This window comes from Triturus cristatus, chromosome 3_2, assembly GCF_964204655.1.
Source record: "Triturus cristatus chromosome 3_2, aTriCri1.1, whole genome shotgun sequence".
NCBI classification, from domain to species: Eukaryota; Metazoa; Chordata; class Amphibia; order Caudata; family Salamandridae; genus Triturus; species Triturus cristatus.
In genome coordinates, this window is record NC_140584.1 from 300,596,414 (window position 1) to 300,729,193 (window position 132,780).

The following is a 132,780-nucleotide window of genomic DNA, read 5'->3' on the forward strand; positions in this document are numbered from 1 at the left end:
CTGCAGAAAAAATAGCTCCCCCTTTCCATCTAATGCAAATGTAAAATTACCAGAGTAATACGCAATAAATCTCTGTCTATAATTCCTCTTTGCACACAGAGTCATGGTTTCATATTAGTCAGAAAACGAAATTTCTTTGCCAATTTGAAAGCACACTTACTACTCTTTTTTTTTGCAAGTGATAAGTACTTTTACAATCTGACACATTTTTAATCCACTTTTCAGATTCTTAAAAAAGCACATGTCCAAACAGCTTCTTCAGACCAGCAACATGTGTAACCTGGGTGACTGACTACACTCCAACAAAGGCAACCAGCCTTAGTGATGATGAATGTATTTGGATTACTGACTGGAACCTCAAACCCTAAAAGTATTCCTCATTTATAACAATACACCTTATTTTATGATGAAAACATAGTCCATATTATTTTACATGTTCCTCACATTTAAATTTCTCCCAAAACACAAAACGATAAACACAACTTCAACAAAAGGAATTCCAATTCTATTATTCATTTCTTATTTTACCATATACATCCCCTCTCAAACTCATAACTCACCTTTAAAATTAGTTAGTTGTGAAAGAAATGTGGCACTCAAACAGCAGATTATCAGAGCCAGGATCTCTGTTCTGTACACCTCTCTCCTCTCAGCAGAACCAGATAATGGCAATGTTTCCCTCTCTTTTTCCACACATATACATGTTAATTTCAAATCTCAGTGCTTCCCCCTTTTTTTCAAATGTAATCACACATTTCTATTGGTTGAAAACCAACCCTTTTCCAAAAGTACCCTTCCCCCAACTTGACTTGAGCTTAGTACTCTTCCCCCAACTTGACTTCTGCCTGCTACCATAGCAACAGCTCTTGAAACACTGCTGTGTAGAGTTAGGTCAGAAGTTCACCACACAATGTTTCATTTCCAAAGAGCATGAGTGCTTGACTTTTCAAACCTAACAGCAAATCCATAGTACTGTTCTTTGGTAACACATTTTTCTGTACCAATACAAAACATGCTTCTATAAATTTACACATACAGCCTAGTTTTTAGTGTAGAATGGTATGAAACAGCCAATCAGTTCTTTTTTAAAAAAAAAATATGTATGCCTCCATTTCCAAACTGTCTTTCATTTTTTTTCCCATTCTACTGAAAGACACCTCCTGAGTGCATCCAGTTCTCCTTTTAAGATGTTCACAGTGTGGATTGTAGGGCACAGCTATGTCTTCTGGAGTGAAAAGTATGCACAGAAAACAGGTATGGTGAGAGACCTTGCTTTGCCAAATGTAGACATTAAATGGATTGGTCAGAGAGGGTTAAAGTGGCACCAATTGATGCCATTGGTGAAATCCTTCATGCAAATCCAACACCCTGACCTCATAATAGTGCACTGTGGTGGCAATGACCTAGGCACTTTGACTGGGGTAGGTCTGGAAATGCTTATGAAGGAGACCTTTGCACAACTGTTTTCACTTTTCCCTAAAACTGCCTTTGCATATTCTAACATATGCCAAAGGCAAAAATGGAACTGGTCCTATCATTTTTGTCCACAGATTGACAAAGCAAGAAAGCACGTCAACAAATCTGTTTCTGCTTTCCTCCGAGACTATGGTATGGGTTCCATTTACCACAACAACTTGCGTTACGACATGCAAGACATTTATAGAGGAGATGGTGTACACTTCACTGATGAAGGGAACAGAGTCTTCCTCTTGAACCTTAGACTCTGCATCGGTACTTACTTGTAGGTACCACTAAAAAATCAAATCACTTCATAAACACAACGGCTCTTTTTAGAGCCCCCTAATATCTAAACACTTAAATCTGAATTTTATTTCTTTTTTTATTTTTTTCTACCGTACGCGTACGGTAAGCTCACCGTAAGCTTACCGTACGCGTACCCCGCGATTTTTTTTTTTAATTAATAAATGTTTTTTTTGTACTTTTCTGTCCTTCTTTGACCCCCTTTCAAATGTTAGGGGGTCTGTAACTCTCTTCCTTGCCCCCTTTTCAAGTTATCACCCTTTTTTTTTCTGAGTGAAACACACGAAATGGCGGCCGCCGCTTCCTGGTTTCGACCGATTCGAATGTTTACTAAGATCTAACAGCCAATCAGAATCGCGCTCGCGCACGTCACCGTACGCGTACGGTAAGCGCACCGTAAGCGCACGGTAAGCGCACCGTAAGCTGCCACAGATATATATATTGATTTAAATGCTATTTTCTCAGGAACTACTGAACAGATTTACACCAGACCTACAAAAGGCACTTCCTTTACCTGAGGACTACCTCTCTGCCAAATTTCAAGTAACTCTGTTCAGCCGTTCGGGCTGTAGCTGTGTCTAAAGGTCCTATGGAAAAATGCATGGAAAAAACGCGTTTTGGGACCCCCCTTTTTTCTCAGCCCCCGCTTGACGAATCCCCCCCGAGACTTTCAGGGTAGGAGCGGACCGTAGCGCCCCACCTATTTTGAAAATTTCGCGAGGATTCGTCGACCGGCGCCAAAGTTATTCCAAATAGAATGTTGCGGATTTCCTATGGAAACAGGGTCCTAACTATAACTACCTACTGGCGACCCCCAGTAGGTAATATATCTATATATATATATATACGGAATTATCCTTCACCGACCCTAAGGTGAGAACAGGCAGCGAGTTGGGGACTAACTTCAGGGAGAGGCTACCCCCTCATGCAATCAGCGTGAAAACCAACAGGGAACTTTATGACCCCATAGTACGGCATGTATGATGGCCTGAACAAACTATGAGGTGTGACAAGTATGGTCGACAGATGACAGAACGTGATTGTGATATGTCAGAAATGATTTATGAACTGTCAGCCATTGTGAGTTATGATCTGTCACATGATTTACAAGCCTGTCAAAATGATTTATGACTGCTAAATGGATGGATTAATGAACTGTCATGTGTATGATTAATGAGCTTGTCAAAATGATTTATGACATCCCGTGACGTTGTTCAGGGCCTGGTCATAGCGGGGTATGACCACACTACTGTAACGCAAAAGTAATTCGTACATGTTATGCAAAAATAAACTGCGGCCAACATATATCATGAGAAACAAGATATACCCGTGTTGGCAAATTTATTGGGAAATTATATGTGAAGAATGACATGTATGGCAGTTTCAGAGTGGGCCCAGTGCGCAGGTTATAGACATTAGGGCCTGAAGAAGGTCTAAAGACCTTTACAGGAGTTGGAGATGTCCAGTGGTGTTCTGTGTAGCCTGTGATGGTGGAAGCTCAAGGATTGGTGGCTTACCAAAGGCTCACCACTGACCCCTTCCATGGATACAGGGCAGAGCTCTTCAAATTATGGGTCACAGCAAAGCCATAGTGAGGATCCGCTAAAGCTTCCTGCCGAATGATATGTAGAGGTTGGTCAGGTGAATGCTGTGACTTGGTCACGGTGTAGATTTAGGTATGAGGAAGGTTATTGACCTGTGCATGCTCCGTTTGGGTCCCTTAGGTGTCAGTGTTACACGTCACGTAAAAGGGTCCAGATAACTGTAGCTTTCCCTGGCTACCAGTGATTCGATGCTGGTGTTCAATGGGGCATTTGGAAGCAAAGTGTCTGCTGGAAAGAAAGCTGACAGGCCGGCTGGTGCTTTAGCCTCCTTGCAGCAGTATTGATGGGAAGGCCCTGCTGGTGAAGGGTCCTGGTAGGGTGGGGGTGCAGGACAGTGACCGTAACATAGTCAAAAAGCCGGGCTTAAACACCTCAGCTCCATCCTGAGACACTGGCTAGGGTTTCCCTTGGGGTTTTAACCCTTCGCTCCTCAGTGGATGCTACCTGGATTGGGGTGTCAAAGCTGAGTTAACGGGCAATCATGTTGTGTCACCACATTAAGGCCACAAACCCGGCAGATAGGTCTGAACACCCGTCAGTTCCCAACTTTATGCTAAAAGGATACTGAGGTGAAGACAACACTAATTTTGGACATTACCTTAGCAAATGAGTCATGGCTGTCTATTTCAGCCCTGTACAAAACTACACAATGCATACATTCCTTAGTACGTACCCTAATGAGTTGGTGATGTTGCATGGATTCTGTTTAGAAAAGCGGCCTACAACGTGTGCAGTTAGGCTAATACAGGGGAGAAATACAGTGGGCACTAAAGTGAACTCACTATAGTGAGAGATGGGGTGATGTCTTCAAAGACATGGCATTGTCTAGCCAGTGATACTGCTGTTACTCTAGTAGGGTAAGGGATATGAGGGAAGCCTCTAAAACTAGTACTATTATAGTTTGTGTCACCGACTGTGAGTAGAACTCAAGGAACAGGGAATTAGGACCTAATCCCACGCTCCGTAACCTCACAGGTGAAGGAGCTGGCAGGCCCTCGTTTGCCTGCGAATGACCAAGTAAGGACTTATGCGTCTCTTAAGAAGGTTGGTTCTAGAAGGTCTAGGTGGCCTCCATCTCTTTGAAAACAATTTTTTGATTTACCCTTTTCGAAGTGGCACTCGTGCTCTTTACATTTACCCACAATAAAGCAGCTTGCACACAAAATGTGTTCATTTGTAAACGACTGAAGCCGTCTCCACACTGCTGAAAAAATCTAGGTGGAAACAAAGGTCTACATAGATTAGAGTTCATGGGACACTGCATGCACCACACATCACCCTTTCATCCATGGCTCATATTATTCTTTAGGCTTACCGGTCCTTATGTCCCTCAGATTGATATGGAATAACACCTTATCCTGGGTACCTCATAGATCCCAGGAGGGACATGTGGCCAGAAAGGTCCACAGGCTTTTAATGAAACATTACGTTTTTAGAAGGAATGAGATACGCTTACATCTGACGCTGTGCGATTAATATTTGTCCCCTGGGATACCACTTGAGATCGCTGTTGCACTATATAAATCTTCATTTTACACATTCAAAGAATTAATTGACTATGAAATTTGTAAATTTAACCTATCCTTTTTTTTAAGGAAGTGCTATTTGACCCTTCAACATGCATACACTCATTACTAATAACTTGCTAAAATATATTCAAATTGTTTTATTTAAATTGAACGAGTATTTTTAGTAGTAATACCAAATATTTAGGTTCTGTTACCCAAGAGGGAGGGTAATCACAGGGAGTTATTGACAGGAGCCGAGTCACAGGGTCCGCTGCGAAAATGTCCAAAGACATATTCCATCCTGCTTGTGGGTTTTGAACCTGTTAATGTTAATATTGCTGTAATATACAATTGGGCACATGTATCAAAGTAGGGAATTGCGAATCCTTAATAGCAATTATCAAGGAATCGCTATTAGGGAGTCATAATTACCCATGCATGTAGGTTTCGCAAAAAAAATAGCAATTCCTACATATTCCTTAACAGTGAATCGCAAATTGCGATTCACTATTAAGGAATGCCCTCCCATTCATTCCTATGGGCCTAGAGGCCCATAGGAATGCATGGAATGGCATTCGCAATTTGCGAGTACCAAATAGGTACTCGCAAATTGCGAATGCAATTTCAAGGGTGATAGGGGGCCAAAAGGCCACCCTGATGTACCCCCAAAACAGGTAAGTGTGCACATGTGGCGCACATACATGCCCTAAGGGCATGTGTGTGCGCCACATGGCACTTAGAAAAATGCAATTTTGTGCATTTTTCTGAGGAATCGCAAATTACCATCACCTTGAAATTCTCAGTAATTTGCGATTCCTTAATGCAAAGTCGCATTCTGAGAATGCTTCTTGAATTGCATTTAGGGAATCGCAAATTGCGATTCCCTAACTGCATTCATAAAATAGGTCATTGCAAATTTTGCACTGACCTATTTTACGCATGACTTTGGGCTTGATGCATTCCAAAAGGCTAGTTATCGTCGAATCGGCCCCTTTGCGACCGGTAAATAGCTTGATGCATGTGTCCCAATATTTTTATACATTGCTCTTAATCTAATATATACTGGATGATTGTCCTCACTGATTCCCATCTTGTGTAGGTTGGTTGAGAAATCACAAGACAAACCCTGGCATCCTAAAGTGGAAATGGGAAGGAACAAACGTCACAGCAGGAAGCAGCTGGACAGTCAGTTATTGAAGCAAGAAGCTCAGTTACTTCACAGCCTAGGAATGTCTTACCACAGGGCCTATTTTGGAAGTATAGCAATTTAAAAACCTTTGCAATGTCTCCATCATAAGAACTATATTGTTACGGAAATCATGCTTATACGTTCTCCTTTGAAGTTTGGCCTTCCCCATGAGATTGGAGGACTTTTCATTACCAATGATTTTAAATCAGGTCTATGGACTTTAAGCTTAAGTTTGTCTTTACTTAATGTAATCATTTTATGCAACTTTCAATTAAATCATTACAACCACCAGTAAACTCCTTGTCTTCTTTTGCAAATTAAACACAAGTATAAAAACAAACACAGAACCATTCATCCACGAAACATGTAAAGTCAGGCCAGCTGCCAATAGAGACCACCGTTATTGTAAAAGCTTTTCTGTATAGTACATTTTACAACAGGCCTCAATTACGACATAATTGCTATTTTATGATCCCCACACATACTCCTGTTTGCGCAGGCATCTCAATTACACGTGTAAAGTTTACCACATCGAATAAATTCCACGTGCAATAAAGTCTGCATCTCCCATATAAATGTTGGCAGGTCAAACCTGCTGGAATTAAACGGGTGGAAAAGGCCTGAAAAATATCAGAACATGTGGATTCATTGCTACAAGCATCAAAATCTATATTTTATGCCGCATTTTAGGGCAAATCATGAGATAGGTGCCATTTATCGCACCAACTAAATGCTGAACCCTCGTGGTGTCAGATTTCATGGGGTGCTAGAAATACAGCATACTCTTGCTAAGGACTTGCTATCGATGCTCAGTCTAATGCTAACTCCTTCCCTCATCCTTCTCACATTATCATCAGTTGTGACAATCCTCTCCTGCTATGGAACACATACAGTCAAAAAATCAACGACATTTCTCTCATCACTATCTCTTCAATTCCGATGGATACTTTTCACCGCAGATTCCACACCTTTAAAATATTCCCAGACTGGATCCGTAGAATTCTACAGCAATGCCCAAGTGCTCCGGTAAATGGCACTGTGTGGCTCGTTGGTGACTCTGTGCTGCTCCGGAAGTGACAAGAGCAGTGTCTTATTTAAGCATCACTCCTGCACACTAATGACAGGTTATTCTTTCTGCGCCCTTTGACGCGGATCCAGACCACTGCTCCTAATGTCATTTTTTTTAACAATTCCAAAACGTTTTTCAGTGTACTAGCAAACATTGATCCTACCGAAAATGACAGGATTCAAATCATGTTGAGACTGAAGAAAGCAGTCGTTGCACCAACCTGTATGAGCAGTGTCTATGGTGCTTCGGCTCCGGGCACGACTGTTGGTCGTGTGCCCTCAAGCATTCTTAAGTGATTTATGACCAAGAGGTGAAACACCATAGTCATCATTACAATGTCTGACACCGTTGCGGGAAAGGAACCGCCCGACCATGGGTCGGTGGTTCCGCATTCCCAATTAGGATGCGACTGCACATAGTGCGTCCAGACACTTAAATTTTTCAATAGGAGCTTGTGCAGCCGGCTGAAAACGGCCGCAGCACAAGCTCCCATTGAAAAATGGAAGTTAGTAAACATCCCAGCACTGTGTGGCAGGCTCCTCACGGTTACATCATGCAGGGATGTTGAGGGGGCACCATAAGTGGGCCCAGGCCCAAATGTGGTGGGCCAGGGTGGAAGGGTGCCCTACTAGGGGCCCCCAAAGTCAGTTTCCGACAGCCAATCCATGTCAGAAAGGCCGACATGGATTGGCTGTTGGAAACCGATAGCATCCCGATGGTGGAAATGCCACCCTTAAGGGACTATGGTGCATTTCCGACTGACTGACGGGTTCCTTGAGCCCGTCGGAACCGTGTTGGATTCCCCCACAGGTTTAAACTCAGACCGCTGTCATCCTAATGCGGAGGTCGGGCTTTAATCCTACCATGTCGGGCGGAAAGGATCTGACCAGTGGTCGGAGGCTTTCTGCCCAACATCGTAATGAGAGCCTATGTTGTCTTTATGAGGCCTCTGATCATAGGCAGAGAGCTGGGGCCATATCTATCTTTTAAATCTTCAGGCTATTCGTCTTGGCCTGAAAGCCTTTCTACCGTCCATCAAAGGGAGACTGGCGCAGGTGCTCATGGACAACACGGCCGCAATGTGGTAGTGCAACAAGCACAGCAAGGTGGGGTCCTGGATGCTGTGGCAGGAGGTGCTATGCTTCTGGAGTTTGCAGGATCCAAAGAACATCTTCCTGATTGCCAAACACACGACAGGCTCTCAGGATGGCAGATCGGACAAGCTGACCAGGTGTCATCCAGTGGACTACAAGTGGTGTTTCATCCTGAGGTGCCACAGGGAGAAGGATGTGCCCTGGCTAGAACTATTCCCCACCATCAGAGAAATGCCAACAGTTCTGTGGGGAAACAACCTTTACAACGCAACTATTACATCGCACTACACTTACAACGCAGGCATTACAACGCAACATCCTTTACAACGCATGACACTACAACGCATACCATTACAACGCATACTATTACAACGCAGACACTACATCGCATGTCACTACAACGCAGGCATTACAACGCATACCATTACAACGCATACCATTACAATGCATACCATTGGAGTTAGAATAGTAATTTTTAACCCCTACACTATCCAACACTTACCCTACTGTTGCACCCCCTGGAGTTAGAATAGTAATTTTTACCCCTATACTATCCAACACTTACCCTACTGTTGCACCCCCTGGAGTTAGAATACTAATTTTTACCCCTATACTATCTAACACTTACCCTACTGTTGCACCCCCTGGAGTTAGAATAGTAATTTGTACCCCTATACTATCCAACACTTACCCTACTGTTGCACCCCCCGGAGTTAGAATAGTAATGTTTACCCCTATACTATCCAACACTTACAATACTGTTGCACCCCCTGGAGTTAGAATAGTAATTTTTACCCCTATACTATCCAACACTTACCCAACTATTGCACCCCCTGGAGTAAGAATATTAATTTTTACCCCTATACTATCCAACACTTACCCTACTGTTGCACCCCCTGGAGTAAGAATAGTAACTTTTACCCCTATACTATCCAATACTTACCTTAAATGCAATTTAACATTATGCGGTGTAATGGTATGCGTTGTAAAGGTAGTATGCGATGTAATGGAATGCGTTGTAAAGGTAGTTTTTAAAAATGCGTTGTAGTGTCATGCGATGTAATGGAATGCGTTGTAGTGGATGTAGCGTTGTAAAAATTGCGTTGTAAGTGCATGCGTTGTAAAAGTATGCGTTGTAACGTCATACATCCGTTCTGTGCACTGGTATTTCCTCCAAGGCACTCATTAGCAGGTGTATTCTGGCTGGAATGGACAGAAGAGCGAGAGCTCCTGTAAACATTTCCACCACTACCTTTACTACCTTAGAGTTCTGAGGAAGACCAAGACAGACTGAGCCCTACTCATTCTTATCATCTGCAAGGCTGTACAGTGGGCACAGTCAAAGAGTATTTGACAGTTCTTTTGGCATTTCTGTGTTTATCTCACCAACCATCTTTAAGTCACTAGTTGTGATGCATTTTATAAAAGCTTTGACTCACATCTCTACTCAAACACTTAATTATACCTTAATGGCATCTGAACTTTGTCTTCATGTTTCTCATCTGCACGCCCTTGGACCATATGCACATCTGTCCTTTAAAACTATTAACACAAAAGACCACCTTCCTCATTGCTATTATGTCAGTGCGCCATGAGCCCACTTCCCAGGCCCCCCACCTTCTGGAGTTACTGCTATGCTATTTAATCTAAAGGCGAGGAATCTACGGCTAGAAGCATCCATCAGAATAATAAGTTACGTACCTTTGGTGATACTCTTTCTGGTGGATATTCTATCTAACCACAGATTTATACCTGCTTGTTCTGTGGAGGCGCCTCTTTACCATCTAAAAAGGTGTCAAATTAGGAATCGGAACACTCTCTCGGGCAATTTGTTCTACAGTCCACGTCTGTGGGCTCGGATGCAAAAGATTCAAGAAACTAACATCAGGACTCACAGGTGACGCTTATATACAGCTCCGCTCTGTCACTTATGGGGTGAAATGGAGTCAGTGCAGATCCACACAGGGTTATCCAATGTCATGTGAGAGCAGTGCTGGAGAATTCTTCACATCCAGTCTGGCGCCTGTGGATATTCTTCCATTTGAGTGAATGTTTTACATTTGATCGTAAGCATGCTGTGGTACCACTAATGACTATAGAGGTGTACACTCTTGTGTGAGGATTTTGTAAAATCTTACAAAGCCATTTCACCATCCCACCACATCCCTCATATGGCATGCCCTCCTACGGCAGATGAATGAAAGTTTTCCTCACCCAGAACTTGCATCGTCAACTCTGATTTTGTGACACGGTAAGGGGAAACATCAATTACCATGCATTCAAAACCACGCAGTGCCTTTACGAGGTGGGCAGTGCAATAAATGCGATGTTACTATGCATTCTTTCAGTACGCAAGTCATTACAACAACTTACTTTAGGGAACGCGATGTTGGATATTAAGTCAAACACATTCCCTACTTATCCACAGACTGGAGTTGGAATAGTAAATTATACTATTCTAAAGTCCATTGCTTCCCTAAAGCAAGTCATTGTAACAACTTGCGTGCTAAAGGAACACATGGTAATGACGCAGTGTTGGTTTAGACTGCGATGTTATGGCATGTGTGCTTTAGGCATGCGTGGTTGTGTCATACAACCCATGGTAATGTTGAAGCACTCCCATGACTAACTTGGAAAATCATTCTCACACTAGGCCACGAAAGAAATATTACAGACAAGTGAGAGTAAGGTATATTTGCATCATCAAACAGAATTAGAAACAACCTTCATAACAGACATGATTTAAAATAATGAACATATCAAGTAGGCTCAGTAATAAAAAACTTATTCGGCTCAAGTGCCTATAATGATCATACCAGAAACCTTTTAATTAACCCTGCATTTGGCATATTTTGAAATAATTGAAAAATATCTATAAATGAAGTACTTTGAACATTTCAGTCAGGCAGGACTACACATAATTTGTATGTTGTGCATAATAAAGACCTGCCACAGGCAATACCGGTTATTAAAGGCCTTCAAATTTCACACCTGATCTGCAAGCAAGGGCCAGCTATGGTCTGGCTCAAAATAACCCATCTGTCTCAGGGGTCCCCGAAAACGCGAGTGACTTATCCCAGGTCTAAAGTCCGTTTACAGTTTCAAATGTGCAACTGATTCTGCAGCGACTCTCCTGGCCCTTCAGAGATTCTGGCGTCAGACTTACTTTCATCATCCACACACTTCCAACCATTTACAGGAGTATCTGACGTGAATGATCCTAGCTCGTCTTCTGTAAAATTCAGTCCCCTTCAGGTGCCATCAATGAGCACTAGCAAGGAACTAACCCCCCAGCGAGTCAGACACTTCCGTGCTGTTTCTAGAACCGGTTGGCCGTAGGGTGGAGCCCTGGAGCCTCCTCCCCTTTTTCACTCCGATAAGGTCGTTGGATTGTATGCCGACTGTCCCTCCGCAAGTGCAGAATGACAATTTATCACACTCTAGGACACCTGTGTATAATATAGACAGTGGTGGCCAGCTTGACGTGCGGGTGGCGGGTGCGGGGAAAAGGAGGGGCGCGGGAGTGGGCATGGAAAAAATATACATACATTTTTCTTGCCGCCAGGTCCCGCGTCTCTGCTTCTCGTGGGACAGGAAACCAGGAAGAACAGCCAGGCTCCCCTGACCAATCAATTGGTAGGCACCCAGGCTCCCCTGACCAATCACAATGCTGCAATGCAGGGTTGTGATTGGTTTTGAGCGTCCTGGTTTGACGCTCAACCAGGAAATGGGGGCCTGGGCATGTTCTCCACGCAGGCTGTAATGCAGCCTGAATGGAGTACAGGGAAAGTGTGCATGATTATTTTGGCCTGCCCAAGCCCCAAACAGTAATTTTGCACTTAGGAATGGGCAAACCACTCCTCCACTGCCCTGCTCCACGATCAGAGCAGCCCCGCCCGCACGCAAAGGAAACATAAAATGATGATAACTCAAAGTTATGATCATTTTATATTTCCTTTACTTTGCAATGCTCAAAAGCGAAGGAGCCGCCACTGAATATACAAAGTTCTTTACCACATCTATTGCATGCATTCAAACGCTCTCTCTGGGGCACATTTACAAGCCCCTTGCGACACTTTTACACTGCCATTGCGTCACTTTTGTGACACAGCGGCATCGTAAACAATGCGCCACGTTGCAACACATTTACAACGTGACACATCTAGGGAGATGCGTCACCTTGGGAAGCCCTGCGGTACATTATACCTGTGTCAGGTATAATGTATGCAGGGTGGGCGTTCCGACGTAAGAAAGCCTCGTAAAAGTGACGCAGTGAAATCTACGAGATTTCACTGCGTCACTTCTACGATGCCACTGCGTCAAAACCTTACGCCTGCTTGAATCAGGTGTAAGGAGTGACGCAGCTTAATGGGAATAGGCATTCCTGAGCATTGCTGGAGTTGCGTCGTGCTTGCAACACGACTCCAGCAATGTGTTGCCTTTGCGCCATCAAATGCATCACACATCTGTCAATCCTTGCGCCATGGTGCGCCGCATTGTAAATGCGACGTTTCCATGGTGACGCAAGCGTTTTTTTGAGTCACGCAAATTAACTGACTCATCTCTGCTAATATCTAGAAAAGCGCCAGTTCTTGTAAATCTGCCCTGAAGTCTCTTAAGTAAAGGGTTAATGTGTAATACCTCAGGCGAAGGTGCAGTCAACTTCTTTCCATAATGGATCAGACATATTCGACCTGCAGACTGCCTCAAAAGAATCTCCCCGAGCTCCTATAGAAACACACAACATATAATGCTCAGCAGCAGACTGCAGGAGGTTCTCACAGAATCTCTAAGCAATGGAAAGGAAGAAGGGACAAGGTGGCCAGCAGCAACTATCTGAAGAAAACAAGATCGACTGCTGGGGTGTGCCTGGGTGACCATCAGGAGGTAGAGGTCCATCTTAGGGCTTCATGGCCTGTCTAGAACAACCTGTGGTGGCACATTATCTATGGCCAGGGGACCAACCCTGAATACTGTTCCTGAGGCCAAATGTGCACTGTGGATCAGTGGGACGGGGGCAGCCATGAAGCAGAAAAGACTTCAGGATCCAGAGATTGGAAGCTGGGAAACATGGCGCAGGGATGCACAGTTACCCCTTGAGCAGTGGTAGTTTTAGGAAAAATGGGTGGAGTGTAATGAATTGAGTGTTGGGGCGATTTGTGTGAGCCGTGTGCAAGGTAAAGTCACACAAATCGCTCCAACAATCAATTCATTCCACTCCACCCATGTCCTAAGTTAGTTTGACCATTTACTCAGTTTGGCCTGTGCTAACGGTTTATTTAATTTATAGCAGTGAAATTATCTCATTATATGTTTTGCAGACTTGAGGGGTCCTGTACTACAGCTCCAAGACTGCAGAATGGATTATCTTTTGCCTGTTCCCATTAGCATGTTGTTCCCATTGGATAAACAGTTGTCCACAAACAGCCAATGTTGTGAAGTTCATTTACACTCACTGCCAATTCTAAGGGAATTTCTAAAGCACTGTAAGAGCGGGGTAAAGATGTCCATCCTCTGAAGAAATGAACAGCAGTACTCTGCATACCAAACCGTCCGATGTCTTGAATTAATGCAGTCAATTTCCTGCAGAACTGATGTACTCTTGCAGACATACGCTGGGAGGGGTCATCATCCCTTAGGTCCAGTAAGCTGTACAGTCACTTTAAGCCAAAGGACAAAGTCTTCAACATCATCATCAGGAAGAAGGAACCTTATGAAGCTGTGATCGTGGACGCTTTAGTGCTGTGAGGGACCATCAGTTCCTCAGGTGGTCATAATGTGGCACAACTGTACTTAGCATTTTATACAACTGTCCATGGTTTGACATTCACCTGGTGGACTTTTGGTGTGGTGATTGAATAGGTGTGTTTATGATCCTCTAGCCCCAAAGAAATTTCCACAAAATTTCCCGGCAATGAAACGTTGGCCGCCCCTTACACACTGGTGAAAGGGTGTATTTTTGGTTTTCATTATGTGCCCAGGTCTCTGTTATTAAGGCATTACAACACTCCCTTGGACACATTTTAAATTTTATGGTCATGATACCTTGCGAATAGAGAATAATACTCTAACACTGGAACCCAGCACAATTAGCAGCAGGGATGAGTACAGAAATCCACACTAAACCCTGGGCCGCATAACTCTAAATGCGCTTTGTGTGCCCTTCATGAATAGGAGTACGCCACTGATAAGAAGACCTGCCAGTTGGAACTGCTAAACAACAGATACAAGGTGGTTGCTAACGTGAGGTGTTTCCTATTACCTTTGTTAGCACCCGTGGTTGCTTGCTTCACTGACTTAGTAGCCACCCGATTGAACCTAATGTTTTTGGTCATTAGTCCTACCTGAATTGACGCTGTTACAGAGATGAGATTAGAAATAACTTAAGTAGGGTGCTGGAAATAAGGGTTCTTTGTTTGGTATGAATGGAATAGAAGCACCAAACCCCTACGTTTCCTCTCAATCCAAGGACCCCAAAGAGACATCCCTACAATAGCGTGGTCTACAAAACCCCTCTGTTTATAGGTTTTATCTTTCCCACTCAGCCATAATACATAGTGGTACTGCCTGGAAGTTTGCTCTTAGGCTCGGAATCACTATCTCCCATGTAAAGATTGAGACCTTTGGCTGCTAGTCTTGGTTTCCATCCTTTCCATATGAAACTTGAGGGCACCAGGGAGAGGCTGGAGCACTGACGATCGCAATGCAATGGAAGGGCTATAGTTTGAAACGGATATCAAATCTTGGCAACCGCGTTCATTTTTACAGCAGCAACCCTATGCAGCTCAGGAGAAATGTAACATGTGCCACTGGACCACCAGCAATGTTATTTGTGGGGGAGCAGCAGGCAGTACCAACATTTCAGGCTCTCTGGGGAGAGGGAAGGGCAAGTTGCAGTGTCAGCCACCTACTTTTCCCGCCTTGTGGAAGTTAATAGCAACACTCAACTACCAGAATTGATTCTTGGGTGCGAGCGGCCTCCACCCCGATCATGTTCGAAGGGCAGTCCTACCCATGATACGTCCTAGACAGCAATTAACTTCAATGGCTGCAAACAATATTCAATGCATTGCCCTGGCAGTAACAGGGCTTAAAGGCACAGGCAGTATCTCTGGATACATGCTCATAGGAGGATGACAATGGTGGTCATGTCAGTACCAATAGTTGAACTGAGTCTGCTGAACTCAGCTGTGACACCGTATATAGTTATCACTCATGTGCTCTCTTTACCCTTACGTTCCCATGGTGCAGGGAATAAAGAAGTGTTTGTATTCCAGAGTATAGAGGGGCCGATTCACAGAACTAACTTAAGACAAAATCCTAAACTTACTACCATTTTCGTATTCACAGAAGGCACTTACTCATTTTGGTATTCACAGAAGACACTTACTCATTTCGGTATTCACAGAAGTTAGGAGTCCTAACTTTAGGACTCCTAAATGCCTTCTGTGAATACCGAAAGTCTTAAAATTAGGATTTTTCTCAGTTTAGGAGTCCTAAAGTTAGGACTCCTAACTTTACTACTACTAAACTGAGAAAAATCCTAATTTTAAGGCTTTCGGTATTCACAGAAGGCATTTAGGAGTCCTAAAGTTAGGAGTCCTAACTTTACTACTACTAAATTGAAAAAAATCCTGATTTTAAGACTTTCGGTATTCACAGAAGGCATTTAGGAGTCCTAAAGTTAGGAGTCCTAACTATACTACTACTAAACTGAGAAAAATCCTAATTTTAAGACTTTCGGTATTCACAGAAGGCATTTAGGAGTCTTAAAGTTAGGACTCCTAACTTCTGTGAATACCGAAATGAGTAAGTGCCTTCTGTGAATACCAAAATGAGTAAGTGCCTTCTGTGAATACCAAAATGGTAGTAAGTTTAGGATTTTGTCTTAAGTTAGTTCTGTGAATCGGGCCCTTAGTGTTTACATAATATAAAAATATAGTGCTATGATATTATGCATGCCAAATTTCTATTTCATTTTCTTGCCCAGTGAGAGTGCCCCAAGACGGCACACACTCACTAGGCACCCACAAAGGTAGGTCGCCCTACACAAACTCCAATTCAAGTGCTTTTTGTCTCACCTATCTCTACCTACCCCTATATCTAGCTAGCTCTGCTGCCACTCTTCCAAATCAAAGCAATGGTTTAAACATTTTAAACAGTGATGTGTCAGACCTGTCGATGGTGCTCTCTTGCATCATCAACACCTCAAAGCCTTTCCTTTCCGGTTGTTGATCCTTGCCTAGTATGACACTTTTTTATATATATATATCTGAACAATTAGCCCCTTTGCTACAACTGTTGCTTACATCAGTTTAATTTCATTGTGCTGCCCCAAAGCATGTCTAGGAACAGGAAGCACCCATGTCACATGGTGAGGGATGATGCCAGATATTGAGCATCCGAGGAGGAAACTGTGATCGGCCTTCTACTTCTTTTATTGGTAGAATAGGGCCAATTCTGCACTAGTGATGTGCTCCTCTGAGAGGCAAAATGCTGTCTTCCATGTTTGTGTGAATCTCTCTTTTTACCCATTCTTCTGTGGCTACCTGAATATGAAGTGGTGATGCTCGATTATGAATGTGTACAGGTAGCTTTAAAATATTCTCTTGTGAAAGAGGAAACATCAACCCTTTTCATTTCTTTGGAAATCTCGCGGGTGAACAGAATCCCTCTGAATTGGGCTAGTACCAATCCTGCTGCCTTTTGGCCTAGATCTCCTTCCAGGTATGCTGAGAATTTGTCTGACATGGGTCAGTGGCAAAATCACTTTGCTAGTGGCCTCGGTGTAATGTTGTGCAAATCTTCATCATAGTAGATCTTGTTCGGAGCCTGAAGACTCCCTTGAAACATTCATGGCTGTCAGTTTTTCCTCGCAGCCAGGGTGCACTGTCAGTGGGCTTGTAGGATTGTCCATCTTTTGTTGCAGGAATGGCCATCGTGAGTGTGGTGGCTTGAATTGCCACATTCAATTATTAGACTTTGAGGCGGTTAGCTTCCTGTGATTTTGTTAGGGTGGCGCCTCCCGTGTATCAGGCTATGTACCTTACCAGATTAACACCACTGGATGGTTCTTGGGGACAGCTCTGTGGCTAACCCCAAAATGTATGTGCGGACGGCTCCCCTGTTGGAGCAGAGGAGCGTCGCCCCTCTTAAAATCCCCCAAAACCCTATGAAAAAAAGGTAATTTATTACCATTTTATTTTTCATCCCTGTCTCGAGCCAAGCGTTAGTACGGGGGCGGAGGCGGGGTCACTGCTGGGTGACAGCATCAGGGAGGAGGGTGGGCTGTCTATGCACTTATGTTTAAAGTGCGCTTGTCTTTTTGGCCGGCCGTCTGTGAGAAGGACAGCCACACATGCACACTTTAAACATCTCTAACCCAGCTGTCTTAAGACAGCTGGTTTAGAGTCAGAGCAGGCCTCCAGGACGCTGTGGAGCGCCGAATGAGACCGCTCCCTCCAATCAATGCGCTGCTCTCACATCATGAGAGCAGCACCCTGATTGGTCAAGGGAGTTTCAGGCTCCAGCTTCCAGTCTCTGTGGAGGTCTGGAGTGGAGGACTTAGCGTTCACCCGGTACGTTTTTTTGCGCCTGCGCCCACCCTTACCATCCCTGTAGATGCCAGCCGCTACTGAATTAGCGGTATTATGGTATGCTTCCCTAGCTTTCTCTATTACAACTGCAGATTCAAATGCCTTCAGTTCTTTCTCTACTTTGGCACAGGCGTGTAAATTAATGCACCAATGCTGCAGCTCCACATGCTGTTCTTTCCTGTCAATGTGTAAGTGCACCTCATTATTGCACAAACTCTGGTTAACAGTGGGTGGTTTTTTCAATTGGTCTCGCTGAGTCAGCGTGCATACGTCGCTCGGAGAGACTTTAGTAAGGGCTTTAAAAAATTCTACCGCCGGCTACAGCTTGCAGTGCATGTGCGCGGGCATGCACTGCAAGCTGTGGCCGGCGGTAGCATTTTTAGCTAGCTAATCGCGGCACCGGTGCTTTACTTTTAACATTAAAAGTAAAGCGCTGGTGCTGCGATTATAGCAAAAGTAAAGAAATGGAAACAAACATCTATTTCTTTACTTTTGCTATAACCGCAGCACCCGCGCTTCACTCACTCCGGGGCACCCCGCTTGTTCCGAACACTCTCTTTTCTGGGTTCAATGATGCAGGCATTTCTGCAGTAGTCTGAATAATGCATGCGTGTTTTAGGACTGCCGACTTGAAACACTGCCTCTGTGGAACATTTCTGCAAATCCCCTCCAGATGAAAAACTTGCCAGACACTTCAGAAAATTAGTGCGCGGTGTTAACGCGGTGTTACTAGGTTCACCCCTAGAGTCACAGCTTCCCCTGCCAGAAATTACCAGAGCATTACTAGAATATTTTACATGTAGGTCCACGGCCTCCATTTTACAATGTTGAATTGGCAGGATAGCAACAGGAATTTCCGCAATATTTTGGCATTGGGCTCGAGTTTTGCTGAATGTCACTGCTCCCACTAGTGATTTTTTCTAGACTTCTCCAACAGGAAAAAATCCATACACGCTCCCCACCGTTTCTAGAAGGTGCGAGGTATTACCGTTACTCTTCATGGTATTACCGCATCAGGAGCTGTTTGTAATGCTTCGGAGAAGAAGAAATACCCGGTTTGGTAATCTTAACCTCTCTAGAGCATTACCAGCAACGTTAGTAAGAGGAGGCACGTCTCTTCAAGACTTTGTAGAATGTACTTTTATGTATGTATAAAAAACCACTCCCTCATAGTGCTGTACAAAACCCTTAAGTCACCCTGAATAATCACCAAAACGCCGCAGCACATCACACGACATCGCCCAGTGCATCATTCTGGGTGAGTTAAGGTTTTGTGTAGCGCTGGATACTCAATTATTTTACACGTTGTGCAGCTCTACTTTAATAAACAAGGGTTATATGTGCATAATTATAATGGGGTAAATCTTCCTTGTATTCTTTTAAGGGGGTTGATTGATGTCAGCTTTTCAATTAATACTAAATTCCTTGAGAGCATTATTAAAGCGCGCACAGCAGATAAAATGCAAGCCCCCTGAAATGCTCTCATGCCTCTCTAGGCTTTCTACTCCATTTCACCTCACACTGTTGTTATTTTTGCATAATGTTTAAACCACATTAATAGCGCGATCCTGAGACATTTTCTTTTCTTCTTCCTCCAAATTAATTCTTCCTCGCACTTCACTTGTTTTCTTTCTTCTATGTTTTCATTTATTTCATGCTTCCTTTCCATCTTTTCATTCCATTTCCATTCACACAGCGCAGACTGGTTCAGCTGAAGGGTCCAGTGGGACCGGGGGTGGTACGTTATTTCTCTGCTGCACATCATGCTCCCCTCACACTATATCTATTTACTTGCGGAGCACAGTGGGATTGTGACGCCCCCATGGGAAGGTTGTGTTGCGTCTGAAGGGCCACAAGGCTTCTATCCAAATTATGGGCACTAGTTTTCATGTATTTTCTACTCATTTCCCCTCTCCTATATATTAATGTATTTCCCTTTCGCACTTCCTCTGTCACCCTTTCTCTTTTTCTTTATCTGCGCCTCTGTTTATCTCTTTCCACTCTTCCTCTCACCATTCCCCCTTGTCTCATTGCTGCTCTTTTCTTTTTCTCTGTATTTAGTCTTCTGCCGTCTCTCTTTCTCTGTCTAGTCATCACCCAGGCACTCATCCTCTATTTCTTTTCATCCCTCCTGTGGTCACTCTTTTTGTAACACGCACTATCTGTTCCCCTCTCTCAGTTTCACTCCTCTATCTCTCGCTTCCTCTATCTCTCACTCAAGCGCTCTCTCTCTCTCTCTCTCTCTCTCTCTCTCTTTCTTTCTTTCTTTCTTTCCAAATATCTCTGGCTAAACACTTATAGGGTCCCAAAGGCGAGACCTATTGGCTATGCCAATGCTTGTTAGGAATGCCATTCACCTCCAATGTTCGGTCCTCAGCAGGAAGTGGGTGAGCCACAGCCTCGCAGCAGGGCTGCATTTCAGAAGGGGGCCAGTCCACGATTCTGCAATACAAATGTCTTTGTACCTGCGTTGTATTTTGGGTTTCAATGTGCCACGGAGGACAATTAGTGAAACACTTCTAAATGCAAAGGCTGCTCTAGGGGCACCGTTTAATCACACCCTCGACCCTATGCTGGAATTCCTATTATGTATAGATGTCTTCTGCTTTAGAACTGCAGACACAGAAGAGCGAGCCTTCATTTTAATTGCCTGTCCATTGCACACATTTCTCAGCTTTTGTTGAGTTTCCTACAGAGGCTTAATCAGTCTGCCTCTTCTGCAAGCCCTGGCATTAAGATGTGGCTTTCCACAATTAAAACATCTGGCTCTTTTGCATGGTATGTGCAGCCATGAGGCAGTTTAGCTCCAACGTAGGCATAGGTAGTGGATGATCTATGCCTGTATCCTTTCCATGCATTGACTACCATATAGGTATTGAAATAGTTACTTACCTATACGAAAGCATGAACAATTTTCTGGATTCACGTGCTGTGCTCCTCTAGGTAAGTAACCATTTCGTTTTGCAGAGTGAATCTTTTCTCGATTCACATGCTGGGCATTGAGTTTGTAGCAGTATCCTTGTTTACGTTTGGAGTTTGGATTGAAATGGGCTAGAGCTTGCAAATAAATACTTCAGCAATCTGTGTTCCACCTGTGACTCACTGTTGACTTGGATGTCCACACAGTAGTGTAAGTAAGTAATACAAAAATGTATTCGATTTTTCTCAAAACTATACAAATAAAATACATAGCATAGAAAATCATTAGCATGGTTCCTCTACAAATTATAAATTAATACATAAAAGAGGGAATAATACTTCCATGACAAACAGATAAAGACAAAGTATTAAAAAAAACTAAAAGAGACAAAGCCCAAATGTTAAAAAAAGAAAACAAACACTAACATTCATGATCCATCAATAACCCCAGATAATAAGCATTGGCATAGCCAATAGGTCTCGCTTTTGGGACCTAATAAGTATTTAGTTATGCAGCACAATATCCTTGGTGCAACAACAACTGTTGCATGGCAAAACACTTATAAGGTCCCAAAAGCGAGACCTATTGGCTATGCCAATGCTTGTTTACATAGTAAATGTTGAGTATCAGCTACGTCCTACTCCCAAATAGACAGCTGGCATGTTAACTGAACAGAGAGAGAGAGATTTAGAGAGAGAGAGAGAGAGGTTTAGAGAGAGAGAGATTTAGAGAGAGAGATTTAAAGAGTAAGATTTAGAGAGAGAGAGAGCTTCCGTGCCGGGGCGGAGCTATTTGTGGTGCATCAGGTGCAGTGGCACCGGGTAGCAGGAGTCTTAGGCGACACCTGAACTGCAGTTATGGTTTTAATTTTTATAGCCCACTAGCAGAGTGGGTGTCCATTTTGTCTGCTTGTGCAAGGGCGCCTGCAACCCTTACTGCCCTACCGACTCCTGCCTGCAATAAAACACAGTTTATTGAATGCCGTGGCTGACTCGGGGAACTGCACACGCAGCACGGTCACAAGATGCTGTCGGTTTCATTGTAGGCGTTTTATGAATGTTCTCCACTCACATGTTCACAACAACACGTGCACTCAAGCTGAAACACTCGCCTTCTGAGCGGAGAGACTTAAAAAGAACAAGCGCGGCCTGGCTGAAGCAGGGGGGTGGGTAAAACAACAGAGCAGGGAGAAGGATGTGGGGGGTCAAAAGCAAGCTCTCGGCATTGCGCAGATTGTAAAACCCCTGTCCCCGCTACGCACGTCGGGAGGGTCCTAGGAATGCAGATTTAAAATGGAGCGGCTGGAATGAGAATCCATTCTACACGCAGGCATGCATAAAATTAGCACTTACATGTTGATTGTCTCCATGTGTGTAGACCTACTGGCTATGCCAATGCTTGTTTTAATTCCCTCTGCTTGCAGTGCTTATGTAATGCCATGTTGCATCACGCACCTGGGGACTATAAAATAGGGCACAGAAATAAGAGACATAGAAAGTGGTCGGTTGCACAGAGGCACTGCAAAAATACAGCACAATTTTGGATGCCTGTGTTAGTTGCTTCAACATTTTAAAGTCAGGCCTGCTGGCTTTGCCAGTGACTGCTAGTATAAATGAAGTAAAAAATAATCGTTGGGCCTTTGAAATCAAAGTATACTGAGAACAACAAAATAAAGCCTAAATGCCTTGAAGGGTAGTCCCCAAAGTGTGGTTCCAGTATTAAGTATTCCGACGCTTGAGGAGCCTAGCGCGCAACCAAGATGGCCGCGTAGGTGCGAGGCTCCCGAGGACCTCCGTGACCTCCTGAATTAATCCTGGCGATATCCTGTCCTTGTTGAGGGGACTGTGTTGGGGAACCGGAGCTGAGGCGCCACCCGTTTTTTGGGCTCGAATCGGACCCCGAACGCCGGTGGGAGCATCGATCGAAGGTTGCGGCCTTCTCCTCGCCGGCCCCCCGGATTGGAGTAGTGGGGCGATCCGGGGACAAAGTGAATAACAGCGGCGAGCGGGGCTGGGCGACTGGCGTACCCCGCACTTTCACTTTCGCTTTTGCGCCCTCCTAGCTCTCAAGCCGGGTCGGGCTGCGGAGCGGGGTGCGGTGGCCTTGTCCAGGAGCCCGGCTGACCCGCCGGCGGTGGGTTGACCCGCGGTTCGGTGGTCGCCCCTGCCCCCCCCCCTGGCACCCGTGACTTGGTATAGCGGCCCGTTTGGGGAGCTTGGCACGACGGTGGAAGAGCCAGCATGTCCACCAAACAAGATGGCGACCGGGCGAAGGTGAAGACGACCCGCCGTGGCACGGCGCACCAGGCCAACAGTATGGACCGCTACACGCTTCAGAAGGGTTCTCCGGAGACATCGCGTGCATCCCCGGTGGGCCCGACGGAGGCATCTGCTCATCCGGTGGATCTGACCCTCCGGGACGTCATGGGCGCCATCGCAGAGATGAAGGCCTCGGTGGACCAGCGTTTCGACACCTTAGCGCAAAAAATAGACTCGGTCCTTGTGGATGTGAGCCTTGTGAGGGCAGACTTGTCCAAAACAAACGACCGAGTCGACTCCCTGGCCCACACCACAACGAGCCTCACGACAGACGTGGTGGCCCTCCAGAAGGAGGTGCGCCGGCTTGGCCAGGCGAGCGCCCTGATGGACCGGCGATTGGAGGACTCCGAGGGTCGGGCCCGGAGGAATAATGTCCGTATTGTGGGGGTCCCGGAGGGACGAGAGGCGGAGGCGGCGGATCTTTTCGTGGAAGATTTGATCCTGACCCATCTCCAGCCCCGGGGGCTGAGTAAGCTTTTTGCGGTGGAGCGTGCTCACCGGGTCCCCGGGGGCAGACCTAAGACTGGTGCCCCGCCGCGGCCGCTCATCGCCCGGATTTTTAATTTTCGGGACAGAGATGCTATCCTCCAGACCTCCAGGCAACAGGGACCGGTCAAGCTTGACAACATGGAGATACATTTCTACCCAGACTTTACTCCGGCGGTCCAGAAGCAGCGACAGAGCTTTCTTGGGGTTAAACGTCGCCTAAGGGACCTGAACCTCAAGTACTCAATGCTCTTTCCAGCTAAGCTGAGGGTAGAGGTGGATGGTCGCACGCACTTCTTCGACCGGCCCGAGGCGGCTGGGGACTGGCTGGACACTCTGCCTGGAGATCGGGGCCGGGGGGGCGGGGGGGGCGCGGCTGGCGAGGAGGGCCCGCCGGATCAGAATTGAGGGGTGACTGAATAGGCCTTGCTCTGGACGTTGTTCCTTCACCATTTATTGTTTGCGTATGTTCCCCTCCTATGGAGGTTGCGTGGGGTCTGTTGGGGGCTTCCCTCCTCCTCTGGGGGACTAGTTAGTATTTTAGCTATGGGGCGACAGGCACACTGCACTTTGGGGGGGCTGTCTGGGCTCATGCAGGGGTGCAGGGAGGGGGGAGTTCTGTTGGGACCGGGGGGTGGGGGGGGTGTGTTGTTTGTTAGCACCGCAGGGCAAACCCGCTACTATGTTGTTGTTATTAGGATGCTCGATGGGGGACGACCGATTGATTCGACGTATGATGGGGGGTAGGGACTTGACTGTGTTGTCATGGAATGTTAACGGCCTGGGGGATAGGATTAAGCGTGGTGTGGTCCTGCAGTACTTAAAACGTATTTCACCAGATGTTGTCTTCCTGCAGGAGACGCACCTTATAGGTAACTCCTTTCATGCAATGAATCGACGGGGATATCGTTTGGTGGCACATTCCGGCTTCACCTCGGGCTCGCGGGGGGTGGGTATTATGATCAAGAACTCGCTCCCGTTGGAGATTGATGAGGTGCGCCATGATGAGAGGGGACGCTACACGGTTCTGGTGGGAAGAATGGAGGGTAGAGTGTTTATCTTTATATCAGTGTACGTCCCGCCTGGGTTACAAGCCACCACATTCGCGGACCTGGGGCGCCTCCTTCTGGACCTTCCGAGTGGCCTGCTGGTGGTTGGAGGGGACTTTAATGCGGTAGCCTCTGGGTCTATGGATCGCCATCCCCCTAGGGACCTCCCCCGGGCACAGGCGTGGCTGCCCGGCCTTCTGGACACGCTGGGCCTGGTGGATTGCTGGCGATTAAAGCATCCCGCATTGCGACAGTACACCTTCCACTCGGGTGCCCATGGTAGCCTCTCGCGGCTTGATTACATCCTTGTCCCGGCGGCCCATGCAGGGAGGGTGGGGGAGGTGCGCCATCTAGCACGGGGTATCTCAGACCACTCCCCATTGTTGTTGCATTTCGATGTCTTCCCGAGGGGGGATGGCAGGGTGGCCCCAATCAACGCATGGTATTTGCGCAACCCCACCATTCGTGCCGACTTGATCAAATCCTTACAGCGATATTTCGACGAGAATGTGGGGTCGGTCTCCTCCGCCATCTCCCTGTGGGAGGCTTTCAAGGTAGTCCTTAGAGGGGAGGCCCTCTCCTTTATCTCCCATGCTCGGCGGCTCGAGCGGGAGGAGGTGACCCGGGTAGAGGCCGAGATTGCAGAACTGGAGGGTGACCTGGGAAGCGGGGTAACAGACGCCAAGTTGCATGTTCTACACCTAAAGCAGGCGGCCTATCGGGCCCTCGTCACGGAGGCGGCCAGGGGCCTCAGTAGAGAGCAGCAGGGGCGATTGTATGATGTGGGTGATAAGGCTGGCAAATTGATTGCGTGGTTGGATAAGAGGGAGAGAGCGAGCCGCGTGGTGCCTTTGATTGAGAGTGTTGATGGTGCGTGTGTCACCGAGCCGGAAGCCATTGTCTCCTGCTTCGCGGATTATTTCCGCGAAGTCTACTCCCCGGTTTCCCCCTGCTCGGAGGAAGATTCCCATGCCCTGCTTCGGGACATCGCACTGCCCTCCCTAACGGTGGAGGACAGGGATTCGCTGGACGCCCCTCCCACCTCGGACGAAATTGCCTTGGCTATTCGCTCGGTTGCATCCGGCAAGGCCATGGGCCCCAATGGTATTCCCATCGAGCTCTACAAGCTACGCCCGGATGTGTTGGCGCCCCACCTGCGCGCGATGTTCCTGGCGGCCCACTCGCAGGGTTCCCTCCCGCCGGACCAGCGCCTGGCCACAATTGTGGTGATCCACAAGGAGGGGAAGCCCCGTGAACGGGTCACATCCTATAGGCCGATTTCGCTTTTGAACGCGGAGCCCAAAATCCTGGCCAAGGTGTTGGCCAACCGGTTGGTTGGCGTGGTGGGCGACCTGGTCCACCAAGACCAATCTGGCTTTATACCGCACCGCAACACGGCGCTCAATCTGCGGCGCTTGCACGGGGTGCTCGCGCGTGTCCCGTTTGTGCGGGAGCCAGCCATCTTGGCGTCCTTGGACGCCACCATGGCGTTTGATACGCTTGAATGGCCATACATCTGGGCGATGCTGGCGAAATTCGGGTTCGGCCCGGGCTTCATTAGCTGGGTCAAATTGCTATATTCGGGCCCATTGGCGCAGGTGGTAGTGAATGGGCGAGTCTCGGCCCCATTCGCGCTGGGGAGGGGTACGCGACAGGGTTGCCCCCTGTCGCCTCTCCTGTTTGCCCTGGCCCTGGAGCCCCTGGCGGAGTGGCTGCGGTGGCACCCTTCTATCCGTGGTCTCCGCTGGACCCCCGAGCATGAGGACCGTGTGTCCCTCTACGCTGACGACATCCTTCTGTATCTCGCCTCCCCGCGTAACTCACTGATCGTCCTGGTTGATGTTTTGCGCTCATTCGGTCGCAACTCAGGCCTGGTCATCAACTGGGCGAAATCCTGTGTCTATGTGCTTTCCGGGGAGGCTCCGGCCCTACCACGGGACTGTCCGATCCAGATTGCCTCCCAAGGTTTTCGGTACCTGGGTATCTATATCACACTTGACCCGGAGGCCCGCTATGAGCGGAATTTGCTGCCCCCCCTCCAGCGCTTGAGGGAGGACGTGGTGCGCTGGCGGCGTCTGCCGCTCTCGCCGCTCGGCCGAGCGGCTTTGTTCAAAATGATGTCCCTGCCGCGATTCCTCTACGCCCTCCAGAATACTATGGACTTGGTCCCGGCACGCTATTTCCGTGAGGTGGAGGGCCTCCAGCGGCGCCTGTTCTGGGACGGGAGGCCGCGCATTGCTCTGGCTAAATTGACGCTCCCGTGGTACGATGGGGGGGTCGCCCTCCCGGACATTAAACGGTATTACTGGGCCTCCCAACTAGCTGCAATTAATCATGGCCTTTATGGGCCCGCCTTGAACCCGGCATTTGAGATGGATAAAATGCTCCTACCCGGTGGCGATTACAATCGCGCGCTCTACTATGGCGCGCCCGACTCCCGTTTGACGGGACCGACGCGTGTTATGGTGCGTGTCTGGCACGCGGCTAATGCAGCTATGGGGTGGAAGGACCGTTTGACCCGGGCGTCACCGCTGTATGCATCTGAGAGGTTGGGCTCCCTATGGACGTCGAAGGGCTTCGAGAAGTGGGACACGATCGGAATCAGCACGGTGGGAGATCTCTGGACGAGGGGGGGATTCAAAACTTTTGAGACGCTGCAGGCGGAGTTTCAGCTGCAGGGCAGTGAGTACTTTCGGTACCTACAAGTCCGCCATGCGCTGGGCTCCGTCTTCCCGGACGTCGCATCCATTCCGGAGTCTTCCCCCCTGGAGGACAGAGTGCTGGACGGCCATGTACCGGACAGCACGATCTCCCTCATATACAAAAAACTGATCAACGATAGATCGTGCCTGCTGACTAGTCTCCGCGAGGCCTGGGTTGCCGACGGGCTGGAGCTGGACGACGAGGATTGGATCTCCGCGGTGGCCTCTCCGAAAGAGGTGGCCATCCCGGCTCGCCTTCGTTTCGTCCAGCTCAAGATCCTTCACCGGGTTTACGTGACGGGGCCAAGGCTTCTGCGTATGGGTTTTGCTGGTGACGGACTGTGTAAGCGTGGCTGTGGTGCGCTGGCGACTTTCATGCATATACTGTGGGAGTGCCCGAAGGTGGAGCGATTCTGGCGTGGTGTGCATGAGGTCCTGCGTGTGGTTACGCGTGTCGAGCTGCTGCCTGAAGCGAGGAGATGTTTGCTGAATGTATGGGAACCGAATGACTATTCGGTCCCGCAGACGCGGTGGGTGACTCTGGGATACATGATAGCTAAGCGTGACATTGCTCAATTGTGGGGATCCCAGAGGCCCCCTGCGGTGTCGGCCTGGAAAGAGCATATGGATTGGTGTATGTTTCGTGAAAAGGTGGTGTATGTGGCGAGGGGTAAGCCTGGGGCGTGGGTGAAACTCTGGGGCCCCTGGAACGCCTACCGCGGGGGTATTTGTGAGCCACCACTGCTACCGGCTGCCTCGCCTGCTCCGTCTCCCTAGACGGCCCCCCTCCCTCGGCCGCGGGCGCGTGGTCCCCCAGTCCCTGGCCTACTCCCATTCCCCTCCTCAGAGTTCTGCTGCTGGTTTGGATCCCCCACTTATGGAGCACGTGCTGTTACTTTGGATCGCGGGTTGCCTTGCGGGTGTGGTTTTTTGGTGTTGTCTTGTTTCAAGAAAAGGGAACCGTACTGTGGGCTTGGAGCTGTGTGGCCTGCACCATTGATTACTCCTGTTTCACTGCTCTGCACTGCCGAGAGACTTTTGCTGTATGTATGCAATATGCTTTTGTCATTATAGCGGCCGGCCGGGTGGTTGTAGGCCCATACCTGTAACTTTTACAACCTGCAATAAACGGTTTCAAAAAAAAAAAAAAAAAAAAAAAAAAAAGTATTCCGACGCTTGTTTTCTTAGCACTCCATTCTAAAAACACCAGTGCACATTTACTTGAATGTCTACAGGATCCAATGGCATAAAACCGTGTGAGCATTTACTAGGCACACAAATTCCCGAGATATCTTATTGTTAAAAAAAAAAACATTCCGATCCATCCACTTGTAGCACTTTTCCAATGTATTTTGCCAATTCATGCGGTCTTTAGGGAAAGCCAGGTGCTCTTCAGGTAAAACCTGTTCACAAATACTCTGAATAAAAGTTTTTTTTTCAAAGCCCCAAGTCTGGTCACAAGGACATTCTCAAACGTGAAAATACACTTTTTAAAGCATAGATTCTAGCGAGACAATATAGACATAATTATGATTTATACAATTTAAAAAATCGCACAGAATCTCAGAATTAGAAGCAGACGGGGACCCTTGCCACTGGAAATACTCTTAGCGTAGACTTTGCCTATAATATTGCAGAAATCTCAAGGTGCGCATTAACATTACTGGTAGTCAGTTCTACAAGATTGTAATGCCTGCAAAGATTTTAAACAACAGGCAAGATCACATTTTTTTCCATTGCATGTGCTGAGGATGGTAGTTCCCAAGGGCAGGCGGCATGTGTCTGATACAATGGGAGCATGCCAGTACCCAAGCTGCAGTTAGCACCCGTGTGCTACCTGAATCTGAAAGTTATCCAAATGATGGAGACCGTGATAGCTGCTGCTGATTACTCTGCTGGCGGGGGGCGCTGTGGCTAAATGACCACCGTCATCCTCGAGTCTGACTGTTAATCAAGCTCTAATAATAAATCGCACCAAGTAAAGGTCAAATCTTATCACGAGGTCAGGTTTTAAAATATTAATACAATAAACATAACAAAGCGCACTACAGCTAGAAATACTTCTTCTAAGTAATTCTGAGCCTCGCTGTAAGACCGAAACATTGTTGCAGCAGAAGCAAGCAGGTGTTGCACCCACTGTATACCGTCAAACTGGTTTTCACTGACTGTCTTCGTGTTTTTTTCCCGCGAATAGCTTACTCCCATCGCTTTCTTCGTCGCAGCTATGAAGTACATACATACGCATGAGTCTGGCAACCACTGACAGGTGACGTGATACTATTTGAAAAGTCTCATCCTGGAGATTGGAGGGAGATTCAAAGAGAGATCAAAATCCGCGACTTACTGTTAGGAAGTAAACAGAAAGTGGAAATGTAATTCAATTTTATGAAAAAAAGATGCATTGCAAAATCAAACAGAGATAGAAAGTGTTAGAGTGTTAAAATCAACGCGCGTCTAAGCGCTTATCTGTTTTGGTCGACTCGTGCAAACGGGTAGACGGAGGAAGCGAGTTGCGGCACTAGAACCACATTTTGAATGTAAGCGTGCGGTGTATGTACCCTGTACTTCACAGATTCGGATTGTTAGCTCTGAATCAGTAACTATAAACCTGAATCAAGTCCAAAGCCGTGAATGAGACGTAATTGTGAAGAGCTGGTGCACAGGTGTAAAGAACACTTTGACCCGGTGCTGGACTATTAAAAGTGTTGAGGGATTGTAGCTCGAGCACACAAGTCTTAGCGTGAAAGGGCGCACGTGGCTTTAGCAATAGGACCTCTTTGGAACAGGTCTCCGCGACGCTGCTAAAGTCTTTCGTGTCATGTCCGTATTTCGTGGTACAGCGGGCTTACCTTCACTGTCTGTGCCGCTGCCATCATGATACTCTGCGTCTGGGCAGGAAGTCTCGGCCGCTTGAAGGGCTGCGCGGTTATCATGGTAGAAGAAGGCGGCATTTTCTCTGCAGATACCCCTACAAAAAGGCTCGGTGTCTATTAGTACCAGCCCTTTAGTTTTTCGCTAGAGCGTCTGCGATAGTGTTAAATGTAATCACCTTCCTAAACATTTAATGGACTTCTTTTGATAATATAAGCCTCTCTTTTACACCCATTCCAACATGGCCGCCGCTTTCATCAGAAGTCCTGCAGAAGGCGCGGCAGCAAGCAACTTTAAAAAGAAGCATTTGCCGCGCAGCCGTGAAAGTGAAACTGATCTCTGATAAAGATCGCGATTGCGTGCTGTAGCACGCGAAAGTGAAAGCAGCTGCTGCAGCATCATGTCTAGCGAGTGGCGTGCGATGTGCGCGCACCATGATGAGAGAGGAAAGCCAGATGGCGCCTCTGCTCGTCATTGTGCGCGTAACCGCACGCTCTATGCCAGCCAAAAAGCTATGGTCGGACTTTTAAAAGCCCGTTTACTAAATGTCTCGCAGCTCGGCGCTTGCGCTGGCTCAGGCGAGACCTAAAAAATTAGTCAGATAAAAAACAGATGGTAGGTGATTTATTTTAGCATTTGAAGAAAAAGAAAGGCCGGCCAAACTTGATTGAAATTCATTGACAAAAGAAGGACGTATGAATTTTAACCGAGATGATTAAATCTGGGGCATATCATGACCATGTGGAGGGAGTCAGGGAGAAAAACATCATCACAAGAACATGGTGGATGGTCTGAAACTTTGCACCAAGACCCCTTGGGTAACAGAAGTTGATAAAACATGTTCAACCTAAACTATGTTAACAACCTGCGGTGATAATTGAACTGCTCCAGGAGCAAATAGGGCTCCCTTTCATAAAATGCCTGTTTTAGCCATGGTATATTCTGCCTAACTATACCTTCTGGATCAGTAAACAGCTCTGGATGACTCAAAGAATTAAAAGTGTGCCTAATATAAGTAAACCAAGGCATGCTTAACATCCTGTGCAAGGCCATACAGTCCCTTATGATGAGCCTGTTAAGTGACAAATACTCTTTCAACCAGATGGACAACCAATATAACAGGGGACAGAAGGGAATCAAATCGTTATATGCTCAAGTCCCACTTCCTCATGAAGCATGTCAGAGGGGGCGCTCGCTGGTACTTTGAGAAGGTTTCTCAGGAAAGCATTTTCTGCAACCTGCAGCTGTGGGGAGCACACACAGCCATAAAAGGCCAACAAGATGCACTTGGCCTTAAAAACTATGAGCATTGCCTCAACGTTGGTATGACCCATACGTCTTGCCAGGAGACCAACCCTGTTGTTGGCTGATTTAAACCTCATGATATTTTTCTTCGATAAAGGTTTCCAAGAGAGTCTGGAATCCAAAAGGATCCTTAAATACGAAAAGTGCTCAACCCTGGAAATTGAGTGACCTTTAACCAAGTAGCTTTTAGATCTAGCGTTCCTAGGGGCCAGCACCATGAAGTGGGATTAGAGGTAATTAGTGGTAAGATCAAGTCCATCCATATAAACAACAAAAAGATTTAGCAGACGCTGCAAACCTTTAGCTGTTCGAGACATGAGGACGGTGTCGTCCGCGTATGAAAGAACAGGCTGCAGACGATGACTGCCTACCATCGAGACATCCACTCCTGGATCCAGAAGGGCCATGTATAGGCCATGAATGTAATGAGTAAAGAGAAAGGGGGCCAGGATGCACCCCTGGCGCATTCCTATTTTCAACTCCATGGGCACTGTCCATTCCCCCTCCGGCCCATATCTGAAAGAAGAGGAAAGCCCTTCGTGCAAAGAATGTAAGAAGGCCAGCAGGACCGGTTCAACCCCCATGGACCCAAGCGCAGCCTAGAGCTTAGCTCTGTTGACACAATCAAAGGCTGAGCCTAGATCCATGAAGGCCAAGCGGACTGCCCCCTCCCTCGCCCCAGTATATTTAGCGGGCAGCATGAAAAGATTCAGGGTCTGATCCACAGTAACCCTGGGCGGAGTTCTCAGAGTTCTGCCGCACTACGTGGAGCTCCGCAAGTGGTGGAGTGCAACAGAAAAATGCTGTTTGCGGTAATTTGCGTTGCCGGATGCTTGTCCGCAATGTGCAATCATCGCGAGTGGCACCATGCACAGTGCAAGCGGGCGCTGCTTTCCTTTCTGCCGCTCAAGTAGATTTTTACTCGAGTTGCAGCTTTTTCAACGCGAATGGGCAGTTTCTCAACGCAAGTGTCTGCGAGCATACCCAACCACTCACAATGAGAAATCTTACCCCCCCCGCGTTGAGAAATCTCGCCGGGAGGTTGATTTTCCATTCTCGCGCTCGCCAACTTGATGTTGATGATCGCAGATGAGGAAAAATCTCACCGGAAGGTGGATTTTCCTCGCTCGCAGCAACGTGACATTGATGAACGTGAGCGAGGAAAAAAACTCCCCTCCGCAACGCGAAGCGGAGTTTTTTGGAACTCCGCGTAATGCAGAGTGCGGAAAACTCTGCAAACTCCGCAAGCATAGCGGAGTTCAAGCCCAGGGTTAATCCACAAGCCCAGGGTTAATCCAGCCCTAAACCCATACTGGATTTCTGAAAGGATTTTCTTATCCGTCGCCCACGTGGACAAGCGGGCCAGAAGGACCATTCCCAACACCGTAACCTTGCTGTCCACCAGCGAAATGGGGCAATAACAAGCTGGGTCAGCCCTGCTGCCCTTCTGGAATATCGGGATGATGATGGAGCAGTTTCAACCGGAGGGGGGTCTCCCTCTAATGGCTGCATTGATATGCTGCATGAGCAAAGGGGCCCACACACCCACCTCTGATTTAAATAAATCACCGGGAACGTCATCAAGGCCCAGAGCCTTGCCCTCTTGCAAGGACATAATGACTTTCCTAACCTCCTCCCATTGCAAGCAAAGACCTTGTGGTGCACCCACCTCTGATGAAGGGTCATCGCCGGAATCAAGAACATAAATTACGCCACAGTGATCCCGCCACGCCTGAGGAGAATTAGTCAGGGCCTGTGCACTCACTTGATCAGAAGCAAAAATGGGATGGTTCACAACCCTCCAGAACTTGGCAAAGGCGTGCAGAGCAGAAGCTCCCAACAACTTATCCCAGGAACTCCCTCTTTTAAAGACTTCTTCCTCTCACAACAAGCCGCAAAATAGCAAGCTGGGACCCTCCTAAATTCCTCCCGATTGTGAGGCTGCCTGTGCAGAGCGACCACTAGAATTAGAGGCCCCATCATCAAAATAGGTGTGAATATCCTGATAGCAGGTGGAGAGTAAGGAAAGACAGAAATCTGCTGGTACCACCTTGGCCCATTTCAGCCTTCGTCCCTGCACAACAGGAAGGACCGCTTCCAAAAAAAGGGCATCGACCCGGCCTCAGTCGCAAACCATCTGAACAAGGTCAACAGGGGGTTATGATCACTGAAAGGATAAAAAAACTACCTTGAAATCAATTAAAGAAGCAAAAGACAAGAAGAATCAAAAATGTAATCAATAAAAGAAGAGCCTGTACTAACTCCCTTGAAAGTGGGGATCTGCGATGCATTGCAGGAAACCCGACGATTTAAAAGATTCACTAGAGAGTGGTCCACAAACAGTGAGTTAAACCTATCACCCAGGGAAGTGTGTTTCAGATGTGCCTGGTCCCCAGTCACCGGGCCATCATCTTGCGACGAGTCCCCATTCAAAAATCAATCTGCACAGGGGCGTAAATTAAAATCACTCAGCAATAGGAGTACGGTAAAACCCGAAGAACTGGTGACGATATTAGTAAGGAGCTGACTGAGCTCTCTTACTCTATCCTGCTCCCCGCAAAGCAAATAATAGACATTGACTATAAGCACCCTCAGTTGATTGGGAAAAGTCAGAAGCGTGCTTAAAATGGAGTGAATGGGTAAGTCAGCTCTCTCCATTTTCCATTTGAGGCTAACTCTCATAAAGGGGACAAGCCCTCCTTTGGCTCTACCATGTGGGGAGGCAAGAGAGGAGAAATAAACAATACAAAACCATCTAGAACGAGGGAGTCTTCCATGTGCCACGTCTCTTGTAGACATATGATGTCCTTCAGGTGTAAAAGGTCGGTGCACTCCTTATACCCTATCCTCTCTGTAATGCCAGCAATGTTCCAACTCAGAACCTTGAGTATGTTTTACTCGGTGGAGGTAAATCCAAATAAATCAGGGGGGAAATGTAGCACAGGCTGGGACGGTACGACACCCAGTCAGTCCTGGGAGTCCAGCTCAGTCAAGGGCTTATCCCGATTGCTCAAGATAAAATGTGGACCTAGGTGGCAGGGGAGTACACGGAGCCCAAGGTCCCCATAAAATCAGACTACACAACGCTGTCCTGCAGTGCCACCATTCCAAAGTGAGGGAAGGAGGTTTGTAAAAATAGCCCAGGGGCAGCAAGGGAATGTACCCGTCTTGCAAAGTCCCTCGCCGGAATTGATCTAAGATAACATCTGCCCGCCAGTTGTTAGAAAAATTAATTACCACACAGTCACCTGCAAAAGATTTAGGGGAGTGTCCAAGTCAACCCAGTCTCCGCACCATGATGATATCTCTTGCGCAAAGATGGTCAATCTGGATCTTCATAGAGAGCCAGTGTAAAACGTTGTTTATAACTGTGGATTACTCTCTGTGCTCATTTCCTTTAAGGGGGGACAGTGGCCATAATGACACCGGAAGGAGCTGCAGCTGGGGGAAGTTGGATAGAAACCTTACTAGGCGTGTAAACCTTGAGTGGAGCAAAAGAGTTCGATTCGCCCTTCCCCTGCTGTGATTCGCAAATCATGGTGTCAGGAATGAGAACTGGGCGGGGGAGAGAGGAGAGTGGGGGTAAGAGGCAGGGAAGGTTAGCAGTCACAATACAGGGCTGTCCAACACTGACCATACAGGAAGGATCCAGCTTAGCAAGGCTGGCACTGCAAGCGAGGCCAGTCATGCCAGTCGTGCCCACCCTCTCCCAAGAATACTGCATGGGGCGGTGTAGGAGAGTAGGGTCTGCTATCCTATGGTCACCCCAATATTTTGCTTTTTGCTTCACTGGTTTTTGACATATTGAGGCTGTGGGCCTGCTAATCAGACCCCCAGCCTGCTGTTCTCTCTACTAAATTAACACTATGCACTCTAGGTGCATAACCAATTGGAACTAGATCACCCTGTGAGCCCCTGTACCAGTGTACACTAGGTACCCAGGGCATTGGTGTATCTAAGGCCTACCAGGGGCTGAAGCATGTATTATGCCACCCCTGGCCTGGCCTAGCAATTTGACACAACTGGCTGATAACTCAGCTGGGGTAAGTTGGTGTAACCACCTCTTACTTAGGTGTAGTATACCTATACCTAACCTTAAAAGGGACACATGTTAACCTATAAGTCACTCCTGGCAGGCCTTGACAATCCTGAAGGCAGAGTGCTTGGTTCCATGTGAGATGGTGCTCTGGCATGAGCTGAGCCTGTCTGCAGTGGTCGGAACAACTTCCTTCCCCTGTTTCCAGATATCGTCATACCATATACTCTTAAGTGCATTATGAACCTCGTGGTTAAATGCTAACTTTGGTTTGGCTTTATCAAAACATGTCGAGTAAGGTGTCATACAAATTGGAATACTAACCCCTCGCCAATTCTGGCAACGGGGTTAGCATTCCACCCTTCTAGAGGGACACGACATGTACAGTACCTGAAACCCGGGTAAAATCAGACATAGCCTCAGCTCCACAAAATGGATGCTGCCACCACAGACACAAGTCTGCCCTCCTGCTGCTGGGAGTCCTTCCAGCTTGGGAGGTGTGGACAAAGGGTTTCCTGCCAGGGGAGGTGCGTGCACCACCCCAGACAGGATTTTGTGTATTGGTCAGGTAGGGCTTGAAAGGAACCAGACATGCCTGAGGCTCACAAGGAGCCTCGGTGCATATGCCAGTTCAAACCGGTCCTGGGGCACACCAGCCCCAGACCTAGGGCGAGCTGGACAAAGGATTGGGGGTGTAACCACCCCCCTTCCTGGTCCCACCCTTAGGGAGGGACCTAGCAGGTAGTCCGGCCCCTAGAATCCGCTTAAAGGTAGGAGCTGTGTCCTAAGACTTCAGACATCCTGAAATCAACTTAACTACAAGAAGAAGACGGGAACTTCGACGCTCTGCTGCACAGAGGACAGAAGGAAATCTCCCCTATGGTCAGGGAGTGACCATCTTGCTAACGCAAGCACCAACCAGCTATTGAACGTCTGCTTTGCCGCCGCCTCCTGCCGGAGCCCGAGCCCAGAGCCCGACAAGACCTGGACCTCCAGACCTCTCACCGCCCGATCCACAGTCCCTGAAAAGAAGGAACCCGTGGAGGCACCGAGACACGTGGAGCCAGCCATCTTGGAAGACCGACGACAAGCTGCAAGCGCGACAACAGAGGCTCCCTCCAAGTCGTGCTTTGGGTCCTGAGAAGCCCAACCATCGAGCAGCATCTGCACCAAAGGTGAGCCCTCCAGCATCTCCACGATCTGCGTGGGGCCCCTCTGCACTTTGCAACTCGACGCGCCTGCCTGGTCCCTGGCCCGTTGGCTAGTGGCCATTTTGGCGACGAACTACGAAAACTACGATGCTGGTCTGGTTGCTCCAGACTGGCCCCTGCTTCCCTCCAAAGGAGCAGCCCCTCTGACCTTGCTGGTCAGAACAATCAGCTTTCCTCTCTTTCCACGACTCCTGCCTTTGCCAAGGCTTGTTTGCTTCTTTCGAGTCGCCGACACCGCTGACAGCGAGAGCCTGCGTGGGACAGCTCGTGACTTGACTCCTGGACGTCGTCGACCTTCAGGGACCACGTGGCTGCGGAGACAAGCTACACCTCTTTGCCTGTTTGCACCCGACATCGCCTGGTACCTACCTGGTGCCACGCCGGTCACTGGCTAGTGACTGTGAACACTGTCCCCTCTGCTTTCAGGTCTTCTACAACTCCGATCCACCCTTGGATCCAACGCAGCTCTTCTGGACCGACCGCCTGCAGCATCTTTGTCATCAGGCTCCATTGAATCGATAGAAGAAACCCGACGCACTTCGAGACCTATGCACCCGCTTCCTGTGGGTGAGGTAAAGCTGGCACTCCGGTGCCCCAGTGTAGAGAAACATCTCTAGTGTCTGTGTTTTGAATCTAAAGATCGTAGTCCACCCAGAAGACCCTTTCTGCAGTAACTTTCAAACTTTTACGCACCCATTGAAAACCTATGGGAGCCCGCGTGTAATTTTCCTCACTGCACACGCGACCCGTGGACCTCCTGGTCACTAACTGAAGTTAGCTCCTTGTAGGCCCAGCGATTCTAGAGGCCCTAGGCCTTTTCCCTTTCCTGTTTGTGGTACTTATACCACTATTTTAGTATATGGTTTGAGTGGCCACCAGGGCCCATCCATATAAAGTGCAACTTCTGTATATTATAACATTGTCTTGTTTAACGATTTGTGCTCCCGTGCTCATAAAGAGTCTTGGGGATACTTTGAGAAATAAATACATATATATTTTGAATATATATCTGTGTGGTGTCCTTTCATTGGTATAAAAGGGGGTTACATGTGGTAAAACAGCCTGCTTAACACGCTTTAACGAGTTTAGCCTCAAAGACTGCTTAGCCTACGCTACCACTAGGGCAGCTAGTCCGAAAAGGTTGACTTACAACCACACCATAAGGGTTGCTTGGCATGGTACAAGGTGGTCACTTTAACTAGTGAACATCATATACCAGGCCAACTTCTCACAGGCGGTCCATGTTAGTCAGGGATGAGCGGATCTCTGACATAGAGCCCCCCAACTGACAAGTGAGACTCTCCACCTTTCCCATACTGGTCATTAAATCATCAAATGCCCTTGTGAATAACACTTTCAGCTGATCAAGAAGGGGGACGAATTCTGGTGTGGCGGGGAGTCCGGAAGGATCTGTCTGTACTCCCTCATTTGCTACAGAAATATCTTCTTAGCTGCTCCTACTCTTCTCTGATGCTTATTTCATTGACTAACTACAGGGCTGAGCTGTAATACATCCCCTTCCAGACCCCTAGCCAAGTCTCCCCCCCTCCGCATTGAGGAATCAGTAATAGGGGAATCTGCCTGGTCTCACCCCTGAACACATGTTGGTGGGAGAATGTGTGACCCCTTAGGGGTAGTAGCGTCCAACTGAACACTATCGATAGCTCTAGGGGGAACAGGGCCATACCTAAATAGGGACAGTCTTCTTTCTACCAGCTCGATTTCTTTAGACACCACGCTCACTGTGCGAGTCAGGAACCCCTCCATAGTCAGCCCGCGGGGGTATCCTGGGGAGTGCTTGGAGTAGGCCCAGTTGTCTTCTTTTTTCCGATGTCTGCAAAGAGCAAGTGGTTTTGACAAAACTAGCTGCCCCGCTGCAACAAAAGATAAGCCCCCCCAAGAGGTGAGACAAATCTAAACAAAAAAGAACCTATGAGGCGTGATAGAAAAAAAGAAATATGCGCACCCCCTTTGAGTCCAACGAGTCAATGTAAGCAAGAAATAAAGAACAAACAGCCTTATGACTATGAGGCGGGTAAGTAGCAACCAACAATTTAAACATAACGGCCCTGCAAGATCTGGCACGTCCCAGTAGAAACCGGTGGACAAAGACAAAGTCACAAGTCCAAAGGTGTCTGAAAAAAGAGAAGACAGACCTCAAGCCGGGCTCACTACAATGGAGAGTCTTGGTCGTCTCATGAGTGAATCCAGGTCACATGGTAGGACTCACAACTATAATAGGGACAACCATCCACCAAGGCGACAATGTGGACAAACAATCAACAGCAGGACCAAGGGTGGTGGCCCTGCCTCTTCCTGGCTCTGGCAGGTGCATGACAAGCCCGCCCTTGACCTGAGCTATATGCACGTCTCACTGGCCACAGGTGAGATAGCTGGGAGCCTGACTCCTGGCCCCGTTACTGGTGGGACTTGTAAACCTGCAGATGCCTCCAAATGTCTCCAGTGCTGCGGGGCTTGTCACTGCGCTATATGCGCGTCTCACTGGCCAAAGGTTTGGTAGGTGGGAGCCTGCAACATCCTGGCCCCATTACTGTCTGGACTAATAGTCTTGCAGATGGCTCCAAATGTCTCCCCCCCCGCTGTAATATTTTGTGAATGGATGACCAAGTAGCCACAAAACATATATTAGTTATCTGAACATTGTCAAAAATGTGATTGTAGTTCCTTTCTTTGTTATGTAGCGTGCTCTAGACCTTGTCTCCAGTTCCACATCTGCTTTTTAGTGGCATATCTGATTTGTTTGGACTATCCATCATGTATTGCTGCCTTTTGTTACCGCCGACCCATTGTTTGTATTTGTGAAGGATACAAAGGATTTGCTTCCTTTCATGACATTTGTCATTTCTAAATAGTTCGTCACTGCCCTATGTCTATCCAGGGTATGCACAACCTTTTCTGCTTGCGTTTTTAGTTGCTGGAAGAACCATGGCAGCTCAATTGTCTGACTGACGTAAAAGTTTGACATGAAATTGTTAAGAAGGGATTATGGTTTGTCTGACCACCCTGCCTTGTATATCTGTAGGTAAGGCTTGTTAGAGTTTGCAGTTCACTTAACTTGTGTAGAGATGTGATGGCAATTAAAAAGATGTTCTTTTGGGGGCGTGGCCTAGCTTCGAGGCAAGATGGACGCGTAGTGCCTCAGCTCCGCCGATAACCTCCTCCCAAACCAACATCCTGCTACTTATCCTGGCATCTAGAGGTGAAAACTGACTCTCCACGACTGGCGGTCCCGGCCCCTGCTTCGTGGAGCCCCGATGCTGCCTCCGGTCCAGAGAAACAGGCCCCGTCGTTTTGGGCCCAGGGGTGTTCCCGCAGCCTGGGGTTAAAGTGCGCCTGGGCATCGGCGCGGCAGGGAGGACGGCCGCTCTCCGCCGGAAGTCGCTGGTATGCGGAGCGACACCTGGCAGCTGACAGCGCTGTGACGCCTGCCCTGCAATCTCCTTTGAGGGTGAGGGGCGCACCCCACATCGCTCCTCGGCGCGGACCTCCCCCTCCCTACATCGGGGGCGCTTCGGCGGTGACACTCCCTGCGGAAGGGATTCCCCCCCCCCGCCCCCCTGTGGAACTGCCTCTTCTTCTGGTGCTGGGGGGCCTCTCCGGAGCCCCCAATTCTGCCTTCGGAGGACCGGTGGGGCGCCGCTGAGGCGGGAACTACCCCCCTCTCCCCCCCCCCTGGCTGGCGGAAGACATCGATCCGCGCTCCTCGTGGTCGCAGCTGAGGAGTGCTGACCATTGCCTGGGCGGAGTGTCCATATACGGACGAAGAGTGGTGAGCCTATGTTTGAGGTATGGCGGTGGGGCGCGCTACGGCGGGGTTGTCGGTTCTGGACGCTCCCTTCTGTGCTGCCCTGATGGCTGTGGTGGTGTGATTGGGCGCTCTACATTGAAAGGACTGTGGCGATCCTCTACCATCTGCGCCACAGGCGTCCTGGACTTTGGGCTTTGGGCGGCGCAGTACTCTTGGGGAATCATTGCTTCAACTCACTTTGGCTCCCCTGTTGACCCCGAGGCTCGCACGGCGAGGGAGTAGCGGTGGAGCGGTGGGCTAGCTCTAAAGGACTGGGCATTACGTATCGGACTCCTGTGTGTTTAAATTAGTATACTTGGGCCTTCCTTTGCCGGGGGTGAGCCGCAGAGGTCCCGCTTGCCCCTCGAGACGTGCAGGCTATTGAGGGGCACCATTTTGAGTCGCCATACTTACGTGTTGTGTGCGGAGCGGCCTCTCCGGAGTAACACTTACCACGCTCACTCTATCCTAGTGCCACCCCTGTTTTAGACCTTGCTAAATACCTCTGCTAGCTCAACCAAGGGCCCCCAATGTCCGGCGTCAAAGGAGCCAGGACGTCACAGCAAAGTAAACTTGACCGGTACACCTGTATGAAGGCGGAGCTACCTGATAAGAGGGCACTGGGGGACACATCCCGGCATGGCATGGAACAGGATCCCCCTGAGCCCACTATGAAGGACCTACTGGCAGCCATTACTGGAGTTCGAACTTCCATAGACACTCTCTCCTCTGAGATGACGCTAATGCTAATCAGGGCCGACCTCGCCAACTATCGGGAAAAAGTGCAACAGCTCGAGACCACCACTACAGGACTAGTGGGCGACATCTCACAACTCCAAACTGAAGTCGCGGAGCTGCAGGCCTTCCGCAAATCTACCGAAGATAAGCTTGATGATTATGAAGGAAGGATGAGACGCAATAACATACGCGTCCTGGGGGTGCCTGAAAAAATGGAGGGCCCTGCGGTGGACCTTTCCATCGAGAACCTAGTCACCACTAAACTGCAGCCTAAGGGTCTCTCCAAACTTTTTGTTGTTGAAAGGGCGCATAGAGTGCCTGGGGGTCGCCCGAGGCCGGGAGCTCCACCTCGCCCAATACTGGTCCGTCTGTTAAACTACCGAGACGGAGACACGATCCTCCAGACCGCCAGGGTGGCCCCCCCCGCTTCGCCTGGATAATGCAACCATTACTTTTTCCCCTGACTTTACTCGCGGGGTGCAGATGCGTAGGCGCACATTCCAAGAGGTCAAAAAACAGCTGCGAGCCAGAGATCTGAAGTACGCCATGCTCTTCCCTGCGCGGTTGCGTGTTGAGGCGGATGGGAAAACCTATTTTTTCGAGCATCCAGAGGCCGCATCTGACTGGCTTGACAGCCGGGGGGACCTTCAGAGGGGTGGCCCCTCAGACGGCTGAACTACAGGGGGTGGCCACACTGGAAACCACTAGATGACGGCGGGGTCACTGTCTCCCATTATGGATGGCGCCTACCTGGAGGGCTCCCCGGGACCATCTGGTGCAGGATTGCGCACCTTGCCATGACATTACATGCCATTGCTCACTTTGACCCTCTTGCACAATGGCTTAGATGTACTGAAAATTGGGAGTGAGGATCGGGGGACTGCTATAGCCTCCCCCCACATTCTTCCTTTAGCAAGTTTTCTTTCCTTTCTTCCTTTTTTGATGGGCGACAGGCACTCTGCATTTTTTGTTCAAATGGCCAGTTTGGAGCCCAGAGTGCAGGGCAGCAGGGAGGGGGGGAGTTGGGAGGGACTGTTGGTTTTGTTGGTTGTTACTTATGATTATGTATTCGACGGCATAGTCTCTAACTCTACATCGCAATTTCACTCCTTACTGACACGCAAATGGGTACGCAACACAAGGAAGTTAAAATCTTAAGCTGGAACGTTAACGAATTGGGGGACAAAATCAAGCGGAGTGTGGTGACCCAGCACATCAAAAGACTTTCCCCAGACATAGTCCTGCTTCAGGAAACGCATCTAATAGGTAACAAGTGTGGGGCAATGTGCAGGTGGGGATATTCGATGGTGGCACATGCGGGTTTATTTAGGTAAGTAATTATAGCAAGTGAGTGTACATGGCTAGGTGCATAGTAAAGGACTGGCCATAAACTATAGATAAGTTATGCAAAAATAAGAATATTTTCTTCCACACACAGGTATTGATTAGAAAAATATATTTAATATTGATCTTTTCACTTTTTATCCATCATTCATTTTTTTACTTTTTTTTAAATATACAGTACAAATTTCGAACAATTATATAACCAGTATAGATATAGAGTTGATCGAAGCAATGTGGTAGAAGGAGAACAAGCAATGCGGTAGATGAAGAACTGATTAGAAAAATATATTTAATATTGATCTTTTCACTTTTTATCCATCATTCATTTTTTTACTTTTTTTTAAATATACAGTACAAATTTCGAACAATTATATAAACAGTATAAATATAGAGTTGATCGAAGCAATGTGGTAGATGGAGAACAAGCAATGCGGTAGATGAGGAACTACGCGCGTTTCGGCTATACAGCCTTCGTCAGGAAACCGCCTATTGCTTAAAGCTGTGTGAGATATATAAACAACATATATTGTGATGGTTACTTATTTATCCTTATAATACATATACACCTAGATTCTAAATATTTATACTCTTTTTACATTTTTATAGACAACTATATACAACTATATACATATATACATATAGTTCATAAAATACATTTATTGCGGTTAGTGCCAAATACTGATTTTTAGCACGAAGGAAAAAGACATGAGAGAAATCATCATATTATCTAATTTTTTAAGACATACATTAATACATAATTATCAAATTATCAAAAAGAAAAAGAGAGACAATAACAAAATTACTACATCAAGGAACAACAAACAACAAACCAACGATATATACATTAATGATGTTGTATATAGATCAAATTGAAAGTCTCAAAAATCCCTATCTCAAAGCACATGGCAACCAATAATGCAGTATCATTTTACTCACTTGTTTAATTTGAGTTTAAGGCTTCTAGATAGAACTTGGAATATAGATGACTCCGATAAAGTAGTGGAATAGAGCAGTTTCAACGAGGACTTACTGTTTAAACGGTTGGTGAAGACAAATAGAAAGATATGGATAATTAGATTGGGTAAACATACCCGATAATGTATCTATAAATTTAGATAAATGGGGGGTATATAGGCAATGAACTATACTTAGACTATTCATGGTAGCCTAAACATTTGATTATAGCAGGTTTTTATTTACATCGCCTTCTCAAGGCTTTCCTGAGATAATGGGTCTTTGATTTCCCATTGAAAGCTCTGATATACATCTCTTTATTTCTAGTTGTTATCAATACTAATTAAGATCCGTTAGTAGACATATTGCCTACATTGGCCATATGTGGTTCTATATTTTTTTTAAACTATTCTCCTACATTGGACATGGCCTTGTCTCCATTTAAAAATGGCGCCGCTTTTTGCCAAACATTAGTCTGTTTGGGGTTGGTTGTAACGAGCTATATGCTCATTTTCTGTTGGAGACTAAAAATAGTGACTTTATGTATACATCCCTATTTCTATACCTATATCTATTCAGTCCCCAATTGATCCTCCCTGATCATTCTGTGGCCCGTATTCTATAGATCTATTCCTGTTCGATCCACTATCCAACGTCTTTACTATCTCTACGTGACACTTTGTGTCCGTTTTTTGTTTCCGTGATCGAGTTGAGTAGATACGGTTTGCCCCTATGGACTCTATGGTAACTTTGCCGTTTAGGCGCGAGATTTAAACTTAGACGCCTATATAATACGACAACACATACATACCTTTTCAGTGAAGAATTTCTCCCATATCGAGCGGAGCTGTCCGTATATCGACTCGTAATTATTTTTGAGGTACGTTTGCTTGGTATAGAGTTTGGTTATACCTCCAGGCTATAGTCGACCCATTCCCATACCCATTCTTTTATATCTGTATCATATATTATATATATATTTTTTTGGTTTTTATTACTTTTTTGGTTTTGTTTTTGTTTTTTGTATTCAGGCGGCAATAGTTGCATTATCCTGCTTTTCGTTAATAAAAAGAACCGCACTTGACCGGCTGCCGCTACAGAGTCCAGAATCGTACCAGTGCCGTCCATACATCGGCTTATAAACATTTCTAAGGTACGCCTACTTAGCACAAAGTCTGATTTAAACCTCAGTTTTGAGGTGACTTTGTCTATAGTTTTTATGTACCTATCTAAATATTCATCATTTTGTGTTGGGGTTTTTCTAGGCCCGGTGGTTATCACCTGATGTATCCTCCTCTTTCTAAACCAATGACCGCATTCGTATTTGGTTGTCTGTCGCTACAAAGTGTCTAAGCTACTGGGATGCATCGGGAGCTTTCTTCTATGTAAGTGAACCGATAGATATAATTGTGGCGTTTTATATCGAGCTAAACATTCTCACTATATTAACTATTTAGAGGATTTGGCTTCATCTTTTTCATCTCTTTCGGCATTTTCAGTACTAACTTTCATCCTTGCTGATATCCCACATCGGAAAGCTGTCGGGTGACTTTACGTCATCGAGACCAGTATATTTATAAGAGCACCGTTAGAAACGAACAACCACTTATTAGTAAGTATGGTTCCTATATACCCCCCATTTATCTACATTTATAGATACATTATCGGGTATGTTTACCCAATCTAATTATCCATATCTTTCTATTTGTCTTCACCATCCGTTTAAACAGTAAGTCCTCATTGAACCTGCTCTATTCCGCTACTTTATCGGAGTCATCTATATTCCAAGTTCTATCTAGAAGCCTTATACTCAAATTAAACAAGTGAGTAAAATGATACTGTATTATTGGTTGCCATGTGCTTTGAGATAGGGATTTTTGAGACTTTCAATTTGATCTATATACAACATCATTAATGTATATATCGTTGGTTTGTTGTTTGTTGTTCCTTGATGTAGTAATTTTGTTATTGTCTCTCTTTTTCTTTTTGATAATTTGATAATTATGTATTAATGTATGTCTTAAAAAATTAGATAATATGATGATTTCTCTCATGTCTTTTTCCTTCGTGCTAAAAATCAGTATTTGGCACTAACCGCAATAAATGTATTTTATGAACTATATGTATATATGTATATAGTTGTATATAGTTGTCTATAAAAATGTAAAAAGAGTATAAATATTTAGAATCTAGGTGTATATGTATTATAAGGATAAATAAGTAACCATCACAATATATGTTGTTTATATATCTCACACAGCTTTAAGCAATAGGCGGTTTCCTGACGAAGGCTGTATAGCCGAAACGCGCGTAGTTCTTCATCTACCGCATTGCTTGTTCTCCATCTACCACATTGCTTCGATCAACTCTATATCTATACTGTTTATATAATTGTTCGAAATTTGTACTGTATATTTAAAAAAAAGTAAAAAAATGAATGATGGATAAAAAGTGAAAAGATCAATATTAAATATATTTTTCTAATCAGTTCTTCATCTACCGCATTGCTTGTTCTCCATCTACCACATTGCTTCGATCAACTCTATATCTATACTGTTTATATAATTGTTCGAAATTTGTACTGTATATTTAAAAAAAAGTACAAAAATGAATGATGGATAAAAAGTGAAAAGATCAATATTAAATATATTTTTCTAATCAATACCTGTGTGTGGAAGAAAATATTCTTATTTTTGCATAACTTATCTATAGTTTATGGCCAGTCCTTTACTATACACCTAGCCATGTACACTCACTTGCTATAATTACTTACCTAAATAGCTCTTCTCCCTACACATAGCAAGTTTATTAATTAAGTATGGGTCCCCTTTTTTCCAAATGGCACATGCGGGTTTCACATCTAGTTCGAGAGGAGTGGAGATCATGGTTAAGAAATCATTCCCACTGTCGGTTGTATCCACCTACATAGACGGCCGTGGGCGATACGTGGGTATAGCTGGCACATGGGAGGGCCATAACATTACCTTTCTTTCAGTTTACGCACCCCCTGGACTGCAATCAACTACATTTACTGATCTTAGTGCTTTATTACTTACGCTACCAGTGGGGCATCTCGTCATGGGCGGGGGACTTTAACTCCGTCGTATCGGGTGAGTTGGACAGGCACCCACCGTGTCTCTTACCCCCAACGATACACTCACTATCTAACTTTTTGGATGCAATGGGTTTAGTAGATATATGGAGAACCTGCAACCCGGATAAAATACAACACACTTTCTACTCTAACGCGCATCGCAGCCTCTCCCGACTGGACTATATAATTACCCCAGCCTCCCAGGTTTCCAACATTCACGAGATCAGACATCTACCCAGGGGTATATCTGACCACTCCCCTCTATGGGCTCATATAGTATTAGATCATAAGCAAGTAGGGCGCATCGCCCCCATAAATCCCTGGCACTTCAAAAACCCCAAGATACGTGGGGATCTGATCAAGTCCATTGATGATTACTTTACAGAAAACGAACATTCGGTTGAATCCCCGCAAACACTCTGGGAAGCATTTAAAACTGTTATCCGAGGACAGGCCCTGTCCCTCATAGCGGGAGCTAAAAAGGAAAGACTGAAAGACATCTCAGACGCTGAACATAGGGTCCACCAACTCGAACATACCGTAAACTCAAACCGAACGCCCGAAGCGCTGCACGAACTCCGACTCTGTCAGGATGAATATAGGGCTCTGGTTACTGACCGCGCCAAAACAATGGGACTGGGCCGTATATACGACTGGGGAGACAAAGCGGGGAAACTAATTGCCTGGCTCGATAAGAGAGAGCGCGCTAGCCGCCTTGTCCCTGAGGTCAAGGGAAAGGACGGCAACCCCGTAACGGACCCCCAAGATATAACTAATCAATTTGCTGTCCACTATCACACAATATACAAGTCGGTGACCCCCCATGCAATCGAAGACTCCCTCGACCTTCTAAAGGACATTTCCCTTCCTATCCTTTCAGAGGCGGATCGCCTATTCTTGGATAGCTCCCTCTCCACTGAAGAAATAGCAATAGCAATACGATCGCTGCATCAAGGTAAAGCTCTTGGCCCCAACGGTATCCCTATCGAGCTGTACAAGCTCCGCCCTGACAAATTAGGCCACTATCTCAGGTCCATGTACATCTGCAGCCTGGAGACAGGGATACTGCCTCTAGACCAGCGCCTGGCCACCATCGCTACCATATATAAAGAAGGGAAGCCCAAAACTGATTGTTCCTCCAGAATCCTCCTATCTCCCTACTTAACGCTGAGCCTAAAATCCTAGCTAAAGTACTTGCTAACAGACTGATTAAGGTTATAGGGGACCTAGTCCATCCCGACCAATCAGGCTTTATGCCTCGGCGGAATACTGCCCTAAACCTGCGCAGAGTGCACGGGGTATTGGGTAGGGCCCCAACCATACGTGAGGATGCTATCATAGCATCCTTAGATGCCACTATGGCATTTGACACCCTTGAATGGCCCTATCTATTTGCAGTGCTAACAAAACTTGGACTCGGCCCGGTCTTTATCAGCTGGGTTAAACTCCTATACGCCGCACCCATGGCACAGGTGGTTATGAATAATAAAAAATCCACCCCCTTCGAGCTTGGTCGTGGCAACCGTCAGGGCTGCCCCCTCTCTCCCCTACTGTTTGCTCTGGCCCTCGAACCCCTTGTAGCGTGGATCCGCAACGATGTGGCCATTCGTGGGTTACAATGGGCACCGGGCTGGGAGGACCGTATATCCCTGTACGCGGACGATGTTCTCCTCTACCTCGCCTCCTCCAAGGGATCCCTTAATGTCATATTTGACATCCTAAACATCTTTGGGAGATACTCTGGATTCCGAGTCAATTGGCAGAAGTCACTCATATATGTCCTCAGTGGTAACACCCCGCAATTGCCCCAAAACTGCCCAATATCAATCGTCACTGAAGGCTTCAAGTATCTAGGCATATTTAGCTCTCTGGATCCGACACTCCGATATGCCCGTAACTTGGCCCCACGCCTGCAACGCCTTAAAAGCGATATTCTACACTCGAAATCGCTCCCTATCTCCTTGTTGGGCAAGGCAGCATTATTCAATTGATGTCCTTGCCGCGCTTCCTCTATGCACTGCAAAATACCGCAGACCCTGTTCCTAATTCGTATTTTGGGGAAATAGAAGGCCTTCAGAGGGACCTCCTTTGGGGTGGAAGGCCACGCATAGCCTTATCAAAGCTCACACTTGGTTGGTACGACGGTGGAATTGGACTGCCAGACATTAAAAAATACTATTGGGCTGCTCATCTTATAGCTATTAACCGTGGCACCTATGGCCCCCCCGACGCCCCGGGATTCCTTATGGACCGCTGGATCCTTCCTAACGGAACATACAGTCGGGCACTGTACTCCACACCTGGCAAGTTCCCACTAACAGGGCCCACCAAACACACAATTAAGATATGGCACGCTGCGACACAGTCACTGGGCTGGGCCAACAGACTGACACTTGCCACCCCGCTTTGGGACTCACAAAAGCTAGGATACCTGGGCAACTCAAAGGGGTTTGATAAGTGGGACTTGATCGGCATTTCCACTATTGGAGATCTTTGGGAGGCAGAGGGAATAAAACCGTTTAGCGCCCTTCAGACTCAGTACTCACTTGCTGACTCTGAGTTATTCAGATATCTTCAGGTCCGACATGCACTACGGACCGCACTGCCAAGAGACGCCTCCTTACCGGATAGCTCCCCCCTGGAGGATAGGCTTCTTGATGGGCACCTGCCTGAGCGGGCCATATCCCTGACGTACAGGAAACTAATTAACAACATGCGTGATCCCCTGACTCTACTGCGGGAGAAATGGACGGAGGACGGTATTGAATTAGACGACGAAGGGTGGCAGACAGCGATCTCATCCCCTAAAACAGTCGCAATATCAGCGCGGCTCCGCCTGGTGCAAGTTAAAATCTTGCACAGAATATATATAACAGGGCCTCAACTGGTGCATATGGGGGGACACACAGATGGGTCTTGCAGACGGGGGTGCTCCCAGCCAGGTATTTTCATACACATTATATGGCACTGTGGATTAATTCAGGAGTACTGGCATAAGATACATTCAATCATGAGTGAAACCCTAGTGGTTGAACTCCGGCCAGAAGCTCCCAGATGCCTCCTTAATATCTGGGAACCCACAGACCTTAACACCTACGCCATACAATGGGTCACACTCGCTTGCATGATAGCCAAACGGAACATTGCACAGCACTGGGGGGCCTCACACGCACCCAAAATCGCGGACTGGAAAAAGGACCTTGATTGGTGCATGCAACGAGAAAAATCTGTTTACATCGCGAGGGGTTGCCCCCGGAAATGGTCCAAGATCTGGACCCCCTGGAATCTATACCGAGGTGAAATATGTCCCCCCCCCGGATGAATGATTTAGATGTCTCCCCTTCCACGTAATTCCAACTGCAAAAACATATTGTGTATTGATGAATCCTTGTGTTTGACTTTACCTATGTTGTGATACTGTGAAACTATGCCTTGTTGTCGAAGTCTTTATAATAATAAGAATTAAAAAAAAAAAAAAAAAGATGTTCTTTATGGTTAAGAAGAGTTCTGTTTTGTGGAGCGGTTTAAAGGCTTCCTTCTTTAGTTATGTTAGGTTCCACGTGGGCGTTGGTACCCATTCGGGTGAAGCTATTCTCTTTGCTCCCACTAAGAATCTTTTAATCAGTGCTGCAGAGTAGGAGCTTCTCCCTATATGCCCCCTCTTGTAAGCAATTACTGCTGCCAAGTGGACATTTAATGAATGTAGGTTAAGCTAATCTCTAGTGGAAGCGTTAGGTACCTGATCACTGTGGTATTGTGTGTTCTGCTGCAGAGCAGTTCCTTCTCTCTGCACCACAGGGCATATCTCTTCCATTTTGCCATGTAGCGTGTCCTTGTGCTTGGTCTTCAAGTCTCTTTTAGAATGTCCATTGATCTCTTGGGAAGATCTAGATGTCCAAACTCTATGTCCACAGAAGCCACGCTGCTAGACTCAGGCTGTTCGGCTCCGTCTGGTGAACCCTGCCTCTCTGCATGGAGAGCAGGCTGTGAGACGCAGGCGATCTTTTTATGTTCCCCTGCGCTGTTTCTCAATGGAAATCAAGCTCACCACAAGAGAGAAGTATCACTTCAAGCCATTACCCAACCACATACTCACTTAGCTAGGCTTTGACTAGCAATCAGCCTAGCATATATAGCCTTGTGAACAGAGTAAATACCACTATTCCACTCTTGATTAATACTAGGATTATACAACTAGGATTTCAAGTAATTCAGGGAATCATAAACTTCAAAAACCTTGGTGCCACCTTTAAACTTCCACAGATACTATACCTAACTTCAGTTCTCCAAAAACATCCAATATCTTCACATAAAATACACAGCACAGAGTCAAGACAAACAAATCATCATCAATATATAATAACCATCAACAGACCACAATATGCCACATATACCCAAAACAAAATACCATAATTCAATACAGGCGCTATCACCAAAATACACAAACACCTTGTTTAAGATAGGTGCTAGACACACCACAAAACTATCAACTCACCTCGCAAGACATGGCACCCTCATAATACTCACCACACCAACGTTCTGCGCTGCAGCGCCAGATCACCGCTGACCACTGCTTCACTAAGTAGGATTTTGCAACTTGAGGGTCTAATTATCTACTTATTACTTTAGGAAAGTGACAAAAATCTGCCTCTTCCACAAAAGAATATATTTTTTATAATGTTCTACAAAAAGAGAACACACCATTTTCATAGCACCACGTTTCATAAAAACAGCAGTAAAATGTGAACTAATCAGCTACTAGTTTTTTTAAAAAAAGCCAACATGTACATTATTTTCATTGGCTAACAGTGCCCATAATTTGTTGCACAAAAGAAATTGTACATTTTATCAATGAAAAAACCCAGGAGAAACAATGAACTGCTTTTGAACTTAAATAACATTGACTGTTAACGGAGGATCAGCAGAGCCACTGCGCAATGTTGCAGCATCAGAACATCCTGACCCAGGGATGCTAGTGAAACGTGATTATTTTATTACATAAGCCCATGGTTCGCAGCTGAATTTAAAATTCAGCTGAGTTTTTTTGAAAGCAAAATAAAACATGAATGTGCACAGCTCGTTCACAGAAAACTAACTAATGTGGCCTAGAGCTAACTAAAGCGAACCTAATCAGGACCCATAATACAACAACCACTTAACCATCTATGTCAGCGAGGGGTAGCCGGGCCTGGCAGCTGCTACCCCTGGTTTACCATTCTTGCGTCTAGCACTAGCCTTGCTCCTGCTGGCCTCATAGGTGAAGGTCCGAGAGGAACAGGAGTAAACAAGGGTCCAGCGGACCAAGTGAAACGAAACAGACGGTGAGCAGCGGAGAAACGAAACTTATTGCTGGGCGCGGTAGATTAATGAGGGAATCCTGAGTGCGCGTCTGCCGCCGGCGGGTGGGGCATTGGCGAGGAGGAACCACACATAACAGTACACCCAGCCTCTCACAACTTCCACTGCTTCGCCCGCTGTGACCGGATCCACGCCGTCCCTCTGCCGACTTCAGCACTCTGCCTACGACCCCTCTCTCCTGACTGTCCTGCCTCGAGTCAGGCTACGTCACGCAGCGGGTTCATTTCTGAGGTGGGTGCAGGAAGTGTGTGCAGGCTGGGAGTGGGCGCTAGTCTGCCAGGCGCCTGCCTCTCTCGGTGGATGTCCATGGGAGCCTTTGCTTGTTTGGTGTGTGGGCATGAGTGTAAGGGGGGTGGCACCGTACAGATGAGGGTGGTTTGCGAAGTAAGCAGCCTTTATTCACGGGTACCTGTAATCCTGGGCTGAGTCATACAGGTGATTAAAAGAACAAGATAATTCATAACTATTTTGGTGACATTTCTCCTACAGGTAACTGTATTATAAATTATAATGCAAACGCCATAAATGCAGAAACGCAAGTTACATTAATCTGTGTAAAAAATGTACTCCGAGGTCCTGGAGACCGGGACAGACCCTCAGATTTGGAGGCCGTTGTTATCCCTCTAAAGAAGAAGCCGAGTGGAGACCCCACAGACTTGAAAAATCTGCGTCCGATTTCTCTGTTGCCTTCTCTGGTGAAAATCTTGAATAAACATATAAACCAAGAACTTGCCAAATACCTCCTTGAGCATGAGCTCATGGAGCCTTCGCAGAACGGTTTCGGGAAGAATTATAGCACTGAATAGGGGCTTATTGCTATGGCAGATTCTTAGTGACCACACCGCCATCCGCTTCAGTCAACACGCATACACAGACATCACCCAAAGATTACACTGACACTTTATTTGTGGGTGAAGAACTGCTGCAGGTTTATTTCATACAACACAGTATGATAATAAAATTGGGTTATCTTACGGGCGATCCAGGGCAGGCAGCCCCTTGCTGCCCGCCCGCCTGGTGAGCCAGCACACACGGTGGGTCGATGCCCTGGCAGTGTGGCACATAAATATTTGCAGATCATCCACTGGGTCACGTGATCTGCCTCCTACTCCCGCCCCCTCTGACAGGGGCGGAGCGTGTTGTGGCCACCCCCGGTTGGTCAGGCCCCCCAACCGCCCGAAGGACTAACGGGGCGCCGTCGCGGTCTTCCCAGAACCCCCTTCGGCTCCTGGACCTTGGCTCGGGCACCCTTACTGTGCCGGACAGGGATACCCTTACTGTACCGCCTGTCGCAGAGGTACCCTTACTGTACCAGTCTGCATCCAGATCACCCTGTAACTCCGCCTGCAACGCAAAACAGAAAAATTAAAACATTCCAATAACGCGCTGAGCCTGACATGCGGGGTACGAGGAAAGGGTGGGAGAACGCGTGTCCAGGCTGGGTGCAGCGCGCAGGAGACAGAGGAGGAACTGGGCGAGGAAGCCCGCTAAGTAGGGAGTAGGCCGCGCCCCCCCCGCCCCCCGGTCCGCCTCCAGATCCCCGCGATAGGGGGTTTCTTTCCGAGTGGGCGTAGGCCTCGCGCGCGAGGCAGCACGGGGGGGAAGGCTCCGACGGGCGGCCACTAGAATGCTGCCCTGCTGATGTCCCATTGCTTGGGACGCGGGCAGCGGCATAGTGACCACACCGCCATCCGCTTCAGTCAACACGCATACACAGACATCACCCAAAGATTACACTGACACTTTATTTGTGGGTGAAGAACTGCTGCAGGTTTATTTCATACAACACAGTATGATAATAAAATTGGGTTATCTTACGGGCGATCCAGGGCAGGCAGCCCCTTGCTGCCCGCCCGCCTGGTGAGCCAGCACACACGGTGGGTCGATGCCCTGGCAGTGTGGCACATAAATATTTGCAGATCATCCACTGGGTCACGTGATCTGCCTCCTACTCCCGCCCCCTCTGACAGGGGCGGAGCGTGTTGTGGCCACCCCCGGTTGGTCAGGCCCCCCAACCGCCCGAAGGACTAACGGGGCGCCGTCGCGGTCTTCCCAGAACCCCCTTCGGCTCCTGGACCTTGGCTCGGGCACCCTTACTGTGCCGGACAGGGATACCCTTACTGTACCGCCTGTCGCAGAGGTACCCTTACTGTACCAGTCTGCATCCAGATCACCCTGTAACTCCGCCACAGCTCTGGAGAGGCTACCGTCGCTGCCAGAGCCCCCCTCTCCTAACCATTGCTACTGATGTCCCTTGCCAGCCAAAGCCTCTAGCACGTCCAGGAGGAACATGTCCATGCCTACCCTGGACAGGTGCACCCCGTCCGTCTCATAATACCCCTCCACCTTTTCTTGGATCAAAGCATGTCTGACGAAGCCCATACCCCTGCGCTCCAAGAATTTCTGCATGGACCTATTAAGCCGTCTACGGGACCGTTCTACCGCAGCCGTGGACCTAGCCCCTCTCCAAACCCTGCGGGGGACAATTTCAGACCACCAAACCTCGCATGACCCTACGGTTTGGCTGATGGCCTGTAGGTCAGCTTGCATTGACAGTAGTAGAGCCCTCCTCCCCCTGGCAACCAAGTCATTACCCCCCAAGTGCAAGATGATAACATTGGGCTGGACCCCTGCAACTGCCAGGCGCTGCTCAATCATGCCACGAGCTTCACTCCATTTCATGCCCGGGGAACCCAACCACTCAAACTGTGTAGTGGCAAAGTTCTGCGACCAGTTCCTGTGGGCTGCCCAGCGTTCCATCCTCGAGATGTAGGAATGGCCTACCATCCATACCCGGGAACCTGCCAATAAAGCGATGAAACGGCCTTAAGTAAGCTTATCTTTATTGCACACACAAAACGATGCGTTCATGACAATGTACAGAGCAAAAAACTTGGAGCGGGAACAACGCTCCGGGTTGTGCCACAGCCTTACGGACGGACATACTTCTTGAAACAGTCCGATACCCAGCGGCCTACCCCTTTTACTCCCTCAGGGCCCAAGCCGGCCTTGGCCGCGGTGGTAGCAGCACCAATCCTGAAGGAGTGCGAGGAAAACCTGCGACCGCTCCCCGCTAGACCGGCTCTCGCCAGTGAAGCTCCCAGTAAACGCTCAAACTGAAATTTGGTGAGGGGGGACCCGTCCGCGTGAATCAGAAAGGGACCAGGGAATTCTGGACGCAAAGCAAGGTATTCCCTAACCCAGTGAACTGGGCAATACCTATTGTCCCCCAGAGTCTGTAACACCACTGTCTTCCCCTTCCCCATTTGGTCTGTTTTAGATCTGCGGATACGTAGCTCTAGCACTGTGTCGAGGGACACATCCGCAATCCCCAGGGCGCAATTGGACAGGTCTTCCTTGGATTTGGCCACCAGCTCGCTGATCCTAAAAGCGCCAAAAAATGCCAGGCAGAAAGCTGTGGAAAACAAGCTGGCCTCAAAGGGTGAGAAGGTTACCAGGGGCAAAACATCTAAGAGGAGTTGGAGGTCTCTGTACTCAATGGGTGCCCTAGTGTCCGGTTGCCTGACCTCCTCCCTGGCCCAGCCCTTCAGGGCCGCCCTGATCTTGGATGATCCCGCGGGGTCGCCTCTACCATCCAGCTTTGCTTCGTGGCGCACCGCCGCCAGGTGACCGCTGACCCAAGAGTGTGATCTGCCGGTCTCCCTGGCCCATACCACAAAGGCCTCCACCTGATCTTCCGCCCCTAATGCGGATGCACCCAGCGCCTCTCTCACAGCTTGAAAAGTTGCTAGCTGCGAGAGGTATTTTCGCCGTGTCGCCGGCGCCAGGGACCTCTCCCCCATCTTCCTCAGTCTTTCTCCCACTGAAGCAAGCGCCAAAGGTGGTCCGGGAATGGTGTCATCTCCGCCCTCGCCCGCGGCCAGGCCTCCCGGAACCGGAGCCACTGAAAGCGAGAAAGAGCGTCAGCTGCCACATTCCGCACCCCCGCGATGTGCCGTGCCCTACACTCGACATTGCTGCGCAGGCCCTCCCTGACTAATTCCCTCAGTAAGCTAAGGACCAGCGGGCAAGAGGCAGTCAGGCCGTTGATGGCGTGGACAACCGCCATGTTGTCCGACCAGAAGACAACCTTCCTATTGCTCAGGGTCGCCCGCCAGAGGTGTAGTGCTACCACAATTGGGAAGAGCTCCAACACTGCCACATTCTGCGTCACCTTCTTCTTACGCCAAGCATTGGGCCATCGCATCGCGCACCATTCGTCCCCCAGAATCACACCAAAACCTTCCCTGCCAGACGCATCCGAAAACAAGCAGAGCTCCTGGCTGGCTATCCAAGGGGCCCTCCAAATCACCGTCCCGTTAAAGTCCCTCAGAAATTCAGCCCACATGGCAAGATCAGCCTTCAAACCTGCGGTCAATCTTACAAAGTGGTGCTTCCGGGTCACCTTAGCCGTGGCCCCTGCCAGTCTCCTTGAAAACACTCTGCCAGCCGGAATCACTCTCGCTGCAAAATTCAACTTGCCAATCAAACTCTGGACAGCCCCCAGGGTCGCTTTGTCCTTGCCCAGCAGCGCCTGGATGTCCTGTAACAAGCCCAGTACCTTCTCGGCGGGGAGCCTTGATTCGCCCTTTACCGTGTCCAGCTCCACTCCGAGGAAGGTCAGTACCTGCGCAGGGCCCTCGGTCTTACCTGGGGCAAGGGGAACACCCAGGAATTCTGCCAGCTCCTCGAACCGCCTCAGCCCCACTGCACACTCATTCGTCCCACTCGTGCCGAAAAATAGGAAGTCATCCAGGTAGTGGGTAACCTGCGTGATCCCGTGTAGTTCCCCCAAGGCCCACTGCAGGAACGAGCTGAAGGCTTCGAAGTAGGCGCAGGATACGGCACAGCCCATTGGCATGCAGCGATCATAAAAGAACTGCCCTGCCCACTTGAAGCCTAGCAGATGTTGACTAGCTGGATGAACCGGCAGCAAGCGGAACGCGGATTCAATGTCCGCCTTCGCCAGCCACGCCCCCTGTCCCACTCTCCTGACCATGTCAATAGCCATGTCCAGGGAACAGTACACTACAGAGCACAGACCCTCGTCCAGCCAGTGGTTCACCGAATTTCCTTCAGGATAGGACAAGTGGTGGATCAAACGGTATGCGCCAGGTTGCTTTTTCGGCACCACCCCAAGGGGGGACACTAGAAAGTTGTCCAGGGGCAGGCTGCTGAAAGGACCCGCTATCCTACCCGCTGACAACTCCTTCCCCACCTTTAGGTCCACCACCCCGGGCAGATCCCTAGCTGATTTAAGGTTCTTAGCGTCCCTGAACTCCATCGGCCCATTGTAGGGAATCCTGAAACCATCGATAAACCCCCCCGCCAGGAGCGGTCTGTCCCTGAGCAATGGATACCTCCTAATGAGTGGGAGGATGTGTCCCAGGATGATGGGTGAAGGACCTTTGACAGGGGCCATGGCGCTCTGTGGTGAGCATTGGAAAGCGGGGTGCATGCCTGGTGTGGTAGGACGGGGAGCTGGCGGTGAGGGGGTGGGCCCGGGTGAGATCTCAGATACGGGCGTCATTCCTGGGTGCTGCTGTGGGCTGTGGGGCGCTCTGGCTGGAGGAGCAGGAGGAAGCGGGGTGCTGCGCGCCGCACTTGCTGCAGTTGTGTGTGAACTTACATGACCTACCCCAGGTGCAAATGCCCCCATTGTAAAGGCGGCACGTCCCAGAATTGAATCTCCTGCCTTGCCGCTGGCCCCGTCCCCTGCCACCACGAAAAGGCTGCCTAAAGGAGCGCTTGGGGGAGTGGTCCTTCCTTTTGTCAACTGCCTCACCCTGCCCTGTGTATCCCTGGTCCTTCTTCTCCCTGGTGGGGCGGCACATGTGTTCTACCCAAAGCTGAATTTCTTTTTGGTCCCACCCCAAGTCTGGGCATATGGCCATTCTTTTCCTGAAATCTTGGTCATAGTAGAACCACCCTAACCCCCCCGAGAGCCTCGCCTCCTCTTGTATGGTGCTAGCGTACTGCATTAGGGCCTCACTCTGCTCGGGGAATTTCTGTACTATGACCGCTGCCAATATATTGAACGCAGATGTCCAGTTTTCGATGGTCTTGTCCGGCCACCGCTGGTACCTGACCCTCTCCTCCTCCTTGCGGCCCATCTTCCTCGTGTCCGCCCCAGCTGACCCATACATCAATAATGTTAGGATGTCCACATATTCCCTCCTCCAGATCCCCTCCTTCGCGGCCTGCGGCACCAGCCACGCCAGGGAGCAGCGGCCTGATGCCAGCGGTGCCTGCGTAACTAGGGGCTTCGGGACCTGGGTTACACTCTCCCCTCCGGACGCCGCCACAGCCGTGGGTGCAACAGGCGCAGGCTCCGCGGCAGCGGGGGTGGGAGGTATGGGAACCGCCTGTGCAGGCGGAGGGGGCGGTGCCGCAGCGACGACCGGGGGGGTGCTTGCAGCCATGTTTGTGGAAGGGCCGGCCTCCCCTTGTGTTAACAACCCCAACACTCCCCCTCGCTCACCAATGCTCCGTTCAGTGGCTGAGCCCTGGCCAGCCCAAACTTGTAGTACGGGCGCCTGGGCCGGTGGGGGGGCCGGTGCTGGTGGTGCGGCCAGCGCATCGAGGCGGCTCTGAAAGACAGCCATGAGGCCAAGCATCTGGTCCATGGCTTTACCCATCTGGGCCAAGTCAGTTAGTCCTGTGGCCGAATCGTGTAGCGGTGTTGGTGCGACCACAGGGGGGCCGGAGCGCGGTGCGGTCGCCTGCCGTTTCCTGGCCGGCTGGGCCTCCGGCATGTCTTTTGATGTGGGCTTGCGTACCCGGGTGGACCTCCAAGGCTCCGCCCCGGACGGGCCTGGGGCGCCCTCGGGGGGGGGGGGGGTCACGACAACGCCCAAATCCTCTGCCCTGCGACCCTCCAAAAAACCTTGGGCCCAAGCCGTGCCCTTCTCCCGGGCGAAAGCCATAAAGTCCGCCCAGACCCCTTCCTGAGGTGCGCTCGCCTGAGTCTCCTCGACCGACGTGTCCTGGGAGAACAGTGGACCCGGTGTCCCGATGTTCTCCATGGCGATGCTCCGACAGTACAGCTACGTGCGTCCTTTTAGCGCCTTTGCCTCGGTCCTAGCCCTACACGCGCGGGCGTTCCCTCACCGACCTGTAATTGGAAAAGGAACGGCGGTTAGTACAAATGGTAAGCATCCAGCGTAAACACAGCATGCGGCCGCTACCAGCCTCGGACGATGGAGAAGTAATGAACCTGAACCCCTTTCGTATGCACCAATGCGCCGGCTATACCCTGTCGGGCGCAACCCGCCGCCCAGCGGCCCACCTCTAGAAGACAATTCCGGCAAAGGAGGGTGGACCCGGGCCTAGCGCCTTGGCCTAACGCCCAAGAAACAACAGGGGGGGGGGGGGGGGGGGGGTCAAGGCAGATATATTACTATTAATGCCTGCAGTCTTTCCTGACTCATGCTACCCTAAAACAGTGATTTCATGTTTTGTGAAAGCTGGGAAGCGACAAACAGAGCAATTATCCCTACTGGAAACAGGGTACTAGATAATGTGCAGGCAGCCACCATGAAACTTGGTTCGCAACGATGAGGGATTGAGTTATTAGCACTGCATCTCTATTTCATGGTGCATGGCTTGAGCCGCTGAGTCATTCCGTATTTAACAATATGTAAAGTTAGAGTTGACTGATCGCCCTCGCAAGCATGCCGACAGTGTTCCTGGGACTCCTCGTGACAGTGCGCCCCTGGGCCAAAACCGTGAACCTCCATGCCATCGCATCCCCCGCGGCCCCCCCGCTGAGCCAGCCCGGTCCTCCATGGCGAACCTTGTGGACACGTAACCCGCCCCGAGCGCCCTCGATTCACACCGAGCCTCACGGGAAGTGGACGCAACCTCTGCGCTCGGATCCCGGTTCCTCTCACTAGAGGAGGCAGCGCAGCCAACGGACCACCTCGTAACCCGGGGGGGGGGGGGGGGGGAGGCCGCCCTCAACACTCAGAGCGCGCAACCGATTTGCCCAGGATCGCAGGATGCTAAGCGCCATTGCCGCGACTCGAACCTGGTCGCCAAGGTCGCGCCGATCGGGTGAGGGAGGCGGATCTCCAGGAAGGGGCGGAGGCTCCCGGCCGAAGCTCCTTTCCCCCGCTCCTTCCCGCCAAGGGCACGCACTCTCAAAGGTGCCCCGGGTACTCGCGCCCGATCCCGTCACCCCCCTACCCGCAGATGTGTCCCCGTCCCCCGCAGTACCGCCCCCGAAGCTCTTTTGAGCGAACTCCCTGCGCTTCGTCACCCTGGTGGAGCCACTAATCAACAACCAAAGCCCCCAGGTACGGGGGGGGGCGATGACGGGGCAGGGGGGGGGGGGGGGGAACCGACGCCTGGAAAGCACCGAGCAGTGCGCAACCCTGGAACGGTATTCGGCAGGGCCGCCTGAATAAAGTAGCACAATGCCTTTCTGACCCCGCGCGCTCAACAATCAATCCCCCCAGCGCGCAAAGCGACAACCTGCGATTCCCGCCAATATTTCCCCCACGATACAGCGATGCGGGGGGGGGGGGGGCAGCACTGTGCACGACGCAGCGATACCAGGGAATAGGACCCGGGGCCACCGGCATGCACCGCATGCGCTCTACCCAGAGCTACAGCCCCGCAGGACACACCCGACGGCGCCGGAGGCTCTTGTCTGGCCCCGGCGCGCACACTCGAAGCGATACCAGGGAATAGGACCCGGGGCCACCGGCATGCACCGCATGCGCTCTACCCAGAGCTACAGCCCCGCAGGACACACCCGACGGCACCGGAGGCTCTTGTCTGGCCCCGGCGCGCACACTCGCCATCTCCCGCACGACCGGTCCCCCCCACGGCCCTACCCTCGCTCTGCCCCCACAATCACGCCCTCGCACCCAAGCCATCCCCCAATCGCCCGCAGGGACACGGGCCACTGCTTGCGCCCCCCACACCCATGGCCATCCGGGCCACAGGGCCCCGTCCGCCTGGTCATGCCCAGGGACAGGGCCGGGGTGGGAGAGGTTAGCAAGACTCACCGGCGTAAGAGCTTCACGGAAGGCACGACGACGACAGGAGGAGGTGGGGGGGGCGAGGCCGATCCCGGCACCGACGAAACGAACGCGTGTTCGGGCTGAGAACGCGTGTCCAGGCTGGGTGCAGCGCGCAGGAGACAGAGGAGGAACTGGGCGAGGGAGCCCGCTAAGTAGGGAGTAGGCCGCGCCCCCCCCGCCCCCCGGTCCGCCTCCAGCTCCCCGCGATAGGGGGTTTCTTCCCGAGTGGGCGTAGGCCTCGCGCGCGAGGCAGCACGGGGGGGAAGGCTCCGACGGGCGGCCACTAGAATGCTGCCCTGCTGATGTCCCATTGCTTGGGACGCGGGCAGCGGCAATCCCTAGGCAAGTTGGTCAAGGAGGAACAGCCATACTGGTTTTACTTGACCTGTCAGCAGCCTTTGACACCATGGGGCATATTTACTAGAAAATGTTAGAGCACAGAGCTGCTCGAAATCTGGCAGTGTCGCTGTTAGACTTTGCGTTTTCAAGCATTTTGCTTTTTGGTCTCGTGCTTTTGACCTTGTTTTTGTTGGATTTAGGCCTCTGGGCACTTTACCACTGCTATTAAGTGCTAAAGTGCACATGCTCTCCATGTAAATTGGGTTTATGGATTGGTGTGTCCATGTTTGGCTTATTTGATTTAGTACTAAGTCCCTAGTACAGTGCCCTGTGTGTGCCCAAAGCCTGTACATCAAATGCTGCTAGGGGGCCTGCAGCACTGATTATCCCACCCACACAGGAAGTCTTTCAAAGGTGTCTCAGACCTGCCACTGCAGTGTCTGCGCCCTGTTTTTTCTGCCATGTCGACCTGGCAAGCACACCCACTTGAAAGCCCCAAACCTTCCCTTTTTAGGTCTCACCTAGCGACGCAGCGCATGTGTTGCTCGCCATGGCGAGACCTATAGTCGTCGGTTTTGCCAGCGAAGGGAGACAGGAGATGGCACGCCCCCGGACAGGCGATGTGCACGCGCACGAACATCTCCTGTCCCCGCTCGCGGCATTTGAGCAGAACGTGCGCCATGCGCGTTCACTCTCACGGCGACAACTTGTTATCGGGAGAAATGGCATGTAGGAAACTTTGAGAAATAAATTAAACTTTCTCTGAACAGACTGTAACAATAGGCTTCCGTTTCAACACGTTTCCTTGTAACGAGACGTCGCACCTTGGTCCCTTTAATGTTTGGACGAATTTGCCTACCTGTGCGCGCGGAGCCAGCCTCTCGCGCCAGTTAATCGACAAAGCTGCTACACCTGGGTAAACTACGATATTCTGATGCAGCCGCTACCGCCACAACAGTCGTTTTTATGTAGGAGTGTCTGGCGCTTTTCAGCGTGCGAGTTACAGCAACTTATTTCCAGGCGCACAGCCATCATTTTTTTTTCTTTAAAATAAAACCCTTGCCATTTTGCCGAATCGCATTAAGCCGCTACCCGTTGCTAAAAGCTTTTCGTTATTTGTTCTGGAAACTTTATTGGTCGTTTTTAATTCGGATTAACGACTGGCACTGGTTAGTAACTTCTGATCCGTTTGAGCTAGACACTTTTGTTGTAATTAATATCTGCAGATTATGCTGGAGATGATGCCTTATGGGACAAATGCGTAATCCATATTTATGCGGAAAACGCCGCAGAATCGAGCTGGCTCTATAGGTGCTTTCTAGTAACCTGGAATCTGCCCTGACTGTCCAGCACCTAACTTTACACTTTGTGATCCTCGTGGCTTACGGTTCCGCCTTGTCCAAACTGTCCCAGAAATTGGTTTAATCTTTCTCTCTCATTTGTTATCTCCCCCCTACCAGGATTAGTGCCAGTCATACCCTGCCCTTCACACAACCCTAGTGCAGCATGCCGCGGATTCGGACACCCTTCCACCCCTCCATAAGGTCGGAATCTCAGCTCCTGACAGAAGTCTGGTGTTGTTGTGTTAATGCACGGGTGGAGTCATGTGTTGTTGGTCTACGCCCAGCCTCTCGCCGAGGAATGGACACACAGCTCTCTAATAACAGCTGCTGGGAGTCTTGGGCAGCAAAAACTACAGCTGGGTATTCCCACAGACAGAGTGAAACGTCCCGGAAGTTAACATCAGTTATTTAAACTAAAAAGCCTCCATATTTCAGTTGTGTCCGTACTATTACGGCTGGCGCCTTGGTTACTTTTAATCAATATGCGACAGTTTCGGTAAGGTACTGTGACACTTTTGTTTAGTGTGCTTGTCGATAAAAGTATTCCCCCATGGACATAGTGCAGTCGTTTGGTTGGTAGCACTTCATTATTTCAACACACCTGGGCGTGCCTGTCCTCTAGTATATTTTTTCCAAGACAGCTCCACACTGCCCTTGATTTAATCCCATGGCAACACCTTTCTTTAAGTGCTTGGGCTGGAGGGCTTTCTTTGCGTGTGTGTGGGGAGGGGGAGGGCAGGAGGACATTATTGCCCAGCGTGTGCTTCATGTTTACTCTGGTCTGTTTTACTGCGGGTTGCCTTGATCTGCGTGGACACGCTTAGGGCACGCTCGCCACACACCTGGCTTTAGGGTTGGGGCGGTGCTGCCAGACACTCCTGGCTCCTCTGAGTTGCACATCTTTCACTTGACACAGGATGATTAGTTGCACACCTCCTTGTCCCCACATCCGCCAATCTGACTATTCATTAATTTGTCCCTTAGTGTACTACATTCTCCAACCACCTCTCTCTGCAACCAGCTGTCTGCTTCCCTCCTTTGTTCTCTTTCTCTCTAGCATCTGCCGCTTTGTGAACAAATGTCTACCCTCTTATGTAATCTAATCTGTCCATCCATCCATACATTCATCCATCAATCTATCTTGTTCAGTAGCATCATTCATACATATGCTCCTCGTAGACCATCTATCCATCCATCCATACAGTTCAGTAGCATCATTCATACATACACTCTTCATACACCATCCATCCATCCATTGTCCAGTAGCATCATTCATACATACACTCTTCATACACCATCCATCCATCCATTATTCAGTAGCATCATTCATACATACACTCTTCATAGCCCGTCAGTCTGTCCATCCATCGAGTCCATCCATCCTGTTCAATAGCATCACATAGTCAGGACTGATGTTGAGTGGCCACAGGGACATGGCTATAGGTTGAGGAAAGACTTTATTGTGTGGTTGATGAATGGGTAGAAATACATTCTTTATTTGGCCACAGTGCAGGTTCACAAACAAGCATTTGCAATGCAATAGGTCTCGCATTTACATGAGTTTAAGCTATTGGCATTGTAAATGACAATGCATTTTATTTATGCTTCAAAAACGTAAACATAAATAAAAGGCATTGTCATTTACAATGCCAATAGCTCAAACTCGTGTAAATGCGAGACCTGTTGCATTGCAAATGCATGTTTTTACATGTAAGACAGCCCTCGGGTAGGCCCAAGGTACCCCCATGGGCAGTGTGCAGTGTATGTGAAAGATGTGTTTTACATGCCCTGATAGTAAAAGACTGTGTATTTTTTTGTTCACTATTGCAAGGCTATGTGTCCCATAGGCTGACATGGGAGTTGCTTAGTAACATCTTACAAGCCTAACTTTCCATTGGGACAATATTGTGAAATGGAGTTCAGGCTTCCTGAACTCAGTATTTAAAAATACATCCTTTAGTACAGATGATTTTGACATTGTGTGTTTGAAAATACCACTTTTAGAAAGTGGGTATTTTCTTGTCTAACCATCTATGTGCCTCTGCCTGTTGTGTATTCACTGTCTGGGTTTTAGACTGACAGGGGCTGGTTTGTGCATTCACACTAGACAGACACCAGGGGGGTGGGGGGAGAGGGTTGACGTGTGTCATGCCATTTGTGGGTGACTCAGAACTAGGCTGAATACACCTGGCTGCATTTAAGAGTAGTGGGAGGAGTTGTTGCTTGCACCTGAATGGACTGTGTCTGTCTTCCACAATGCTGTCTCCACCCTCTGGAGTGAGCCTGCCCTGAGCTTGGCAGAACTGGATTATGTATGCCAGTGAAACTTTGCTTGTGCCAACTTCAAAGGGGAATGCGGTATAACTATTGGGGTCCTGATCCCAGAACTTTACATTACTGGACTAAGAAACCTGCCAGGAAGAAGGGATGGAAGAGCTGTGAGGAGAGACTACAACTTTGCTGTGTGCTCTGCTGGGTTGGCCTGCAGTTGCTGCTTCTGTCTTGGGCACGGAACGGACTGGACTGTTCTTTCTGCATTCTAAGTATCTCCAAGGGCTTGATGTAGAACTTGCCTCCTTTTGGGACTCTCAAGAAAATCAAAGACTTCAACATTTTCTGAGTACCGGCTTCTGGAACTGGATGTTTCAGCTGCTACAGAGGAAAAAGGTAACCTGATGCTGTCAACGACGCTGCTCCCGGCTCCATCACCTGAAGGCACCGAAGAGGGCACTACCGCATTTTGCACCGCAACCCTAGTCTCCCCAACGAGGCTATCCAATGCCAGCACCGAGCCACTGCCTGCACCGTGACCTGTGGGCACCATGCTCCGCCTCGCTTCACACCGCCGCCCTTGTATCCCTGACGACGATGCAATGCCATCGCCCTCACCAGCGCTGCTGCCTGCACCGTGACCTGTGGACACCGCTCGTGAAGAACACGGAGCACCATCCCGCTTTGCATCGCAGGCCTGGTTTCACCGATACTGCCGCTCCAAGCTGACATTGAAGCAGCTGCCTGCACCGTGGTTTGGGGGCACCGCCCGTAGGTTACTCGACGCACCGCCCCGTCCCACACTGCAGCCTTGGCCCACCGATGTCAGCATCATCGACTCCAGATCGTCAACCGACGCCGCTGCCTGCACCACGACCTGTGGGCCCTGGCACACTGCATTGCTCCGTCTCACACCAAATCCTTGGATCTACCGACGACAACGCTTCACCAATGATGCCACCGCCGCTTGCACCGTGACCTGTCAGCACCATAACGAACACCGCCCACTTCATACCCGACCATTACTGAGCCACGACCTGCACCGCAACCTGATAGCACCAGACGTCGCACCGCTCCCCTTCACACTGCAGCCCCGATGCCAGTGCTCCTGACTTCAAACTCACAGAGTTCGACTTGCAACAGGTGTGACTTCAAGGGCCTAACGACTCCTGCACCGACTTCCAGAATCGACTCCGCACCTACGGAGCTCATTGCAAGGACCGACGCCCTGCATCTCCAAAGGTACTGTTCTACGGGTCTCCCGGACACCGACGCTGGCCCGCGCCTCAGCGGTTGTCCAGAACTGTTGGATTTGTTGTTCATGACACCGTGATAGCCCCGGACAGAGCTATCGACTTCAAGGAACTGTATTTAAAGTCTATTTTTGCTTTATTGGAATGGTGGATTACTGTATGGGGGATTTTTTATCGTTTTGGCCTGGTTTTACACAGATAAATATTGGATATTTCTCTAAAACTAGTGTGGTGTAATTTTGTAGTGTTTTCACTGTATTACTGTTTGTTATGTGCAACTACCTTACACATTGCCTCTGAGATGAGTCTGACTGCTCAGGCCAAGCTACCAAGGGGGTGAGCAGGGGTTATTTTAAACATGTAAACCCCTTATCCTAACTTGAGTGGTGGATTCTGCCTGGCTTAAGTGCATACCATAGCCAGCCAGAAAACTAATTTCTAACAGTTGCTCTCCAACGTTCTCAAAACGCAGGGAGGAGCCGTATTTACTACAATGCGGCACGCCCCTTTGTTTTCGTTGGCTCTAAATTTAGCTGCCTAGTGCCTATGCAGACACCCTTGCAATCTAGTGCAAGGAGGCCTGCGTTGCAGGGATTTATTATGTGCAAGAAGGTGGCCCTTCCTGCATATGAAAAATAATTAATATTTTTTTGCTTTTTCTATGTGCGCTGTAGAATGCAGCACACATAGAAATAGCAAAAACGAGGAGAAATAAAAGCATTTCTCCTCGAGTGCCATTCTAACGCCTGCTCTTGCATGGCGTTAGTTTTTGACGCTGCCACAGATTTACACCTCCTTGTAAATCTGCTGCAGCGTCAAAAAGCAATGGGCGTTCCGGTGGAACGCCCGCAGCAACACCCATTGCACGCCCCTTTCACGCAGATACCTGTGCGAAAGGGTAGCATATTTACAAAGCGGCATTAAGCTACAAAAAGTAGCATAATGCCACTTGGTAAAGATGGAGCAGGGCATTGCGTGACAGGAGTGTCATTAAAAGTGGCGTTCCTGTGGTGCAATGCCCTTGTAAATATGACCCCATATCTCCATCCTAGTTGGTGCAAAGACTGCGACAAGTCAGGCTGAAGAATGTGGCCGTTGGACTGCTGGAGTCTTTCCTGTGCAACTATTACTGTCAGTTGTGGCGATTTTAGAGCGGCCCCTTTTCAGCTTCCATGTGGTTTTCCTAAAGGGTCGTTCCTAAGCCCTACCCTGTTTAACCTGTACGTTGCCACTGTGGCACAAATGATAATGTCTTTTGAAATCCAGGTGTCATCCTATGCAGATGGCACACAGATCATTATTTCCATAACGCATGACTGGGAAGAGGTAGCGGACAGGTTCAGGGTATGTATGCAGGAAAACAGTAGCTGGATGAGGGACAACTGGTTACAAATTAACGGGAAAAAAATGAGATTATGGCGTTTGGAGCAGAGAGCTTCATCTGGACATACTGTTGGTGGCCCGGTAACTGTGCTACCAGTCACATTCCTGTGACGATGGCCAAATGCCTTGGGGTTTGGTCCAATAACACCTTGACCTTTGATTCTCAGGTGAATTGAACGGTGAGCTCTTGCTTTTGAATGAAGAGCCTACCTTTGCTTCCGATGGACCTTAGGGCATCAGTGGTCATTGCACTCATCACCTCATTTTTAGGCTACTGCAATGCCCTACACTTAAACATCAATCAATTCTCTTTAACCCCTTCTGTGCCCGCCCCTTTCCCCGCCCTGTGCCGGCCGTTGAATTAGCGGGCGGGGTCTATGACGAGCTGGACTCGTCATGGGCACAGCGCCACCGCGGCCCATGACGAGTCCAGCTCGTCATGGGCACTGAAGGGGTTAAATATGCTCCAAGTCATCCAGAATGCAGCATCTCGCCTGGTCCTGGGAGGACCCAAACATGCCTGGGTCAGAGAAGGATTGAGATTTCTGCTTAGGCTGCCAATAAAGAAACAAGTGGCGTTTGAAGCTTAACCCTTCATTATATGGTTTTGAATTATTTGAAGACCACCCTAAATTGGTATGTTCCAAGGAGATCGTTGAGATCTGCGAAAACAGTACAAAGTCATTAGTCTAAAAAATAAAGATATTTTGCAAAATAAAATAAGCAATCATGGTTTAAAATTACATGACACGCAGAATAAGAAAGGCTTCCGCCAGTACAAGATAAGCTGCCACACAATATGCAAAACGTTTGTTTTAAGTGTTTACAGTGCGTTCAGCAGTTATATATTTAGTGCTATGCAGTTAGATTGTTACTAGTGCAAGCCTGTTTTTGTAGGTTTCCGTGAAATAGACACATTCCAGGACTGATAACACTTCTATAGCAACTCCCACAAAATAATTTTTTATTGAGGCCAATAAGCTTAAAAAATATGACTCTGTCAATTAAAGGTGACACTGACTCCTATGTAACCTTTTTTACCTTTGCTGATTAAAAGTTAGCAGGCACCATGGAGAGAGACTTGTTTCTTCTTCAGCTGTTCGCCCCCCCTCCTCCCCACGGTTCTCAGTGCAGGGGACCCCCTCCTTGCCTTTTAACCTGAGGCAACTCAAGGTCGCAGTACCAGCCCCGTTAAAATGATGAGTTTCTTACTTAGATTTGGAAAGTCTGTGTGTAAAAATGGGGAGTTACCGGGGGAATTGGACAAGGAATTACAGATGTTCCTGGTAGTTCCTGGCTTCTTAGGCCTTCATTATGAGTGGCTTATTACACCGCCCATTATTTGCCCGTCTAAATTATCACTACTAGGGATCCTGGTAACTTCAGGGGCTGGAAAAAACAGGGATTGGACGTTTTTGGGGGCATGACATGTGGAAATCTGCTTTTCCGGGCCCATTTTTGTGTGTTTTCCAACAGAAAGCTGCTGGAAATTTCACCTGAAAACTAGGAACTTGCATTCTGATGGGCTGGTAATCAAATGTCACAGATTTACCAGGACAGTCAGAATTTTTCAAGGTCTTTCCCAAGGACATTATGTTGTAATCAATAAACTATGGTTCGTGTCCAAGTCGTATGGATTAAAGATGACGGTTTATTAAGCTTGTTCCAAGTTAGAGGTAACGCCCCACCAGGAGAGCAGCATCCTTGCTCCTCAGCCCCTTCCTTCTACTTAATTACCCCCCTCCAATACTAGGGGTATTGGAGGGGGGTAATTAAAAAAACAAATGAACCTTCACATACCGGGTCCCGTACCGCCTCAGCTCCTGGCCGGGTCCCGTGTTTTCCCAACAGGAAGCAGCCACAGGCAGCCTCCCTCCCCTAAGTCAATCACAACGCTGCAATGGCAGCGTTGTGATTGGTGGGGACAGCACCCAGCCGGGAACCTATGGGAAGGCCATTTACTCTACGTAGGCTTCATGCTGCCTACATAGAGAAAAGGCAGAGTGCGGTGCTGGCCAAACAGTCACGGCCCACAGCATTGGGCAAGCCACTCTGCCTGACCCGTCCACCCCCAACCAGGCATACCCTTCTGCTCACTCCTCAACCGACCCACACACCCCCACCCCCAACCAGGCATAACCTTCTGCTTTCTCCCAGTGCGAGAAGCAGAAACATAAAATGGTATTTGAAATACCATTTTATGTTTCTGCTTCTCGCACTGCGAGAAAGCAGTGGGGTGACGCTCCTCCGCCCTAATGGAGGAGCCGCCTCTGTGTAGATTGCTTTAATCCCTCCCTAGCTGTGCTGCCTCGTCACATTCAGGCAGCACAGCAGAATTTAAAGAGGGGAGATACGAGTCTGAAGAGACCCTTAGCCAAGGCCCACAATCATCAACATGTGTTTTGGCCTCAACATAGCATAGAGAATAAGAAATGGATAATTTGCTTAAACATTGATTATTAGTGAGTTAGTCTCAGGGTTGAGGTTTGCACAATTCTAATAACCATATTAAGTATAAAGAGGCGTCCAGGAATATTATCTTTTTGGTTTGGAATGCAGAGAATGCAAATATTTCTCATTACAGATCAATATGCATCTCGGCCACCTTCTTCTTTGCCATAAAGAAACACCTCAAAACACATCCAGTCCTTGTCTTATCCTTTGCTTTCTGGTGTTTGTAGTTGTGGTTTTACCATTATAAATGCAGTACCACAAGTCTCAGAATGCAAAGAAAGCCAGAGTGAATCAGCTACGGATTTGCCGCATGGGGCAGCTTGGGAGATCTGTCTTCTCTTCATTGGGCTTGTCAAAGTCTTCTGAAATATAACAAAGTGTACAACTTCTCAAGTAATGCTCTTTTTTGTCTTTCTTAGATTTAATCTAGTTAGATTTGGGGGTCTCTAGTTGGCATAGGTAGGTACCTGTGACAAATAGGGACCCTTGCGTCTAGTCAGGGTAAGGGGCTACACTCCTAAAATAACCCCTGCTCACCCCCTTGGTAGTTTGGCACGAGCAGGCAGGCTTATCTCAGAGGCAGTGTGTAAAGCATTTGTGAACACATACAGTAATACAGTGACAACACTACAAATGGACACCACACAGGTTGTATTATAAAAATACATATTTTTATATAGACTTAACACAAGACCAAACAACAAAAGTCCACAATACTGTACTCAAAAATAGTCTCTCAAATGTTATAAAATAGCTCAGTTCTCTCAAATTGTAAATGCAACACTTTACTCTCAATGTACCTTAGATGCGTAGCGCAAAGAAAACAAAAGGGTTGCAGGGAAGGTGATGTGTCGGTTCCTTATACGCATGGGAGTGGATGTGTCGGTTCCTTACTGTGTGGGGAGTTGATGCGTCAGTTTCTTACTGCTCTCCGGTGCGATGCGACACATTGGCACCTTGATGCGATACTCTTCTCCGGTGCGATGCGACAAAATGGCGTCTTGGTTGCGATGCGACAACGTTGGTGTGATGCGACACGCCCGACGGCCGTGCGGCGTCTCGATGATCTTTGGATGCGCGACAGGCCCTGCGACGCGCTTCTCCGGTGATGTGATGATGACCTCTGTGGCATCGTCCCGCTTCTCCGGCGATGTGCCGCGCTTCGGTGATGCGATGATGACAGCGGCAGCGGCGGCTCGCTTCCTCGACGATGCGAAGATAGCGGCTGCGGCAGCAACATGCTTCTCGTTGTTGCGTCACGCTTCCAGCTCCCAGCGACACGCAGTCTCTCAGAAGACCCAGCACAACAGTAGGCACTTCAATTCCCAGCAAGGGAATTCAGGGGGGAGCTGGTTGGTGAAGTCTTGTATCCCTGAGACTTCAGGCAGGAGGCAAGCTCTAGTTCAAGCCCTTGGAGATTCTTCTTCAAGTTGATAGAAAGCACACTCAGTCCTTTTCTCCTCTCTTTGGCAATGAAGCAACCACTGCAGGCCATCCCCCGAACACACAGCACAGGGGTAGTCTCCTCCTTCAGCTTCCTGGTTCTTCTCCTCAGCAAAGGTTTGTCTTGGTTCCCAGAAGTGATCTAAAGTTCTTGGGTCTGGGTCCCAATATTTATACTCCTTTTCTCTTTGTTCTCTGAAGGCAGAGAGGCCTTTGCCTAGTCCAAACCAGTTCTGGTCAGTCCTGGAGCACTTTGTTGACATGTCTCCTACTGTCCTTTCACAGTGCATGGCAGGGACATCAGACACACCACAGGAGGTGGAGCCAGCATTGTGGAGTGAAGTCCCAGCCCTATTCAGGTCCCAGGTGCAACCCCTGACACCCATCTAGATGCAGATCTCTCTATTCAGCCTTGTGCTGACTCACCCTGTCTCCTGGAATCCCTCAGCCCCTGTCACTCAAACTCCAGACAAGGAATACACAGCCTAGCAGAGGCAGGTTTGGATGGTTAGACAAGAAAATGCCTACTTTCTAAAAGTGTTACAACAAACAATTGATGGATGGAATGCTGACAATGCAGACATTCTCCCCCAGTCAAGAGATCTGGGTTAAATCCATCGTTCTTTTGCCCACTACACCACCCCAGTTTAGACATGGCCATATGCAAATCAGTCTTGACCCTGTGCCTCATGGGAACAGTCCAGCCCGAACTGCCAAGCCATGTCTTCCCTAGACCGGAATCAAGCATCCTAGGACCGGTTTCTGGCTATCAGCCGTCATCAGCCAGGATAGCTTGACTCCAGTGGCGTAGTGAGCACGGGTCCCACGTCTGGGAATACCCATCCCACTTAGGACGAAAAGCGTTACATCAAACAATTGATGGACGGAATGCTGACAATGCAGACATTCTCCCCCAGTCAAGAGATCTGGGTTAAATCCATCGTTCTTTTGCCCACTACACCACCCCAGTTTAGACATGGCCATATGCAAATCAGTCTTGACCCTGTGCCTCATGGGAACAGTCCAGCCCGAACTGCCAAGCCATGTCTTCCCTGGACCGGAATCAAGCATCCTAGGACCGGTTTCTGGCTATCAGCTGTCATCAGCCAGGATAGCTTGACTCCAGTGGCGTAGTGAGCACGGGTCCCACGTCTGGGAATACCCATCCCACTTAGGGCGAAAAGCGTTCCAACAAACAATTGATGGACGGAATGCTGACAATGCAGACATTCTCCCCCAGTCAAGAGATCTGGGTTAAATCCATCGTTCTTTTGCCCACTACACCACCCAAGTTTAGACATGGCCATATGCAAATCAGTCTTGACCCTGTGCCTCATGGGAACAGTCCAACCCGAACTGCCAAGCCATGTCTTCCCTTGAACGGAATCAAGCATCCTAGGACCGGTTTCTGGCTATCAGCCGTCATCAGCCAGGATAGCTTGACTAGAGTGGCGTAGTGAGCACGGGTCCCACGTCTGGGAATACCCATCCCACTTAGGGCGAAAAGCGTTACAACAAACAATTGATGGACGGAATGCTGACAATGCAGACATTCTCCCCCAGTCAAGAGATCTGGGTTAAATCCATCGTTCTTTTGCCCACTACACCACCCCAGTTTAGACATGGCCATATGCAAATCAGTCTTGACCCTGTGCCTCATGGGAACAGTCCAGCCCGAACTGCCAAGCCATGTCTTCCCTGGACTGGAATCAAGCATCCTAGGACCGGTTTCTGGCTATCAGCCGTCATCAGCCAGGATAGCTTGACTCCAGTGGCGTAGTGAGCACGGGTCCCACGTCTGGGAATACCCATCCCACTTAGGGCGAAAAGCGTTACAACAAACAATTGATGGAGGGAATGCTGACAATGCAGACATTCTCCCCCAGTCAAGAGATCTGGGTTAAATCCATCGTTCTTTTGCCCACTACACCACCCCAGTTTAGACATGGCCATATGCAAATCAGTCTTGACCCTGTGCCTCATGGGAACAGTCCAGCCCGAACTGCCAAGCCAAGAACGATGGATTTAACCCAGATCTCTTGACTGGGGGAAAATGTCTGCATTGTCAGCATTCCGTCCATCATTTGTTTGTTGTTTGTTGTAACTACTTTCTAAAAGTGGCATTTTCAAACACAGAGGGGCCGATTCCGATCCGGGTCGGAAAGCACTCCGACTGAGCCGGTTCCGGCGTGTTTTCGAACCGAGCCGGAGTCCTGCAGTCCGACCGAGCGAGTATGATGCGGCCGTATGCTGCCGGACTCGGTTCGGTCGGACTCCCATAGAAGTCAATGGGAGCCGGTCGTACGACGCTTGCATGGGCTCCCATTGACTGAATGGGTACTTCTCCCGCAAGGGCGCCCCCTACAGTGGGTACGCATCGGTGCCATCCGTACCGTACATGCCTGTGTTGGGGGGACCCTTGGGTCTCCCCCTGTGTCCGAGTCGTAGGGCTGCGGGTGACAGGGGGTCTGACGCGGACCCCCAAAGGTAACCACCCGGACGATTTGCGAGCTGGACACTCCGGCTCGCACAGGCTGTCCGACGCGTGCATCGTACTGGCTCGGTCGTGAATCGCATCCATTGCACGCCACGGTTAGCTTACGACCGAGACGTACGGAGCGGTTCGGACCCGGAAATGACTCGGTCGGTGAATTTCATGTAGCTCTCATTATACTTGCTCGCTCGTACAGCTGTACGAGTCGGGCGGGAAACACGCATACGGCTTGTAGTTTTTCCGTCCGGATCGCTTTCGGTGCACTTCCGACCCAGATCGGAATCGGAATCGGCCCCAGAATGTTAAAACCAACTTCACTAAAAGATGTATTTTATCATTCTGAGTTCAGGCATACTAAACTTGAATTTCTACCATGTTCCCTGAGTCAGTTAGGATTATAAAATGTAATAATCAAACTGCCCATTCTGGCCTATGGAGAACAGGTAGCCTTGCAATAGTGAAAAACGAAAATGGCTGTAATTCACTATCAGGACATGCCACACACATCAGGGCATGTCCTACCTTTTACCTACAATGCACCCTGCCCTTGGGCCTACCATAGGGGTGACTAATATGTATAAAAGGGAAGGTTTAGGGACTGGCAAGTGGGTGCACTTGCCCAGTCTATGGCAGACCTGAGACACACTTTACAAGCTGCTCCGGTGGGTGGCATAATCAGTGCTGCAAGCCCACTAGCAGCATTGGTTACAAGCCCTGGGCACACACAGTGCACTGTACTAGAGTCTGACAAGTAAACCAATCAAGCCAATCATGGAGTCACTAATTCATACATCAATTTACCATAGGGAGCACTTGCACTGTGGCACTGAAAAGCAGTGGCACAGTGCCCAAAGCATCTATAACCAGCAAAAACACATGCGGCAACAGCAAAAAATGGAAGGGAGACCCACGCCAATGGTACCAGGTCTAACAAATTTGTTTTATAGGTCTGGTGTATGCCTCCTTGTATGATTATGGATGTTGTCATTTAAGTTCTTCTGCATTAATGGGCAGTGCTAACATTTAGCCGTATATAGGTTGGATTTGAAAATCTTGTCATCTGTGTATGTAAAACCCCAGATCCCAAGAGGAGGGTCAGGTCAAATGTTCTAACCTGAGGAGTCACTATAAAACGCTAGAATCAGAGTGAGATTATACTGTGGGAAATTTCTTTAACTTTTTGGGAATCTAAAACTGCATAACATCTTTTAGCACCCATATCTCTTAACACACAGCTCTCACAAAGCTGACAAGAGTTGGGTTTTGTAACAGCTGCATGGAACATATGATTCTACCTCCTTGAGGAAGTACTGTAAAGGCTAGTGTTCGTAGCTTGGTGTTCTGATGGCCTCAAGGATACGTTTTGCCTGAAAGCCATTCTGTACTATTTTCTAACCATGAGTAAAAGGCTAAAGTTAGCTGCTCCTTAAAGATGGGGCTAAAGGAGGCAGATTTCTGTTGCAGAGCGAAGCAACTCACGAGTTACCTTTTCATTGTACAGGGGATAAATGGGGTGATAGTCTGTACTTTTGCTGTAGGAGAGAGATGGGAAGGAGCAGTTCTATGACACTATATCATGTTGTTGACATCCACTCTGCATCTATTAACACTACACTTGCCTTGCAATATAGTAGTTAGTCAATATCATGGTTTTGTCACGTGACATATTGTATGTGATACAGCATGAGAGCACAGAATGACCAGTTCTCCTTTGAGTGTTTGATTCCCCCCCCTCAAGTACCCTAGTCACATTCGCTGCTTCTCCATCGCTCGCCTAGAGAGGAGCTGCCCCAGGGTACGAGAGGGTGAAGGAGCACAGGCATTGTGCATCCAGGGTGCCGGAAGCCCTCCCAAGTCTATTGTTCCTCAGGAAAACGCTGCCTTGTTCCTTTGTAGGGCTTTGTATAGGACACTGTGGTCAGACGGCAGATTGCAAGGCTCTGTTGAGTTCATCTGGAGATAGATCCTGAGGGCTCTTCCTTTTTCTGAACAGGTTGTGGAGCGCGGCCAGCACTCGCCATGTGGAACCAGTGGAAGACAATTGTGATGCTGCTTCTCGTCTCTTCCAGCTCCCTGGTGGTCGGTAGGTGCCACTCACACACTTGCATAATTGGTCCAATTGTTAGTGGGCGAGATCAGTTTTACTGCAGTTAATTCTGAACATCCCCTTTTCCCCAAAGCATATTTGCTGGTGTATTACATGTATCTCATTTGTCATTCAGGTCTAGAGTGGATATGTTGAAAATGGTTTGATAAATATTTTGAAAACTATTTGACAGAGAGAAATAACAAAACGATGTCAGATAACTACACATTAACTTGCAAATATTTTGCCCTAAAATGTTCTTGAATAGATTGTTATTTTAACTGCAGGCCTTGATCATTTGGAGGAAAAATCTTGTTGTTGTGTCTATGCCACTTCTAAAGACCCTTGATATCTCTGGGATCCTCTTTCCCCTGTATGCTGATGGTACGCAGGTCTGCCTGTAAGTCTCATCCCAAGACGACATTACGCCTTGTCCAACACCTTGCCAAGAATTCAAACATGGATGCCAACTTATATTTACAGTATAACACATCATGTCGCAAGGAGTTACAGATACGTCAGTATTTCTGACGAATCTGTAGGCGCAAAAATTACGCATTGCTAGAGTGTGTCACAAAAGTGACGCAACTCCAGCAATGGGTCATTACACACGGGCACGTCCCTTGTTAAATGTGCCTGCGTCTATCTTATGCCTGCCATGAAGCAGGCATAAGATATTGACGCATTTGCATCCTAGAAGTGGTGCAGTGAAATCTTATAGATTTCACTGCGTCACTTCTATGACCCTTTCTTACGATGGAACGCCCCCCTACATACATTATACCTGGCGCAGGTATAATGTGGCGCAGGGGTTTACAAAGTGACGCATCTACCTAGATGCGCCACTTTATAAATATGGAGCAGCAAGGCACATTTTTTACACCACTGATGCATCACAAAAAGTGACGCACTGGTGGCGTAAAAGTGACGCAAGGCCTTATAAAAAAGGTCCCAAGTGTCTTGGCTTTATCCTCAACAATCAGCTCAATCTACAGTCAAATCACGGCCATGGCCAAGAGCGCCGGGTTCCACCTAAGGCTGTTCTGAGGGATCAGGCAGTTTGTTCCAGAACATAACTTAAAATATGCTGTTCAAACATTGGTTCTCTACAGACTAGACAGTGGGAAATCACTCCTTTCATGCGCTCCAAAGCGCACACTACTCCGTTCTGAAAATTCTACATTCTGCGGCCTGCTTTTTTCTGGTCACAAGAATTTTGGCCACATCACACCTATCCTGCTGTCCTTCCAATGGCTTCCTATCGAGCCGAGAGCTCAAATTCGAAGCTGCCCGCACCACACACAAGGACCTTAATTTCTCTTCACCATTTATTAGCTGGAAATGTTTTAATTTCAGGCGTAAAACGGGGTTGAAGAAAAGCACCATATCTCCCCTTCGACCTTCCCACTTAAACCTTCCTACTTTAAAATGAGAACAATACATGAAGCAGCCGTTCTTGGGAAGCACCACACGAATCTGGAACTCCCTTCCTCCAACCCTCTGTATGACCACATGCTGTCCTACCTTTAAAAAGGAACTTAAGACTCTTCTCTTTGAGAGGCACTTGGGATAATTCTGTGATGTCCCACACTCTTGAATACCTGTTCTTTCACTTTTCCTGTGCTGTGTCTCAAATATATTCTTGCGAAGATTGTTGATAACTGTACACTGTTGAATTAGCGCCATGATGCCACTGGGCCAAATCCACACTATATAAAATGACAAACCTTAATAAATAAACATGCAAGTTTAGCTGCGGCATGCGGTCTAGCTCTGGAATGTAAATTTGCATGTGCTCAGCAATGTGGGCCACGCGGAACAGCAGGCGAACATGTGCAGTGCCGTGTAGTTTTGAGGTACTGGGCGCTGTGCTGTAGAGTCAGCCTAGATCCCCCCCAGCTGAGATGAGGGACAGTGGACACTACTTCCGGTTCGAGGAGACTGTACAGGAAGTGGGAGGAGCAGAAGGGCATTCCACTGAACAGTGGTGTGGAAGCAGCATGGTGTGAGATTACTATACCCAGAAATAGAGGAGCAAATTACCAAAGAGAATTCTGCTTATAATTATAAATAGTAGATTGTGCTGTACCTGTGTTCGCAGGCCTTTCAAACTCAGCAAAAAACTAGCCATGGCGTGTGGTCGATAAGAGGAGATTATGCATCCCAATCTAGATACAAACTCAGCATAAGCAAACCAGAGATATTAATATCATTATTAATATTCAGCATTTGTTAAGCGCTTAGCTACCGGAAGCGCTAGTAGCATCAGGCAGAGCAACAGGCGAGTAGTTATCAGGCTGTATTCTAAAATAGCCAGGTACTCAATAGCCTCCAGAAGGAGAGGTGATGAGTCCCTGTGCCCCCTCAGGAGACAAGACCGAAGACCAGAGCCCCCATATTGGCTTTAGGTAGCAGAATCCAAGTGTACATCATCTGGGACTCAACTTGACTTTGTCATAAAACCATTAAAGGTGTTATGTTGAAGTTTATGGGGAAGATTCAAAGTCAATAATCCTTAAGGCCCTGAACACAACAGATCTCATATTACTGTTTTGGGAACAAATTTCCATTTGCATCTAAAAGAGGATTAAAGTGGGGGACCGCAAAGTGGAGGTAATCGGCTCAGTGTTTTGCAGCCGGTGAAAACTGGCGTAAACCGCAAAGGCACATTGTTCACATGCTCTGTTTTACCCACAGTGGTATGTGAAGTAGCATACAATGTTAGCATGTTATTTTCCATTACAAGTTGGGCAACATGAAATTAGGCACAAAATGTCTGCACTCACCTATTTGCAAACCTGGACTATTCTCAAATGAGCGGGTGCGTGCAGTTATCCCCCCAATTTTAGTAGGATTTTATCAGGTCAATTGTGATCAGGTCCTAGGTTAACTGTGATGATAAAAGTGTTGTTTTCATTCATTATCAACTCTTTTCTGTGTTTCGTTTTTAGCATCGCAGGAGAAAGAGGAAAGCAGTTGTTTCTACTCTACGCTTACATACATCGCTGTGGGTGCAGGTAGGGTATTACCCCTTTCCTCATTCTGCATGTATCCTTTCATGGCATTCTTGTCCATCAAGGCTTGATAGAGGCACCAAAGAATAATAGGTTGGTGTTTTTGCAGAATTTTAAGATTAATATGGTTATCTAAACTTTGCGAGGCGCAGGTGCTCCTTTTACTCACAGGACCCTGGCCATGTCTATCGGTGCAAAGGTCAAGAAGGAGTAAGGGTACCACAAAGTAAGCCCAGTGGGGGTAATGGTAAGTCCCTAAAGAGGATTCATTTGTAAGGAAGACTCGGCTACTGAAGGACTCGATGGTGAAGCCTTCTGCAGTGGTTGAAATGAGACAACGAAACATAGGAGCAGCGAAGGACCAGGGAGCTCCAAAGTCCGCAACGTGCCATGGGCCTCATATGCAAAGTTTTGATGCACAACAGTGCAGCAGGCCTTCCTGCAGCGCTTCCGTGCATCAAAAGAAAAGGGAAGGAATGCGCTGCATCTACAAGATACTGCGCTTTCCTATCCTTCTAACCAACACAGGCGCACAAACAGCAGCCGTGCGCCAATGCAGACACACTAAAGTCGTGTTGCAAGGGCGCATGCGTTGCGGGGATGATTGTTTTTGTGTAGGAAGGGACACCTTCCTGTTCAAAAACAATAATTGATGGCATTTTCCTCTTTTATTTGTGCTGCAGAATGCAGCACACATAAAAAGAGGATAAAACGAAGAGAAATAAAAGTATTTCTCCTCGTTGTACCACTCCTATGCCTCCCCTGGGGAGGTGTAGGATTCTGACGCATACCCAGGTTTTCGATTCCTTGTAAATCTGGGGATGCTTCAGATTCCAGTGTTGCACTGGAACACCCACAGCAACACCCATGGAACGTCCCTTTCACTCAGTGTTCTGTGTGAAAGGTGCACATATTTGCAAGGCCATGAAAAGCCACGTAAAGTGGCTTTGCGTGGGCTGGTAAATATGCTGCGGCACATTGCGCCACCGGAGCATCAAAAAAGTGATGCTCCAGCGGCGCAAAAAGTGCCACTAGGGCCTCATGAATGAGGCCCCATGTTTTCTCTTTGCAAATAGTGTTTCCAGCCCCAGGGAATCACAGATGACAAGGAGAAACATTCAAATGGTGGCACTTTGAGACAAAGATGACAGTGTGGGGCAACTTCTGTATATTCTGCTGAAGGTTTATACTAAAAACAAAGCTAATGAAGACTTTAAACAATGGAAAGAAAGGTGATGCATAATTTTTTCCTCTATTTAAACACAAATTCCCTCTAACTTCCGCCTTTCTAGCGCATGTTCTGTAGAGGAAGACTGTGGTGCATTGGCAGTTCCAGGTTTGTTGGTATCATTAGTTGAATGAATGTGCAGAGAGGCTGTAGGTCAGAGGTGAGCTAGAGTGACAGGTAGTTATGTGTTTATACTGGAATAATGGGAATTTGGGCACTCTGGCATAGTTCATTGTGAAAGGGAGTGACGTTGATTGCTATTGTAACATTGTCCTCTGTCTCTTCTTCTGCACAGGGGCTGCTGCTGTTGCTGGCCCTGCTGTTTTGGCCGCAGCTGGTTTCACAGGAGCTGGTATTACAGCTGGGTCCTTAGGAGCTACAATGATGAAGATGACAGCCATCGCCTACGGTGGTGGAGTGCCGGCTGGATCGGTAGTTGCCTTCCTGCAGAGCGTTGGTAAGAGAAGGACAGTGTGAACTGGTGGAATCTCCAAGTTTATAAGGCACCCTCAGTCCGATTTGACGAGTTTTAAGGCAACCAGATTCAAGATGAAATTACTCACTCCATTGAGCAAGTTGCCATTGAAGCAGGGATAGCACAGCATTTATGTTTTTAGGTCTCGGCTAGATAGCCCATGTGCTGTCTCAAAGAGACATGTTGTTTTCAATCAGTGGGCTTCAGTTGCCCATAGGCCTACATTTGTTCGCTCTATCGTCACTCTCATATCCTTTGTCCCCATTTGTCCATGGCATGCATGCATCGTGTCATTTCTTGTCTTTAGCCCTCCTCCAAAGCAGGGACCAAGTACTTGTGTCCATCCACTGCTCCATTTTTGGGATATACTTTTTTCTTTGTGTTTGAGCACTGCACACGAGTGCTCATGTTTTCACTCGCTCTGTCCTCCGTCTCTTGGTGCCTCTTTCCCCCTCCCACCAAGCCATCTCAACCCCAGCTAGATCGCCCTCACATCCGAACGCTGCTTTATCTGTGCCAGAGATAGGTCCTGGAAAACGTTGGACGTCATAAGGCACATTCTCTTCTCACTTGTTTTACAACACTAAATTTATTGAACGCATCGTCAGGTGTTATTACATAAATTCATTTACATTACATTCATTTATAGTGCTCCTTTCCAACAATGACATGTAAAATTGCAGTTCTGTGTTTCACATAATAAGAAGATATTTTCTTTGTGCTTATTCTAGAGGCAGTAGAGTCCAAAGTGCCATCTTGTGGTCAAATACCAGAACGTGTGATACCCCAGCATAAAGAATATCATTGCTGCCTCCTCCTTGTAGGCTTCAGTTTACATGATTTAAAAAATTGCCTTATTCCTTTCCCACAAGAATTTGATTTTTTTTTTTAAAAAAAACAAACAATATTGAGAGCTACTATTACAACGATAATCTCTGTGGTCTGAGAAAATAGAATATTAAGTGTTTATGTTTTCCCACAAGATTGACAGAGTTGTGTGAATGTTTTATCGGTACCAGTATGTTTGGAGCAAAGAATAGTGTGTTGCTCAGAATGGTTGAAATGTGTGATTGAAAAGTGTGATGTTTATTTCTTGCATTATGTCCCATTTATGTGAGTTGTAACTTTTTCTTGTATTTTGTATTATGGAAGGACGATAAAGTTTCTTGATACAATTAAATTGATCGATTAAGTCGACAAAAGATAAGTCTTTAACGCATTTTGTTGTTCTTCAAAATGTGTCCTCACAAGTTGATCTGAGGTTTAAACAGTGGCAGTACTAGCAAATCTGTTGTTTATTCTATTACGGGCTCAGCTTTACTGCTCTTGGCCTACCTCCAATTTTTGGTTTGCCTTTCCAACAATGACATGTAAAATTGCAGTTCTGTGTTTCACATAATAAGAAGATATTTTCTTTGTGCTTATTCTAGAGGCAGTAGAGTCCAAAGTGCCATCTTGTGGCCAAATACCAGAACGTGTGATACCCCAGCATAAAGAATATCATTGCTGCCTCCTCCTTGTAGGCTTCAGTTTACATGATTTAAAAAATTGCCTTATTCCTTTCCCCTGGCTCAAAGTAGTAGTAAATACAAAAGCTAGCAGTTCAGCATATTCTCTAGGTAACTTAAATAAATATAACTTTTTCAGCAGCACGCGTCTTCCTAGTTACAGACTATATTGTTTGGCACGCTTTAGCGAAAGAGTGCCTCCCAAATGTTTATTCATGTTTGCCTTAAGTCATTAGTATCTGTAGCATTCAAGATCATAGCCCTCTGACAAAATGAGAGGGAAGCTTTTTTCAAAGATGTTATTGAGGGTTACTTCTTGGATGACCCACACAGTTGCATAATTTGATATTCATTTGCCAAGTTTCATAATACTCATAACGCAGAAAATATTGAAATACCCTAATATGCATGGCTTAAAAACATTAACATTGACAAAGCCCATAGCTCTTGCATCCAGTGGCGGCTAGTGGCATTTGAAAGTGGTGAGGCAAATCATCAGCATGAGGTCTTGAGACTCTCGGTTAACTCATACATGCCATAATGCCCGATTCAAGAGGGAGACTCACGATTTTTCAACCCATAAAACGGCTTTGTGATAGGAAAAGAGACAATATCAGCTGCTGGGCAGTGGCATGACGAGATTTGAGGGGGCCCCCCTGCAAAATACATTGAGGGGCCCCCTCTGAACTCACTCAGGCGCTCTCAGGCCAGGGGACTGTGGTGAGGGCCCCCGCACTGCGGGGGCCTTTGTTACGCCACTGCTGCTGGTTTACAGTAGGCCGGGTGATTGTCTTTGGATGGGCCCTGGTAGTAACACCTTCATACATACGCGCACTCTCTGGGTGTTGTCAGTAGTCCAGAGTGACACCTTCATACATACGCGCACTCTCTGGGTGTTGTCAGTAGTCCAGAGTGCCCTTGTTTATGAAGCTGTAGAGGTGCATAATAGTAGAAGGATATAAAATACAACAATATGTTTTGGACTTTGTAGGCATGCCTCTATGTCGACAATAAAAAGGAGGCCCCGGCAGGTGCTGTGAGTGCATAGGAGTGCCCCAGGTGCTCCCTTTGTTTTATATGTAAGCAGTTGGTGTGTACGAGGTTGGCATGGCATGTTGGTATGCATGCCGGGAAGCGAAGTCCCCGGCCTGTGCATGATCCAAATAAGGCCTGATTATCGGCATTGGTGGATTATGTGTCTTTGTTTCTCTCAGGAGTAGAAAACCCTGGCAGACGGGCAGTCTTCCTGGACAGAGTCTGATGCAGCCTTCATGTGTTACCAGCAAGCCCGTCACTGAGCATCACACAATCAAAGCAACTTGCATAAATACAGAAAAATGCCAGCAGGGGGAGCCCTAAAATCATAACAATATAAAACAATTCAAACCCAAGAGAAATGCAGAGGCAACTGGAAGAGCAAACTTTAACAGTCAAAAGACTGGAGTGTGTTTAAGTCGGAGATTTCAAGATGCCAGGTGTTAGACTTTTAGTATCTTTTCCAGTCCTGCTTATTTATTTTAATTTTTGGCTATGCAGTGTTGAGTGCGAAAATCAAGACTAAAGGGCCCAGAATGCAAAGAACAAAGCCAGAAGTGGAATTTGATAACCGTTCTTAGCGGCGGCCACTCCATTAGGGTGGAGGAGCGCCGCCCCACCTGCCATCACCCTCAAATAAAACGATAAGAAAACGGGTTTTAAACCCGTTTTATTATCGGTTTATTTTAATTCCCTGGACCTGCCCCCAGGACTCTGACGAGTCTTGGGGGTGGGTCCAGGGGATGACACTTCTAGTGGGGGAGTGGTAAGAACTCTCCTTACTGCGCATGAGGGTTTGGCTGGCTGTCTCAGACCGGCCAAACCCTCATGCGCAGTGAATCTGTCGCCAGCCCCAGCTGCGTTGCTTGGGCTGGAGAGAGCAGGCAGAGCTCCCAGTCTGCCTGGGAGTGCAAGTTGCCAGCGCACTGGCCAATCCTGACACTGCTTTCATGCAGTGTCAGGATTGGACGCATTGCAGTCTGGGAGCCTGTTCCCAGAAGCGCAAACAATCCTATGCGGCAGGAGATGGCAGCGTTGATGTAAGTTTTAATTGTTTTATTTTCTTACCCCTTAAACCCCCTCCCTTGCCCACCTCCCTCACTCCTCCTGCCCGCCCGCCACTTTGTCAGGGTACGGCCCGCTACTGCTTCTGATCCGAGCTTCCCCACTTTGTGTCGTTGTGCGTAAGGCACTTTTGTGTGTCCCCTTTCCCACAGTTTGAGAGTGTTGGCACTTAAAAACTTGCTGACACAGTAGAAAGAAAACTATTGTATAGCGCGACATTGACATTAACCGAAACCTTATACCTCATCCCTCGCTCTAACTAGTGTTGGAGAAAGCCGGGCTGGTAGTGCACAGGTACTGATGATATCCGGTGACAATGGTGTGGAATGACTATACACAGGTGCAGATAATACTACATTACGTCCCAGTCATGAGATGGGGGCACCCCGAGGAGTGGGGCGTTTTCAGGTGCAGGGAGTTTGCTATTGATCGGCTATAAAAACTGTGGAGAGAGCAAGATCTACTTTTTTTATGCAGATCTGATGGAGCGCTGTATCCACATGATCTTTGACAAAATCCAAGCTTCATGACCCTTGCTCTATCTGAAGCTTTTTTTATTATTAGATGTGATAAATAGGTGGCCATTGGGCTGTAGCTTCGTGCGTGTGTGTAACTGTGGATGCTGCTGGTGCTTGCATTATCAAGGCTCCCATGGCGGAGGTTCAAAACGTCCAGGACACAAACCTGCAGCGCGTGTCTTCATGGCGCCGGGTAATGAGAGCTTTAGCATTCCTGTTTAAAATGATTCAGTTAACCTCGTTATCACCGAGATGAAAGCAACTTGCACTTGAAATTAATTATCTGCCCTCTACCATTGACTACACTTTGAGAACCCTCAAGAAAAGACAAAAAAATCAGCCCTGCCAAGTACCACGCATCAGGACTAATGCATTTCAGTGTGGTGATCCGCATCACCGCACTGAAATGCAAAGTCACGCATTTACGGTCCTCCAATTTTGCAGATAAGCCAAAAAAGGAACCAGCATGTAGTACTTTTATGCCTATGGCCGGGGTCTTTCCCTCTCCCCTGAGAGCCTCCTACACTCAGCCGTTCACTGTAAGTCAAGTGATGCACTGTTCATTCGTGCACTGTGGGGGTCCAATGGCTGTGCATGTTACTGAGCAGCAGTCCCTGGTAGCCACACCCTGCAGTCTGGGCGGGTCTGTTTCCCCCGCATACGCGGGGGAATGTGCAATATCAGTGGGATGGAGTGATGCAGCATCCAAGGCTGGGAGTCCTCGAACACTGCAGGTGTTACCGAGGGGGACAGCTGCAGCCTGGGCTTCCGCCCATGGTGAGTGCTGGTCTCATACTTACACTGCCCTTGCTCGCTGAGCTGGGCAGTGTATGCCCAGGAAGGGACACTCCTGGTGCCATCGTTCTTGGTGTGGATGGGGAGGTGGTACCCGCTGCAGACACTGTATGCGCCTTGTGCATGTTTACTGAATGCCCCACAGTGGACGAGGCTCTCAATGTGCATGCAGTCACAAACACTGGAGACCTTTAGTCAAACTTTTTTCCATCTTGGATTTACAATGTGGGAGTGCGTTTGTCAAACCATTTCCCCCCTTGGATTTGTCAACACTGCCTTTTAAACTTACCTTTGTCTGCTTGCCTGTCAAATGTGCCTGTCGAAAATTACGATCCGGTAAAAAAATTCCCCGTACGACTCGTATCCGGTCTTTTTACCGTACGAATCGTACAAGTGCCGTACAAACTGCCAATTACGATTCGCATGGGAAAAAGTCCATACGAATCGCATTGGGAATTATTCCCCACACGTCCTCGGGTCGGAAAATGTGTCCGACACGTCCACGGACGATTCACCGTACAAATGTGAAAAGTGAAGTCCGACCGCGGAATTACGATCCATCCCGTGCGTCCGATGTTACAACCGTATGGAAAAAACACAGTCCGCACCGAACTCCCATAGCAACCATAGAGACATGTGCCTGCATACGCGCCGACCCCCCCCAGCCCCCGTATGTACGCGCCGACCCCCCCAGCCCCCGTATGTACGCGCCGACCCCCCAGTCCCCGTATGTACGCGCCGACCCCCCCCAGCCCCCATACGTACGTGTCGTACCCCCCGTGTATGTACACCCGTGTACGTTCGAGTCGTACCCCCGTGTATGTACACCCGTCGGCGTGTCGTACCCCCCGTGTATGTACACCCGTGTACGTTCGAGTCGTACCCCCACCCGTGTATGTACGGTGCGTACCCCCAGCGCGTGGGGGTACGCACCGTACATACACGGGTGGGGGTATGACTCGAACGTACACGGGTGTACATACACGGGGGGTACGACACGTACACGGGTGTACATACACGGGGGGTACGACACGTACACGGGTGTACATACACGGGTGGGGGTACGACTCGAACGTATACGGGTGTACATACACGGGGGTACGATACGTACACGGGTGTACATACACGGGGGTACGACACGTACACGGGTGTACATACATGGGGGGGTACGACACGTACACGGGTGTACATACACAGGGGGGTACGACACGTACACGGGTGTACATACACGGGGGGTACGGGGGGGTACAACACGTACACGGGTGTACATACACGGGGGTACGACACGTACACGGGTGTACATACACGGGGGGGTCGGCGCGTACGTACGGGGGCTGGGGGGGGGTCAGCGCGTACATATGGGGGCTGGGGGGGGGTACGGCACGTACCGGGCCACCTACTCTGGTCGTTTCGCGCCGTACTTCGCTTTTCCGGCACTTTTTCGGTGCCATTAAAATATCGCCGTCCGGACTGCTGTCGGTTCGAATCGTACTTCCTGGGTCGTGAAACGCTGCCTGAAAGCGTCCCGACGTCACGTCGCAGCATTCCCGGATCACATTCGTATGTATATTTTCGTCGGTCGGTGTTTTTCACGATTCGTACGGAAATGGTGTTTCCGTGCGAATCGTACTTCCATGTTTGTAAAGTTTTCCGACCGGGTACGAGTCGGACGGAGAAAACTCTCCGACCGACGGTTCGTACCCGGTTTTTACCGGATCGTAATCGGCACCTAATGTATGGGTGTTGGAATATCACGGCTGTGACCGTGTGAAATATGCCTAAGCTAAGCTTACAAAGCTGCCTTCTACATCTACCAGGCCTGCTTATCTAAAGTGGTTCACTGACACATCGATGTCATAAATATTGATATAAAAAATATCGATGATGTACAACAAAAACATCGACTCCTGTACTTGAACATATCGACTAGAAAATATTAATGTAAAAACTATTGATGTATAAAATATCGACTTTTATATAAATATAAAATAAAATAATATATATTAAATATTAAATTTCACTTTAACAAAATTAAAAAAAAATAATATACAGTTTAATATAATATAACTTAATAGAAAAGATGAAAACACAAACATAATTATTTATACATATATATTTACTTTGAAACAATTGATAAACTATTATTTTTAATTTATGTTAAAAGTTAAAAATTATATAAAATATACAAATATATATCAATGATTTAAAATATAAAAACACAAAATGTTATAATACATTAAAACATTATACTGTTAAAAAATATTTAAACTTCAATTTCACAATACAGTCAGTGCAAGTATTGGATAGCTGAGGGGTAAAAATAACTATTCCCACTCCAGTGAGTGCAACAGTAGGGTAAGTGTTGGATAGTGGAGTAATTAAATTTAGTATTCCAACTCCATTGAGTGCAACAATAGGGAAAGTGTTGGATAGCGGAGGGGCAACAATTACTATTCTCTCTCCAAAGAGTGCAACAGTAGGGAAAGTGTTGGATAGCAGAGGGGTAAAAATTACTATTCCCACTCCACTGAGTGAAACAGGACAATAAGTGTTGGATAGCGGAGGGGTAAAATGTACTATTCCCACTCCGGTGAGTGCAACAGTAGGGAAAGTGTTGGGATACCGAAGGGTTAAAAATTACTATCCCCACTCCAGTGAGTGCAACAATAGGGAAAGTGTTGGATAGAGGAGATGCAAACATTACTATTCACACTCCAATAGATACATTATATATGAAAAAATATAAATAAATAAAAATAAAAAATAAAAATAAATCAAATATATTAAATATATAAAAAGAAAACATATTATAATATTAATTGCATATAATACCTACAAATATTATATAAAATAAAATAAATACATTAAAAAAAATTCTTTTAAACTGGAAAATATTTACAAACCAAAACATTAATCAATACATGAAGGTACTTATTTTATTTTCTACCCTATAACACCACACCAATAACAACATACTTCAATATTTAAAAATAGATGTACTTCCATAATTAACATAATTAAGAATTAATTAAAAAATATTATTAATTAAAAAAAACAATTAATATTAACTACACACACTTTAACACTATTATGTCTACAACACACACCTAAATTAAACTATAAAATAATAAAACACAATTTAAACATATTTTTAAATTAAAAATATTACTATAAAAAACGAATTAGAAAGTAATTAACATTTAATTAATACCCACCCTTTACTGCTTTAAAAGCAAAAAAAATCCCAAAATAAATATCAAATAATTAACATTAATTAACAACTATATATTAATTATTTAAACACAAATTACTTCCCACCCTTTACCCCTATAAACCCCAAAACACACACCTAAAATTAATTACACAATTACCATATTTAATGACCAATTAATTAATTATAATTAATTGAGAACAAACTATTAATTCATCAATTAAAAATAAATTACTTCCCACCTTTTACACATATAAACACCAAAACACATACCTAAAATTAATTACACAATTGCCATAATAAATGTTTAATCAATATCAATTAACAGATAATTATTAATAAAAAAATTCTTCCCACCCTTTACACCTATAAACCTCAAAACACACACCTAAAATAATTACACAATTACCATAATTAATTAACAATTAAATTATTATTAATTACCAACCAATTATTAATTAATTAATAATAAATTACTTTACACATTTAACACTGTGCCATCTCAATTAAACAAATATTAAAAAATAAAAAGTTATCAATTATTAATATAATTAAATTACTTCCCACCCTATTCCTCTATAAACTCACAACCCACTACGGAACTAAAAACGCGAAATTAAAATAAAATAAAATTAATAACTACTACAAATTTAACACATATATTAAAAATAAAACAATTCTTATACAAAAAACATACATCAAATACATTCAAAATATAAACTAAAATACATAACATGAATTAAAAAATCGATATTTTTAACAACTATATTTTTGCAAATGATATTAACCACTTTGAAATTTGTAAAATCTATTTTACTTACCTTAAGTCGATATTCTTGCTGGCGATATTTCTGAACCACGATATTTCTGACTCGATATTTGTGCAACTCGAAATTTTAAACTCGATATTCTGTCTGCACACCATCTAAAGTACCCTTATACCAGTTCACTTCTGAGCTGCCTGCAGTCAGTGGGTGCCAGTCGTGTTACATAATAGATTGTAGTTATGGCCTGGCAGTTATCCATTGTGTCCAAGAGCAAACCTATTGGTTTCAGTCGTGAAGTGAGTATCAAGAAAAAGTGGGTGGACAATAAAATCATTGTTTTTCTTAACTTGAAAAAGAGCGTAAAAGTTGGCATTCAATTTATGAATCATACTTTGTTTTATTTGAGTTATTTTGTGCCATATTCCCAGATTGAATCGGGTTTGTCTGATGGCCCCTTCCTGTGCTAGAAGATTTAATTGTACATAATGACTATTTTGCACAATTTGTTTCCCTTTCTCACAACTATTTTTCAAAACTGTGCACGTTTTTGTCTTTTCACATGTTTATATCGGCTTTAACAAGTCAGATATTTGGACTTCAACGGTACTGGCTTCTGAAGGTTATCATGCCCTCCCCCGAAACCCCCTTCCTTCCCAGATTTAAGTGTCTCTTACACCCACAGTCTGACAGCAGGACAATCAGCCACCTAAACCGATTGAGAATGGATTCAGAAGCAGGGTATCTGCATCTTGTTTGTTGCACTCCGTTCTGATGGACACCCACCAAGTGCTTGGAAGCGTGCCCTTCAGCCTTCCTCACAGCCCTACAAAAGCAAACTCAGACAAGGACATGAACATACTAAGCTGTGTCGAACAATGAAGGGTTTTGCTGCATAAGGTGTTAACCTGAAAGAGTTATGTAAACTGGGAGACACTTCTGCTGTGAAATACAATTTTGTAATCACTCTACAACCTAAGGGGTAGGCCTGCTGTACTGGTGCGAGTTAGCTGGATCTTTGCAATCTGTTGTCGAAAGCGCGGATCTAGAAGGCTTTTGCAAGCCTGAGACAGCTCGCGATGCAGCGCGCGCTACGAAATTCGTTTTATTTATTTAATTGTTTGCTTACCTGCAATTATCCATATTCCGGTTTTTAGAACCCCCCACCCTGCCCCTCCCCCGCCTTACTGCCCCACGGAACTCCCTCCACGGGCCGCGGCTGGAGACAGATAGAGGGAGACAGATAGAGGGAGACAGACGGAGGGAGTCAGAGAGAGGGAGACAGAGAGAGAGGAAGGGAGACGGAGAGAGGGAGGGAGACAGACAGAGAGAGGAAGGGAGAGAGAGAGATAAAGGGAGGGAGACAGAGAGAGAGTGCTGAGAGAGAGAGAGAGAGATGTATGCCGGGTCCAGTGGCTCAGTGGACGAAGGAGTCCGCTGCAGGGGCCTGTGTTCCACCTCATGGTCACAGTTGTTTTTTTGCTCTAGCCCTGCCCCCTCCCCCAATGACCCCGCCCCCACCAGTGCTGCCCTCGGCCACAAACCACACTGTAAATGTGGCCCCGAGAGAAAGTTTGTGAGTACCCATGCTCTAGGATGACAGTCCTCTCACTTCTGATGCTTTGCCTTTAATTCTTGGCACATGTGGTTGAAGAATGCGTGGCAGACATGCCACAACTGTGCACTTTTCACTTCAAATAAGAACTGCCTTGCATAAACCTGCTTGCTCCCCCATGATCCAAATATTTCAGTTTTGTGCAGAAGTATCTACACCTGTCTCACCACAACACACGCATATTCAATGCAATAGGTCTCGCATTTGTGAGCGTTTAAGCTATTGGCATTGAAAATGGCTTTTTTTTTTTTTTAAGAAACACATATATAAAAGGCATTGTTGTTTTCATTGCCAAGAGCTCAAGCCTTCCTCTGAAATCAGGGACAGCTTGACCCTATTATTGCTGTTGAGTGCTGGGTAATCATTTTAAGGGTGTGCTGTGGGATATGCTGAGTTCCGTGTTGGAACAGTGGTTTTTGTCTATGGTATGTTTGGTAGGTTCCTGGTGGTTAGGATCTGGCTGGCCTGGGAAACACAACAGCTGCAGCTGCTGTGCTTCAATAAAGGTTTATAATCCTTGTTTGTTGTCCTGCGGTGGTAGAACATGTAACTTCTTCTCTGAGAGGCTGTTGCCTAGGGTTTTTATCTTTGTGTTTTTTCATTGTCCAAAAAGGGGAAATTCTTTGGAATGATTTAGTTGAATCCTTTTTTAAGTGCGGTGTTAATGTCAGCTTCTCAATAGTTTCTTTAGACCCTTCTAAAAATGTCTGTAATTAATGGTTGTTATTAGCGGAACCACCCTCCGTTCACCCTATTGTCTCTGCATATTTTTGGTGCCTCTTATTGGCCTTTAATGATGGGAAATTTGCAGACTCTGACTTCAATACTATGAGACACACATCACTTGAAAAAAAATCCTATGTGCTGCTCAGATCATCGTGATGCCCTCGAATGACCAATAAGAGAGAGGACTGCTGCTAGAAACTGCAAGCAGGGAGAGGAGGTTAGTTTAAGAAGAAGTGGTTCTGTTTTGCGACCACGTGCTCCTGCACCACCCAGCAACTTTTTATTGCCTTTGGGGGCTCCCCTTACCTATTTCCAACACTTTTGGCTATTTCAGCACTATGGACAATCCAACGCTATGCATGGTGCTCATGTTTCGTGGGATAACATTGACCAGTCTCTTGAATGGTGACTACTACCATGTGGTCTCATATGTGCTGCATTTTAATTCTAATATGTTTAGTATTATTTCTTTTCAAATTAAAAGTTGCCCCTGAGAGGCAAAGTAGCCTTAGAAGCCCAACATTCCCCGGTGCACAGCATCCTTGCAGAACGAAGGTGCAGCTGCATCTTTTGATTGGGCTAATAGATGCCTAAACTTTCAAGGGTATGGGAAAATACCAAGTGTTCAGGTGTAGTGAATAGAGTTCATGTTTAGAATGTTGTGTTCACAGTTACACGCAGAGGAATAAAGACGTGTAATAGCAAGTTCCTTGTGTCATGTATTCATTTACGAGTACCCAGGCTGGGGAGGATGCTACAACTAGCGAGGAGTAGGGAGTACTGTAAACCCTGGAACCCAAAGAACAAGAGCACTCTCCTAGAGAGTTTTGCTGAAGTCCAGCAAACTGCTTGTGTGTGCCACCTGTACCTCAGTCGAAGAGAAGAGCGGCGATTGGTGTATGTGGAATAAAAGTGCTACTCCAGTCAGAGTGAAGCTGTTGAACGAGATGAAGGCATCTCAAAGAACTTTACTTATCCTTGGCCAGAAATCTGCTGTGAAAGCCGTGAAAGAGGTACTGCGCCACTACGCAACATTGAGATATAAACCATGCAAAATGTTAACGCTAAAGGTTGCAAGAACCAAGTACAGAAAAACACCTAAAGCAGCAATTGAAGTGCGAGAGAGCGCTAGCAACAAAAATAGCCAAATACAGAAAAGCACTAAAGGCAGTCAAAACCTGGGGCCTTATTTACAAAGAATTAATGCTGTGCTGTGCTGCAAGACATTTGGCTGCGCCGCGCTGCGTTAATTCCAGTGGCGGCTGGTGGCATTTGAAAGTGGTAGAGCGTAAAAAAAAATTGGGGGGTATGAATGTAATTTATAAAGAACGTATTGAAGACGTACCTTCATAGTCATTAAATAAAATCTTCCAGATAATCTGGTAATAGTTTATTGAATTCTGCATTAAGCTTTGCTACATAAATGCCTTTCTTTTCTTCATGACTGCTTCAGTATGTGGGTCTATTCTCAGCCAGGCAGATAATTGACACCCTGCAAATTCTTCTTAGGCCACAATTATATACAATACTATGGAGCGGCTATGACAAGAATTCAGCACCTAGTCACAGCCTGACGTAGACAGGATAGGCATAGTTTTCTAAACTGAGGAGCTTCCGTCCAAACACTTGTAGAAGTAAGTACAATGGCAGTGATGTATCCGGGATACGCGCTGCTTAAGAGAACAGCGATCCCTATACTAAATCAGTGTCGTCCTTTGACAAACATATATTTAAGCATACAAAAGCTGTTCAATGTCTTTTAGAAAACATAAGAACAAGCAATTCAGTAGCTAAACAAAAGCATCTTATTTGTTATGAGTTAAAGCTGGCATAACACTGTTTTCTGTTATCTAAGCTGCATGCATGAGTCAAGTAGCACTATATGAAACCCACAACAACCTTATTACAGATTAATTTAAACCATCTATACATGCAGGCATAGTAGCTCAGTAAGTTAAATATTTGCTGCTAACATTTGTGTTTAATTAGCTGGTAACCTGTTTGAATCCATGCAGGACAAACTCATTCTTCCGATCTTGTTAGTTTGAGTACGTTTAAATTAGGTAATGGCCAGGCCTAGCAGGATAAATAACAGTGCAGAGCTTGAGGCGGTATAGAAATAAAAAGCACATATTATAGCAAGATATACTGGCACCTGAAGATGGGGGGAGGCCGAAAAACATAGAATACTGGAAAAGCCCGCGCTGGGAGGCTTTTTAGAGAAACACCAAGGGGTCAGTCTGAATCCACAACGCTGCGTCCTGTTAGCAGAAAGTGCAGTCTGCTTTCCTTACTGCACGGAAAGGAGTCCTTTTATCACTTCCCAACATCCTACACGTAGATATGTAACATGCATATAGTACGTGCATAGAAGACACTTTAGCTAGAAGTTCACATAATGGCGCATTTTCTTCAGAAAAGTGTAATCCGTTTACCGCTGGTGTATACCGATAAAGACGTCAAACGTGTCTGTCTGGAAAATCGTGACAAAATTAACTCGTAACAAAATAACTTCTTGGGGCTGCACTACCGAGGGGCCACACAACATTTTGTGCACAAGCGCCGGGTGCGACTGTTGCTGGCCGAGACTGGGTAACCCGTTTCCGAAATAAGTAAACATATTTAGGAAAATTAAACTAAAATAATACTCACCATCCCACGCCGCCTCCGGGGTCCCGACTCCCGCCATCTGCTGTATGGTGATGGCGGCCTTGAACTCCTTCCAGATCATGAGCGTGGTGGTGATGGTGCGCATGGGCACGCACCTCGGGAACCTCAGCGATGTTTCATTGATTCGTGTGTACAGCTCTCTCCAGGTTGCGGTTTCTTTCATGCCACCCACAATGACAATGCTAAGCGTTTTGAGAATGTCGAGGCAATGCAACTTCTTGTTGGATGCAGTCGCGGCTGGTAGACTCACGAGTCATGATGCTGCCGGATGCAACTTTACACAGGAGCCAATGACAACGGGGAGAGCGCCCCAGCCGCACCATTTTCTCCTAGATAAAGAAAAAGGGAGAATGGGCGGTCGTGCTCGAGAGCAGGGTGGGAGTGGCTTACCCACTATTGTGGGTACTGACTGTTTGGTCAGTACCCACAACAGTGGGTAAGCCACTCCCCCCTGCCCTCGAGCAGGACCGCCCCCAACCAGGCACTTCTGCTTTCTCGCAGTGCGAGAAGCAGGAACATAAAATGGTAGTTTTTACTGTTTTATGTTTCTGCTTCTCGCACTGCGAGAAAAGCAGTAGTGCGAGAAAGCAGTGAGGCGACGCCCAAACCCCCCTATGGAGGAGCCGCCACTGGTTAATTCTAAAGCACAGGAATGCGTAATATCTAAAATGATATGACGGATCCCTTTGCTCTCCCCTGCGCTGGCACACAATTAGCTACCATGCGCACGACGCAGGCACCCTTGCTCCTTGGTGCAAGGGTGCCTATGACACAGGGATGATTGTTTATGCGCAGGAAGGTGTCCCTTCTGAAATGGCATTTTGAAACTTATATGTGTGCTGCATTAGCACACATAGAAGTTTCAAAACTTCATTTTTTTCAATTAATGTATATATGCAGGAAGGGATGCCTTCCTACCCATAAACAATCACAAGAGGTGATTTCCTCATTCTATTTTGATGCAGAATGCAGCACGCATAGAAAGAGGAAAAAAACCAGGAGAAATGAATACATTTCTCCTCGTTTCACCTCCCTACGCCTCCCCTGGGGAGGCATAGCCTTCTGACGCATTTCCAGATTTGCGATTTCTCGTAAATCTGGAAATGCAGCAGGAGCCATGGGTTGTGTGTGTGAACCTATTGCACGCCCCTTTCAGGCAAAGTGTGGCATGTAAAGGGGCCATGTTTACAAGGACACGAAAAGCCACGCAGGGTCGCTTTATGTGTCCTTGTAAATATGGGGCAGCAGGTTGCACCGCTGCTGCGTCACAAAAATGTATGCACCAGTGGCGCAAGGGGCTTGTAATTAAGCCCCCTGGTTAAGAGATTATTGTGGTACTTATCAAAGGCTAGGTAAAGAGAGACATCATACCACTGCGGCAGGTGAAGTGACCCATGTAGAATACTCCGGGGTTGTGAATACGGAGCTGTAGTTCCCTGAACTGACACCACAGAAGGTGCAGGGTGCGTTCCGCACAACTCGAAAGTTCTTCAAGAGTTAAAAAACTCAGATTGCCACGGGGAAAAAAAAGCTTTGCCCATTCTATTGGGTCATAATGACCCTGAAGCAAGCACATCGCAAGGACTTACAGAAGTTATGACTGGTGTAAGTTATGATGAGCAGCATATACTCTCATCATCATTAAGAGCCACAACTGGTTATGATGGTGCTGCATTCCTAAAACCACCTCTTCCTTTGAATACAGCCAAGAAAAAAATATTGGCGCACGATGGACTGCCAGGATTCAAATGTTTTATGATTTCATTCATGCACTGGAAGAAGTAGATAACAAGAACATAATCAAATACCTGAACAATCTTGCAGTTAAAGGAGTAAAGGAAATATTGCCGAAAATGCCACAAGTAGAAGAAGTCTCTTGCCCTCAAATCAAAGAGGCGCTCAATTTCAAGTTCAATCTATTGCTAAATGTTGACTACGAAAGACATATTTTCAGTCACGAAAAACAAAAAGTTGATGAAACGATTGACAAATTTGTAGAAAGACTTGATATGCTTATCAAACATTGCTGATTCAATGGATGAACAAGCTATTGGGTTAAGATGGTTGCTTTTCTGATTCCTTCAGATGGCGAATACTGAGAGAAACGTTGAGGCTAGAGCGAGTTTTAATGACTACCAGAGCTGAGGAACGTGCCAAAAAACAAGCATGGCATGTTGATACTAAAAAACGTTATTGCACATCAATCCTGGAAACAGCACACTCGACCTCTCATACATGACAACAAATATGAAAAGTTCAAAAATGTGAAAGATGAACAGCCCACTACTCAAGAAGGTATTGTCTTATGAGGTTTGAGAATTGGCATACCACTTTATGAGCACACTTAAAAAGACCAGCCAGCGAGCTACATTGGAGAAGCTTGAGCTGAAGTCCACTCTCCATGCTGCTCTTCCAGCTTACTAGTCGACTCCTCATTCAACATCGGTGAATGTCCTGCCATCCTGATGTGTGATGACAACCAAGTTACCACAATGAACCAACAGGTGATCTACAACAGATGGCGAACTTCATCAAACAGATTTGTGCCATAAGCAAAAGATGAACGTTTATGCCAACAAGCATCGATGTGCCATGAACACTACTTTCAATTATTTTCTTTTTTTGAGTTTTATATAGCGCAAACTAGACCTGAAGATATCAGGTATTAGAGCACTGTACATGAGCGCCAGTTTAGTTACAGATGTACATATTCATTTCTTTTGTTAGGCACGGGGAGATTAAATGATTTGCCCAGAATCACAGGATGTTGGGCATCGTTGTCGAGACTAGAACCCGGTTCCCCAGCTTCGAGATCGACCACTCTAGCCGTAAGGGAGGTTATCGAGTACTGATGAGACAACAGAGAAAACAAAAATCTAATGCTCCCTTTGAAGCTGAACACTTCAAAGTTGTGACTAGAAAAGGACACATGGTGGCTGCTCACTGTCCTGGAAAGTCCATTACGAGAGATTCTTCACACTTCAGGCATTAGCCTCATCATTCACAAGTACCTAATGTTAGAGATGAGACTGGTTCGATTGAGACTGTATCCAGCCCCCTGGCTGTATCTGTCCTTACATCACCAGTGCCAGTCATGGATGCTTTTCTTCTCTTCTCCCAGCCTCAGAGCACACGATCTGGGCGTTTGGTCAGAGCTCCATGACAACTTATAGAGGAGCTGTAATGTGTATATTTATGCGTGTAAAATTTACATTTTTATTTAAGAATTCGGCAGAAGTAGGAGCATATTTTCAAGCCCCTATTGCTGTAGGAACGTCACTTTTTATGACTTTCCTGTGGCGATAAACCCTTTGCCTTATTTACAAAGCAGCATTAAGCTCCTTGATGCAGCTTAACGCTGCCTTGTAAATAAGGGACCCTTTCATTCTACTGTGGAAATATGGATTTTTCTGGTCAGTTATGTCCCCTATCTTGGACCCCAACGGTTTCATGTATAAATCACAAGTACATGTATGTTCCCTCCAGTTCCAGTTATGAAGACGCAAACACTTGTGCGTCCACCGTCAACATGTCCTCTTTCAGATCCGCCATGAATGGGCCGGATATTCCATTCCTAAGTATGAAAGGCCACCGGCTTTATATGGTTCATTTATCCCATTTTTCAGTCCAGGCGAGTAGGCCCTGATTCTGCCATCAAGCCTTTTCTGCCTTCTGCCTCTGAAAGCTCCAGTCTGAGCTCGCATCTGTATCCATGAACTTTGTCCTACTCCCTGCGCGGCTAACGGTGCCTGACTCCAGCCTGTTGCTTGCCAAAAACTGTATTTCACCTTCAAGATTATCTGCTCTGCTCCGCTCCCTATCCAATGCATTCCTGTCTAGTAGTTTAAGTAAACATTCTTTTAGCTACCGAGCAAAAGGCCCGGCTTCTCTGTCTTTATGCAAGTAATTCATAGCCCTGTTACTATGGAAGATTTCTGCCCTCGCATCTAGTGTAGACACTTAGACGCTTGTACACGCACTAACGGACAGTATAGTCAGTATAGAATAAGATTCTATCCTAAGAAGACCTTTCTTTTTGGATAACACAGTTCTTTAAACATAGGATGTTAGATATGATTTGGGATTAGGTTGACATAACCCCAGACTTCTGTCTCCACATGTAGAGCTAAATGTCAAGTCCCCTTCAACCCCTAGTTACACGTCAATCACACGTCATACTGCTGCGCGCGCATCTCTGCCAAGTATTTCTGCTGACATTACGAAATTCTTTCATGGAACCACCTATTTATGACATCATATCCAATGACGTTCTTTAAGTTACGCCCAGTTACACCTACTTTAGCTACGCATGTATGTTCTTATCTTCATTATCAACTGTTACGCCTCCGGCATCTGTTTCACTGTAATGCCTACTGTATATAAATGATTACTTGTCAATAAAGGGGCCCCTTCACTTCCTGAACCTTCGTGGTGATGGAATATGGAGTCCTCGATTCGAATCGATTTTGGAATAAAGCCCGTTCCGAACCTCTAATACCACGGATTCTGCCTCTTATTTTACTGAGCTATTATTATAGATTTTCCGCATCAAATTAAGTCCCGGTAATTAAATTATTTACCACATAAATGGCGCCCGAACAGGGACACTTTCTCATCTCACGCGCCGGAGGTGCGTTGCAGGCCCGGTCTCCTGTCACAGCTGGACGGACAACAACGCGTACCCACAGGATTTCCTGTATCTCCCTCCTGCCGAGCGGGGGTAACTGAGGCTGCGATCAACACCCAGACGAGGCGGTGAGAAGTGCGAAGTATCCCGACCAGAGCCTAGCTGAGAGAGCAAGATCCGAGGTATACAGAGGCCCACCAGTTTTCCGAAGTTTCCGAAGTTCCGAGTCGAGTCCAGTCCGGTTCAAGTTCAGTTCAGTTCCGAGGCCTTCCGTTCCGAGCTACCCAGTGAGTACCATTATCGGGGAGGCGTTCTGACGTGCACATAGGTTGTGCCGGTCAAGACGGGTTTGGGTACACAAATCCGGTCTGCACTGTTTCAGCAGTGTATCTGTACTGTTTAGCAGTATATCAAGTATGTCTAGTATATGAAGTCAGATTTACCTAGTTAGTATCGAGTATTATGCTTAGTGACTAGTTCCCTAAATGACCATCATTGTTGTTCATTAAATGTTAAATGTTAAAATGTTTTAAATACGTTCTGCATATTGTGGTGTGAATGACTGTTCATTATTGTGTTTCGTTGTATTAAACGTGTTCAAAATTAGGTATCAGTTCAGTTCTCAATATGCCGCTCTTTTCGAAATTAAGACAGATCAAAACCAGAAAAGGGGTACTCGAAGAAGCTGTTCCCATTCCTCCTAGGGACACTCCAGGGTACTTCATGTATCATAAACATGGCCTAGACGCCATATTATTTCTTGATCTATGGGTAGACTACACTAAGGAATTACCAGAAAGTCAGAGGTGGCCCGCAGTTGGGACCTGGGATGCAGAGTGCATCGTGAAAGTAGAGGAAGAATTATGGAAAAAGAAAGCTAGACAATCACAGAAAGATGCCATTGAATTATGGCGTAAAGAATCATACAGACGTACAGAAAAAGCACGTAGACAGGAAGAGAAAAGTAAGGAAAATTCAAATAAAGTTCGAGAAAGTGTATTAAGTGAAGAAGGTACTCGAGTAAAGTCAGAACAAACAGACAGACAAAGAAATGCCCTTATGAATGGTATGTATCCTCTTCTGGCCGAAGGACTACCTAAGGCTACTCCGGAGATACCAAGAGACTTGCCACCCCCATTGTTTCCGATAAAAGCACATCCCAAAGGACATCCCAGAACCGCAGAAGATGTTTTTCTTTCCTCTTATTTAGACGACGCAGCTCCCGAGTATACTAATGCTGCGCCACATAGACCGCCTGCAGAGGGGGTTCAACGCCAAGACCCTCTTCCGTCTGTACCTCCGCAACAGCAAACTCCGACACAAGTTCAGGCAAGCACATCTGCTTCGACATCTGTATCCACACCTATAGTTGCTATATCACGTTCGACGAATCCTTTCACATCCAGCACCCCAGGTGGGGCTACCGGAGGTACATCAAACATTTTTTCCACGCCACCCAGAGTAAATAAACTTTCCTTTCAAGAATTAGCTCACCAACGTACGCCCAAACTAGTAACTCCCAACACGCTCAAGGAACTTCTAATAGATTGTAGATATGACCCGGTGCCCGGAAAAGGGGACGAAATGATGCTAGCATCATTACGTATCCGACGAGCTGCTATATATTTAGGGAAGCTACCAGGAATGACTACGCACTTAGAAAATATATATCACTTTGTCCAGTCAGGACGAGATTCCGAAAGTATTGACAGAGCCATGGAGTACCAAAAAGTGGAAATACAGGGGGAACTGTTACGTTTCCTCATAAATTGTGTGATCAGAAATCAAGACCGACCAGGGGTAAATCCGAAAGAAATGCAAATTCTTACCACATGGAGTCAGAATATATCAGAGGGGAGACATGATAAACGATCATGTATAGTAGCTATGTGCCGAAAGATCCGCAAAGAAATAGAACGAATACACGAAGACAGATTAGCAGTAGACGAACCTGAACAAACCGAGGAGGAGGAGGAATTAGAACTGCCCACAGGACAGTTAGAAACCATGGCCTATGTAGGTAGAGGAAGATCTTGCAATAATACTAGATGCTTCACTGATCCGATACGTCCGGTACGTCCAGATAATAGCAGAAATTTCCAAACTCCTATAATAAATATAAGGTCCCCCGAACATTCGTTCCAAGCCGCTGACAACCTACTCCGAGAACGAAGGGGTTATCATATACTCGATTCTATGGACGAACAAGAATTAGCCAGGTCAGCCGTTCATTGGGTTGACAGTCCCGGAAAATATAGTGATGATACACTAGCACACACGTTTTTGAACCTCGCCCCAGATGAACAGCGCTTAGCTGGTACCTATATGATTCAACAACTCCTTATATTATATAAAGGCCAACACTCCGATCCTGGTCCATTACCTGATATATTGACTAAATTACTCACGAATAAATGGAGAGGTTCAGGTACTGAGTTAATTAGAGAAATACTAGAATCCAGAAAGCAGTACATTCTTTTTGTATGTCCCGAACATGTTTCACTGCCCATCAAGGAAAGAACGACGTACTATATGGATAGACAGAATCCCTTACGCGAAGTGCACCCGATAAAAGGTGATGACAATCAGTTTAAACGTGTGTTTGTATACACACCCATATCTAAAATAGAACTATTGGAAATGAAGAAGGTGGTACCCAGTCATGACAAAGACCCAGCGGGTTTCCACCGTGAAATTAAAGACATGTTGCTCATGGGAGAGTATACCTATCCAGACATTATGACGATATTGAAGGTATTAATGCCTGCGGGCATTTATGAAAAACTCAAGGAAAAGGATTGGGAGGTGGGAGACCAAAAGATAGATTGGACAGCATTAGAAAACGAAGAAAAAGCTCGAGGTCCAGGTGCAGGGCTTGGGGAGAAGACCAAAACACTACCAGGTTTACTAGTACAGGTACTGCCACGTTTATTAACTACGAAAAAGGAAGACTGGGGTGCAATCTCAGCCTGTAAACAAAAGCAAGATGAAGACACTTGTGATTTCTACGCCCGATTCGAAAAATGTTTTGGTATAAATAGTGGAATAAAAGCAAGTAGCGAATCGTATCCACATCTGTTTGTGACAAAGTTAGTTGAAAATTCTTTGCCCCAAGTTAAGAATAGAGTATTGAAATTCGAGAGTACCTGGCAAGGTAACACTCCGTCACAAATGTTACAAATGCTACAGTACCATCACAATAGAATTAGAGAGGAACAAGAACATGAACAAAGACGCATGAAAGACACGAAAATGAAAATGCTAGTTTCCCAGACAGTTCCAGCTGACGGTCATAAAAAGGGTATGACACAGTCCAGTGTTTCAACAGGTCCTGTAAAAGGGACGGGCAACTATTGTAAACAGCCAGGTCATTATGTACACGATTGTCCAGTTTTAAAACATAATATCGCCATAGGTAATACAAAAGAAAGACCACGGCCACCTAGACAGGATCAGAATCAACAAGGAGCTCCGCAGCATGCACAGTCCATGCCAGCTCCGCAACAGTCCATGCCAGCTCCACCACAGCAGCCTATTGCTGCCACACAAACAACGACACGACAGATGTACCAGACCGCACAGTATGACTATCCTGATTATCAACGATACTCATGAAACAGCCTAGAGAGGGAACTTGGCTTACCCCTTATCGAGGTCCCTGTAGATCAAGAAGGACCTTATGTACACAGTGAACTATTAGGTCAAGACAGAAAATTTTTACTTGATACAGGGGCAAGCCGAACAACCATAAAACGTAGTGAAGTTCCAGGGGCACCCCTCTCAGGCTCACAGAATATTTCCCTTGGGTTTTCAGGAAAACCTATCGTTAACGAAGTATCACAGCCTCTTCCCCTTACGATTGGTCCTTTGACACGAACTACAGATTTATTGCTTACTAAATCATGCCCAGAAAACTTGTTAGGTATAAAAACTTTGAAAGCTCTAGGAGCTATAATATGTTGTTCTCCGGAAGGAGTAAGATTGTTTTTACGTGATTTCAAAGGGCACTATGTGTCCCGAGACATGGATTCCCGACTGCAGACTTTACCCACACATTTATGGGCACAAGGCCCTACAGATGTTGGTTGCATGAACATTACACCATATCGAGTTACACTAAGGGCAGGAGTGGTACTACCACGAATGCGACAATACAAGTTACCACCAGATGCTGTAGTGGCTTTACTGCAAATCATTGACGAGCTTATTGGCCAAGGAGTGGTTGTGGAGACCGACTCCAATGTATGTAATTCACCGATAATTCCGATTCTTAAACGAACTGATCCAAAGGCTCCGCCAGTATATCGATTGGTTATTGATCTGCGCGAATTAAATAAATGTATTGTACCACAATACCCCGTAGTTCCAGACATTTCTTCATTACTGACAGCTATTGATTCCGAAGCAACATTCTTTACTGTAATTGATCTCAAGAATGCCTTTTTCAGCGTCCCAATAGATCCGGAAAGCCAATACTTGTTCGGATTTAGTTTAAATGGACGAAGCTTTAAATTCACACGCGCACCTCAAGGATTCACAGAAAGCCCCAGCATCTATAGCCAAGCACTGAAACGAGAACTTGACAGTATACACATGCCAGTCAACACTGCCCTGCTTCAATATGTCGATGATCTGCTGATCACCGCTAGAAGCGAACCTGAATGTGAAAAAGCCTCACTGACGGTTTTACATTTTTTGGCCGAGAAGGGGCACAAGGTGTCCCCTTCTAAGCTGCAATTCTGTGTCCAGCGAGTTGTTTACCTTGGTCACTCGCTGTCCAAGGAGGGAAGGCAGCTTACACCAGATCGCATCCAGTTAATTGCTAACATGCCAATACCCAAGACACAAAAGGAGGTGCGGGCTTTTATAGGTCTCACTTCATATTGTAGGCAGTGGATCCCTCAGTATGCATTTCTAGCAAAACCACTCATTCAGTTGACAACACAGGAGGCAGCCACATCGACTGTCCTCCCTTGGACACAGGAACATACACAAGCTTTTGAAAGCCTAAAGAAAGCTTTATGCCAAGCACCCGTTTTAGCAACACCATGTTACTATAAACATTTTACACTCTTTGTTACAGAACGCGAAGGTACTGCTTTGTCAGTACTCACACAGGAACAAGCAGGATCACACAAACCGTGTGCTTATTTTTCTAGTACATTAGATCCCGTAGCCCAGGCTCTGCCTGCGTGCCTGAAATCAGTGGCAGCAACAGCTTTAGCAATTAGACAAAGCGATGCCATAGTGTTAGGACACCAATTGACAGTACAAGTACCACATGCAGTAGAGGTTCTCTTGAACCGCACACAGACACAACACTTGACTATAGCACGACTCACTGGTTACGAATTAACATTGTTTCAGCCACATATAGAAATCAGACGTTGTAGTACATTGAATCCTGCCACACTGTTACCAGTAAACGGAACAGACCCACTTGCACATGATTGTATTGAAGTTATCACTATCACGACGAAACCCAGACAAGATTTGACAGACGTCCCATTGTCAGATCCAGACCTGACGTTGTATGTAGATGGTTCATGTATGAGAACAAGCACAGGAGAGTTAGTGGCCGCGTATGCAGTCACAACAGACACTGAAGTCATTGAAACAAATCGTATTAATACCTTGTCCGCTCAAGCAGCAGAGCTCATCGCTCTGACACAAGCCTGTATTCAAGCTACGAATAAGAAAGTCAACATATATACTGATTCACGTTATGCATTCGGAGTTGTACATGACTTCGGCGTGCTGTGGCGAGAGAGAGGTTATTTAACTTCTCACGGTACCCACATCCAGCACGGACCCCTTATTCATGCCTTACTAGATGCAATACATCTACCTACTGCAATATCAATTATGAAATGTAAAGCTCATACGAAAGTTACTGATATCATTTCCCAAGGCAATGATTTAGCTGACAGAACAGCTAAACAGACTGCTCAAACCCACACGTCTGACATGACAAAGACAATAGTTCCGACACCAACACATTGCATGACGGTTAAGGATCCCGCTCTTGACGTAATTGACATACAGACACATGCTACACCAGAAGAAATAAAGAAATGGACTGAATTAGGAGGGACCCAAACGGATCAAGGATGGATGACGAAGGAAAAATCTGTGTGGTTCCTTCCTGATTCAATGGTCCAAGTTATCATTAACACTGTACATAGTCCAGCGCACCTAGGAGAAAAAGCTATGCTAGACAGCATTCAACACATTTGGTTCAACAAACATTTACGAGCAGCAGCTAAACAAAAAGTCCGTACCTGTATGATCTGTTGTCAGTTTAACCCAGGTAAAAGCATTCCCGTAGAACAGGGTGGATTTCAGCCTCCTGATCACCCTTTTGAAGTCCTCCAGATGGATTATATCCAGATGGAACGATGTCGAGGATTCAAATACGTTCTTGTAGTTGTTTGTGCTCTTTCCCGTTGGACAGAGGCATACCCGGTTTCAGATTACACTGCCCCGACTACTGCCAAACAGTTGGTTCGAGAATTCTTCCCACGATACGGTTTACCACGTGTTGTCTACTCAGATAACGGCCAGCCGTTCGCATCCGAATTAATGAAACACGTTTCACTTTTGTTAGGCTATCAGTGGAAATTTCACTGTGTCCGACACCCCGAGGCAGCAGGTCTCGTGGAAAGACATAACCAGACCCTGAAAATTAGATTGTCCAAAATATGTAGAGAGAAAGGTGTTGACTGGGTAGTAGCCCTACCAGTTGCACTCTTTTACATGAGAATGGTAGCGCACTCTCGAACAGGGCTATCCCCTTATGAGGTGATCTTCGGTAGACCACCAAATATGTGGGGGACGCCTATACCACGAAAAATAACTGATATTGACTGTAATATGCTGACAGATTACCTGGCTTCCTTGATGTCTGCACTACAATCTTGTCGTTCACAGGTAGCTGCAGCCTTTCCCGACAACACCGAGGTGAAACCCCATGACGTAGTTCCAGGGGATCTGGTGTTAGTGAGGAATTTTGACCGGAAGTCTCAGCTGGATCCTAGGTGGAGATCGCCTCAAATCGTACTGTTAACCACGAGGACAGCCGTGAAGATCGAAGGTCGAAAAGGCTGGATACATTCAAGTCATATCAAGAAATTTCATGGACTACCATCCGATATAGAGACTAAACCCTGTATTTCCTCAAAGACAGACTCAAAGCTTCCTTTGGTTGAACAAAATAACTCAGAACAATATAGACTAAAACTACGGTCCAACAAGTCAGACAATTTGATTGTTTAAGTCCTCTCCAAGGTGAATCGGTTGAATTTGTCTCTGACATGTATCCTCTGGACCGGAATAGAGAAGGAGATAATCAAACCCAGTTGAAAAAACATGCGTACTGTAAATCACTGCGTAGTCATTGTACAGTGACGTTATTAATTTTGTTTTTCCTAAGTCTTTTAATAATTACTGCAAGTATATTGTTGCACACATATTATCCTATTTCTAGACATGTTTACAATATTACTGCTGAACATTCTTTTAGTGAATTACCTCCGCATGAATTGTCTTATAGATTTGCGCTGCGCAATAACACTTTTATTAGTATGTTACATCATTCCCATCAGGTTAGCAATGCTACAAATTGTTGGATATGTGGCCGACTCCCTCCCTATCAGAACTATAAAGGAATTCTGCCTCTCTTTCCATATCCGTTCACACACAATGGCTCCTGTGGAGCATGGTTTAGTTTAATTAATTCCCTAGATTCGAATTCTGCAGTTTACCAGAATAACTGGGTATGGGGAAATCTGAACTTAGTTTTACTTAAAGTCTGCCACCCCAACAAGGAGGGACTTCCCAAAAGAACAGGAACTGATCTAGAAAATGAAGTATATGGATTAGGTAATTTTACGCTCAATCTCATGATCTTGAATGTCGAATCCGAAGCTACTCCAATTTTGCCCGCCATGTCAGTATTTCCAGTTAAAGGTGAATTATGTGTAAGAAAGAATGGTTCCATACATATGGGCCATAGTAGATGCACCACTGTAATAGAATTCAGTGATCAAGGCAAGTCTACATTTAGAGCTTCTCGCCATTCCTACTTTGTATGTGGTCAGACTGCATATATACGTTTGCCTCTAGATTGGGATGGTACCTGCTATATTGGATTCCTTTTGCCACCTGTTTTCCTAGCTCCTCCTGATTATCATAGAAATACTCATTTAGTACACAATAGAGAACGGAGAGATCTCCCAATAGTTGATTACACTGAGACAGCATGGGAAAAATATACAGATTTCAATAAAGGTCTCTTTCCCTATATAGGTACAGTTACCAATAGTAAGCTGATACGTAGATTAACCAGAACCCTTGAAGCAGTAGTGAATGAAACTATTTCCGCCTTAGGCAATTTAACAGAAGAGCAGTCTGCTATGCGGATTGTTGTGCTTCATAATCGTCTTGTCCTTGACGTCATCCTGGCCGATAGGGGCGGAGCTTGTAGGGTCATCGGATCAAGCTGTTGCATTTTCATACCAGAAAATTCGCCATCTGTATATAAAGCCATAACTCGCCTTCATAAGATTGTAAGCCAGATACACCAGAATCCAGGCACCTGGACTTGGTCCAGTTGGTTTTGGAGTGTATTATCTACCTTTGGATGGAGGGTCCTATCCTTCCTAGGTATTGGCTTTCTCATACTATTCAATTGCTGTCTATGCCTACAATGTGGACCAGCGATCTGTGGTCTGTGTGCCACATCGTGTATTCCACCACCAAGATTTCATTCATCACGGAAGAAGAAAGAAGAACAAATGATGCTATATGAACAGATCGATGGATTAATGAAGATTGATATCTCTTGACGGGCAAGTAGGGGACAAGGAGGGAATGTGGAAATATGGATTTTTCTGGTCAGTTATGTCCCCTATCTTGGACCCCAACGGTTTCATGTATAAATCACAAGTACATGTATGTTCCCTCCAGTTCCAGTTATGAAGACGCAAACACTTGTGCGTCCACCGTCAACATGTCCTCTTTCAGATCCGCCATGAATGGGCCGGATATTCCATTCCTAAGTATGAAAGGCCACCGGCTTTATATGGTTCATTTATCCCATTTTTCAGTCCAGGCGAGTAGGCCCTGATTCTGCCATCAAGCCTTTTCTGCCTTCTGCCTCTGAAAGCTCCAGTCTGAGCTCGCATCTGTATCCATGAACTTTGTCCTACTCCCTGCGCGGCTAACGGTGCCTGACTCCAGCCTGTTGCTTGCCAAAAACTGTATTTCACCTTCAAGATTATCTGCTCTGCTCCGCTCCCTATCCAATGCATTCCTGTCTAGTAGTTTAAGTAAACATTCTTTTAGCTACCGAGCAAAAGGCCCGGCTTCTCTGTCTTTATGCAAGTAATTCATAGCCCTGTTACTATGGAAGATTTCTGCCCTCGCATCTAGTGTAGACACTTAGACGCTTGTACACGCACTAACGGACAGTATAGTCAGTATAGAATAAGATTCTATCCTAAGAAGACCTTTCTTTTTGGATAACACAGTTCTTTAAACATAGGATGTTAGATATGATTTGGGATTAGGTTGACATAACCCCAGACTTCTGTCTCCACATGTAGAGCTAAATGTCAAGTCCCCTTCAACCCCTAGTTACACGTCAATCACACGTCATACTGCTGCGCGCGCATCTCTGCCAAGTATTTCTGCTGACATTACGAAATTCTTTCATGGAACCACCTATTTATGACATCATATCCAATGACGTTCTTTAAGTTACGCCCAGTTACACCTACTTTAGCTACGCATGTATGTTCTTATCTTCATTATCAACTGTTACGCCTCCGGCATCTGTTTCACTGTAATGCCTACTGTATATAAATGATTACTTGTCAATAAAGGGGCCCCTTCACTTCCTGAACCTTCGTGGTGATGGAATATGGAGTCCTCGATTCGAATCGATTTTGGAATAAAGCCCGTTCCGAACCTCTAATACCACGGATTCTGCCTCTTATTTTACTGAGCTATTATTATAGATTTTCCGCATCAAATTAAGTCCCGGTAATTAAATTATTTACCACACTACACTTAGCATGAAAGGGGCATGCAATGTGTGTTGTGGTGGGGGTTTATATGCAGGAAGGTGTCCCTTCCTGCACATAATGAATGATTAAAAAAATGACGATTTGCAACTTCTATTTGTGCTGCACAATGCAGCACACATAGGAGTTTCAAATCGGCATTCTGGATTCTTTATGTGCAAGAAGGGACACCAATCATTCCCCCCCCCCCCCTCCCAGCACGCAGGCACCCTTCCACTATGGTGCAAGGGTGCCTGCATTGGCGATAGGCATCTAGATGTAGCATCAGCGCTAGGGGAAACGCAGGGGTGTGCTGCATTCTTGTGAATACGGCTTATCCCTGCATTTTCAGAATGGCGAAGCGTGGTGTTAGCAATTTTTGCTTAACTGCATGTTTCGCTATTCTGTTGTAAATATGTCCTGTAGTGTCATGTGAGTAAGTTTGGTTCCTGATGGACTCCATAGAACTATGACATAAGTGTTCAGGTGTGGTGAAAAGAGTTCATGTTTAGAATGTTGGGTTCGCACTTACACGCAGAGGAATAAAGACATGTAAAACCAAGCTCCATGTGTGGCGTATTCCTTTATGAGTACCCAGGCTGGGGAGGTTGCTACAGGTGGCATAATCAATGCTGCAGGCCCACTAGTAGCTTTCAATTTAGAGGCCCTAGGCACAGATAGTGCCACTTTACTAGGGACATACAAGTAAATTAAATATGCCAATTGGGTATAAAGCCAGTTCTAAGATGTTCAAAGGAACTTTACCACTGGTAACAGTGGTAAGGTGCACAGAGTCCTCGAAGCCAACAAAAACAGTTTCAGAAAACGGGAGAGTGAAAGCAAAATGTTTGGGAATGACCCAGTAGAAAGGTCATGTGTTGTCAATCCTATTTGCTTGCTTCTTATTCAATGTCTTGTCCACCCTCTTCTTCTTTTGTTTGTTCCGCCCCTGGAACATAGCTTGTTATAATCCTTTTGATTGGCTGACTTGCAACTTTTCACTTCTCATATTTAGGGAACTACGTTTTTCTCGTCCATTCAGTACTCCATGAGATTTCTCTTGTGTGCTGCTTTCTCCCTTCAAATTCCCACCTTTCGCACTGCGTTACTCTCCACCCCTCTGAGCTTCTCTGTAAAAGCACAGCAACAGGGAGAATTTTGCGGGGCTGTAACTGAACAGTAGACTATGTTTTATCTCCTGTATTCCACATATTGAATGAAAGTACAAGCTTTGGCACACAAAGGCTTTTATGGCACTCTGGGAACACATTCAGCCGGCGTCTCAGGCAAAATGTGTGCTTAACATGATACTTCTGAAGGCCTATATATCCGCTCCCTGGACTACTGCAGATGATTAAATGTCTGAACCCTCTGGAAAGTAAATTAGGCTCTGACAAACATTTCCGTATACATTCTACCATTCCTTAAACTTTTTAAATTGTGTTTAGTTTTTCCTGAGCGAATCGTTTATGAAAAATACACATGTCATTTATAAACACTGAACATATTGAACTCATTGACCAGTTTGAGAAACCATAAGGTATTGTTTGCTTTTCCTTCAGCATTTTGAACTTTACAAACATTGGTAAAGCCAATAACATCGACGCTCACATTATAAAGAAGAGACCTATTGGCTTTGTCAATGCTTGCTCTAGAAGGACACCAGGTTTGGATGAATTGTAGAACAAATATGTATGTACTGTGACAAACAGCTGTTTTTACAACAGTGCAGTTCACCCCCCATTTGTGGTAGTGCCTGTTACTTCGGTTCCCGATGATGCCACCTTTTCTGCCAACATGAATCACTTGACTTCTTTCCATCCAGTTCCCCTTTGTGCTTCTTACTTTGATGGGAGAATCCATTCCTTTTCAGGAGCAACATCTGGAGTGTCCTACGTCAGTGGTGCTGTTGGCGGGGTAGCTGGATATGTGTACGGAAAGTTCACATGCGAGTCGGTCAAGAAGGAGGAAAACTGTTGTCAATCTTAATCTTCGCAAGGTAATTGTGCTGTGGGACCTTTGTAAAGACTTCACTAGGCAGGTTGCAGGTAATTACTTTCTTTATTGAGAGCAAGCAGGTAATGTCTTTCGCCTCCTGTAACTTCCACCAACTGCTTCCCACTCTCCCCGCATATTAAAACTTGTGGCATTCTGTTACCTAGGAGCAGGTAACCAGGATATCACGTCTTCCTTCTTTACACAACAATTACAACACTTTACTTAATACTAAGCGCAATAGGACTATTGCACTACAGGCTCCAACAATAAGAGGTAAAACATCCAACTTACAGATTTGCATTTAACCATGGCTAAATAAAAATACAATGCTCTATGTGTACCCAAAAGGGTTAAATAAAAAAAAAAACTTAGAAACTGATAAAAGGTCTTCCAAAGTACTGTTCTATACATAACAGTCACAATACACTTGTTTAAATCTCTGAGGTCAATGCCTAGGTACAGATGGCCATCCTATTTCCGTACGACAACCAAGGGAGCCCACCCTTCTGCACTCTCTACCAGTTCTATTATGCCTTTACTCTCTAATGCATCCAACTCCGCCATAACTACTTCAAGCACACCAATGGGAATGATCCTAGCCTTGTGACACACCGGTACCACCCCTTCCTTTAATACTATTTTGTGGACAAACCTACACATCTTCCCTACCTTGCCCAAAAAACATTGGGAAACTGCTTCTTAACCTCTTTCATCATAGATTCCTAATGTTCACCAAGTAACATTACCCCTGGTCTCTCCTATTGGGATCTAGATTAATTCCTAAGGCTACTTGATCAATCCACCCTAACACAGATAATCCTTTTTCTGCCTCATATAATTTCCCTCTAGCGGATCTGTCTTTGAACCAAATTTTTCTTCCACAAACCCAACCATGGAGATCTCTTCCCCGGTAAACGTGACTGGGTGTACATCTGTTGGTCTCAAGCACTTGTCTAGCACCCTCACAAACTTATCCTCCCACACACAACGTTGTATTATTGTCTAAGGAGAGCCAGGATCCGGATCAATCTGTATCTCTACTCCCCCAATGGTTATGTCACATAGAGGTTTCCTCTTTGATTTGGGGCACATATCCATTATCTACCTCATCATGGCAAACCGCATCATCAATGCACAAAACCCCTTCATCATTGAGCGATTAAATATCACCCTCCTCTTCATCCTCATTATCTACCACGCACTTCACATATTTCTTGTCCCCTTTGTTCAACTTCCTCCTGCAAACCTTGGCCAAATGGCCCATGACCTCACAGAAGGCGCATTTAAATGTAATTGCAGGGCAACACCTATCTCTGGCTACATGGCCCTTATTCTCACAACTAAAACATGGAGGATGCTTGATCTCCATCTCAGACTTGTTTTTATTCATCCCTTTCCATCCAGGGTCTTTGTAATTGCGTTTCTCACTTTTCTTCCGTTCTTCCTTAGAACAAGACTCTTAACTCACTACTTTTCCCTCTCTATTGTTCTTTAAAGCCGCTTCAGCGCATCTTTTGGACATTTCTGCCTTCTTTATAATTGCTACAATTTAATTCAGTAGAGACTCCCCGCACACCCACAATTTGTCTTGTATCCCTACATTAATAGAATGCATTACGAGTTGATCCCTTATAAGATCATCATACATACAGAGACCCAAATTTGCCAGTTATAGCCAGTTTCTTTAATGCCGCCACATAATCTTCCACCAATCCAGCTTTCAATTGCTCCCTTTGTCAGTGGCAATGCAAACTGTTGGATGATAACAAATATCGAAATCCTTTAACGCTTTCAAAAAACATTTGCATTCTCCATGGGCCTAGTCTTTTTCTCCATCTTATTATAAACATGCAGCCCTTCTGGCCCCAGCCTGTGTAGGAGAATCTTTTTCTTCCTGGAAGGTGTGAACTCCTCCTCATTTTCCACCTCGAATGCAGATACATAATTCAAAAAGTAATCCTTCCAGTAAGGCCATTTCAAAAAGGGATCACCTGGACGAGAAAGAAATGGCACGGGAGGTGTGAGCCCAAAGCTTTGTGAACTCGTTGAGAAAGTAAAGAAAAAGAATTACGTTTCGCCCAAAATGATGACCAAATGTGATTTTCTCGATAACCTTAAGTATCAGCAGTGTGTGTACCTCCAAATGCTCCACATGTGTAAAGTTATGCCGAAGCAAACAAAGGGAGTGCAGCCAGGGTGTGCACATCGCTGAAGCTCACACTTGTACCACAACAGTGCGCACACACCTGAATTTTCAAGCAGCTGTGGTGTGTGCATCACCGAAACGCATGCTACATTCAAATAGTAAATGTTACTTACTTTGTTGTGGTATGTGCATCACCGGAATGTGCGGTGCAGGTCTTAACGACCTAGTCTCCCATGGATTCCGTTCTACTCCCTTCCTACTCGCACCTGCGCCAACCAAAATGGCGTCGACGTCACGTAGGAATACGTGATGAGTCACGTTGCATCGGAAAATGCTGCTTGTGTTACACACCGCTTAAGAGAGGCGGGATAACTGGAGGTTTCCCTGGCGACCAGTGATGGATGCTGGTGTTCAGTGGGGCATTTGGAAGCTAACTGTCTGCTGGAAAGAAAGCTGACAGGGCAGCTGGTGTTTTCGCTTTCTCGCAAGAGTATTCATGGGGAGGCAATGCCTGCAAAGTGTCATGGTAAGGAGGGGATAGGACAGTGACTAAAAGTTAGCCAAAAAACTGGGCTTAAACGCCTCAGCTCCACCTTGAGTCACTGACTAGTGTTCCCCTTGGGGGTCTTAACCCTTCACCCCTCAGTAGATGCTACCTGGGTTGGGGTGTCAAGGCCGAGTAAATGGACAACCATATTGGGTCACCACATTAAGGCCACAAACCCAGCAGATTGGCCTGGACACCAGACAGTCTCCAACTTCATGCTGGGTGGACACTGACGTGAAGATGACATTAATTCTGGGCCTTATCTTAGAAAAGGAGTTGTGGCTGTCTATTTCAGCTTTGTACAAAACTACACAATGCATATGATGGAGCGCAAAAACACTGGTAACGGGGAAAGCAAACCCGTACCGGTATCCTCCCTTCGTCAGACCTGACGTCACACTAATTCATTCATACATGCAGTCATTGGTGGGGCTCATAACACCAACACTCACACTAACCATTCACCGGTCTGCACGCAGCAGGAGGGATGAGCGGTTCAAGCGCTCGACATGTGAGGGGAACACCTTATAACCTATAGGGAAAGAAAAGTTATTTTACACCAATGTACATCAATACCCTTTCCACCTACAGATACCAATCCTAAACATCAAGGCACTCCTCCCACATGGTCAATGGACCATTTAGTTTGATTGGTTGATGGTGATTTAGAACCAGCTAAAACACATTCAAGATTTAGATCTTACCTTTCTTAATAAACCACAAACTCGTTTCTTGTTAATCAATATCTGATTATCTAAATTTCTTGATGAGTAAAGTTTGCATTTGGAAAGTTTATATCAAATTTCAAATATATTGCAGAACATCATATTTACCTAATCTGGCTATTCGGAGTCCTCTAATTCATTGGCTCATATTTGCAGTCAGTCATCCGAAAGCTAACCAAAGTTCAAAGTTCTTTGCTCAGCACGCTACAGTCTCAAAGATCGGCCAGGACCAGCGACGTGCAAGCATCTATCATTGCCCGTAGATCTAAGGAAAATTCGCAGTCATCGAGTAATCGGGCAGCATCCGGACCTTCTAGGATTCAGGAAAACGCAGCAGTCGCCTAAGTAGCATCATAAGTAGCGTCGTCATCGAGGATGTCGTTGTAGTAGAGATTATAGCTGTGTCCCTCTCTATTCTACCATGCACTTTTATAATAAATTGAAATGAAAATGATACATTTTATAATTTCGCGCAGTCGTGATTGGCTGGTTAAGATCGTCCGATGCTAGGGTTTGGGATCTTAGTACAGTTCGAGGGGTGAGGTCATCAAGTTCATGTAAAAGTCAGTCAGTTCCGGTTTTACTGTAAAATCAATTGTTTTCAGTCTTGGCCGTCTTTCCACAGTGTCCTTGCTTGGGTACATGGTGATCACAGTTCACGACAGGGTCTGGAAGACATTTTGTTGCTTCTGCGCAGTTCACTCCGCACCCCATGGGACAGTGGCCACTTCGTCGTGTAGTGTCAGCGGCCATTTTGGATTTAGGCCCAAACGCCAACTTAAGCGAAACAAACACAAAAGAGTAATTAATGCATAGAAATAATAAATCTAATGTTAACCCCTTACTAATCCCTCTATGTGCTTGTATTTATCTAGCGTATAGCGACATTTAAAGCAATTATATTCACCCTTTTGGTCCTCCTCTTGGGCAACATTACAAGACATTACAAAAGCAACATATGTCATGCAGTATTCTATTTAATACATATACTACTGTTAGTATGCATATGGATTTTAGTTATAAAAGTTATTTAGCCATGCGATATGCAATCCCACGTGTAATTTGGTTATTAGTAATGTTGGTTTAATATACATGCAAACTCATTTAATAATATTATAATTAATAGATTATTCAATTAGTATTTTCATGCAGAATGGGGGAGGTATACAAAATGTTGTACTACCCGCTCTATCACATACATTCTTTAATACATGCCCTAATGAGGTGGTGAAAGAGAGGAAGTTGTCTTCAAAGGCATGGCATCATCCAGCCAGCGATGTTGCTGTTACTCTGGTTGGATAAGGGCTACAGGGGGAAGCCTCTAAGACTAGGAAAGCTTTTGTCACCGACTGTCAGTAGATCTCATGGAACAGGGGATTAGGACCAAATCCCACTCTCCGTACCCTTGTAGGTGAAGAACCTGGCAGAGGCTCATTTTCATGCGAATCACCAAATAAGGGCTTATGCGTGTCTTAAGGAGGATGGATGGTTCTAGAAGGTCTAGGTGGTCTCCATCTCTGAAAACTATTTTTCGATTTGCCTTCTTTGGAGTGGCACTCATGCCCTTTATATTTACCCACAATAAAGCAGCTTGCACATAGCATGTTGGTATTTGCTCATTTATAAACAACTAAATCCGACTCTACACTGATCAAAGTCTCCAGGTGGAAAACAAAGGCCTGGATAGATTGAAGCTCATGGGACACCGCATGCACCACACATTACCCTATCATCCATTGCTCATATTTTGCTTCAGACTTACCGGTCCTCATGTCCCTCAGACTGATAGGGAACAACACCCTATCCTGGGGACTTCATAGATCCCAGGAGAGACGTGGCTATAAAGGTTCACCAAACACCACATAATGTTACAATACATTTTTTGAAGGAATGAGATACGCTTACATCTAACGGTGTGCGAATAATATTACTTCCCTGGGATACCACTTGAGATAGCTGTTGCACTATATAAATCTTTATTTTACACATTCAAAGAGTAAATTGAATATACAATGTTTGTATTTGATCTATCTCTGTTTTTGTGTTTGGGAAGGAAGGGCTATTTGACCCTACAACATGCATATACTCAGTCCTATTATATTAAAATATATCCAAATTGTTTTATTTAAACTGAATGACTATTTTTGGTAGCATTGCCAAATATTTAGGTTGTGTTATCCAAGAGATAGGGTAGGCACAGATAGTTATTAACAGGAGCCGAGTCAGAGAGTCTGTGGCAAAAATGCACAAGACATATTGCATCTTGCAGGTGGGTTTTGAACCTGGTAATGTTAATATTGCTGTAATGTACGATATCATTATACATGAGGATTATACATTAGCTCATTTTGCTCCTAAAATACTATGTACTGGATGATTGTCCTCATTGACTCCCATCTTTTCTAGGTTGGTTGAGCAATCACAGGACAAACCCTGGAGTCCTAAAGCAAAACTCTCACTGAACAGACATCACAGCAGGAAGCAGCTGGACAATTGGCCACTGAAGCAAGGAACTCAGTTAATTCACAGCCTTGAAATTTCTTAACTCTTGACACAGGGCCTACTTTGGATGCACAGTGATATAAAAACATTTGCAATGTCTTCATCATAAGAATAATATTGTTGGTGGGGGATTGGGCTTGGTTTGGGGTTGTTTCTTCCTCCTTGGGAAGGTTTTGTTGGTGGGGGTTGACTCCCTCTTTGTTGTTGTTCCACAGCATCTTGTAACCTTTGACCTGCTCTCCTGCCCGATGTCCCGCTGTCCTTCCTTTCTAGGGGCGTGCGCAGCCGCGCCTCCATTGGCCCCCTCTTCTGTCCTGGACCATGGCTGACCCACCTGTTCCCAGGGCCGCCATGCGCGTATTGTCCTGGAACGTCAATGGTCTTCTAGACCGCTTTAAACGCATGGCGGTCCTCAAATATGCGCAACGTGCAGAGATTGACGTGCTCCTTCTCCAGGAGACCCACCTTCTGGGCAATAAATGTCCCTTTCTTACCCGCTATGGTTATGATAGGGTGTGGCACTCAGGTTTTGCGCGGGGATCCCGGGGGGTTGCTATCCTGCTCCGCAAGTCCTTTCCCTTTGTCCTGACCCAGGTGCATTTGGACCCCCAGGGCATGGTAGTGGCGGTATGTGGTACTCTTGAGGGGCGACCCCTCACCCTGATGTCCCTCTACGCGGCTCCGTCCCTCCTGTCGTCGGCCCTCTCCTACACCGCGGGCCTCCTCCCGACGCTTCCGGCGGGCCCACTCATTCTCGGCGGGGATTTTAATGCTGTCTACACGCCCCACCTGGACTCGACGGGTCCGATATCCCTGGCCCGTGTCGCTCGCGCAAAGCAGCTCTCGACCTGGGCTGAATCTCAGGGCCTGTGCGATGTTTGGAGGATCTGGCACCCGCAGGCTCGCCAGTACACCCACACGTCGGCGGCTCATCACTCCCATGCCCGGATCGACCTCATCTTCGTCCCGTCTACCGACTGCGCAGGGGTGCAGGATGCACGCATTCTCCCGAGGGGCCTTTCGGACCACTCGCCAATGCTCCTTGCTCTTGGCCCACCGCCCCTTTCTGCCCGTCCGATGTGGCGTCTGAACGCTTGGTTCCTCCACGACAAGGCTTTTCGGAAGGTGGTCGGTGGCGAGATAGCTGATTATTATTCTCACAATGCGGGCTCCGTCCCCTCCCCTGCCGTCCTTTGGGAGGCCGGCAAGGCGACTATTCGGGGGGCCGCTAAGGGGCATGTGCAACGGCAGAGACGTGCTCAATCCCAGAAACTCGCGGATTGCGAAGCTCAAGACTTGGAACTGGAGCGCAACCTGGGGGCGTTGGGAGGCAGCACACGGTCGCGCCACTTGGCCTTCCTGCGGGAAGAGATTCGCCTACACTCCCTGGAGGCGGCAAAGATTTTGTGGCGCTCCTCGGTGGCCCGGGTATACGGATGGGGAGACAAAAACGGCACTCTTCTCCACCGGCTGGCCACTTACCCCCGGGCGGGCAGGATTATTCCAGCCATCAAAGATTCTGCGGGCGGAATCCGTACGGCCTCGGTGGCAATGGCCCAAACTTTAGCTGACTATTATTCCCGGTTGTATCGAATCCGGGCGTCTGAGCTCTCCCTGGAGGAGTTGTTGGGGGAGAATGGGGCGGTGCTTGGGCGGCTGGGACCTGAGGTTTCTGAGACCCTCGATTCGCCTATCGCGCTGCAGGAGATTGAGGAGGCGATCAGCCGCCTGGCGCCCGGGAAGACCCCGGGACCTGATAGGTTCCCTCAGGAATACTATGCTCACTATCGTGAGACTCTGGCCCCGAGGCTTCGGGACCTGTTTGCAGAAGTGGTGGAGACGGGTTCGTTCCGGCCAGAAATGGACACAGCTACCATAGTTGTCCTTCCCAAGACGCAGCCCCCATCGCAGTCCTGCTCAGACTACCGGCCGATATCCCTTATTAATACCGAGCCACGGTCCTCGCGCAGTGGTTGCGCCCGTCTCTTGCCTCCCTGGTCCACCCGGACCAATGTGGATTTATGCCGGATCGGGGGACCAGACACTGCCTGCGGCGCCTGCACCTCGCCCTGGCGCACCGCGGACGCCTTTCCCCCTATCTGGCCCTTCTGCTGGTCGACTTTGAAAAGGCCTTCGACTCAGTGGGGTGGGCGTACTTGGGTGAGGTCCTGGAGCGCATGGGTTTCGGTCCCCGGTTCCGTGCCATGGTCGCGGTCCTGTATGCGAGCCCGCGGGCCCGTGTATTAGTCAATGGGGCTCTATCCCGCCCATTTCTCATAGGTCGAGGGACGCGCCAGGGATGTCCACTCTCGCCCCTCCTTTTCGCTCTGGCCATGGAACCACTGGCTGTATTGATTCGCTCGGATCCCACTCTCCGCGGGTGGGACTGGCCAGGTATGACCCCTGACAAGATCGCCCTCTACGCGGACGACGTCCTCCTCTATCTTTCTGATCCAGCGACCTCGGGGCCCCAGGTCCGCCAGATTCTCTGCCGGTTTGGCCAAGCGTCGGGTCTTCATCTGAACCCTAAAAAATCCGTACTAGTCCCGTTACACCCGTCAAGGGAATGTTTCGACTGGCAATCTGATATTCCCCTCCGGAGACTCTCATTTAAATACCTGGGGATCTGGGTCACCCTCCTCCCGGAACTCTGTTGGGCCCTCAACGTGGCTCCTGTAGTCAACAAGACCAGATCAGATATGCTCAGGTGGCAGTCACTCCCATTGAATCCGCTGGGGAGGGTCGCCCTCTATAAGATGATGATCCTCCCCAAGTTTCTGTACATGTTACAAAATACTCCGTGCCCCTTTCCACGCCCGTAGTTCCGGGAACTGGATAAGATGGCGATTAAATTTCTCTGGGGCGGCGGCAGGCCCCGGTTGGCTTTAGATCGCTGCAGGGTTCCCTCCTATGACGGAGGCCTGAGCATGACTAACCTATATCTATATTATTTGGCCACCCAACTACTGGTGATTCATGACTGGTTCTCGAGTGGATGGGACGATCCGGCCTATCGACTCGAGGTGCAATGTCTCGGGTTCTCCTCTATCCAGAACATGCTCTATGGGGCAACGGCCCCCCTGTCGCTCCCTGATGTCGTGCGGGCCCCTTTTCTGGCGTGGCGCGCAGCTTTGAGGCACACCCGCTGGTCGGGGACGAAAACACAGCTCACACCGCTTTGGCACGGAACATGGCTGCGGGAGGTGGCGGGACTTGACGGATTTCGGCAGTGGGACCTTCTAGGGATCTCCAGCCTGGGCGATATATGGCGGGGGAGCCACATGTGTTCCTTCCAGGAGCTTCGGACCCGCTTCTCGCTACAGCCTTCCCAATTTTATAGATAACTTCAGCTGCGCCATGCGGTCCAAGCCCACGTCCCTCTGGACTCCAGATTGCCTTCTCATAGCCCGCCCGAGGCTCCGGTGATGTTAGGGTGTCTGGGGAAGGGGGGAATATCCCGCATATATAAATCTCTGATTAACAATACCCCGGTAGATTGGAGCAGACTAAAACAGCGATGGGAGGTCTGGGTGGGACCCCTAGATGACGCGGACTGGAGGGACGCCCTTATGGCACCTCGATCGCTTACCACTTCCGCTAGGCTGCGGCTCATCCAACTTTATTACCTCCACGCCGCTTATCTGACTCCGGACCGCCTATATCGTGCTGGCCTCCGCGTGGACGCCTCTTGTGCTCGCTGTGGGGTGGCTCCGGCAGATTTCTTCCATATGGTATGGTCTTGTTCCCGCCTGGAGAGTTACTGGGCAGCGATTGAAGCCGATCTAACGGAGGTCCTGGGATGGGAGGTCCCCCATGATCCTAGAATGGCTCTGCTGGGCATCACGGACGGGCTGGATGGGTCCCGTAACGAAAAGTACTTTCTCACTACTGCCCTAATGGTAGCCAAGAGGGATATAGCGGCCGTGTGGTCACAGCCGGATCCGCCCAGAGGGGCTACCTGGAGTAGAGGGGTGGATTGGTGTGCCGCTCAGGAGCGGTCGTTGTACGCTGCCCGGGGCTGCCCCAAAAAATTCCGCAAAATATGGGGGAAATGGCTGGGGGGCCTGTTTTGAAGGGTGGGGGCGCAGTGGGTGGGGACGGGGTGTTGGGTGGGAGGGGTGGGTTTTTACATTTGCTTGTCAATGCTTCCCTGATTGAAGTTACTGATGCCAAATTCAACGCACTGTTGTATGTCATTCTTGATATTGTCCTTTATGCGGAAAATAAAAATTTGTTTATCAAAAAAAAAAGAATAATATTGTTACGGACATTCTGTGTGTATTTTCTCATCTGAATTTTGACCTTCCCCTAGAGATTGGAGGAATTTTCATTACCAGTGGCTTTAAATCAGGTCTTTAAGCTTAAGTCTGTCTACTTAATGTAATCTTTTTTATAGAATTTTGCATTAAATCATTATGAAAAGCAATAGACTCCATGTTCTCTGTTGCCAAGGAAACACAAGTATAAAACCAAACAACAGAGAACCATTCATTGACACAAAACATGAAATGTCAAGTCAGCTTCTAATGGAGACCACCATTATTGTAAATACTTTTCTGTATAGTACATCTTACAACAGGCCTCAATTACGAGTTCCCTGCTATTTTATGATCTCCACACATACTCCTGTTTGCGCAGGTATCTCAATTACATATGCAAAGTTTACCACACCCAATAAATGACAGGTGCAATAAAGTCTGCATCTCCCACATAAATGATGGCAGGTCAAACCTGCCAGAATTTAACGGGTGGAAAAGGCCTGATAAATACCACAATGTGTGGATTTGGTGCTATAAGTACCAAAATCTGCATGTTATGCCACATTTTAGGGCACATTTCGGGATTGGTGCTATTTATAGCACCCTCTAAATTCCAATCTGTTAAAATGAAGGATTGTACGTAGGCAGGTCTTGTAGATAAAGGTTATGGCTTTATTAATCGGGTTACTTCTTCAGTTACAGGTTACAAGAAGATGGTAAGATCCATATTATGCCCCACCAGGAGCAGCCTCCTTGCTGCTCAGCTCATCCACTCCAACTGATTCTTCCTCAGGCACAAACACTGAACATTCCAATGACCTCACCATTGGCTGAGCAGCAAGGCAGAGAACAACAATAGGGAGGATGCATTAACCAACAAGTACATTATAACACATCTCCCCCCTTATAATGATTATAGTAAAACAAATGTATGCAAGATGATAAGACACACGTACGACATGTCCAATAAATTCATCAGAAATTACCAGCCCATTCAATCTAGGAAACATAGGAAAAACACAAGTAAAAGTGTTTCATTCTTTAAAACAGTGGGTGCTCACCCACATTAGCTCACACTCCATACACAACTTAGCACAGGGAATATCTCACCCAACAAACAGTAGGTGCCACCTCACTACCACAAGGTACCCACCTCGCTTCACACCAAGGCAAAACTACACACAGGGTATCTTCACAACCCGTAAACAGTGGGTATTACATTTCTTAACCCACCTCGCCTCACAACAAGGCAAAACTACACACAGGGTATCTTCCAACCCTCAAACAGTGGATATCTCACACCACCTCGCCTCACACTAAAGACACAACTCTAACGGCAGGACCAGGGACTCCGAACCCTCTACTGCACTTACACAACTCATGGCAGGACCAGGGACTCCAAACCCTCTACTGCACTTACACAACTGATGGCAGGACCAGGGACTCCAAAACCTCTACTGCACTTACATAACTCAAGGCAGGACCGGGTCTAACCTCAAGGCTAGAGGGTATGACTCAACCCATACCATAACAGGGTATCTTTAAACCCATCACAAACACAGGGTATATTTAAACCCAATACATTCCCACTAACACAGGGAAACACAAAAAAAATGTAGCACAAACGCACAGTCATAAGCACCTCACACAAGGCAAACAACTACACAGGGTATCTCTCATCCCTTCACAGTGGGTACCACAAAACCCACCTAGCATAAAGAACAACACACTTAGAAAGAACATGGCAAACATTTTAGCAAATTGAGAATGGCACACATCCGAATATTAATAGGCAATAAATGCATCAACTACTCACTATAACACGACACACGTAAAATAACCAGCATCATGCCATACACTTCACACGATCCGGAAAATTACTTAAACCCCCCAAAACGTGATAATACATGTATGCAGTAATTTAAGAATGGTAAATAGAAGTCCATAGTGAGTGACTTCTCACCTGAAACTCCTCACAGCATACCAGATCTCCGAAGACACTTCCAAGCCTTTCAAGGAAAGCCCAATCAAAATACTGCGCAACACAAAGTCAAAGCAACATAAATTCAGTTGTTATCAATAGTTACTTCACCGATAAACCACTTGACGTGATGAAGATGCCAATTTGTCATAGAATGCGGTTTTCCAACATGTGGCTGGTTGGTCAAACTTGCACAGCCGCAAAACGGATTCCAGGCGAAGGTCTGACAAAGCGTGAATATCACCTAAGAAGGCCACACGTAGCAAACACTGGGCTGGTTGGCTCTCCACACGTCCTTGCTGCAGAGCGTCTCTAGGCAGCACAGGAGAAGTATTAACAAACAAAGACATCACTGGAACAACTGTGGCACCGCAGACAGGTAAGGTGCACATGCACAATTCCAATTTCAAATTTCTTCTTAACATTGTGAACCGCTTCTCAGCAGCAGCGCAATAAAGCTAATCAGGCATCACATAAATTGCTGGCAACAAGACAGGTTTCTAAACACGCACAGAGCAAACAAGCGTGAGAGCATACTTTGCGCTACCATTGCCCACTAGACTCCAAGGCAGCGTAATTCACTTCTGTGCACTCACATGGCTCACCTCCCAAAAATCTTCAGGGCATCATAAACACTGCACAGCCAAGAACACGCTGTGTCAAATCCTTATTGCCTCTTTTCTGGACACACACCGACCATTTCTTCACCAACACTAGTCCATTTATTGCCGATACCACAGGAGCCGGGTGCTTCCAGATACACAGGTTCTTATTTAAGTCTGGAGGATAAAAACAGCGTACTGCTTGTGCTGTACACTGCGCTGGCTGTAGGCTGTCTGTTCCAATAGACACTGGTGGGTCTGCCAGACACAATTCCTCCATACAGGTTCACATCTCAAATCTTCAATTTCTTTAAAGCAGAAAAATTGGGACCCCCTCAAATGATTAATTAAGGTCAGGGAGAAGAGGGGCAAAAAGAACAATCATACTATAAAGACTCCCTCATGACCTATATTTCTTTTTCATATGATTCAATTGAATTAAAAAATTGGGCCATAAAAATTATAATATACTACAGAAACATCATTATTTTTTATGTTTTTATTTATTCTTTCTTTTTATAGATGAAACACGTTTCACATGACTTCTTCTTAATCTTTTATGGCCTTGTATTAAACTCTCTTTCACGCTTGGGTCTTTTCCGCTCGTCGCAAGTGTTAAAATGAAGGATTGTACGTAGACAGATCTTATAGATAAAGGTTATGGCTTTATTAATCAGTTTACTTCTTCAGTTATAGGTTACAGAATGATGGTAAGATCCATATTATGCCCCACCAGGAGTAGCCTCCTTGCTGCTCAGCTCATCTAGTCCAACTGATTCTTCCTCAGGCACAAGCACTCTGAACATACCAATGACCTCACCATTGGCTGAGCAGCAAGGCAGAGGACAACAATAGGGAGGATGAATTAACCAACAAGTAGATTATAACACAATCCCTCAGAGTGTCATCTTTTATCAGGGGCTGGAAATACAGCATACTCTTGCGAAGGCACTTATTATCGAGGCTCAGTCTAATGCTAACTCCTTCCCTCATCTTCCAACTCACATTATCATCAGTTGTGACAGTCCCCTCCTTCTATGGAAAACATACAGTCAATGCATTTCTTTCATCACTATCTTTTCAATTCTGATGAATACTCTTAACAAGAGATTCCTCACCTTTAAAATATCCACAGAATGGAGCCGAAGAATTCTTCAGCAGTACTCAAGTGCACTGGTGGATGACGCTCTGTGGCTCCTTGGTGATGCTGTGCTGCCCCGGAAATGACACTATCAGTGCCATATATAAGCACGTGTCACCCCTTAGCACTAACATCAATTATTTCCTTTTATGCAGATTCAGAGAGCTGCTCCCAACTTCTTCAGTTTTCACAACCCCAAAATGTTTTACAGCATGCTAGCGAACATTGTCCCCACCAAAAGCAACATGTTGAGGCTAAAGAAAGCATATGTTGGTCATGACCTATATGAGCGGGAAACAGCCTGAACAACAAATCCTTCACAACAAGTGTATTAAACAACGAATCCTTAACCACGACCTTCACCAGAACCATGACCTCATTAACCACTACTGTACACGAACAAGGACCACCTGAACCACGACTTACTAAACCGGAGGAAAGTGTCAAAATGTAAATATTTAATCTTAAATGCAATTATAATAAAATAATTTGGAACAGGATGTTGATTTTTGGATATCTTTATTAATTTAGGAATGCGTAATATTATTTAAAAAATTCATTTGTACATTTCCTGGTTTTAATTACGATGTAGAAATATTAGTTTGTTTTAATTTGGCGTGCTAGGCCAGTATATGGCAGTGTTGGTTCGTTTTACAGTGATGTGATTAAGATCAGTGCTCGATGCGACTGTTCTCTCTGGTTGTCAAAGTTGAAATAGTTACAAAACTGTGGATGGCCGTTTTTTTCTATGTTTCTTTTATGTGAATTATTTAAAAAAAAAAGAAATATGTACTGCAATCCATTTTTTTAAAATTAATCTGTGAGAACTTTTTGTGGAATGGCCGTTGGAGTTATTAAAATATTTTTCTATTCCTGTGTTGCTCCAAGCAATACATGTTTTCTGTTGCTCCTAACAATACATTTACCCACCGCAGTTCAATTAGGAGTTTAGAACTGTTTCTTTCTTAACTATGATTATATAGCGTCCCCTGGATCTGATGTTTAAAGACTTGTACCAGTTAATAAACGCTCCTGACATAACATAACTGGGTGCAAGTCTCTTAGCTACATGACTAATAATCGTTATTGCTCTCTTTGAGGGAGATGTTTGTAGTATGCTTCGCATCGCCTGACTGCCCTTTAGAACAATCACTTAGTTCGAACAGCACTTGTAATAAACGATTATTAGATTGATAATTTAAAGATTATTGAAATAAAAGTGTTTGATTTAAAAGTATTGTTTAATTTTACTACCTTTTTTTCCGTGTTTCAAACATGCAATTTTTTAAACGTAGTGGTAGATTCCGGTAATATGAAAAATGATTAATTTTCGTGGTTTAGTAATTCGTTATACAGAACATAGTGGTTTGGTAGTGGTTTAGCCTTCGTGGTTTAGACATTCGTTGTTTTAGTGGTAGTTGTTTAGTCATACAACTGTATGAGCAGTGTCTATGGTGCTTTGGCTCCGGGCACGACTGTAAGTCATCTGACAAATTTGCCCTCCAGCATCCTAAAGCGATTTAGGCCCGAGAGGCGGAACTCTTTGTTTCCGAGCATATTAAGAGCTCACAGTCGAAGCATAAGTTCTGCTCATGTTCTAAGTCGTGGTCCTGGTTTTGAGTCTGCTCACGCAAAAACTCTACTTCTAGGTCAAAGTCTTCCAGTAATTCCAAATCAAAATCTTGACACAAGCACAAGAATGCCAAGGGGGGCTCAACACCATCTTCCCCACTCAAAGTCTAGTAAGAAGGCACAAGAGCACCATTATAAAGATTGCTGTCTCTCGATGTCCCCTGAGTGTGATCTGATCCCACAGTTGGTCCTGGCATGCACTAAATTTTCCAGGCTTTCATCAACCTCAAAGCAAACAGTTGTGTTTCAAATGGCCATACTGAAGATCTTTGTTGTGATTTGAGATCCTTCTGGTGTGCCTTCGGTTCCCAGGGAACCAGAGAGGTCTTCAGTTTAGACACAGTTAAATATCTGCTCCAAGTTCATCCAGACACTATAGACTGCAATAGCAAAGCTATTGGCACAAATATTCTATTCAATACACACAACTGGCAATCGAGTGGATTTTTGGGAGTCATATAACTGTCCTTAACGGATATGCCCTTTAAAGGCTCCAGACTGTTTGGAGAAAGGTTGTTTTGACGCTAGAAAGATTCAAGGATAGGCGTGCCACAACACAATGCTTGGGGCTCTTGATGCTAGACAAACAATTTCCCCACCAATAATGGAAATTCAGAGGCTGTTCTAGGGGAATTTCTCACAGACCACACCAGCTCTCTAAACCTGTATTACAGCATCCAACCGCATCCTTTGAGACCATGGGCGTGGCTCCAACAAAAATCTTACCATGCAGCAGGGAAAACAGTCTTTCAGTTCTTTCTCCCTTGCTGTAATGTCTACCAAGCTGATGTAGTTTGCCCTCTCGAGCACATACTTGGAGGCAGAATACCGCATTTCCTCCCTGGCTAGAGATGCATCACATCGGACTGACGGGTCCTACAGATTGTTCATAGGGCCTTTTCCCTGACCCTTACTTCCTCCACACCCCACCGCCTTTCTGGGGGAGCACGCAATAATTCTAATGCAGTAAGTCAGCTTTTTGATTTCCAAAGGTGCCATGGAAGAGGTGCAGACTTGGAGAGAGGAGGACGATGCTACTCACAGTACTTCCACATTCCTAAGAACTTTAGTCTGTTTTGGACGTCTGCACGCTAAACAACTTTCTGAGTAAGAACATGTTCAAAATGCTCACTCTGGCTCAGATCCTGTCAGTTCCATACCAAGAAGACTAGGGGCCATATGTAGGTAAACATGAATTTGTGATTCTGAAATTGCGATTTTACGCGAATCGCATTTTGAGAATCGCAAATTCCGATGTAGGTAAAATATCGCAAAATAATAGCGATTCCCGAAAAAATCGCAGAATTAAATAGCGATTACTGAAATTGCGATTCCTTAATTGCGAGAACACAATTAAGGAATCGCAATTCCGGGAATCTGCAATTCAGGTGAAGAATGAGGACATCACAAGCAGGAAGTGTGACTGCCCATGCTGCACCTAATTGCCTGAAGCTGAGTGAGAGCCAGAAGCTGAGTGAGGCCTGTGAGGAGAGTTGGAGATTTGTGCTCAGCTACTGAAAGCAGGCGAAATGGAGTCCCAGGGGACAGAGAAGCAGCAGGAAGAAACACAACGAAAGAGGAAACAAAAATTTAGCGAAAGGGAGCTGGAGGTCCTCACCCAGGAAATAGTCTGCAGCCATGACCTCCTGTTTGGAAAAAGTTCACTACGTGTGCCAGAGGCACGAAAATTAAAAATATGGACTGACATCCAGTAGAAAGTAAATGCTATTGGCGTGACACACCGCTCGGTCGAAGACCTCAGAAAAAGGTGGTACGACATGCGGCAAAGGTCAAAGTAAAGGGTGGCTACAAGATTGGCCGAGGCCAAAAAGACCGGTGGTGGGATGTCCACAGCAACAGACCCAACGCCCCTGGAGGAGCTGGTGGAGGGCACCCTTCAACCTGAGAGTGTGAGTGGCGTTTCTGACCTGGACAGGTCCGAACACCCAGACACCAGACAAGGTAAGATGCATGCCAAAACCCCCTGATACATACCCAACCTACTCACACCCCCAGACACCCAACCTGAGTACAACTCCAGTACATGTCCAACAGCACACCCAGAAATGCATTATGGGAGGTGTAGTCACATGCACTGATACCTGGGTCGGTGAGACACAGCAAGGTGGAATAGGGATGAGTCATTCAGGAAATGAAGAAAACAGAGAGATAGTACTCATGTGAATTTAAATTTGTAAACTCTAATGCATTACAAATGCGAGACAGGACACAGAATTAATGTGTGCATTTAAATTCACAGCACCACCAACAACACAGGAAACCATGGCAGAAGGGGAGGAAACACCAGAAAATGAGGGAGAGGCAGGGTAGGAGGAGCAGGGCGAAGCGAGACCAGCAAACCCCGTGCCATGCAGACGGCGCAACATAGTGCCACCACTGACACTGCTGGAGGCACAGGCAACAGACACAGCAGGAGAGGCACAGCCAGTGCACAGGCAGCGTGCAGGACAGCAGATAACACAGTCCCCTGAACAATCCAGAGAAGGGAGTGGGTCGAGACACAGGGCACGGCCGTCCACCAGCACTGCTCCTGTCGAAGAAGACACGGTGTTTGCGGGCCTTGAGGGCAGCATGCTCAAAGCACAACGCCTGCAAGTCAAAGGAATAAGATCAATACAGCGTCAATTGGCTGCACACAACCATAACATGACTGAGTTGTGGGTTGGTGTAATGGCCATGACAGGTGCTTTGGAAGGACTGTGCAGGGAGATAAGGAGAGATAGGGCAGCCAGGCGCAGGGAGAGACATCGTCATCACACCCGGCTGGACTTGTACAGAAGAGCAGTCAACCGCCAGTCAACCGCCACATCCCTGCTGGTCTGAAGATATGTCAGTATGCAGCATGAGATGGCCCACTGCTGCCAAGACGTGGGTAGGGTCCTGGTGCAGGTTATACATGCGGTGGACCAGATGCGTGCAGCTGCGACAGGTGGCATAGGCCCACTTAGCACAATGGATACGGATGAACAGTCCAGCAGAAGCAGCATCACTCCACCAATTCCACCGGACAGATGCCGGAGTGCGCGCCTGGGGAGAGTAGATGATGACTCCAGGGAGGGCAGTGTGCAGCCTGAGCGAGAGGGAACAAGGCGTGCACATAGAAGGTGAAGGTACACCAGGGACTTATGGCTATGTGTGAAGCAACACATTCCATATGGACTTATTGGCTGATGTGTCTGAATCTATGAGATCCACTGGGGGGCCTTTCTTGGTAGCGACGTTGTGTAGCATTGCACAGGCAACCACGATTTTGCAACATGTCTCAGGGCTGTACTGTAGCGCACCTCCACTCTCATGGAGGCAGCGGAAACGGCTCTTAAGGATTCCGAAGGTCCTCTCAATGGCACAGCGTGTGGCTCCGTGGGCGCTGTTGTACCTCCGCTCACCTGCAGTGGCTGGATTCAGGTACGGTGTGAGTATGTAGTCACGTACAGCATGCGCACTGTCACCTGCAGGGTATAAGTAGATTTATGTTCAATACTGTCCGGCCACTTCAAACCTTTACTGGTTGTGTGTTTGTAAGCCATGCATTTATCTAGCAGGTAGCCCTCTCCAAACTCGCCATTTGTGAGTCTGCGATTTAATGCACAGTGGCGAAACATGAATGAGTCGTGTGAGCTTCCTGGGTATTTTGCCACAATATCAGTGATTATATGTTTGGCGTTGGACACTACCTGGATGTTCAGGAAATTATATGACTTTCTGTTCCTAAACACATACTCATTCTGTGATGGGGGTGACATTGCGACATGGGTCCCATCTACGCAGCCAATGACGTGGGGGAATTGGGCTATTTGGTAGAATTCCTGCTTGGTCTGATCTAGTGCCTGTTGTGTGCTTGGAAATTGTATGTGGTGATGCAGCCTCTGTACCATTGCATCAAGGAAAGTGTGGAAGAGGCGCAAAAGTGCACTTTGAGAGACCCCTCCTGCTGTGGCTATAACCCCCTGAAAACTCCCTGATGCCAGGAGGTGCAGTGAGCACAGAACCTAGACATGGGTGGGAATGGTGTGCGCCCTGCATGTGGGGAGTTCAAGTATGGGTGTCAGCTCCTCTATTAAATCCAGGATGCTGTCTGGGTGCAGCCAGTAGTTCACATGGATCTCCTCCCCGGTCAGCTGGAAGAGGGTGATGCGTGCTCTGTAGATCCTTTCCTGGCATCTCCTTCTCTGTGTCGCATCTCTGATTTGCAGCCTCCTGGCTATCACATACAGGCCAGCCATGGTGGGAAGTCCCAGTGGCATTGTGGGCCTGTTTAAATAGGTAGCACCAGGTTACCACCTGCTCAGAGTTGGTGGTAATTGAGAAGTGCAAAATTGCGAATTTCGTAAAATCGCAAAATGCGACTTTTACCTACATCTCAATTTGCGAATTCGCATTTAGCGAGAACAGTAGTGGCGAATATCGCAAATGATGTGCCTCAGAATCATTGGTAGGCAAAGAAGGTAATCGCTAAATTAGCGATTCCCATATTTGCGCAGCAGAAACCTTTTCTACATAGGAACAGTCTGTTTTGCGATCGCATGCACCCTGAATTTTGCCATTCGTAGTTTTTGCGATCGCAAAACAGCTTCCTACATATGGCCCTAGATGATTTCCTTGGACTTGCAGGACATGCATTTCATTATACCCATCCTGCAATCACACAGGCATTACCTTGGGGGTTCAGGGTGGGCCAGGAACACTTTCAATTTATCCTGTTTTTCCTTTGGCTGTATCCCTGGCCCCACGGGTGTTCACAAAAGGGATGCCTGTAGTTACCGTCCATCTCCACAGGTGGGGAGTCACCTCTGGAGACAGTCACACTTCTGACATTGTTGGGTTTCACCATCAAGGAGGTGAAAGGCTGCCTAAGCCCACAGAAAGCCTTCTATTTACTGGGGCACTTCTGAATGCAGTGAAATTCAGAGCCTTCCTCCAGCGCCGGGAGTCCAGGACACTTACAATATGATCCTGACATTTCTGGATTGGTTCTAGGTCTCACTGAGGATGGGTCTTGGCTTCTTGGTCTCCTGCTCTTGTGCAACTTTCTCATTCTGAATACCAGGTGGCGCATATGGGCTCTGCAGTGGAGCCGCAGGTCCCATTTGGCCAAGTGTCAGAGATGCCCCTCAGACTCCATCTAGATTTCGCAGGAGACAGCATAGAGTGTTCAGCAGTGGCAGAAAAATACCAACCTTATCTGCAGCAGGCCACACTCTCTTCCCCATCCAGAGTTCACGGTGTTGACAGATCACTGCTGGGTTTGTGGGAGGTGGAATGTGGGCGAGGGTGAGATCAGATGCCCCTGGTCTCTGGCAGAGAGCTGGAGCCATATACATTTTCTGGAGCTTCATCCATCTGACCCTGAAAGCCTTTCTACCATCCATCAAAGAGAGACTGGCAGAGGTGGTAATGGACAACACGACCGTCATGTGGTAGTGCAACAAGCAGAGCAGGGTAGGGTCCTGGATGCTGTGGCAGGAGGCCCTAGTCATTCGTATTACCTGCAAGACCATGCAGTGGGAAAAGTGAAAGGTTGTTTGTCAGCCCTTTGGCCTTCTGTGTTGATCTGACCAACTGTCTTTAAGTCACCAGTTATGATGTATTTCATAAAAGGTTTGACTCTCAAACAATCAGTTATACCCCAATGGCATCTGAACTTGTTCTTGATGTTTCTCATATGCACGCCCTTCAAGTATATGCACATCTGTTCTTTAAGGCTATTAGGTCTTTTGTTCTTTTAGGTCCTGCAGCAGGAGTGCCACGTCTGCACCCACCTAAATAATTTAAGTTTTCAAAGCCTGCCATGAGGATTGAAT

At 46.9% G+C, this 132,780-nt stretch overlaps 1 protein-coding gene across 1 annotated transcript; it reads left to right on the forward strand.

Annotated features, from left to right (window-relative positions):
- Window positions 1-52,014: 52,014 nt before the first annotated feature.
- On the forward strand, window positions 52,015-121,593 carry LOC146857207 (interferon alpha-inducible protein 27, mitochondrial-like). Its single transcript, XM_085647685.1, has 6 exons — window positions 52,015-52,246; window positions 76,018-76,107; window positions 79,062-79,127; window positions 80,648-80,809; window positions 111,299-111,424; window positions 117,248-121,593. The coding sequence occupies exons 2-5, from the start codon at window positions 76,044-76,046 to the stop codon at window positions 111,412-111,414; spliced, it is 408 nt and encodes a 135-aa protein (XP_085503811.1). The 5' UTR covers window positions 52,015-52,246; window positions 76,018-76,043; the 3' UTR covers window positions 111,415-111,424; window positions 117,248-121,593.
- Window positions 121,594-132,780: the final 11,187 nt, after the last annotated feature.

Excerpts from the sequence above, each read along its gene's own strand:
- LOC146857207 (XM_085647685.1), top strand. The coding sequence starts at position 76,044 with ATGTGGAACCAGTGGAAGACAATTGTGATGCTGCTTCTCGTCTCTTCC. Across the intron at positions 79,128-80,647 it reads ATACATCGCTGTGGGTGCAG|GGGCTGCTGCTGTTGCTGGC; the intron begins GTAGGGTATTAC and ends TCTTCTGCACAG. Across the intron at positions 80,810-111,298 it reads TGCCTTCCTGCAGAGCGTTG|GAGCAACATCTGGAGTGTCC; the intron begins GTAAGAGAAGGA and ends ATTCCTTTTCAG.